Source organism: Patagioenas fasciata, chromosome 19 (genome assembly GCF_037038585.1).
Source record: "Patagioenas fasciata isolate bPatFas1 chromosome 19, bPatFas1.hap1, whole genome shotgun sequence".
NCBI classification, from domain to species: Eukaryota; Metazoa; Chordata; class Aves; order Columbiformes; family Columbidae; genus Patagioenas; species Patagioenas fasciata.
Window position 1 is genome coordinate 12,792,979 of NC_092538.1, and position 127,209 is coordinate 12,920,187.

The 127,209-nt window shown below is 51.2% G+C and overlaps 6 protein-coding genes across 18 annotated transcripts; 4 read left to right on the plus strand and 2 right to left on the minus strand.

Moving 5' to 3' along the window:
* Positions 1-9,110: 9,110 nt before the first annotated feature.
* On the minus strand, positions 9,111-37,201 carry LYRM9 (LYR motif containing 9). Of its 6 annotated transcripts, none has more exons than XM_071817187.1 (7): positions 36,700-37,006; positions 26,057-26,131; positions 21,707-21,872; positions 14,700-14,839; positions 13,934-14,026; positions 12,763-12,811; positions 9,111-10,751 (listed from the first exon to the last, which is right to left on the minus strand). In XM_071817187.1, exons 4-6 carry the CDS (start codon positions 14,823-14,825, stop codon positions 12,794-12,796), a joined length of 237 nt encoding a protein of 78 aa, XP_071673288.1. In that variant the 5' UTR covers positions 14,826-14,839; positions 21,707-21,872; positions 26,057-26,131; positions 36,700-37,006; the 3' UTR covers positions 9,111-10,751; positions 12,763-12,793. The 6 variants fall into 6 exon arrangements, with proteins under 6 accessions (XP_071673288.1, XP_065709162.1, XP_065709164.1 ...); XM_065853090.2 differs by lacking the exon at positions 9,111-10,751 and adding an exon at positions 27,892-27,933 and having other exon boundaries at positions 12,457-12,811; XM_065853092.2 differs by lacking the exons at positions 9,111-10,751; positions 36,700-37,006 and adding an exon at positions 37,183-37,201 and having other exon boundaries at positions 12,457-12,811.
* A 419-nt stretch (positions 37,202-37,620) lies between these two features.
* Positions 37,621-65,142, plus strand: NLK (nemo like kinase). 3 transcript variants are annotated; one of them, XM_065853086.2, is made up of 12 exons: positions 37,621-37,760; positions 38,269-39,270; positions 53,502-53,631; positions 55,095-55,150; positions 58,364-58,470; positions 58,708-58,793; positions 59,370-59,579; positions 60,507-60,608; positions 61,330-61,416; positions 62,326-62,524; positions 62,834-62,927; positions 63,457-65,142. In XM_065853086.2, exons 2-12 carry the CDS (start codon positions 38,813-38,815, stop codon positions 63,509-63,511), a joined length of 1,584 nt encoding a protein of 527 aa, XP_065709158.1. In that variant the 5' UTR covers positions 37,621-37,760; positions 38,269-38,812; the 3' UTR covers positions 63,512-65,142. The 3 variants fall into 3 exon arrangements, with proteins under 3 accessions (XP_065709158.1, XP_071672954.1, XP_065709159.1); XM_071816853.1 differs by lacking the exon at positions 37,621-37,760 and having other exon boundaries at positions 37,986-38,701; positions 38,835-39,270; XM_065853087.2 differs by lacking the exon at positions 37,621-37,760 and having other exon boundaries at positions 37,986-39,270.
* Positions 65,143-65,741: 599 nt separating this feature from the next.
* Positions 65,742-68,924, plus strand: TMEM97 (transmembrane protein 97). The gene is made up of 3 exons (XM_065853150.2): positions 65,742-65,899; positions 67,238-67,382; positions 67,888-68,924. The coding sequence occupies exons 1-3, from the start codon at positions 65,780-65,782 to the stop codon at positions 68,136-68,138; spliced, it is 516 nt and encodes a 171-aa protein (XP_065709222.1). The 5' UTR covers positions 65,742-65,779; the 3' UTR covers positions 68,139-68,924.
* Positions 68,925-69,952: 1,028 nt separating this feature from the next.
* Positions 69,953-71,947, minus strand: IFT20 (intraflagellar transport 20). The gene is made up of 4 exons (XM_065853038.2): positions 71,703-71,947; positions 71,365-71,450; positions 70,501-70,604; positions 69,953-70,386 (listed from the first exon to the last, which is right to left on the minus strand). The coding sequence occupies exons 1-4, from the start codon at positions 71,827-71,829 to the stop codon at positions 70,305-70,307; spliced, it is 399 nt and encodes a 132-aa protein (XP_065709110.1). The 5' UTR covers positions 71,830-71,947; the 3' UTR covers positions 69,953-70,304.
* Positions 71,948-71,968: 21 nt separating this feature from the next.
* TNFAIP1 (TNF alpha induced protein 1) lies at positions 71,969-83,995 on the plus strand. Its single transcript, XM_065853037.2, has 7 exons — positions 71,969-72,068; positions 73,298-73,634; positions 75,296-75,465; positions 76,806-76,895; positions 77,000-77,052; positions 79,163-79,358; positions 80,538-83,995. The coding sequence occupies exons 2-7, from the start codon at positions 73,418-73,420 to the stop codon at positions 80,754-80,756; spliced, it is 945 nt and encodes a 314-aa protein (XP_065709109.1). The 5' UTR covers positions 71,969-72,068; positions 73,298-73,417; the 3' UTR covers positions 80,757-83,995.
* Positions 83,996-84,347: 352 nt separating this feature from the next.
* On the plus strand, positions 84,348-120,628 carry SGSM2 (small G protein signaling modulator 2). Of its 6 annotated transcripts, none has more exons than XM_071817130.1 (24): positions 84,348-84,540; positions 89,964-90,039; positions 99,045-99,207; positions 100,495-100,656; positions 101,888-101,955; positions 102,434-102,579; positions 103,003-103,137; positions 103,544-103,668; positions 104,677-104,744; positions 105,750-105,913; positions 106,394-106,523; positions 108,114-108,248; positions 111,495-111,645; positions 112,141-112,205; positions 112,641-112,786; positions 113,224-113,352; positions 114,050-114,232; positions 114,573-114,974; positions 115,648-115,772; positions 116,209-116,291; positions 116,749-116,858; positions 117,086-117,182; positions 117,633-117,800; positions 118,436-120,628. In XM_071817130.1, the coding sequence occupies exons 1-24, from the start codon at positions 84,484-84,486 to the stop codon at positions 118,522-118,524; spliced, it is 3,177 nt and encodes a 1,058-aa protein (XP_071673231.1). In that variant the 5' UTR covers positions 84,348-84,483; the 3' UTR covers positions 118,525-120,628. The 6 variants fall into 6 exon arrangements, with proteins under 6 accessions (XP_071673231.1, XP_071673233.1, XP_071673232.1 ...); XM_071817132.1 differs by having other exon boundaries at positions 117,726-117,800; XM_071817131.1 differs by having other exon boundaries at positions 108,138-108,248.
* The last annotated feature ends 6,581 nt before the right edge of the window (positions 120,629-127,209 follow it).

The window sequence follows — 127,209 nt, forward strand, 5'->3', positions numbered from 1 at the left end:
TTTTTCAGCTCAGAGGTAAATAAATACATCAACAATGACAATGGTGAGGGTCTGTAATATACTACATCTGATTTAGAAAACAAAAACAATTCCAAGCATACTTAGACACCTCCTGGCATTCCGCACTGAAACGCACAGAGAGCTGGTCCGCGGAAACCGCATCTCTTAAAATCAATGCTGACTCAGTGAAACAATGGAGCTTCTCACTAACTCTGCCTGCCTGTATGCTCTGGAACCTCAACAGGTTCACCGTCCTTATGGAAGCTTCTGGTAGTTTCTGGCAAAGAAAGATGCAATTAATAACACTAGTAACTACCATTAAAAAGGTGTTTCCAAATATCTCCTGATATATATTAACCACTGTTAATCACCTTCTTTTACACTGCTGGGGTTTTCCTTTCCCAAAGAATATTTATTTGGTTTGAATATTCTCTCAAACTTTGCAGGATGGCAAAACTATTTCTTTGGTTTGGTGTTCCGATTGTTTACTGTGGCTTTAAGGATTTTAATGTATTTACCATTCACTGCAGCACTTTCTTCACTGGCTTCTTCGTTATTTTGGAACATTCTGCATAGTGGGGATAACGTTTAATTGAAAGCAAATTGAAAGACTCAGGTCTGGGCCCTTTAAAATGTGTAAATACAAATAGGATCCCAAATCTACTGTCTGGACTTCTTGTAAGTTTCTGTGGATCGAAGGCATTAAAAAGCAGCAGTTGAGGATGAAAAGTGTGATGTTTCATTTGCCATCTCCTGAGCTGGGCAGTGCAGGACTGAACGTCAAACGATGCCAGGGCAGGGTGGAAAATTTGGTGATGTGAACATCCGGGGATGAAACTGAAAGTTAAGGAGAGTGTTAAATTGACAGCGCTGTGCCGGTAAACCCGTCCCTTCCTGTCTGCTGGCTGTAAAAGCCAGGCCAGATTCCAAAATGCAGTCATAACAAACCCGCCTGGCAGCCACCATTTGTGCACATCACAGCCACCCACGGGGAACTGCAGCGGGGACAGGGCAGCCGGCCCAGCGCCCGCACGGCTGCGTGTGCCGCGGCGCACGTTGTCTGCAGCGGGGCCTGGGCGCGCTGACTCACGCGGGCGCTCGACCCCGGACCGCAGACAGCGCAGCGGTGAAACCCCCGCGGACACAGCGCACCGGTGAAACCCCCGCGGACACAGCGCAGCGGTGAAACCACCGCGGACACAGCGCACCGGTGAAACCCTCGCACACACAGTGCACCGGTGAAATCCTCGCACACACAGTGCACCGGTGAAACCCCCGCACACACAGCGCACCGGTGAAACCCCCGCGGACACAGCGCAGCGGTGAAACCCCCGCACACACAGTGCACCGGTGAAACCACCACGGACACAGTGCAACGGTGAAACCCCCGCACACACAGTGCACCAGTGAAACCACCACGGACACAGTGCACCGGTGAAACCCCCGCACACACAGCGCACCGGTGAAACCACCACGGACACAGTGCACCGGTGAAACCACCACGGACACAGTGCACCGGTGAAACCCCCGCACACATAGTGCACCGGTGAAACCCCCGCACACACAGTGCACCGGTGAAACCCCGCACACACAGCGCACTGGTGAAACCACCACGGACACAGTGCACCGGTGAAACCCCGCACACACAGCGCACTGGTGAAACCCCCGCGGACACAGCGCACCGGTGAAACCACCACAGACACAGCGCAACGGTGAAACCCCGCACACACAGTGCATTGGTGAAACCACCACGGACACAGTGCACCGGTGAAACCCCCGCACACACAGCCCACCGGTGAAACAGCGCTGGGCCCGGCCGCTGCGTGCCCTGCGCCGCCAGAATTCCACCACACAGAGCCCCGTGGAGCTGTCACTGCTGGAGCACAAGGAAGAATCGGCACGTGCATAGGAAAAATGTATAGAACGCTGTCTGTCAGTGCTGGTCCTGTAGCTCATGCTTGTTGCAGCTGAATGTGAAAAAGATGACACTGAGATTACCATGTGCAAAAAGGGTGGGTTTTTTTCTTGAGAAATAACAGTGAACTGCAGAATTTTGTTTCCCGCCTTTTACATCTTTCTCCTATACAACTGGTTTCACAAGTTCCCATTGGCCCTAGTGTAATAACAAAACAGTCCAGACTTCGCACAAGATACAAACAGAGACTCTTTCTTCAGAGTTCAATGAGCTCTGAAACAGGTTGTCATTACGTCTGTCGGGAAGTCCACCAAGCGTGCAGATGCTGCGGCCTGTTTCTGCTGGGGGCTGTTCTGGAAGCACATAGGCATAATATTAAAATAACGAAAATCACATTTTTGCTTAACACTAAAACGGGTAATACATACTCGGGACAACCCCAGATGCAGACAAAAGGAACAGTGTCCCATTCTGGATTAAGGAAGTAGGAAGTTAAATCACTAGAAAAAATATAAGTGATCTTAACTGCATCAGGAAATAATTGATTAATATGCTTTAAAGTCCTTTCTTGTTTTTCCCCTCACAGCAAAACATTTCCATTATCATTCCCTTGATTACTGCAGACTGAGCAAAGGCAACAACAATGCTGACAGTGATTTCTTCTCCCTCCTCGGGAGCCGGTGCTGGGCCTGTTTTCTCTGCCACAGCCCCCTCGTCCTCCTGCCACCTTCCCCACGGCACCTCGGGTGTGCGACTCGGGTTCTGTTTGTGCTCCTGCACTGGCCCCAGTGACTGCTGCTCGTTCTTCTCAGTTTCTCTCGCCCTACTCGACCGATCCCCGTGTGAGCGCGTTCCTGACCCGGCGACGCCGTGTGCTGCCGTGCTCGCTCTGAACAGACACCGGCCGCATCTCTTCGACCTGGCTCGACAGAAATTGGTCCTGGGCACAAGTTCAGCCACTGGTTGAGTCTCGTTCCCAGAGCCAGTGTTTGCATTCCCTGATTCCAGCCCGGAAACTCTGGCTCTGAGGAACAGGGACCGCTCGGGATGTCCAGAGAAGGACGGATCAGCACCCAGTTCTCTATTTCCTCACTGGGAGACAACCATGAAGCTGAATTTGAAGGGGACAAGACCAGGAGAAAATGGGAGCATACTCATATACCACGTTGCCTTCTGGAAGTGTACTGCTTCCTCTACTGCCATTAAGTCATGTGCTTTCTTTATGAAGCAATTGCAACTCATTTTCCTTCCATTAAAAGCCTGTGATGTTGGTTGGCTGCAGAATGCTAAAACGAATCCACATTACCCCGTTATGAAAACTGAGGGCACCCTCCCGCTGAACTCTTTACAGTGTTTGCAGCAGTTTATCTTCCTAACATTGAGAAAGAATCATTGGGCATCTTGGTCATTTGCTCCAAAAACCTTAAAATGAGTACACTAAACAGTCCGCATCAAATAAAAATGAAGTGTTTCGAGCCACCCGATCTGCGTATTTACCATGCCTGTCTTTCCATCTGGTCATTCTTCTACCCAGGTCTCTGGGATCTTTCCTCTCCCTAATTGATTTCTCCTAAACAACCAGCAGGAAGCTTTTCTCAAAAGCTGTTTTATAGCTCTGTGTCAATACTGTCCAGCCTGCTTATCTGTTTGACAAGAGAAGGGATTAAATGCATGAGCAGATCAAGAAGGAAACAGCCACACACAAACACTCAGTCTCGTTCTGCTGATCACGTTGCTGATCCACCTTTTGTAGCACCTGGCTGTGGCTTTGCGCTATCGCTAAGCCGACAGATAAGCCTGTGTTCTGGAAACAGACGCCCCAGACCCGCTCTGCACCGTCTCGGTTTTCAGCGGTCGACAATCCATCCTCACACAACTCCCGTGGCTGGAATAGTCAGTGAAGGAACTCCCACGGACAGGGCTGCGGGACAGGCAGGGTGGAAGGGAGCCCGGCAGCCATGGGGCCCAGGCCCCACTCAAAGCTGGGCAGCCCTGGGCTCAGACCGGGCTGCTCAGGGCTGGGTCCAGCTGCTCCAGAAAGCACCCAAGGAAGGGACTGACAGTGTGTGCGTGACCTGCTCTGGCATCACGGGGAGAGGCGTCTCCTGGTACCCAGCCTGGGCTGCCCAACCCGTGCCCACGGCTTCATCGCGCTGCTGCAGGGAGGGGGCCCTGGGGGCACAGCCGCCCCAGCGAAGGAGCCGATGCACACTGTGTACTTCGCTGCAGTGACAGGAATAGGAACATTTTTCTTCAAAAGCATGTTCTTGCCTCATCTTGTTTTTATAATGATTAATTTTGGCTTAGTCATCTGAGACCTGGCCAAAGGGAGCGTTAAGGGGAATTCTCTGTAACTCCAGAGCTCTGTCCGTAGGGTTGGAGCAGCTCACACAGCGCTCTGACCAGCACGAGCTCCAAACCACCACGTTATTTCCTTCTCTCACGTACCAGCTTCTAAGCTGTAATCACAACCTCAGAATTCTCCAGAAGAACACGTTGTTCATCTTCCTGGTAGGGCTTTTGGGGATCAATATTGCTGTTATTTCCACGAAATGTGAAATCCCTCATCCAACACATCATCTCTGATCCCGATTTCCTCCCATGTTTTTGCTTTTGAAATCCTTTTTTTGTTATTTTTTCCAATGGAGGAGCAAATCTGTGTGTACGGGAGACAGATGGTGGGCGTTGTGAAAGATAAGACACATATCCTCAGAGTTAACGATGTCCTGATTCGGTAAAACGCCCAAGTCAGGAAAGATGACTTCTCAAGCACATAAGGACACCCCGGCCTCTGCCACGCAGCGGCCCGGAGCTCTGCAGAAAGAACCACGAACCAATAGCTCGTGCTTGCTCTCGGCAGGTTTCTGTAATAAGTTGCTCTTCTCAGATCAGCTCCTACCCCGTTCAATGACCGTTTTGCAAAAAAGCACACCACCCCAAGTCCGATTAATTAGCAGAGGTGAACACAGCATGGAGAATGACTGCTCATTTTCATCAGGTATTCCAGGTCAGTGCTGACACACGAATGAACACAGTATAGACTAATGATCTGCAATCCATCGACTAATTTTTAAATAGACTGCAGGTTTTAATATTGATGAAGTTGAAAAGGAGAAAAAGGAAATGTAATTCTTCAGCACGGAAGACAGCAGCATGGCTTTGCATGGCTACTTTTCCAAAAGAGCATCTGAGCGTGGGAAATGAAAGCGACTAATTAGCGGTCCAAGAGACTTCGGAATCCTTTCTGCCTCGCCCTCCTTGAGCAGCCGTGCCCAGCGCGACGCCTGTGACCCGTGAATCCCAGACACCCTCCCCAGCACGGCCACCTCCTGCACCGGCCCATCCGCGCTGCAGGGCCTGGGCACCCTCCCCAGCACGGCCACCTCCTGCACCGGCCCATCTGGACAGCCCCTCCAGCACAGCCACCTCCTGCACTGAGCCCGCTGCTAGAACTGCACCATCGCAACCGCTGCCCTGGGAGTTCTGGCGAGCGGCACTAAGCACCGCACCTTCTCTAAGTATTCGAGGTGGTGAAAACGGCGTGAAATGGTCAGTGCTCACTGAACCACACAGGAGTCCTTCCCTTTGATTTCAGAGGCTTTGGCTCAGAACTCACGAAGACGAAGCATCCTGACAAGTAATTATCTAGAACTCCTTTGTTCCTACGGACCAAGAGAGAATGTGATGGTGCATAAAGGCAAGACTGATGTCTCCCAGCTTTTCACAGACAGTCCCTATGAATCCCAGACGTTCTCAGAGTGTTATAAAGTTCCACAGAGCAAAGTTACAGAATTATGATCTGTGATTTTTTCAGATACTTGTTAAATTGGAAACACTTTCTAACCAGTAAATCAAAAAAATCCCACAAACTTACAGTACAATAAAATCAGCTGATAACAGGTTTGGTTTGGTACCCAATCTGTTCCCTTCAAAGTGCCTTTGTCAGATGAAAGAGTTTATGGTTCTGTTTCTGTCTCAACCAAACATATATTTCATTCAAATTACTTTTTATGCTAAACGTGACTCATACTGTGTACAGTCTTTGTATTTTTACATTAGCTATAAAACCTGCACCTGTGTTTATCATTAAGTTTGAGGATAATGAACAAGTTATAGAGGGCCTGGCAGGGTCAGGAGCCCGGGCCCGCGGGTGCTGCGTGCTGCAGTTTAACGCACCACTCCGTGACCTCTGAGAAGGAGAGGGAAAACCAGAAAATAAAAGAGAAAGCAGCCCTGGTAGTTGCACAACTGTGGAAACCAAAATACTCTATTTTTAGGCACAAAAGATGAGTCCGCAGGCTGGTGAGTCCCAGGGAGGCGTCTCCAGCAGACGTGGCCCTTGCTGTGACCACCACCATGATTTAATGTTTCCAGACTAGTAACTTCTGTTTGTTTTGAAACAGCTTTCCTTGTTCCTTGTTCCACGCCACCTGAGATCCAGCTGACTCTGTGCACCACAGAACCACTGAGAAAATGAAAGTAAGCCTGAGGAAACCCAGATCCTGTGTGATGTTACCCAACACTATCCCAGTCAACCTAATTGCTTCAAGCACTTAGTGTCAGTTCTCCATCTTCTCAAATCCATTCTGTAGAATGGCAGGAAATATTAATCAAAACACCATTTTTAATCTTCTTTCAAGAAGGAGACAATAGACTAGGCAAAAAATAAGCTGTAATAATAAAAGGACACAAAGTGCCCTGGTTTCTAAACAGCCGGAGCTGAACCCCGCAGAAGGAAGCGCACGGGTACCGAGGCAGCTCGACCGAGTGCTGTGGGGTGGCAGCTGAAAGGAAACATTCTATGGGGTAGCGAAGCACCCAGACAAAGCTGCCTCAGAAGTTACTGACAAAACAAATACACAAAATCAAGCAAACCCTTTTCAAGGGGCACCCAGGCCGACAGTTCCAGCACAGGCAAAGTGACTTCTCAGGCCCCACAGTTCACGGGTAACCAGCAGTTCCAGAACCTCCTCTCGGTACCGCGCTGGCTCAGCCGGGCACACGGGACCCAGCCCGAGGTGTGCGCCGCCTGTCTGCCCCGAAACGTTTGAAACTCCACGATCCCGAGCGTCTCTTCCAACTGAAGCGATTCTATGATTCTGTTTTAAATATCAAACACAAGGATGAGGAAAACAGAAAATATTCTTCAAAGAACAGGGGTTTTTTTAAGTTAATGTGTCTGCCCTGATTAATCACAAGCTGAAAGGAGTACTTGATGACTAGCGTATACTTCAGTTAGCACTATTTCATAAAAACTGGCTTGACAGAAGTATAAGATAAATTAGTCAAATAATACAAAAGTTGAAAGATGCAGCAGCTGGCTCGTGCTCAGGAAGAACCAGAGCACCTGGGACAGCAGGAGCCGGCAGGACAGGAACGGGGCGAGCGGGCAGCAGGACGGCGCCAACCCATCGCCGTGTGTCATCATCATTGCCATCGCCATTGCCTGTGCCATCGTCCGTGCCATAACCATTGCCATCGCCATTGCCTGTGCCATCGTCCGTGCCATAACCATTGCTATCGCCATTGCCCGTGCCATCGTCCGTGCCATAACCATTGCCATCGCCATTGCCCGTGCCATAACCATTGCCATCGCCATTGCCCGTGCCATAACCATTGCCATCGCCATTGCCCGTGCCATCGTCCGTGCCATAACCATCGTCCGTGCCATAACCATTGCCCGTGCCATAACCATTGCCATCGCCATTGCCCGTGCCATAACCATTGCCATCGCCATTGCCTGTGCCATCGTCCGTGCCATAACCATTGCCATCGCCATTGCCCGTGCCATCGTCCGTGCCATAACCATTGCCATCGCCATTGCCCGTGCCATCGTCCATGCCATAACCATTGCCATCGCCATTGCCCGTGCCATCGTCCGTGCCATAACCATTGCCATTGCCCGTGCCATCGCTGTGTGCCATCGCCATTGCCCTTGCCTTCGCCATGTGCCACCGCCATTGCCTGTGCCTTCGCCATGTGCCACCGCCATTGCCTGTGCCTTCGCCATGTGCCACCATCTGCTTTAGGACACAGCTCTCGACAACGAGACCCTCAGACGGTTCAAACAAACTCACGCTGGCTTGGCTGACACCAAGGGACGCTACACTGCGGAACATAGAGCTCTGAGACCCGTTCTTACAGCTGAAGGTCAAGGACTCCCATAATGAATGGATGTTATATTGAAGGTCTAAGCCTCAGAGCCCCTGTGCTGCCCGTTTGGGTTGTTTTATCAGAGCTTTAGATGAAAGCACAAAGCTATCCACAAATAGGAAAATTTCCCTTAAGAAAAGATCACAGTGATCATTATTTGTTTCTCAGAAATAGTGTGCACAGTCTTTCTTTATAGTATCGCAGTAAAGATCACTTCCTTATGACATTTGAAAATGAGCCAAACACCAGAGAAGGGATGTTTTTGTTCAGCATCAAATTCTTAAGCTCACGTGTTCCTGAACAAAAAGCAACGCCTGTGACATAATGAAACGTGTGAAGAAAGTTTACAAAGTGCTGGTGCTAAAGAACGGTTTAAAGAATATCCAGTTATTGACTTGGGATTCTGTTCAGTACACACAGGGCTCAGATGACCTTCAGTGGCAATAGTGAATTGAAATCAGTAACGCCTCTGACACAAGAATGTGATCAGAGCTATATACATCTATTTAGCTATGTGAAGCACAGAGTGCTAGCCTTTATTTTAAATAAACCACAAACTTAACATTTGTTCCATACCAAAACCTGATACCAACAAATTTAAAAAAGAAAATTCAAATGATCTGTTTCTCTACACTGCAAGAATTAAAAGCGTGATCCCAATCTATTGAACAGAAGACTCCCAACTGACTTTTCCTTGTTCTAATGTTTGTCTTGTATAACAAGCCTCCTGTGAGATCCTCTCTAGTTTAACTGGTGGAGGTGTCTGTCCGCAACCTTTGAACAGTTTAGTCCATTCAACTCCTCTGATTGTCGAGGAGAACTTAGGAGAAGTTATTGACCCAAGGTCTTACAGTAACAAGACACAAAACTGTAGTTATATCACTTCTGTGAACACCCTGACAATGAGTGGCCAGGCGATGCCAGCCGTGGGGCGATGCCAGCCATGAGGCGACGCCAGCCGTGGGGCGACGCCAGCCGTGGGGCGACGCCAGCCGTGGGGCAACGCCAGCCGTGGGGCGACGCCAGCCGTGGGGCGACGCCAGCCGTGGGGCGACGCCAGCCGTGGGGCGACGCCAGCCGTGGGGAGAGCGTCACTGAATGCTCAGGACGGGAGTGCTTATCAGCGTGGCCAACCAAAACAGGGGCTTTGGAGCAGCCTCCCAATGAGCCCTTTATCTTCCCACTATTGCACATACCCAGCAAAAGGCCAGTACTTACCAGAACTGGTATGATATACGAGCACAGAAATGGGTTCCTCATTTCAAGAAAAAGAAACTAAAACCTGGGAGTAGCCTTGTTCCTTTTTACTGACATTATCCTTGTTTTGCATCAACAGCTCAACAAACATTGCAAGCTATTTTCTTCTACACTTTGCAACAGTAATGACAGCATACAACACAGCCTCTTTGACCCCCAATTTCTTAACTTGCACACAAGCTTTTGATTTGCAGAGATTCCAGAGGACTGACTGTGGAAACACAAACGGCCCAGTCTGTTTGGTGTTGATATCTTCTTTGCAACTGCCGCCCGAGAACCATGAGGGAGACCGGCCAAGGAGCGTCCCCCTGGGAGCAGCAGGAATAAAGCCAGGCCTGCGCCTAAGTGTTCCCTGCGGCAGGCCCGGTTTGAGCCACCGGCAGCTGATCACGGCACAGGGCACTGACACCGGACGGACACTTGGGGGGAGCGGAGAACGGCTCCTGGGGCTCGGCCAGGCCGAGCGCTGCTCAGAGGTGACCCTGGGCACCGATGAACTGAATTTACCGCATTAACTCGCGAGTCAAACAGGCTAGTGAGCAGTAAACTAGGGCAACTCCAGGATTAAATGACTTCTGAGTACAAGTTTTCTGAACAATAATTTGGGTTGAAAGTATTGAAGCTCTGCCTAAATCCCTTTCAGAGTGCAGGTTCTCATCTACATCTGGGCTAATATTAAACACCTTTGCCTCAACTTATGCTGCTGAAGAATAGAATATGTATAATATCTTGAAAAGATAAAGCCTCAGCTATGCAGCTGAATGACTCCGGGTCAGTTATCAGATAAATGAGTCTGTCTTAGACATCGAGGTTACTTTCACTATTACAAGGAAATAAACAGTTGTTTGCATTGTGTCTCCCACTACCAAGAAATGTAGCTGTTCCACAAGAGTAAATAAAGTTATATTCACATTATATTTCCATTCTGTTCAAAGGTTTGTTAATTTGAAAACCAGATTATGTTTGTATATAAAGAGGTTACTCTGACATCTCATCATGCCCTACAACTGACCGACTGCCGTCAAAACATTCAGTCACGGCATCTCCTGCCTCCGCGGCCACGTTCCCCACTGCGCCCCACCCAGAACTGCATGTGCTACCAGGCTGCAAACACTAACACACACAGACCCTGGTCCTACCGTATCGTTACTTCTACCGCATCGTTACATCTACCGTACCTTTGGTCCCACGTTCCCCACTGCGCCCCACCCAGAACTGCATGTGCTACCAGGCTGCAAACACTAAAACCCACAGACCCTGGTCCTACCGTATCGTTATTTCTACCGCATTGTTACATCTACCGCATCGTTACATCTACCGTACCTTTGGTCCCACGTTCCCATAGCTCAGCCGGCACCTCAGGCATTCGGAGCTGCAGACGTGCCACAGTTGTGCCTTCTGGCTCCTTGGGGCTGTCCCTCTTGAACTATCCATAAGTTAAATAACAGGCATATAAGAATGGTTTAGATACATGCGGTTATCCTATTAACTAACTGAACAAAATATGATATCTCACACGACATGAAGCGTGACAACAAAAGCCATGTCCTGGACCGGCTGCCCAGGGCAGCGCGGGGTCCCCAGCCCTGCGGGCTTGAATGGCCGCGCAGACGAGGCTCTCGGGGACATGGGGCTCTGGTTGGACTCAAGGGCCTTAAGGGTCTCTTCCAACCAAAATTCTATGCCTATTGCTATTATCTTCCAGACATATTTAGATTATAAGCCTTTGGTCTTTTGCAACATGTTTTACAGCACTTAGTGTAGTATGGCTCTGTTTAATGAACAGGACTACCACAAAACACCCTGAGGGAAAGTAAATGTAAGATAGATAAACATATTTAAAAAAGAAGACAGATGAGCATATTTTAAAAACCTATTTTAAAAAGGACAGTAAAGACAAGCAAGCATTTCTGATGTACGTGCAGGGGTTAAAACCCTTCCCAGCTGCAGAGCTCTCTGAAGCGGCAGTGGCGCTGGGGCTGGCACTGCCACCTGCAGGCGCCGCGGCAGCCGGGAGCACGGCTCGGCCGCACACGGAAACTGTTCACCACACAGTTAATTTTATCTAGGATACCTAGTATTTCTATGGAGTTTTCCCTGATAAAAATCTGTTAGAGCAGAGGAAAGATGGTTTTTTAAAAAGGACATGGACTTCCATTTTTAAAGGACATTTATTACACATTGCAAAAAGCTGCAAAGGCCTTTATATCTGTGCAATATTGCACGTTTCAGTGATTATACCGTTCAGTGCACAAATCCTCTCTAAATGGTGTCCATTTTCATGAGAGCCTAGAGATTAGGGTGATGGGCACCTATATTTAAATAAGACAAGCATCAGTTCAAGTGCAAACCGGGAGAGCAGAATGAAGATACTCCCGCAGCACAGACAGGCAAGTGGAAAACACTGGGGTTCAAGTTTCAGAAGCGTTTAAAGTTCCTGTGGGTACACCGTGCACTCAGTGCCCCTGCGTTCGTGCCTGCTGCTGGGTGAAAACCAGAGCCGAGCGCGGGTCGCTCCTCTGCAAACGCACCCCTGGTTCTGGCAGAGGCTGATCTGAGCCCCCTCGATGAGAACGGGACACACGGAGGCTGATCCGAGCCCCCTCGATGAGAACAGGGCACAAGGAGGCTGATCTGAGTCCCCTCGATGAGAACGGGACACACGGAGGCTGATCCGAGCCCCCTCGATGAGAACAGGGCACAAGGAGGCTGATCTGAGTCCCCTCGATGAGAACGGGGCACACGGAGGCTGATCCGAGCCCCCTCGATGAGAACGGGGCACAAGGAGGCTGATCCGAGCCCCCTCGATGAGAACGGGGCACAAGGAGGCTGATCTGAGTCCCCTCGATAAGAACGGGGCACAAGGAGGCTGATCTGAGTCCCCTCGATGAGAACGGGGCACAAGGAGCCTCGCTGCCGAACCGCTGGGCATTGCTGCGCCATGGGTCACTGTGCCACGGGCAACTCGGGCCCGACAGCGCATCCCAGGCCCCAGCAAATCAAAGAAACCTGCCCCGATCCTTGGAGCATTTCTCGGGTTTGCAGGCTCCCAGGACCTTCGTGCTCATCCCAGTTCAGCTCCTTCAGATGAGACGCTGTAATTCAGATATGCGCCACACACAGGGTATCGCTTATTTGTTAATGACTTGTACTCCATTCCACTTTTATTCTCAGTAAGTCTTCCTGAGAAGCTCTGTGTTACTAAAATCTTAAACAAGTTCGGGCTTTAACTTAAAAGCTGGTGATTATACAAGCTAATACTTTGCACCTAGACTGTGCCTTTTAATCTACAGACTCGTGTAGCTTCAGAAACACTAATTCAGCTTCATGACATCCCAATGAGATATAAATTATTGTATTTGCATTATCTAGGAGAAAACTCCAGGCAATAACTAAAATATAGTACTGAGTTTACTGCAAGGCCTCTGGATGTTTACCAAGGACATCCTTGTCTTCATCATTCCTCTTCTACTTCTGTTTTTTATACTAAAAAGAAAAAAGAAACAAACAATTACTTGTAGGAAATAGCACATAACAACGTAATCGTTCATACTGACAAGGATTTACAACCTTCTTCACGATCTACATAAAATTATCTCAGTTTCCTTTAAGTTAGATGGAAATTTGATAGGCTTTCCATCTGCAGTACAAACCAATGTGTCTTGGCGGGTCTCGCGCAGCTCCGTTGCCAGCAGCCTGCCAGCTCTGCAGCAGAACCAGAGCGAGGGAGAATGAAATCAGATTCAGGCATGGACAGTTACTTACCAGGCTGGAACTGCTGGGATTTGCCTACTGCTATAATTTTATAATCTATGATTAATCTATGCTTGCTCCTGTAATAATTCTCATGTGGATTTCATGGGCTGGCAGAGAGAAGGACTTAACAGTCATTTAGTAAATGACTGTTAGTTAGAGCAAGCTGAACTTCTGACTAGTTTCCTCCTACTCTGAGAAATCCACGTTAGCAGGTTAACGTGCTCCTGAGCAGACTGCAGGCCCAGGTGGCCCCAGCTGTCTGATGAGAAACCATCTTCATACTGTGCTTTAAGAGCCAGTTTGGGTGGTACCGGTCAGTGCTGTGACACAAGAGGCGTCTCCACTGGTGACACCTACAGCACAAGTAACCAGTGACCAGAGCTTTGCCAGCACGTCGTCCAACGCTGGTCTGCAGAGCCACAGGCAAGGTCTGAGGAAGAAACAAGTGTTCTGGGAGTTCACATAAACTGACTCGGAGAGGACAGAGACCTGGCAGGAGAGCAGCTGATGCACAGCAGCAAACTGCGGCTTGCAAAATAGCATCGTGTTTTCCTCCATAATAGAGTTATAACAGACACCACTGCTGAATTTTGATATAATTCTTCACGGAAACAAAGATTTATACTGAGACCAACTTAAAACATCATCAGTTCTGAAAACACACAAGTTTATATCAACAAAGAAGAATTTTTAAACAAGAATCATCACACTTGTAAACCCCAGTGGGTATTTCCCTTCACCCAGACACTTCAGCATCCAGAACAACATGTTTGCTGCTCCTAACTTGCTTTCCAGTGTGTTCCTTGATCTGAATTGGGACAGAGCAAAACGTGGACAATCTGATGTGCTTACTTTATTCATGACCCAGTCAGCATCTTCAATGGCCCTCTTGATGATCTGCTGGATTCGCTCGGGATCGTCTTCATCTGCATGGACTTTGAAACTCTGCAACATAAAGTGTCACACTGAGCGGGGAACTCAACGCAACAGCTGCCAAAACAAGGATCACCTCTACATCTCAAAGAAAGTATTTGATGCCAGCAAACCGCTGGTCTGAAAAGGTAGAAATATACGTTGTAACAAGTCTTGTCAAATATAATATTCTATGAAGTATTTTACTCCTTTCATCCATCATCAGCAAAAACCACCAGAGACCTTCAATTCAGGACAATGGAAATTGTCTGGTACGTTAAAACTAGAGAGACACGGGACAACAATATCATCAAACGCATGAAATTGTTTCCATGTGAACAATTAGATGAGATTTACCCAGCAGGGGGTTGGGCCAGGAGATCTATATGTAGATAAATGACTGAAAAGAAACCAGTAAGTCACCATAAAATACGTGTTCAGTTGAGTAAGAAAGTATTGTTCACTTTCCTGTCTAACACAAGAATCAGACATGAAAGCCAAGACAAATAGTTTTCAGATTCAAAGCAAACAAGAAGAAATGCTCCTTCACACACTCCAGGATAATCCTTCAAAGCCGTTAGTGTTTCAAACTTGCAGAAGAATAAATCTTTAGGTGTCAGGAGTTATAAAAAGTTGGTCCAAAGAGTAGGAGGAGAACAAAACCCCACAGCGCGGAAGTGCAGCAGGAGCAGCGGCGGTCCCTCACCTGGCGGACGGCGTGCCTGTAGTGCTGCCGCGCGCCCTCCTCGGGGAGCCGCCGGCAGCAGCGCAGCAGGTACCGGTACAGCTGCACCGCGGTGCGCACCCGCTCGGCACCCGGCAGCGGGGCCATCGCCGGCTCCGTGCCTGTGGGAAACAAAACGAGTCAAAGCACCTCATGAATTTTGGTAAAGCCACAGAAGTAAAAGTGTAGTTTTACAACAATGAAAACAGGTCCAGCGGCATAACCTGAAGGAACTTTGAAAGAAAACACAGTATGAAATGAATCGCATCTCAGTTTATGGACAGAGGGGGCTGAGTTGTCACTGATCAAGGTACTGAAATACCACAGTGAGCGGTTCATGCCAGATCACTTTCTGATGGCAGCATTACGATGTGTTGCAATATTCAGTATTCTCTAGTCTAAAAGAGCCCCCCAGTGTAAGCTGCTGTCCCTGCCCGGTGCAGCAGTTTTCTGCTCGAGCAGCCCTGGTTCAGATCCACTCCAGTTTCCAGTGCTCTCCCTGAGCACCCTCGGGGTCCATCCCGTGGTGACCCTGCAGAACGAGGATGCTCTGCTGGGATTCAACACTATTTCCTAGCACTGTCACTCTCTCAAGAATATTTTATGAACTGGACTATTAATGGGATAGCTGGCTTTCTGTGGTTTTTGGGGTTTTTTTTTTGGTAACAGGAAAAGAATGAACCTAACAAGTTTCACCTTCATCACTATAGTTGCATTTTGTAACAAAAAGTCCATCCAAGCTCTAAAAAGTGCTAATCAAATATTGTAAATGACTTGTCGTTCAACAGATGGTTACCATCTGGGGAGAACTAAATTAACATTTGAAAAAGCAGCACTTTTACATCACTACTTTCAAGAATAACGATAATAAATAAGTAACTGAATAATGAAGTAGGTGTATGGCATTATTTTAGCACCTGTTATGATACTTACTCATCATTTGGAATATTTTTTTCCTTTTCTTCAGTAATTAAAGTCCTTTGGCCCAATTTATTTCAGAATAGAACTGGATGACATCTCTATAACATTGATTTTCTGAATCTACGTATCTTTTGTCAAAAATAACATCTTGTAGAATGAGAGGGCAGAGCTGCTTGTGCACAGTGTGAGAAAGAGCCTGGCGATATCAGCGTTATTATCTGTCCTGGACCTGCGCCCATGCTCTTCAGCTAAGGATTCCGGCTCTATCGTGGCAGGTACTTTATATACATCCACACCTACCTAACGCCGACGCTTGTGCCACGAGGAGCGCCGAGGCCGCCCAGCGACAAGGCGTGAGGAGGCAGGACGGGCAGGGGAGCCAGCGGGCGGCAGGGACGGTGACCCAGGCTGTGCGCTGGGACCCACCCGCACACCCGGCACCCGCGGCAGGGGTCGGCAACACTGGGGCGTAAAGGACCTGCATGCAGCGCGAGTCACGCAGCGACGGTTACGGAACCCCTAGGAAAGGCTCTGCAACACAGACCTCAAAATACATTTGGGGACTGGAGCCAGTTTGTTGTTTCTAGGCCTTGATGTGTAAACTCATCATACGTCGTTGAGCTCTAATTAAACCTAAGTGGTGCAATAGATTTCCTGTCACACAAGCACATTTCCCTCGTGTGTTGGGAATGCACAGGACAGCTTGTTCCAGCATGAAGAAACTAAGCTACGGGAGAGAGCAAGAAACCAGAGCCACGGAAACATGGAAGGGTTAAACCGATCAATGGAATTGGAAATGTTGTTTCACTATAGATAATTAGGAATTTTCCACTGCAGTAACTTTTCACAGGAAAACAATGAGCTGTTGAATCCAAATCATGTGACAAATACATCCACACAGATGGATTTCAGAAACAAAATCCTCCACCTTCCCAGAAACACTGAACCAGAAGATGTGAAGACTGAGGTTTCCACCAGGCGTGTGAGGCTCCCGCACTGACGGAGAACAGGTACCCCGAGCTCTGCCATGGACTCATGGCTGCAGAGGTGCTGCAAACCGCGTGTCGTGGGTGAGCTGCGAGGGCGCTTTACACCACAGAGCCGCGTTCTCCTGAGCACGTCACTTCACAGCGCTCGCCATTCTGCTGGGCCAAGGAAGAACCCTCGACCTCCCAAAATCTGGCTATAATACTGACTAATAGTGTAAATATCTTTCTAATAACTTAAATATCATGCAGAGTACAACAAACAAGCTATCTAAACCAAGAACTGTTGAGTCAGAAATAAAATAATCCACTAATTGTGCTTTTCTGGAGCGGATGACTGTATAATGTCCCAATCAGAAGGCTGAAATCCCATTTGCATTTAGATAAAGCCCTGTTCAAGAAGAGACAAGTACAAAAGGAGACACTGAGACTATTGTAGCATTTCTCTGCATTGCATAACCATTTACATTCCTGATAATGACATTCAGATAGTGAAGCAAAGGCTGACCAAAGCCAATTAATCCTGCACTGCGCATTAGCGAGCCTGTCAATTGACCCAGTGCACAGCTGACCCCGGCGACACCGATCGCCGCTGCTCCCGCCTTCGGGTTGTTCTGCTGCTGCAGACCCCTGTGGTTCAACAGGCAGAACCTCGGTCCCTCCAGAGCAGCTGAACAGCCCCAAAGCTGGGCTGTAGAGACTGCAAGCGCTAATTAAAGGACGGCAGGAGTTACCTGAGCTGTTGCTGTGTACAGGTCAGCTCCCTCCTCCCCCAGTATACTGGTTGGAGATGTGTCTTCTCATCACCTTGTATTACATCTTCACAAGCCTAACTCGGGTATTTACAATTCCCTATCGTAGTCAAACCTCATGATATCTAATGTATTGATGTTATAGTATCCCAGTAAAGCAGCACAGCACTGTTATGTTCATTTTTATGTTCATTTTCAGCAAGGAGGGCCCAGGACAGGCCTGGACTCCACTCACAATTTGGCCACTTCAGTGACACGAAGCCAGGCTGGACCATCTGATCCTATCTCTCTGCTGTTGGCTCTGTCTCCCGGGGTGTCAGCAGCCTGTGTTCGGACTCACTCATAACAATCACTGAGAAGTAAAAAGTGCATTTTGCAGACCGGGATTGAGCCAGCAAACCCTGTAAACACAAACAAACAAACCACCCCCACCGCAAGTGTAGCGAGTCTTTAGAGTAGCGTTGGGTTCAATTAGGGAGATGCTTCAGAATACTCCCAGCTGTACAAGTGTTCATAAAACCGCAGAGAAATGGACTGGTTTTTGTTTTGTTTCAAACACAGGTGTGACTTTAGTTATCTTGGGAATGTGGTGTTGCACTTGGAACATCTTATATAGTTATCTTATTTAAGGTGCCAAAATTATTTGGCCTCCTTGGAAATGTAAATCTAAGCGTCCAGTAACAGACTCTGCAAGAAAAATAAATCACTAGTGAAATTACTATTAAAAATTCATAGTCAGGTTCTGTGACCTGGCTCATCATGCCTTCACTGGACCTGCTTTCATCGGTACGAACACAGCTTCCAAAAGTGGTATTTGTGCAAAATGAGACGGCAACGTTTTCTGCACAGGAAAGTAACAATCAAACTGCCAAAACAGGAATGTAATTGCCAGCCTCTCCAAACCTCTTTAACCACAAAACATGGTGGTTCGTGTCTAGCCATGGGCCCCGGAGGCCACCCCAGCGGATTGCTGCTGCGCAGGATGCCGACCGCTCTCAGTGCCTGGGACACCAGCCCTCCCTGCCTGGCCCAGCGGGCAGGTACGGGCAAGGCCAACGACTGGGCTCTGAAACGCACCCCCGCTCACCACAGCAGAGCGGCAGACCCTCCTGGCTCCTCCAGCACGTCCTGGCTTCATTCCCCGCAGGTCAGAGCACAGGGACTCGCCTCCCCGGTCCTGCTGCCCCCGCCAAACCAGCCCCGGTGCGGGCGCACGAGCGGCACTGGTGCAGGCCCCCCCGGACCCGCTGTCCCGCGGGTGAGCACGGACAAAGCTCCAGTCCCTTGCTAATGGATGCAGCTCTGCAGCACGCTGGGCTTTTCTGAAGATCTGCTGCTGTGATGTGATCACTTCTGACGAGCTGCGGTCTGCCATTGTTGTGGATTTTGTCCTTTCTAAACATGATCTGTGAAGTCCAATTGCGTGAACGGTGACAGTCAGTCTTGTTCTGTTCGCTTCTATTTCTGTTCTTCCCTGCCTGATGCTTTGCACGCAGGGCAAATGCTTTATCTTACCCTCTCATTTGGTATCACAAAGCAGAGACACGTCATACATCAAACGCGACAAATAAAACATTGAGACTTTTGCAATTTAATGCCAGCGAGGAACATGCTGCCCAGCCCACACTGAGCCCAGATTACCCTGTTCTGGATAATTAATAAGCATGCTCGGACTAATTCAAGTCATATTCTTCAGAGCACGCCCACTAAATGCCAAGTCCAGGCAGCAACGGGGGACAGGAATCTCCCCGGTTCAGGTGCAATTCACACTTCCCTATTCACTCCTCAGCTGGCAATGGCTGCTCTGCCTAGGGGAAATTCTGAAAGGCAGTCGCCAACACCTTTACCTCCCTGGCTGCAAACTGCTCCCTTCAACTTCTGTCAACAGGAAATTTGTTCTCTGTGGCCAAATCTGTAAGTATTTACCTTTGAGATCACACGTGAATATGAATTGAGTTATATCGTAGAGCCATCAGCTCTAAACCAGACCTGCCTGTTCACTCCTTCCTTTCTCATGAAAACTGTATTTTGATGTGTTCCAGTGCTTAGTTCCACCTGAGCAATCATGGGTCTCCCTACTATTTTATGATGGTTAATATAACAACCTTCTGGTTGGACTTAGCACCTTTTGTGCTTTTTGAATCTTCAAATTTTTGAAAAATCTTCCAATTGGGCACAATATAAGCTACCACCAATTTTATGATAGGATGGATACCTCTAAACATTCTTCTAGTGCAAACCTCATATCCAGCTTACAAGAGAGTAAACCAGTCTAACGGGGCTCTCCAGTATGACCTCCCATTGTACGGACCCACTGCCGCACACCATTTCACACTGGGGGACTGGACGGGATGATCTGCCGAGGTCCCTTCCAATCCCCAACGTTCTGTGATTCCGTGATTTCCAGTCCTAACGAGACACACATAATCCCCAGACTAATGACAACGGTACTTGTGCAGCGCCCTGGTATCTGCAGCGCGCCCTGTAATCGTCCTTCCCAATTTACATTATCCACTACCACAGCACCAAGAACAACTTGCTGTCTTTCGTTATTTCAAAACCACACCTATTGAAATTTAGCATCTTCCAATCCTTTGCCCCCAATCCAAGGAATAATCGGAGCCAGAAGGCTCCCTGGCACCAGCCGTTTCTGCGGTGCAGTTATGGATGAGTTCGTCCCACCACATCCCGAGCAAAGACGCCCGCTCGCGGGGGAAGCGTCGATGAGCAGCAGCATTACCGAACATTTACGTCCAGGAGCCTTTAGCCTCTTAAGGGGGATTTTAACTTGTCCAGTTCACTAATCAGGGATTGTTACCATACCAACAGCTAATCATGCGGGCAGATGCCCGCCACATCTTCGGGACATTTCTGAGGTCTTAAAGCCACATCTCGAGTTTTCCCAAGAACTCTCCTGTCGCTCCCCATGGCCTGGCCGGGCTCAAACAGAGCCTGTTTCAGAAGAAAACCAAAGGAGAAGTCTGACTAGCAACAAGCTTATTGCAAAGAAAGAGTCCCCAGTCCAGCAACGAGTTTGTGAGCACGGAGCCTTACCCCGGGCAGCCCCGCCGGCCGCAGGGGACGCCGCCAGAGAGAGCTCCTCACAAAGCCAGAGGAGACCGGCGCCTTCTGCACGCCTTGGGCGGCCAAAGAGCCAAGCCAGCCCCTCGATTCCTCAGGGACCACTCTCCTCTACGTATTAGAACATACTGTTCTTGCAGGAAGTTAAGATGAGAAGAAAAACGTTAAAGGATCTCCATCATCCAGGAAGTCAGTACCTGGCTCCAGAACGGGGCCACTTAACAATTGATTTCATTGCTTCATGATTTGACCCAATTAAAAGAGGGAAGCAATTAAAACTACAGCTGACATAGTGATGGCAGATGTTAGCTAGTGTAATGTATTTAAATTGCAGGCCTACACATTGCTTGAGCACAGGGCTAGAGACGCTATTGCCTACATTAGCTCAGTCCTTGTTTCTCTCCTATTCTGATTTAACAGAGGCTTCCAAAAGGAAAAAAGAAGCTGTGTGCTGGGAGAAGACAGTTTGGTAAATCTTAAATAGGCTTCAAAAGTACACTGATGGATCAGACTCCTACCAGTCTTACCAGGCGGCACAGTTCCGCTGCCTCCCCGAGCCTGCAGCGCCGCAGGGCAGGACTCGAGTTCCCGGGGCAGACCCCCCGGGGCGCTGCACACGCTGACTGACACCCCTCGCCACGGCGAAGTCACGCACGTGCTTTAGTTGAGCACAGAAAGCACGCTTTGAGAATGTTCACGTTAGTAACGCGACCTCCCTCCTCTCAGTTTTGGCCCTTGGTGCTGAAGACAAAAGCTGGCTTTGACCCTTGGCAGAGCCATGAGCATCGCAGCACAGAGATCGCTGCAACAGACACAGCAGCCGTCCAGACATCCCACCGCACTGTACCCGGACCATGGGTGATGCGCAAGCAGAGAGAGCCTGAGCCTCTTGGGTCTCTGACAGGGGAAACATCAAAGGAAAGAAACCGAGCTCCAGAAAAATCGAGCAGCTTGTACAAAGTGACAGAGCAGGGCAACAGCAGAGCTGGGAAGAGATTCTCAAACTACCACCTTCAACAAGGAATGGTGCTACCGAGAGTGTCTCACCCAGTGATCCACAACAGCATCCCTAATCCAAAAAGCTGCCTCTCAATCTTTGGAACCCATGTCTGTCTTCTTTTTGAAATACGGCATCTAAGCCAGGTTCAATATCCTCTACATACCTGAATTTTTATTAACGATTATTCTCCCTTTCTGCCTTTGACTGAATGGCTCTGGAGTGACTACAGGATTTCCTTTTCTCACGTACCTGGCTGCTGACACCGACGCCACAGTGTCCTTTGCCTTTCACACGTATCGACGCCCACCCGAGTGCAGGAGCGCGGCACAACAGCTCCGACCGGCAACGCACTCGATGGAAACGGAGCTGCCTCGGGTTCCGGCCGTGGTTCAGATTTGTTTACAGCTCGTGAAACCTCGGGAAAAGGGGGACAAAAGCTTTGGTTCAATTGAAGTCACGTTGTTAACCCCCAGTGCTAATAATTAAATCAATTATGCTGAATTAATTTGATGTAATTGTTGGTGATGGTGCAAAGACAGTGGCCCAAAGAAAGTTTGAGAGACAGGAGGAACAGAAGTCTTAACAATACAAAATACCCCCTAAATAGCATCTTTTTTTGCCAGAATGAGTCAAAGACACAAAATGAGTTCATTACAGTCATCTGGCTTCACTCAACCCTCCAAATTACCCCAATCCCAGACAAATAGCTGTGAAATCCAGCAAGCGAACTAGAATTAAAACCTGCCCTGACGGATTTGACACAGCACTCAGCACAAGTGTCTTTCCCCATCCTATTATCTAAACAATACGGATTTAATAACATATTTAAGAGAGCCACAATGCTTTCCCTTTAACTGAAGACATTAATTAAGAACGTTTTCTTGTTGCAGTGTTGTCAGTTGGGTGGTTTTTTGACGAACAATCTGGAGAACGCTTAAGGAATCTCTTCATTTGATCTGCAGTTTTTGTCTGGCATTTTCAGACTTATTCAGTTCAAAACAAACCAACCCCAACTGCAAAACAAACATCTATCCTTCTCCTTCCCCATTTAGCATTTCTGTGCCTTGCTTTGAAAAAGTATAACAAACGCATTCTTGGTTATGAAACCATGCGTATTTTACTGAGGCATTTTAAACATTTTCTCATGTACTAAGAAAGTGATTGGAAGAAAAACTCGGGTGTCGCTGTCCTGGGTCTCTGGAGGTGAGCAACACCCACCTGAGGAGTGGGGTGCCCGTGCCTCCCGCCCTCGCTCCGAAATACCGCTTGATGGCCATTTGTCCTGATGCTGTAAACACACAAGCTTCTCAGCTTCTACTGTATTTTCATTATTCTTGGTGACAAGAATAAAAGTATTACCTCTAATATCACCAGTTATTTCTGAGGAAAGAATGCAAGTGCTTTGCTGTAGGAAATGAATTGTATCTTTCTAATTTGATAAGCGGGTGCTGCTAACGCGCCCACAGATTGCATCTGCATCGGGAGCGCTGATGGTGCTCCAACAGCTGATATTTCAGAACTCCGTCTAATTGCCATCAGGCTCTGATCAGACTCATCATTTCAAAGCAAGATGAATTACATGCATAATTTATGCACTGGATTTCAATAGATCATTTTCTCCCCAGTTGTGAGGGGGCAAAGAGTGTTTTCCGTTGGGAAGCTGCAAGCACTTGCTGACGAACCAAAGTGACTTCCTCATGAACATTTAAAAAAAGTACGATTTGAGAAGAGACTCTACATTTTAAAGTGAATTTAGTGTGATGGATTGTTTGAAGTCTCCCACGTTTATCTGCACAGCTCCTGCAGACTTTCTCTGTGCCTGTTTAGTAGTCTATGTCGTTTTAGTTTAGAGAGCTCAGAGCTGCTGCTGGAAGTTGTTAAAAGAGATCAACTGAAACAGCGGATGGTGCCACAAATGAATTTGTGTCCAACATAAGAATCTGGCATTTTCAAGCAAAAGAAGCAATGGGGAAGCAGTCAACGGGTTCAGCTCGGAGGCCGGTGCAGGTCCGGCGGGGCCGGGGCGCTCAGCACCAGCAGCCGGCGCTGGGGACGCGGCTGGATGGTCAAAGCCGCTTCGCGCCACCTGACAGCACCGAGGGTTTGCCCGAAGGAGAAGCGACACCAGCCCCCAGCTCCCTCATCTCACACCCCCGCCTGCTTTTCAATTCTGTCGTCACACACTCGATTCTCCCTTTCATGGATTTTTGCTTGAAAAAGCACCGCTGCCTCAATTCTCTATTTTCAGCCTGTGCTTAAGAAAACCCTTCGGTTCCATTTGTAGCCACATCCTGCCTCAGCCTCCCCCTCTTTTTGTTCCTAAATATAAGGCTGATGCAATTTGATGTGACATGACAAAATAGCACATTTGCATCGGCAGAAACTTTCTCCCAACAGCAGTAATTAAAGGGAGTAAATGAGACATTGCTGAAATTGGTGTTTATTTAGCCTGGAAAGAAAAGGCTTAAAGAGGACTTGAGAGGGATGTTCAAGTGTGTCGTGAGCACGCGATTCATCAAGAGTGCCTTCTTTTACATGCTTCCTCACTGCAGAGCAAATGGTCCTTCAAGCAGTGCAATCAATTCAAAGAGATTTAAAAAACATCAGAGATTTCTCTAGACCATACTCCTAACCAGTGAAAATCATTTAATGTGTTCCAATGGCTTATAAATAGTACCAAGACACTTGTGGTTAAACTCAAGACAAGGTCATTGGATCTCTAAGTTCAGATCAGAGACTTTCTCAGGCCGAGTAGAAGAGAACTGAGATGTCATTGACTACAGTGAAAATGAAGTGCTTAAATGTGTCTGTTTCTGAGCCGAGGCGCATGAGCAGCAGAGGTGCTCACCTGCACCTGCACTGCATCCTTGTGAGTCACCAAGACGGGAATTCAGAATGGCAGCCCAGGGCTCCGAATGCTGCGATTTCAACAAGACTCACATGGCAGCTTAAAAAGCTGTATCCACGGAATTTAAAATCGTTTACTGCGATTGGTTTTGTGGAATGGATACACTGCAAATACTTGCCAGGATCAGATACCGCCGGCCTCGCGCACTGTGTCGCGGTGCGCTGACAGCGATGGAAGGCAGTGGTGGGATGGAACAGCAATGTCTGGAAGCTTAGGGGCTTTTTCTTGATTTTTAGGGAATAAGTTTAATCCACTTAATCTATGTGAAGTATTTCTGGAAAGGTCTGATGAATGTTCCATAGGATTTAACAGACAGCATACGCTTTCAAGTGAAACTTCCTGCTCTCAGGAGAATCTTCCTTCTCTTCTTGTTCACATGAGTCTGTTCTTTCAGATCCATCTGTGGCAGGCAGACCATGTTTCGAGCAGGCTCCTTTCCACCCCAACACAGATGGCACCAAGAATAGGGCCAGCCAGAAAAAAAATCAGTTTGCTTATTATGCTTCAGTTTTTATGGGTCAGATTACCATTCAAAGCCATCAAAATGGCAACCCATATGTGACGTGTCTGCCACTGGAACTACAGTGAGACACCATCATCATCCTGACAGGTCGGCTGGAAAAAGGTCCATTAACCATTAACCTACCTCTGATATTTAAAACTAAAAAGCTATTTTCCTTTCCAACATAATTTCAACTTTGACAAAGCAAGAAAATAGCGTTGGTGAGCTAAAAAGGAAAAGACGTTATCCCATCTTCAGCCCTGTACAACTGCTTCGGCAAGGCTCTCTTGGCAGAAGGCGGCTGAGCATCTCTGCCAAACATGAGCTCAGTAAGTGCGCCAGGTGCAGATGTTGGCTACGTAATTTGTTCTAAATTCTTTGTTCTACAAGCCAGAAAATTGTTCCCACAGTTTTGGTGAGAACTGGGGATATGAAGAGCTCTTTGCATGTTTCATTGGTGCAAGAGTATCAGCTGTTTTAAAGACACTCTTGTAGAAACAAGAAATGTGTCCTCAGCAATACGCACACGGATTAATGACAGGATGAGCAGAGAGCTGTGTCCCAAGGACACCGGCGGGATGCGGAACGCGGGCCGAAGCGGCGCGGCGCTCCCAGGGACACCGGGCAGAGCTGCTCACAGCAAGACAGGCGGAGCGTCCTGCGACACCAGCACCACCTGAAATTCAAACTGCTGCGCCACACAACAGCTAGGGACCCGCCCCGCGTCATTACCAAGGGGAAAGTTGTTCATCCACCATCCTTAGCACCCCTCCAACTCCTCTACACAATATTCTGGTTAAGATACTCTCCTGACACTTGAGATATTTATTCTCAACCAAATACAACACAAACAGCAACAGTCAATTCCCTCCAGAACGCTGAGATCGCTAATGGAGCTGTAGCCCTGACAGAAGTCTGAAAATATCGTTTCCTTTGGCACCTTTACTGGCAATTTGCAATTAGGGTTCTGCTACCGCATCTATCAGCATGGCTGGAATGGAGACAGGAGCGTTCCACAATACTAAATGCCATTTAGAAATATCTCTTGCAAATATGTATGGCCATGTAAGGAATCTGCACCAACTTCATTTCTACCGTTTGTTTGTGACTCGGCATTTTTCACCTTTTTTCCTTCGCGAGGCAAATAGGCTCCTACCAACTTCAATAGAACAACAAAAAAATCACTTACAGCATTCGGAGCCAAGGAACTTCAATTATCTTCCCAGAGCAGGTCTGTCGAAGTCCAACAGTAACCGAGAGAGACCTGCAGAGAAGAATCAATTTTCATTACCCGGTTCTCCTCAACCCACTGCTCAAAGAGGTGCAGAGAAGCCCATCTATACCACAATGCATCAGTACATAAGACTTCACTTTGTCTAACTGGGTACATTAAACACTAATTCACAGTCTTGATATGAGTAGGCTATTGCTTTCAGTAATCTACTCAAAAATCACTTTTTAATAAATATGCACTACAACAATAAGTAGAGAAAAATTCCAAAGCACTCGGTGGAACTGAGCCTGCAACACTTCCTGCAGGTAAGAAAGCATTTGACTCCTTTGGACAGTTTCTAGTGTTCAGAGCTCTCTACAGTGACATCATAATTTCATCATAGAGACTTACATATTTGTCAGAGACTCAACTGTTGCAAATGAACAGACGAAGTGATTACTGCAGCCAAAGGAACGTTCTGACGCACAGGTGACACCGGCGCCAAGCCAGGTCTCGCACAGCCAGAGGAGCAGATGGAAACCGGGCCTGGCGGGACACATTCAGCTTGAACTACAAGCCGGTCCTGAGTCCACTGAAGCGCTCCAGCTTTGGTATGAGAACTGAACACTGAAAGCTGCTTTAGGACATTATTTTCATCCATCAAAATTTTCTCTTCTGAATAGCAAGCAGGTCGTCTGATCTCTGCCTTAGACCAGTCCTGCAGAAAGCATCTATTATTCAGCATTGTTAATTAACATTTTGTAGCTATACCTGCAGTTAGTTATCCCAGCAGGATATTTACCATGCCCTTTCTGAAGTACCTTGTCCTTCGCTGTTAACACGGAGCCAGCCCAACAGCCAAAGAGCAGTGCAATTAACTTCTCCACGGGCTGAAATCTAACCCAGCAACTACCTCAGTAATTCACCGAGCAGACCATCAGGCACCTTTGCTCAGAAAGCTTTCCAAATCTATTCAAAAATACACCCAGTTGAGCTCTGAGAACACAATCAAACAGTATCAGTTGCCATATTCCATTGTTTAGTGATGAACATTGCTGAAGGTCTAACTGGAAATGGAGGAGTCTTTAAAAGCAAAGTTTGTTCAAGTTGAGCTTGAGGTCCCTTCACACTGCCAGAAGCATAGGAAGGAGCACAAACGCAAACGTGCACTACATCGCCAACACGTTTACTAGCTGGTGTAAATTAGTTAAAGCCAATAATCTCCACCTTGCTGTGCTATTTTTACCAACTAAAAACCCAGTGTCTTCTCTTGCGCTTAAAACACAAAGCTGATTTGCACTCAGTCACTTTCTGCATGGTACTGTTTACTTCAGGGCATACACTTTAAAATAAAACCAAACCAAACCCACCAGACACACCCCAGACAAGTTCTAGTGGGCCCCTAAAACCCCTCTGAGAAACCCCGGGCTCTCTCTCCGCTTGTGAGTGCGGACAGAGCGCCAAGCACAACCTGGAGCCCAGGTTCAGTCTGTCTGGACTGATCAATATTTATTATCATATCTCAGATACGCTTGCCATATCCGAAAAGGAGTGGAAAAATGCTAAAGTCTTTACACTTGAATAAACAGTGATTAAGGATATCTCCTTGGAAATGCCAACTTTGCAGTCCTAGAAGAACAAAACCAAAATCATTCTTTGTGTTCTGTTCTTCAGTTTGTGTTTGCCCTTATGTAAACTTGCTTCGGTGGGCAGACAAAGCCCGCGGCCGCACACCCATGCTGTGTACGCCCGTGTGTCCGTGTGTCCAGCGCTGTGTCTGCTGGGACGGGAGCAGGACGCCCCGCTCTCACCTCTGCACCAGGAGCCGCTGCCGCGGTCGCCGGCAAGGCCGCCTGCAACCAAAGAGTTAACATCTGTGACCCAAATATGGAGACCCATTTTAAACTTGCTGAAAATTGCTTTTTAATCCTAGCTCTCGAGGATTTCCTTTGAAACCATCTGCCACGCACACTGGGTACTCTTTGCCTGTATATATGCAGGATTACTATAATATGGATTCTTTTGTGTAACTTAATACATTTCAGCATATTAAAAAATTAGTTGAAATTCCCATCATTTTCTGATTTCAACTCTGCATCATAAAAATGGCTGTGAAAGTCAAGATCAGATATAGGTTCACAGCCAAACTGACACCCGTATTTATCTTCTTTACCCCGGTATTTACACCGCAGTCCTGACACGTTTAGTCAGTCTAACACTGGAGAGGATGTCAGCAAATAGTTACGAGTTACTTAACTAATATAACTTACGCACATGCTTAAAATTAAGCTCAAGCATTTTCTGGATAGAAACGGATTTAAGCATGTGCTTTCCCGACTGGAGGGCAGTTTGAAGACTGAAAGACACAATTAACATTATGATAATTAGAGATCAGAGAAGATTTCCAAATATTATTTCAAATCTTTTGTTCAGCTTTTTGTATTTTCTTGCTGTGAATCTTCACGCAGTTGTATTTTTATAGTACGAATACTGAGCAGAAGCAATAAAGTTACATTGATAATAAACTGAGTCTTAGAATCAGGGCATGCAATGATATAAATTCTAGCAATCACCCAAAACATAAAACAAAGAAAAGATACGGCTTCCTATCAGAATCATCACAGCAAGAGTGACTGAAATGGCAAACGCTCAGCAAGACAGATTGATTATCAATTTATTGGATCGATCTCTAAAGAAAAAAAAAATCAAAATTCCAACACTATTATTATTTTCAGTGCAGAATACTTTTAAAAAATCACGATGTGCCTGCACACATTCTGAGAACAGAAACCGCGGGCAATGCTGGGCAGTCTGAATCCCGGCCGGTGGCAGCACAGCAGCAGACAGCCCGCAGCGCCTTTGTCTCGCAGCACATCTGGCACGGGCTGCGCTGCCACAGCCCCAGGCCCCGCTCACCGCGCGGGGCTGGAGACCGCACCAGCACCCCCCCGCACCCCGCACCGAACCCCGGAAAGGAGCCGTGTTCACTGTGATTGACACACAGAACAGATCTACACTTGCGGATATCAGAAGAACGTGGAGAGAGGAAAAAAATCACGATAAATAATGATGATGCTCCTGCAGACATTTTACTGGTAAAACAAAACTGCCCATATAGTGAGTGAAGGGACAAGGACAGAATCAATGCCCAATTACCCAGTTATTTCAGTGTTTCCATTTTAATGAGCTTCTTATACGATTTAGTCCTTTTAGTTTTCCTTCTCTAATAATCATCTCAAATTAGTTTTGTCTTGAATGTCAGTGACAAGAAATTCAGCTGTCTTTAAAAAATTCCTAAAGCAGCTAGGAGCAGGTTTTTAAAAATGACACGTTGTACTGTCATTTACCTCTGGGTAAACCCAGAGCAATTCACAGGATCCTATGGCACTACTTGGGATGAGCCCTGACTGAAAACAGCTTCACCTCCCGATACATCTGCTCCTATGGGAAATGGACGAGAAAAGACCCTAACAGTGCTCTGGCATTTGCAGATGTATCAGTGCTGAAAAAACAACCAAATGCATAATAGATTAAAACCACCTTTCTCTGGCTGAGGGATTAACTGAGGCCTGGTCTGCATTCCAGCTGGGGAATAACCTGCTTTCCTGCTGGATTACGTTTGCCACTCACATTACCAATAGAGCACCAGCTTCCCTCCAGTTCCTTAACCTTGGGCAGTCAGTGGTGCTGAGGAGCTGGACAGACAGCAGGACTGCGAGCGGTGCTGCAGAGCTTGAACACACTGGCACGTGCTTCGCTCTCACCAAGTCTGCCCCTTCACATGCAGGGAAAACAAAAAAACCCAAAATCAAACAAACACAAAACACACAAAACCAAACAACAACAAACACACACACACAAAACCAGAAAACACCACCACAAGCCAAAAGCACAACAGCCCACAAGCGCACACCACCACCCGAAGGCCGGCAGTCAGCCGAGCCCGGGGCTGAGCGGCGGGACCCACTCAAGGCCCGCGGGGCAGCACGGGCACGGCACCAAGGCTCCGCCAGCGCTCGCTGATGGCATCCAAGGCCTCTGCTAAACCACAGGAACACAAGTAACAGTAACTACTTGGAGAAGCGATTCAGAAAAGCTTACGCAAGACAGAAGTGAAGACTGTGATGCTGTATAGATTCACCAGGCTGAGCAGCATGGCATCACACTGCAAAAACGAGGCTTAGTCCATGCTGGAACAAGAGCCCTGTCCTCCGCACCACACGCAGTGGTACATGGGGCTGCAACAGTGGCTGCTGAACTGCGACTGTCATCTCAGACACCACTTCTCTTCAGACTGCAGCCCCTTCTTTTTAATGCCAGACTGCTCCTATGTCACCCCAGAGTCTCATTTACAGAATATTTACATCCCACTTCCCTTTACAGTGAATTAAATGGAATATAATTAAGACCACAGGGCAAAAGAAAAGTGACCAGTAGCCTTTAGGCCACCTGGAATTCAGCCTGGTCCACTGAAGAGAGTAGGCAACTAGCACCCCAAAAACTGCCTAAAGCTACCCCATATTTCTTCATGCACATGTGTAAACCTGCAGGTTTTCAACAGCTGTCTAAATTACATATTTCAAATAGCCTTGTAGAAGACGAATTTCAAAACAAAAATCCTCACCAAAAAAGTAAAGACAACCCCCACCAGCCATAACTGTTCACAGAACAGCTTTCTTAGAACCCACTGGTCCACCAATACCAGAGAAACTGGTGATGTTTAACTAATTGATACAAATCTCTCCCAGGTAGTATTGCTGCTGGTTATCTTGATATGAGAAATGTAGTCCAGAAGGGTAAATCGGATGGACAGCTGAAAAGCTTTAGTTCTCCTAGTAGGAAAGGAATCGATCTGGTAAAGAAAGTCCTTAAAGGGATATGATCATGTCAAAAAGCAGGATTAGGAAAACACCTCAGAAACACTGTCGAAGCCGTGTTCTCAACACCGCCGCGCTGCAGCGGTGCTGCTGCACAGACCGCAATTGCAACATCACCCTTGAGGTGTTTCCACAATGTATTGTTCTCTTTTTGATACTGAATGCATATGGTCTATTACAACGCTCAAGGACCTCTGACATGGTGAAGGATTTATGAGCTATTATGCCATACGATCTTAGTCATTACACGCAAAAGCACTAAGAAGCTATCCAAACTGGAAATAAAGGTGTGGGGGTGTGTGGAGGAATCAGAATCAGGGTGGACTTTGTGCTACCATCATAAAGCTAGAGCAAACAAAACTCACTGGTATTTACAGATACACCATCACCTGCAAGAACTTCGCAACCTAAAGGTTTAACCTCCCAGCCAGAACTCCGCTGAATCACGCCCAGAGAATATGGGGTCAAAACACAGCTAACCTGACAAGGCAAATTGTTGCAAGGACGTTGTTTCAGTGTAACTGAATGCGGGACAAGAAACAAAAGTGACCATTAGCCATGATGTTGCAAACAAATCTCTTCACAGGGGCCTACAATCAATTCCAATAACTCAACTGCTTTGCTCAATTTGTTGTCACTGGACTCAATGACGGAGGAAAAGCGACCTGAGGAACAACCAGAGCAGGGAGTCGGGTTCAAAGACGGTGTTCCCAAAAGTACCACCAAGCAACAGCATTTTCTAGTCTGATTAAATCTACAATCCAGAAAATCCAAAGTACTGGTGTCTTAGCCTCCGTCCTCCCTCCCCATCACTGAATAAAAGATATAGCAGAAGCAAAGTGCTTGGATATTATTGTACCTATTTTAATGTGGAGGAAAAGTAAACAGCCTGCTTCTCTCTCCACTCTAAAAAACGTTATTTAGGGATTCTACTCACACAAAAACAAGTGGCTTGTGGTGGTTTTTTCAATTCTCCACCTCCTAGGGAAGATGCGATGCTGTGGAGCTATTTTAAGAACATCCCATTCACAAAGGTCTCCAATTCAGTCTTCAGAGACAGAGATGATTTTCTTGCTGCTTCACCATCTTTACTGGAATGACATTTGCTTCAGAGGGAGTTCATTTGCTGTTCCAACATCAAAACGGAGCAAGAGCAGCTGCCAGGAGAGGGATAAAAGGAAACACTGGAGACAAAGAGCAGCAGGGTCATTTCTGGTGTAAAGAACTGGAGAACAGAGAGAACTGCAGAACTGTCACTTTCTCCAAAAGGCCGCAGGGGACAAAGGCCTCCTCTCTGCCCCTGCAAATGGTGTTTAGCAGCAAGAAGGAAAATGAGACAGAAAGAAGAATACAATCAGGCCAAAGTCTTTAAAGGGCAAATTATTATAAACCAACTTCAAGCACCTGAGCACTCCCAGTTAAAGCCAAGCTCATTCTTAAGCTCTGCAGTGAGCAAAGAATTCAGGAACTACTTCAGAAAATTCAAAAGAAAACACTTCTGGTTAGAAAGCACCATAGGGTATGGTGTTCAGTGTTCGGAGGTGCCAGCCTGGGAGGAATTCATGCCCCAGTGCTAATCACGACCTCGATGTTTTCTGCACAGTGCACTGAACAAACTTGGGGTGAAGCTGCCAGCTGCAACACGACCCCCCAGACGGCACGGCCAGGGCCGCACGGGGCGGGCAGCCCAGGGAGCGGCAAAGCGCCCGCAGAGCCCATCTCCAGCAGCCCAGCCACGCGCTGGCTCAGGTGACACCATCTGCCACCGCACCCCTCGGCCCCCAGCCCGGAGCTCGGGTCAGCGCGTCCAGTGCACTGAGTACCAGCCCATCACCTGAATGCCTCGTCAAAGAAGTGGCCGAGTTCCCACACTGCTGCTTTAAAGACAAAGATGAGGCTCATCTAGATCAACTTTTCTGACAAACTAACGAGCTTAGGCTGGGTCATCCACTTGGTTTGACTACTTCATTTTTTTCCTTATCTTCTTATTAATACCTTGCCCAGAGCGGGACAGGATTGGTCCATCACGCAACAAGGTGAGCAGAACCCTGTCCTCCTTACATGAGGAAGTACTGCCATCCTTCCAGACTTTTACCAGACAAACCTTTATGCATAATCCAAGTTAAAACAAATATTATTTCCTCCTGCTCCATGCTGGAATTTAATAATAGATTAGCTTATTCTTTTCCACTTTTGTAGAAAAAAGGTTTTAAAGATGAAAACTCTGGAAAATTATTCTTTGCAAAGAAAAGGATTAATATACACCAATGGGAATTTTGATCCTATAGATATTTTGTGTATATTAACATTTATTCTGCTGTTTGTTAGGACCACAGTTTAATTTAGATCGTGACATTTATCTGACTAACCAAACCCCCTCAAATTCACAGGCACTGTGTTTATGACACCTTAAGGGCTTCAGCATTAGGATTTATGAATAAAATATTACCAGGGTGTTATAAAATCCTGAGGACTGTATCTGCAGATTTGTATATCAAGGTATGTGTGGGCTTGTCAAACACCCACAGGATAAACTATCACCAGTGCAGCTCAGAGTAGTCCTTTTGTGGATCACACAAATCGGTGCAAGCATTTTGTTATGCTTTGTTCTACTTAATGTTACTTTTTCCTGCATTAAAGGGTCACAAAAAAATCCATAAATGCATCAGGGCTGAAGGACCTTTATGCACAATACTCAGCCATGAAATCAAGAGAATTATTCTAATATTCAGAGTCCTGTTTTCTCACCTAGTTCTTGTGGTACAAGAGAAAACTCCACCAGGCCTATGTCTGGAACTGGACCAGAACACTTTATATTGTGCAATGCAACACCATCTTTTGTGGAGAATTTCAAGTTTAAAACACCTATGAGGAGAATAAAAGAAATAGAACCAGCTGATTACAAATTGGCTTCCACATCTTACCCTTATGCAAAGTGCTGTTGAAAATATTATATCCCTGCAAAGCAAGTGGCAAATCCAAGGGAAAAAAACCCAATCTTTTAAGAGTTAGAAGAGACTAAACTTGATATAGTAGGTTTTCAAATAGGGACAAGTCTGTACTCTGTGCTTCTAATGCACGATATTTACTTTTTTATGTAGTTTTGAAATGAGATTAGCTAAGAGTGCCTGACAAATCCAGATACACCAGCGTTCTGTGTTCAGTACTCGAAGGGCACACTTGCTCCTGCACTACAGCACTCTTACTGTGAATAAAATAGTAAGAGACAGATGCATGTCTCCATGAATAACTGTCTTCACCAGCAAGAGATTAGAATTGATCTGTCATGTTTCATCAGCAGTAGTCACCAATCACATCTCTCCATGCATCACTGGGGATGACAAATGAGCTGCAATCAACCCGGGCTTTGGCAGATCCCGAGCACTGGCTCTACCTGCCCGGTTCAAACTGCTGTGGTTAGATTTTGCCAACTCACTCATCAGGCAGCTCGAGCTCACTGAACTGCTCACAGAACACTCTCGCTCACAGTTACATGAGCCAGCTCTGTAACGAGCTCCCCCTCGGCAGACTTACGCTCCTTACACAGGGGCACGAAATAACAAGGAAGCACCGACTTACAATAAGACACGATTAATTCTGCAGCCCTGTTCCAAGTAGCAGTGATTCATATCACTAATAGGTAATGCCTTCAAGTAACAGATCTGTTCTGAGGAAACAAAGGCTCAATTAGAAGTTGAGCACTTTGTCTGCAAGTTTCATGTTTTCTTAATGTTATTTTAAGATTTTTCCTTAAACACACCTCTGTACGAATCAACTGGATCTTGTCCCCCTTAATTTCCATAGCACAAAGTGCATAAAAAGCTGCAGAACTGACAGTCTTAAACTTCACAGCATGACAGAAGGCAGGGACACCAATTAAAAGTGTTCACAAACCCAGTGTGGAAGGAAGATACACTTGTTAGGGTGGGTCATTCAACACTGGCATCTGACATTACTCCATATGGATGCAGAAGATAAGCGTATCCCTTCAGCTGCCATCTCTCTAGTCTCGCCTCACTGAAAAGAGCTGGTTCAACTTCAAAGGGCAAATAAAAGAGGAATAATATGGTTGCAGCATTTAGTCAAACTAAAATAAAAAAAATAATGTGGTTGCCAGATTTACACTTTACAGACGAGGAAATTGGAAAGCAGGGCTTGTGGTAGCCCAGTCAAGAAGAGCTGCCAGGAAAACTGGTGCAACGCCAGGACTGCAACCCAGTTCACTTCTTCTGCTCTCACTGCTGAAAATGCATCTACACAACAGAGTCTAATGGCACTTTTAGAGTATTTCTAAGACAAGATGCTTATGTACTCACATACAGCCAAAAATGAAGCCACCATGGACTTGATTTACTAAAGCTAATAGAAAAAGTCCCTATGTCAAATCAACAGGAAGCCAGTAAGTTTAGACAAAGGTGTGTGGGGAGAAACTCTGCTTTGTGTACAACCATAAACTCAGCTACAGGCCACACGCAAGAAGACAGAGCATGTCTTCCTTCCCTTCTCTTCCCAACATGCAGCTGAAGATGAATGACCTGCAGCAAACACACCAGTAAAAATTAAACTCTACTAAAAATCAATTGTTTAAAGACATGAGACCAAGTTAACTCAGTAATACATCTAACTGAAAAAAAAAAAGTTGAGATGAGACTCTATATGTGGACTTGAACAATACCACTGAGACGTTAAACTGCAAATGCGTTTAGAATCCAAGTTTCCATAAAAAGATGGTTAGGCAAATGCTTGATTTTACTACTTGGAAGCATCTCACAATAACAGAGAAATAAAAAGTCCATAAGGAAAATGTGTGGGAGCCTGAAGAGCCTTACGCTCCCCAGGGCACTGCCCAGGGCCAGGCCCACCCAGCGTGCTTTGTGTCCACTCCCACTGTCCCACACCAACCTCAGCGCACAGCTCTGGGCCTTCTCCCCATCCAGACACCAACCAGAGGCGGGGAAGGACAGGTGGCCAGCTCAACCATAGGAGGGGCATCTACAAATCCACCATCAGCCACTCGTTTCCTTTGGAACTGCTCACCCAATTTAATTATATGAAGAAACCTCTTTGCCACTCTCACAGTTAACTTAACTCTACTACCATCATGGGTAAGGCTCTGATAACTAGGAGATTTTGTGAAGTAAAACTATTCATCAGGCATGATTAACATTCACACAAGTAAATGGAAAGTGTTAGAACTGTCAATTTTTTATTCACCTCTATGTTTTAGGGAATACTTATGCTTTAAAGAACCACACTGCATTCCCAAGCATGCAGATTAATGCCAAGCCACAAAAGATATTTTGATCCTAGGTTGACACGTCACATTGGAAAGGACTTTGGAGTGTGTTACCGAGCATGCTGCAGCCTCAGAGAGAGACTTGGAGGAGAACCGGCTACAGTGCCCGCTGGTAACTACACGGTAACTACACGGTAACTACGGGCTGAGGAGACTTCGAACCTCTTTTCTTTTGTTTTCCTCCCCCCGCGGCCCTGGGTCCCCTCCGGAGCGCAGCCCGGGCTCAGCTCCCGCCGGCCCCGCCTCGCTTCCCTCAGGCCCTTCAGGTAAAGCCCTCAAGCTTCACCTTCTGGTCTTCAAACCAAAGAAAAAATCCACACCGAAAAATAACGAACAAAAAGATCCCCCACGCATCTCGAGGCCAGTCCCCGACCCCAAAGCACGTTTCGCTTTCCGTTAACCGAGTTAGGCGAGCTTCTTTAGTGAAATCCACACTTAACAGTCACCTTCGTCTGGAGAGCGGGGCTGAGGCAAAAACATCTACCTCAGGAAACCGAGCTCCTCTTCCCCCGCTCGGCCCCGGCGGGAGCAGCGCGGGCTCCTCAGAGCACCACAGCCCTGAGGGCCCCTCCGCCGCCCTGGGGAGCCGGGAGCGCCACGCCAGCGGGCACAGAGCGGGCACAGAGCGGGCACAGAGCGGGCACAGAGCGGGCACAGAGCGGGCACAGAGCGGGCACAGAGCCGCCGCGGGCCCGGTCGCGTCCCGCTCCGCCCGGCCCGGTTCCCGCGCCCCTCAGCGCCCACAGTGACCCCCGCGCCCCGCCGCGTCCTCAGCTCACCCCGCCCCGGGAGCACCATTGGCCCCTCCCGCCGCCCATCAGCCGGCTCCCCGCCTCCCATTGGCCAGCTGCCCACCCGCAGACGGGCGCACGAACAACTTCCTCACCCGGCGCCTCGCGCTGCGATTTGACGAATAACGGCTCCCTTACCGCCTCCCGCTGCTCGTCACTCGCGAGGAGAGCTGTCAATCACGGCGCCGCCTCGCCTCCGAGTACTATTGGCCCAGTAACCCCTTTTCGGGTTCTCGTTTCTCCTCATTGGCTAATTGGATCGGATAGGGCGCTGCGATTGGACAAAAGGCTGGCCTTGTGGGCGGGACTCGGCTGATAAGGAAAGTCAATTGGCCAGTAGGCTGGAGCGGCACCATGTGATTGGCAGGAAAGGTGAAGAAGGCGGGGCCACCCGAGGTGAGGGTTGTGTGAGGTGAGGGAATCTCGCGGGGTCTCGCTGGCTCTGGGCGCGGAGGCGCGCGGTGATTGGGCGGCGGGGGTCAAGGGGGCGGGACTGAGCCAGGGAGTCTCCGCAGCGGCCGAGTCCTATGGGCCGGCCGAGCTGGGTCCCGCTCGGTGATTGGGTGGGGCCGGCTCTCGCGGAGCCTGGTGGGCCGGGTCCGATTGGCTGCGGGCGGGTGTCGGGCGCGCGCCCCGCATGGGGCAGGGGGGGCGGCGGGGGGAGGGCAGGCCGGTGCGCGTGCCCGCTGTGCGCTCCGCGCGGGCTCCGTGAGGAGGTGAGTGGCGGCGGGTCGGGCGGCCGAGGCGGCGGCGGCCGGGGGGCGGAGCGGCGCTGCGCGGCGGGGCCCTGAGCCCGCCGGCCCCCACCTCTGCCTGCCGCACGCACGCAGCGAGACCCCCTCCCCCCGCGGCCCCGGGCCCTCCCCGCCCCGCCGGCGCGGGGGCTGCAGCCGCCGGCGCCCCCCGCGGAGCGCTGCCGCCGCCGGCCGGGCTGTCAGGGCGCCCCCGCCGCCCCGCCGCCCGCTCCCCCTCGCCCCTCTTTATCCCGGCCCCGCGCTCTTCCCTGTCATTCATTTGTCACTTTCCCCGCTCCCATTTTTTCCCCTCGCCCGCTCTCCCTCTCGTCCCTCCGTTCTTTCCTTCCCTTCCCCGGCCTTTTTTCTTCCGCCATCTATTTTTAGCTTCTTTTCACCCCCCCGCCCGCCCTCCCCCCCTTCTCCTTGCCCTCCTCCCCTCACTCCTTCCGTCCCCTTCACTTTCTCTGGGTGCTTGTGTGTGTTTCAGGCCTTCAAGGAAAAGTTGCAAAGTCCCGAGTTGTTTTTGCTGCGTTTGAGGGAGCAGGTGCCTGGCAGGAGGGAGCGATGTAGGAGGTGCCTGGGCGCTCAGGGAGGCTCCAGGAGATACATGGAGAGGATGTGGGAATGGCAGGGGTAGGCTGCTCCGTGCACTCAGGGTGTTCCGGGGGAGAGACTCCAAATCCTCCTTCTGGAGGGAAGGGGGATTGATCGCTCTAGTTCTTCTTTATATTAAAAAAAAAAAGTGAAGAAAAAAACCAAACCAAACCCAAGCCAGTTGCCCAAGGATGGAGTTTCAGTAGCCAACAACAGCTGGACTCGTGGGGGAAGAGGGTTCGCGCACTCACGCACACATGAAGAGAGTCTCCAAATTGTTTGACTTCGTGAAGAGATAAGGCCAGTTGAGCTCCATGTTTTTAAAGGTGGGCCGCGTGTGATGAAACCCAACTTCTTTTAAAGTGTAGCAGATTTCATTTTTATGGTCAAATGACAGCTTGACCCAGTTGTTATCCAATCGAAGGGCATTTTTTTGAATGTCTCTTTGTGGCACAACAGCCAACGCAAAAATGATGGCGGCTTACAATGGCGGTACGTCTGCGGCAGCAGCAGGTCACCACCACCACCATCACCACCACCTTCCTCACCTCCCTCCTCCTCACCTCCATCACCACCACCACCCTCAGCATCACCTGCATCCCGGCTCTGCGGCCGCGGTCCATCCCGTACAGCAGCACGCCTCTTCGGCAGCTGCGGCCGCGGCAGCGGCGGCCGCGGCGGCGGCGATGCTGAACCCAGGGCAGCAGCAGCCGTATTTCCCATCACCGGCACCGGGTCAGGCCCCTGGACCAGCTGCGGCGGCCCCAGCTCAGGTACAAGCCGCAGCAGCTGCTGCGGTCAAAGCGCACCATCATCAGCACTCACAACATCCACAGCAGCAGCTGGACATTGAGCCGGACAGACCTATTGGATACGGAGCCTTTGGTGTTGTCTGGTGAGTAAAGGACAAAAACTGAACCGATTTTTTCCATTTTTTACCAGATCATAATTCATTCTTGGTTTTGTCATTTGAATCAGAATACAAGAAAACTGCTTACTGCTTCTTTTTTTTTGCTGGTTCTTCTCTGTTCTTAGAAAGTTGGCTTCGCTGGGTGTTGTTGGCAGAATGAGTTTAGAGCGGTGACGAGCAAGCTCTGGCTACCAGGCCACACAGCAGTCTCTTAAGACAAACGCAGTGTGCTTGTGTACCTTCTGCGCATTTTATTAGAGTGCGCTAAGCTATGCTTCCTAAAGTTTCAGATTAACAAATGAGCATTAGAATATGTGTTTTGACCTGACTCGAGAGTTAAAAATTAAAAGCGTATGAAAATGTCTTCCGTCTTCAGTCACCTGTCAAGATCTTTGTCTGGGAGGCTGTTTGACCTGCGGTAGAATGCTGTGCGCTGCCTGAAACAGCATATCTGAACTTTGCTCTCCTCTCATAAATGTAAATGCGATTTTCTGTCTCGCTGTAGTGCTGCCTGCAGCCCTTTTATTCCCCCAGCCGCTATTTCAGAGGATTCTGTCAGTGGAGCATAATCTCTTCTAATACCTTTTGTGACCACCTAAACATAATGTACATAATTATTGCCCTTCAGGATCGCTGAAGCAAAGCTGGCATGAGTTTTGTGTTTTGTTTTTTTAATAAAGGGTTGTCAGTTTGCTGTGTCCTGAAATGTTCATTAGAAACGCGCGAGCTGCCCCGGCGGTGTTTTCGGGAGCGTGTTGCAGCACACTTCCTGCGTCGCAAACGCAAAGTTTGAAGTGTGCAACTGCGTTGTGTCCCTGCAGAACTTTCCACGGCGTTTAGCTGACAAGACCTGCTGTGGTGCTTAAGGAGTTTCGCTTTAAGTACTGTCCATACTTTAACTTTACTGAGCTAGGAGTCGGGGGGTTGCAGGCTGTGCAGGACAGGCCTCAGAACCAGGCACGGGATGGCTCCGTCCCAGCCCTGCAGCCGGTCACTCGGAACCAGAGCCGTCTCTGGAATAGAATCATGATTTCTAAGAAGGCTGAGCGAGCTGCCTGAGCCAGGCGTGGGTTAATGTTACGGTCGATCCGGTGTCCCTGAATTCAGAAGGCCTGGGGAGTTAATTTAAATGCTGAGTTTTCAAAGTCGGAGGGGTGCTGTTGTGCGGTTAGGCTGCTGTGTTCCTGCTGTGGTACAGGGCAAAAAGTGGGTGTGAAGGACTGAAAACCTACAAGAAATCTGCTGTAAAAAATTATCTAAACATTATTTCCATTTGTTGATATATTTTTTTGACAAAGTGTGGACATTTTTTTTTAACTTAATTGTTGCAAGCTTCCTTAAATTTGGATTGTTATGTAAGGTCAGACCTTGTTATCGTTTCTACAAGCATTTTGTTTACATGTGTTTATTTCCTGGGTCTTTATTTTCTTAGTTTTATTTGCAAAATAATAAGGTGCAGAGAGAGATCTGCTGTTGTAATATTCAGTAGAATAAAAGGTCAGGCTTGCATATTTAAATATAATATCATGAAAAATGCTGAGGGGAAGGAAAGAAGTGTAGAAAGAAAGGTCTGTTCTTGGCCAGCACTGGTAGAGCTGTGGAGCAGTGGCCACCCAGACCCCGACCACGCAGCTGCCCCGGTGGGACTGGGCTGGCGAAGTTGTCACTGCAGCATTGGCTTCAAGATAACAACAGCTTAAAGAAAGGCAGAGAGGGAGGGTGTTAAGTAGAAGCAGAAGCTCGGAGGTCAGGTCGCCTGGTGAAGCTGCGAGGCTGCGCGCAGTGCGGCCGCTTGAATTCAGTTCCTCTTGCTCACGTGGGTTTCAACTCGGTGGCCACTGTCGGGCTTTGGCATTTCATACGGAGCTCTGCGAGTGAAGAGTCTGTAAGCAACAACTAAACTGCACTTTGGATTTCAGTCAAAAGGTGAAAGAATGCCTGCGTAATTTAATTTTAGCCGTGTGAGATAATGCAGCTGAACAGAAATGTTGGTCTGGATATTTATAGTTTAAGTTGACTTAGGTGTGAAAAATGTATACTTTGGTACAAGTGCAACGGAGAGTTTCAGCATTGTAAGGCCTGAGCTAATTTTCAGTAAGGATTCTGTTGCTTATCTCTCCTCCTGAGCACGTATTGGCGCTGGCAGATAGCTGGAAAGTTCATCTGTGTGCTTCTGAGGGGAATGGATGTTGTTTTACAGACAGTTGGAGCGTTTGAAGAAGTCGTCTTTCATCTTGCGACTCAGATGTGTCATGGCATTGTCTACAAAGACACGACTTACCCTGCGGTGGGGTTGGGCTAATAAGCAATCAGTAATGTGTGGTATTGAGTTTCCCGTTAGCTCACGGAGAGATTTTGACTTGGCAGTGGAATTAGCATTTGTCATTAGCTCATTTGTCTGGTACTTTATGGTGTTTTGGGGTAGCTAATGTGCTGCTGGAGTGTTTCCCTCACCAAGAGCCGCAGCATCGTGCTCCAGCATTTCCAGGATGAGCTCCCGCGGGCTGGCGCTGCTGGGTTTGCGCACGCGGCCGCTGCCTTGCCCAGCCGCTCGCCGCTGGGCCTCGCATCAGCTGGCCTTGGCCCCTTAGCTCCTGTGGTGCACACGGGTTTTAAAGTGAACTTAGGCCAAACTGGCAAGGTAGAAGAGAATCTCTTGAACAATCAGCATTAAATTGCTGTATTAATCTGTTTTCATTGTGCTCTACGGTAAAGGTCTGTCTATTAATGCAGTGCCGGAGCTCGGTGTTTCTGAACTGGGACAAGGCGGGAGCTGCTGGAGCAGGAGAAGATGAGCAGGTACCTCCCCCAGCTCTGCAGATTTGCCTCAATGAGCTCTGGTGTGGCAGATCGCCACCAGGCAAGTTGTGTCCCTAATCCGCTGCAAACAAAGCCATTTGCTCCTAAGTATTCATGGTTAACACATTCTTAAAGGGCTGGGAAAAAAACTGCAGATGTTAGTTTCAGCAGCAAACTCTGTGCCCTGGGTTCGGAATCGTCAGTGTGATTTTTGGAAGTCTTGTGCACGTTCTAAGAATAAGGAGCTGTCCTTTGCAGAACTGCTCCCTGCTTTGCTGGGGAGACGTGCTACTGCCATCTGCTGGGATTCCTCAAAATAATAACAATAATAATAATAAAAAGCTGTCCGATGAGCCTGCCCAGGCCCCTGGCGTTGGTGTGAGGGGGCGCATGGACCCCTCTGCGAGAGCCGCTCGGGCCGTGCCCTGCAGGACTCGGGGCCCACGGAGCTGGAGCCGGAGGGATCGCTCCTGGGGCCGGTCTGAGCTGTTAATGCTGCAGCCGGGATTCTGTGGAAATGCCTCGTTGGTCGGGATATCTTATAATGGGTGACAAACTGAGGCTCTGAAAGGTGTGTGGGGATTGTATTTGTCTTATATGCGTCTCTGCTTTTGAAAAGTTATTGTTCTTCATCAAAGATTGTGAAATCAAGAAATCTGTTTTATTACTTTTATCATAGAAAAAAGTATATGATTACAAAAACCAGTCCTGATTTACGCAATTTTAAATTGCGGCATAGTTTTTAATGTATTTGCTCCTAATACTCTTCACTCAGGAAGTCAAACAGCAGTGTAAGGCTCCCAGCAGCCTGGCTGTCGATGTTGGGTAGGACGTCACGTACAGGCTCCCATAGCTTTGAAAGGGAGAAATAGTTTATCCTAAATCTCTTCCTCATTCCTCGCCTTCAAAGGCCTGAAATCACTAAAGTCATTCCTAAATAAAAATTGAGAGAATATTTGATGCCATTGATTGTTGCCTGAACCCTGAAACTATTTCAAGAGGGTTTTATCACTAACCTGATAGTAAGTGCTGCAGCAGGAGAGACGTTTCTAGGATAAACCGATAATCTTACTTTACAGGAAGGTGCCATGCTGAGCAAGTATGCAATACAGATAATTTGTTTTGGACAAAATTACTAGAGTGTATATTAGGAAAAGAAGATGTTACAACTTAAAAAAAGTGTGAATAACTGCAGGATAAGTTCCCCTTCTGATGTCTGAAATTGCTGTGAACCGCAATGATGTTTTGCATAGTTAATGCAAATAATAATGCAAAAGTCCGGTCTGGTAGTGATGAAAAGTTTAGAAAAGATGAATGATGAAAATTTGTTTTACGGAACTTTTGAAGCCCTTTGGCATGAGAGATTTTTTCCAAAGCTGAAGGTGTTTGTATCATAATCTTTTTCCGGTCCCTCAAACCTCACCTGTTAGTGGAAGACGGTACGTGGACACTGAGATGATGTCCTGTGTTAATGTTGGATGTGTTAATGTCAGATGGGTGACCGTTTGCAAACCCTTTCCGTCAGAAGCTGTGACAGAAACGCTGTTGGAGTTTCCTGGCTGCTCAGGGTGACGTTTTGTTCAACACCGTCCCGGTTCCAGGGGGTCTGGTCCCCTCCCGTGGGCCCGGTCGGGCCAGGGGCCGCAGCCACCCCGCATTCCTCCCTGTTCCGCCGTCCCTGTTGTTCCTCAGCGAGTTTTCCTGTTGTCTGGCGTGTCTGATGCAGACAGGCAGTAATTTCCTAAGCACCGGGCTAAGTCGTTTTTATCCGGTTATTTCTTGGAGGAAACCGTGAGCTGCCTGGGGCACCAGAGGCGGTTCTGGCAATGGGGACCCTACGGAGCAGAGGGCGTATTGTGTTTCACTCTTACATCACAGTTTAAGGATCTGCAGGTGATTATCTTTAACAGCTATGCCAGTAATTTTTAAAGGATTGCTTTATCTAAATTGGATTCTGTTTGTGAAGAAATACAGTAGAACAATGACATTATGCAGGTTTTTTCTATGGGAAATTTTGCAAAGCTTTTATGTTTAAGTTGTTTTTTTTTCCAAATTTCATGAAAAGAAAAATTCTGTTAACATTTAAATGACTGTTCCCCAAATGTGCTGAGTTAAATGAAATGGATATAGTAACTCCCTGCATTTACATTAGGGGTTGGGAATTAAGTGAAATTCTATCTAAGTAATGGACCGGATTGCTGGTTATTGTCTTGGAAGATGATGCAAGAGGGAAGGAATGTGTGTAACACACTTTTCTCCAGGTTGGGCGAGGACCGTTTTGGATACATCAGTTCACTGTGAATTGCGCCAGGGTCACGTTTCCCAGGTCCCTTCAGACACAGGTTGCTTGTGTCCAGGTACAAGTGCACGGGGACACCTGCGTTGTCTCTGTATGACAGCGAACAGCTGTGCCTGGCCGTGCCACCTAATGCTGAGCTTTTAGAAGACATATTTCAGATATTCTTTTCCCCTCTCCCCCCCCATACTCTTTCAGCTTCTCTTAAGAGAGTTTACATTGTAGATGTCACCAGTCCAGGCCCGGCAGTGCCTTTGGTGTGTGCCCGTGGGTGCAGGTGTGAGCACGCACACGCGCTGTGTGTGTTGGATGAGGCTGCTGCATTTCCCGGGGACCATGGGATTGGGGCTGGAAATAGCTTTGGGCAGGTGAAGTAGAAGGAGGCCTTTGGGATGCGTTTGAAGTGGGTTTTGATGGCTTGTAATGGTTGTATCTGGGTCTCATGTATCTTTAATCCTCTGGAAAGTTCTGCCTTCTAGTCTGGAATACGTAACGTTCAGCTTTTCCTATGAGAAAAACTCGCTCAAGGTTGTGTAGAGCTAAACTGAATTCGTGTTTATTTGATAATATAATTTGTAGTGGTTTTTAAAATGGCACATGAAAAAAATCCACAAAGAACTGTAAATTGTTAGAAAATAAGATAACTGCGAAGCTGGCTTAGGCTGCAAAACTGAGCAGAGATGAATGAGTTTTATGATGGAGGGAGATCTTTGGGGCAGTAATATTGTATTCTACGTGAAATTATTGCTGTAGGCTCCTGTATGTAAGTAGACCCATCTGTTGTGTATTCGAGGGTTGGTTTTTGAAGTCCTGTTTGTCTGAGTTGTTTGTAAGCACACAGGGAGCAGTGGCTCTACTACTGGGTGCTGTGCACCCGGGGGACGCAGCTCCCGGGGGTTCCGTGCGGCGGTGCTGGTGACTGGAGCACAGCGAGCCTGTGCTTTCTTCGGAAGAGGAGCTGCAACGGAGCAGTCGAGTCCTCGTTTTACACAGGATGTGAGAAGTGTTCCCCTCTCTGTTTTGGAAGATGGCAGTGGCACACAGGGAATGCCACGATCTGGGTGAATGTGGTCGGGTGGAGCGTGCGGCTGGGCTGCAGCTTTTCATGGGTTCACAGGTGGGTTGGGGGCACCCAGGGGCACCCAGGGACACCCAGGGACACTGCGGTGCCCACGGCTCCTGCCGACGCTTCCGTTCTCGCACAGCGCTCACCTAAGGTGTGCTGAACCAATGTTCCGCACTGCCTGGAACCAAGGAGGTGCTACAGGGCTGTTCTAACTGATCCAGATAGAACTCCTACTGAGACAGAGAGTGAACTGTGTTTTGGCGGGGCTTTTCCCACCTTTGTTGGTGATACCTTTGCTGTGTTTAGATGTCTGTTAGTAGAATTTCTGTGCATGTTCCCAGACTCTGGAGATTTCTTGAGAATAGAACTGGCTACTTTGAATTAGTTGAAAATGAAAGTCCTTGGAACAGAGAACAAGACGATACGGGGCAATTTAGATCTTTAAATCCTTCTGGAATATGAGAAGCAAGGTAAAAGGCAGGGTCTGTGCTCAGAGCGGCTTCTGGGGTTTACTGAAAACCCGTTTATTTCTGTTCAAAAGAATTCAATAGAAAGAAGCTTGGCTCAGTTACTGCAGTTTCCTCTCTAACCTTTCGAATCTAACAGTAAACACTTGATTAAAGATTAAGTTATAAATATTATTACGGGAGTAATCTATCTGAAAATGTTTGGGTTTTGTTTCTGCAATGCGAGTGTGTAGTATGCTCGGTATTTACTTAATAGCTGAAGTCCACTTTAACTTTCTGTAATAGATTATTTAATGACTGTGATCAATGACTCTGTTCTCTGTTGCTTAGTACCAGGTATTTACAATTATATAATCACTTTCCGTAAACAAGCTATAGTTCCAGTTTTCCAAGGCGCAGCTGGGACTGGTGCCAGCCCGGCTGCCTTCGGTTACCTGTGAGGGTGGAAATTCTCACAGCAGCAGGGAGCGTGTGGAGGTGACGTGGCTGTAGTGCCCATGGCCGCGGTGACCGGAGTCACTGGCGTCAGGGTGGGAGCAGTGCAGGGCTCCCTGGCGCCAGCTCCGAAATGCCCGGGGAGCAGGACGGGCGCTCTGACACGTCTAACGTTGGTCCTGTGTTGTAGAGGACACCAGTGGGCCCGTGTCAGCCTTGGCATTGACTCACGCGTGGCTGACTGTGGAACTCGGCCACACAGAGTGTTTAAAAGTGCTCAGTAAGAGTTCCGGCTTTAATCAGGAGGCTGTAGCAAGATTGGTGTGTCCTAGTAGTGCCACTCTTTAATTTCCTGATGTGGCGGTTTTCTGTAAGGGCTTGGAAACATACGTGTGTGAGTAGAACTTTTATGCTGTTTATGGTGTTGGATACAACACCAGAATGGTTACAGCAGGATAATTTTGTAGAATATGTACTTGGATAAACGATCTTCTGTTATTTCTTTTCTTAGCCCTCTCTGCTGGTCTCGCGTGGCCCAGAGAGCGTCCCAGGGCACGTCTGGGGACACGGTGGCAGCGCCGATCGGCCCTCGTGGCCGCAGGCGTCGTTGTCAAACAGAGAGCGGAGCGGCACAGGCCGTGCTGGCAGGCAAACAGATGTAGTCTTTAGAAAATTCTAGCATAGGTCACTTGGTTTAATTCAGGGGAGAAGGAGTAGTATGCAACACCTTAACCAACAGCACTTTTCAGTTATGAAGTGGGAAGTACCTTTGATTTGTTTTCTAAGTTATTACAGACAGCTCAAGGTATCAAGGTGCTTTTCTGAGCCTGTTTGAAAAGTCAGCATAAGGTCTCGCACTGATTCTGCCAGCAGGGCACTGATGCTGAGCGGGGCCGCCAGGCTGGCCCGCGCTGTCCCTGCGCCTGCTGGGGAGAACAGCGGCCGTGTGCTGGAGCTTGGCCTTGTGTGTTGTTTTCTGAAGCAGCTGAAGAGAAGTAGGAGAATGGTGACAGAATCGGGACCAGCCTTGACCTACTTGTGGCTTTTTCTCTGATCTCTGTCGTGGGCGCGTCACCCGATGGTGTTTTATGCTACTGCTCACTCATTTGGAGCTCATCTAAAAGACGGAGAACTTAAAAAAATCCACTTGCTTTTACCAGAAAAAACTAGATTTTGCGGATTTTCCAGTGTTTCAGTCACGTGGGGAGCAATGCGAGCGATGTCCCACAGAATGGCCGACAAGGTGAGAAGCTGCGCTGGCCGCACGTGCTGCCCGTGGCAGACAGGACGGCGTGTCGCGCGTCTCGTATCGCCCTCAGCAGCGCGTAATTCACAGGTGCTGCTTACCTGTCTGCTTTAGTCTGGCCCTCATACCTTAGTATCTGTGGAATTGCCCTTTGAATCCCATGATCACTTTTATGGAATTAAAAAATATATCCAGATAAACGTGTCGTGTAGTGTAATAACTTACTCTGGTTGTGGTTTTTATAGGCAGTCGAGAAGTAAATATAAAGGTCTCAAGCATAGCCAGAAAATTTTGTGTAAATGGGGAAATAAACTTGATTTGGAAAACAGTTTCAATTTTAAGCTTCCATGAAGGAAGACAAATTAAACATTTTAAAATATATTAACCGTAACAGTATCCATTTAATTTTCTATCATTTCTTTTAAGTAAGATACTCTGGATCAATTTTTGTTGAAGGAGACAGGTTTGCTGCAGTTTTGATTTAGCTCTGATTTTTAAAGAGGTGGCGATGGCGCACGTGCTGGGTGCGCTGGGAAGGCACCGGTGAAGGAGGCGCATGGTGCAGAGCGGCGCATGGTGCGGAGCGGGCTGCGCAGCGCTGAGCCAGCCCCATGCGGGCTGTGCAGCGCGGAGGAGCAGGTCGTTAACCCTTGCTCGTGAAGGGAAAACCCCCGTATTCCTCAGACCCGCCTGTGCGCTAAACCTGCCAGCCCGTGTCCAGCCGTTTCTTTCGGGGTGAATCCCGTCCCTCTGAGAGCGCCTGTCGCGGTCTGCGTTGAGAGACCCGGCTCTTTGGAGCGACTTCTGTGCGGGCGTTTGGAGTGCACGGTGCGCTGTGTCAGTTTTCCTCCTCCTAACTCACCTGGTGTGGCTTTTCCTTTAAAAGTTAGAGCTGAAATGATTGTGAGTATCTGCTTTGGGCAAGATTGTATCAGCTTTTGCATCTCCTGAACAATGCGTGTACAGCCAGAGGGTAAAACACATTATAATACCATGCTAATTGCAGGAGTGTGTGTGCTGGAACTCTCTTGTTGTGAAGAATCCAACAAACACAGAACCCAGCTCCCTTCAGTGACACCGCTCCATTAGCCACCGCTCCGTTTGTCCCGGCGAGGGGACAGGAATTAACACGGTCTGTAACGTACAGCTCCGGCTCTCAATTCAGACTTGGCACACGGGGAGAAAAAGTTCATGTAAAGTTAGAGAAATGAGGGTCCTCAAATGAGCAAGCTTTGGTTGGTTATCTGTGTGCCAGGCTCCGTTGGAGCGGGTCCTGTGCCGTTCGTGGTGGGCGAGAGCAGCCATTCCTGTGGTGTCTAAGAGCCCTTCGAGAGATTAACGCCACCTATCCTGTCCTGACAGACCGCACGGAGCCAGCGGGACTGACTCACATCCCATTTGGCACACGTGAAGCTGTCACTGTTAGTAAGAGCAGTCTGGCCTCCCCTTTGTCTCAGCCCCTTCGTCCCCGTTCCTGGGCGGCGGTGCCAGCACAGCGGTTTGCTCAGCGAGCGCTGCCCGCGCGGTGCCCGGGAGCACCTGAGCTGGCACTGGGACCCTTGAGCTGCCCTTCGCAATGGTCACAAAGCTCCCAGATGTGTTTCATGGGCGTTGGTGGCAGCACCGCTGGCGGGCAGGGCCCGCTGGGGAGGGTGAACTCTGCGCTCTGGGCCTGGGGAAACGGCCGTGTTTGTGAGGATCCTCATCTCGAGCCTGTCTCGCTTGGATTTGGGTGCCTATTGTAGTAGAATTGTTAAAGCAACTGCTTTGCTTGAAAATTCAGTACATGTGTATACATTTCCTTTTCATTCTTCAGTAAAAAATCTATTATTAAATGTTTTATTAATGGTTTCACAGTGTGCATGCTTTCCTCACCTCTCCTGTCTGTACCCAGTCGGCCGTTAAGTGCTGGTGATGGGTGTTTGTCGTGTTCTAGTGGGGCTCCTTGCCCGTCAGTGATTCTGCAGAGAGCAGGTGCCCTGGACACGGTCGCCTGCTCCTCTGTGTAAACTGTGTGAGACCAGGCCTTGTAACTGCACGGCCTCTCCCTGCCCGTTCCCTTCGGTCCTGGGAGTCTTTTGGGTCTGTGAACTTCTCTAGAGGATGTTTTATTTCATCCCATGCTCAGATGTATTTTGAGATATGCCAAGATATGATTGATTGTGATTATAAGAGTATGAAGTGTCTCTAACATTTGCCAGGCAAAAGCAGAACTCTTTTACCTATTAACCTCAGTAGTTTGATTTTAAACTGCGGTGTTATGGGTTTATTGCAGTACTGTGTCCTGAAGAAGCGGCATATTGGGTATCGCATGCCCCCAAATACAAGTTGCGCTATTTGTTTAGAAGCGTATATCAAATGCGCTGGGTGAGCAGCTGAAGCGCTGGTGGGACCAGGCTGCCCTGTGCCTTAGGGTGAGGCCTTCTGGAGACAGGCAGGCAACCGAGGAAGGAAGTTCGCTGACTAATGAGAAAAACCTGGAAAGTAATCCTATTAAATCCCCCCTTCTGATAAGTGCTGAGGTAAATTTGTATGTATTTTGTACAAACATAAGGGACAGTTCACATCTCTCTCAGAACAAACTCCATCAGCAGTTTCCCACAGCACCCCGAGAACATTCTTCCCTTATCTTGTGTCTGTGTAATGATTGCCATGGAGTGGTCACACACTTGCTTTTCTCCCAGTTGAAACTGCAGAACAGTGTGTGCCCCGGCCACGCTCAGGCAGAAGAGGTCACTGTGGGCTGCTCTGCACCTGCGAGTTTGCCGTCAGAGTCGGTGGAGACCTCCAATGCGGAGCTGGAAAGGCCGAATGCCTGCAAGGACTCTTTGAGATAAGGCTTGTCTTTGGAAACATTTTAACGAGGCGTCTGGATTGTGGCGTTAATCCTTTCTGTAGTTCTCTTGCTCTTTAAATTTATTATTTCTGGAGTGATTAGCCTGCAAGGTCAATAGAAGCTACAGTTTTTGTAAAGTAACTTTTTTTGGGACATGGTTTATGTCAGACTCTTTTAAAACTTTTTATGTAGTTCCGAAATATAACGAGGTATATATTTATCTGGCGATGGTGTAGGCGGGGTGTGAGTGCCAAGGGGGGCACTGGCCACCAGGGCCACCAGCCAGGAGCCAAAGCGCTGCTGCAGCCTGGGGCCTGGGACGAAGGACGTGGAGCTGCTGTGGAAGCGAAACGTGTGCCGTGGTCTAAGAGCACTAGAAGCAGCGTTTTGCCGTGGTTTATATGTTATCATAAAGAATCTTAAGTGATTGGGTGTCCTCATGGAAACATCTGGAATCACATAATTCTTAGAGGCACAACTGAAGCCAAACTAGATACTCCTTGATATTTTTTCCCCTCTCCAAGTTAAATTTATTAACTTTTTTTGGGTGGTTATTTTTGGTTCAAGTCCTGGTCTCTTGTCTCTTCACCGCAGCTGATGGCTGGGAGGTGAAGCACTGTGGACTCTGCAGCGGTGCCGTGCGCGCTGCTGTCACCGCGGCCTCTGGTGTGACCGCCGGCCCATGGCTCCCCCGGGCCGAGCGCAGCGGGAGCCGGCGGCTCTGGGGCAGCAGGAGGCAGAGCTGCCGTTCCACTTGTTCCCTCAATGAGCTCCTCAGAGATCTTGGTGCTTTCCTAGTTTCTCTCGGGGATATGTGACCTGATAGCGAATTGCTATAAATAACTCTTTTCCTGCTATCAAAGCAGGTGCTGTACACAAACACAAAGCAACGTTTTCAGCATCTTTATTGGATGCTGTAAATACCCGCTTTTCAGAGAGGCTTTTTTCTTTCTTTGTTTCCTTTTTCTGTTCTCTGGAATCCAGTCCTGACGTTTCTGATCTTTGTGAGTTGGTCGGTTTTGTGCTGCCCCTTGCACTGAGCTGCCAGTGGTGCTGGGAGGCTCTCAGGCTGAGGATGAGGAGCAGAGTGAAATTGTTCAGCTATGGGGAAAGAGTAGAGGGTACCCCTAATGCAGAACTGGGGGTCAGCCCAGCCAGGTTACATTAATAACAGCATTGCTGTGTACAGACGGGATACCCCTAATACAGAACCGGGGTTCAGCCCAGCCAGGTTCCAGCTCAGGGATGTGTTAATAACTGTTAATAACAGCATTGCTGTGTACGGACGGGATACCCCTAATGCAGAACCGGGGGTCAGCCCAGCCAGGTTACATTAATAACAGCATTACTGTGTACAGACGGGATACCCCTAATGCAGACCCGGGGGTCAGCCCAGCCAGGCTCCAGCAGCAGGGACACGTTAATAACAGCATTGCTGTGTACGGACCTCGGCACTTACCTCTGCTCGGCTGCTGTTTGCGCTGAACCAAAGCGGCTGCTGCCCCGGTTCGCAGAGAACAGACTCAACACAGCGTGAAATCGCTGCGCTGCTGTTCACCTTCGTTAGAGCGAGATTGGTACCGGCCCCGGCAGGACTGGGCTCTGCGTGAATAATGACAAGAAATGCTGCTTTGGGAGTTTCACCTTAAAACGTTAACACGACACAATGCAAACTTCGAAACCATGTGTTTTATGGTCCATCTGATAATAGGTATTATCACATTTTTCTTGTCAGTTGCTGGAATAATAGTTATACTTACAAGATTTGGAAAAAGGCAGATAGGAGGTTTCTAAAGGCAAATATGGTTAAAAGGTGACTATTGAAAATAACTCCAAAAAGTCTCGAGCGTAGGTTCCCGAAGCTGTGTTGCACTGTAAAACGTGCAGCCTCCGGGATGTTTGTTGTGGGAGGAGAACCCGTGCCCCAGTCCTCGAGCACCAGAGGTGATTCCCCCGCTGGGCGTTTGCTCCTCTCCCGCAGGGCGGCCCGGCCCGCTGCCGCAGGTTCTGCTTCGCAAACTGCTTTAAAACCAGTGCCATTTGTTGGTGCTGCTGCAACAGCGAGACCTGAACACAGCTGAAAATCTGCCGTGCGTGTGGTTCCTACAGACAAACGTAGTCATCAGGGTACCTGGCTGCATGGAGCTGCTGATGTGGTTACAGCATTGCACGAGAGGAAAGTTATCTTGGGCATCCCGATACAAATATGCAGGAAAAAATGGAGGTTTCCTAACAACTGAAGATCTAGAAACCCTGTTTTGTAGCGAGGTTTGAGAAGTCTCACCTTAGAAACAGTGATTGGGAATCGAGGCACCATGATCTCCTTGCTCTAGTTTCATGGTTCTCATTATAAAATTCTATTTTCAGAATCTAATTACTTTAAATTAAAATATGTGCAAAGCACCTTATCATTTCTGAAGTACTATCCCTGCATCCCATAAGCTCTGCGGGAGAAAGGCAGGTGTCATCCCTGCGCTACGTTGGTGGAAACTTGGATACCGTGTCCTGTTGCATCTCCAGGTGTGAAGTGATTTAGTGATGGATCAGTTAAGAGTCTTACACTGGCCAGCGTTCTCTCAGAATGGGATTATTACATTTTTGCCTCTTTAGGAGAGGCAGAAGAAAGCAGTACACCTGACAAAATCAAATCTGTGTAACCGAGAGAACGTTTTCCTCTTGCTCCGGTCTTTTTTGGGAGGTGACGGAGATGTTTGTGCTCAGGTCTGCTCCTCGGCTCGAGGTGTTGCTCTCACTGAGCTCCAGGCTGTGTGCTGGTGTCCCTGTGTGTGTCCCAGTGCGTGTCCCCGTGTGCACCGGTGTCCCCGTGTGCCGGCGCTGAGCACCCCGGGCTGGGCTGCGCGTGCCCTGCTCAGCAACCGTGGCCGTCACTGTGGACTCCAGTACAGGCCGTGATGCCCTTTGCTTCGTGCTTCTTTCCCTACAAGTGTCTTTGTGTTGTTTTGACTCACTGTCTGATTTGAGAACAATCAAAGAACTCTAAACTACTCTTTTCTGACTCGGAAGAGTTGTCTAACAATCGTATGTGATGTTCTGAATCTTTTATTCCGCAGGTCAGTAACAGATCCGCGAGATGGAAAGAGAGTTGCACTCAAAAAGATGCCCAACGTCTTCCAAAATCTGGTCTCTTGTAAAAGGGTCTTCCGGGAGTTGAAGATGTTGTGTTTTTTTAAGCATGACAATGTAAGTAAATTGAAAGTAATTTTCAAGTGTTTGATAAAAGCTGATTGTAAAATGGAGCTGTCTATAACAGGAGTTTTGGGGTTTTTTCTTTTAAGTTATAGATTATCTGAAATGCTTATAAAGCTCTCTGATTTTGTGGTTATCAGATTTCCTGGAAACTCAGACAGTAGTGTTGCAAACACTCTAAAAATGAAATTATCAAGAATCTAAGGATATTCATAAACCCCCTTCCAAAATGTTTGCAAATAGACAGGTAGTACATTTCTGCCTGTGCTTGTTTTCGGCTTCACATAACAGTCAGTGTGCACAGGGCTGTGCCAGCTGGAGACGCTTTTGCTCCCGAGCTGTTTCCTGCTCCATCTCCCCGTCCCCTCCGGAGTTCCCCGCTCCCTCAGTCCCCGGCAGAGCGGCTGTGCCAGCGCTCCCAGTGCTCTCGCTGCCGTCAGCTGGTCGGGTTAAAACACGGAGAAAACGGTCTGAACCGGCCCCCGCGGTTGTGTCTGCGTGGGCCCGACCGTCCGTGCAGAGCTCGGTCCTGTGTGCCCGGCCCTAAGCTGCTCCTCACCAGGCCCTTCGGTGCAGAGAAGAGTTTATGGAGAACTATAACATCGAATAAAAGCATCTCTGTAAGCGCTCGGAGGTTGAGCCAAGATGTATTTTTTCCTGTGGGAAGGAAGCGAATTGTGTGCTGCTGCTTTTCAACCTCTTGCTTTGTGCAGAGCTGAGCTTCCGATTGGGAACGTGAGCAGCGTAGGGGTTGGTGTTTCCCGGCAGGGTATCACAGACTCTGAAAGATGGAAGGCAGAGCGAAGTGGAAAATCTTTTGCTTTTGTGTTTCTTTACTAGAATTACTTCTTTCAAATATTTTATGGTAATATATATATTTGCAGTAAACCAATGTTAATTGGGTAGATAAATGTACGCTTTTAAGCTAGTACTTGAACAGATGGAAAAAGTTTCTCTAATTAAAAAAAGAGAGGCCCTGAGTATACAGAATATGTGACCTGGGGCTATGAAATTCACGGTCTCGGGAGGCCGTGTCCGTCTGTCTGTGCGGGACAGGGAGCAGCCAGCTGTGCGGGACAGGGAGCAGCCAGCTGTGCGGGACAGGGAGCAGCCAGCTGTGCGGGACAGGGAGCAGCCAGCTGTGCGGGACAGAGCGCAGCCAGCTGTGCGGGGACGTGCACCCAGCTGTGCGGGACATAGCACAGCCAGCTGTGCGGGACAGGGCGCAGCCAGCTGTGCAGGGACATGCAGCCAGCTGTGCGGGACAGGGTGCAGCCAGCTGTGCGGGACAGGGTGCAGCCAGCTGTGGGGGGACGTGCAGCCAGCTGTGCGGGACAGGGTGCAGCCAGCTGTGCGGGACAGAGCGCAGCCAGCTGTGCGGGGACGTGCAGCCCCGCTGTCTGAAGGGAGCTGGGTTTGTGTGACAGACAGGCCTTGATCCTCTGTGGTGTTTCTAGGTACTCTCTGCCCTCGACATACTCCAGCCTCCACACATCGACTATTTTGAAGAAATGTATCCTAAATATAAAATAGAGCATCTTAATTGAGGTAGGTGTGATTTTCATTAGCTTAGAACCTGCAGGTAGTTGGTGGAATCTATGGAACAGAACTACGGAAACCTTGAGCCCGTATGTGGGCAGTCAGAGAAGTGAATCCCCCACCAAGAGCTTTCAGTGGCGGTCACGGCTGGGGGAGCAGCGTGCGGGAGGGAGCGTGGCGCGGTGGACACGGCAGAGCCGGCAGGGGTCGCGGTGTTCGCCCCAGACACCGTTCCCCAGACGCCGGTTCCCCAAGCGTTGTTCTGAACACTAACCCAGCCACCGAGTTCCCGGTGCCCCGGCTCGCTGCCGTGCTTGGACTGCGGAACGTTGGGGTTTAATTACTGCTTTTCTCTATGACCCACTTCACAAAACAGCTAATGGGTGCAAAGTTGTTATTCTTTATTTTTAGGTAAACTGAACTTTGTGAAATATGGTTTGATCTATTTATATCTTGAAGGGATTTTAACCAAAGTACAGCGTGATTTACTGACTGACAAACAACTTCATTGGTTGAAAATCTCAGTACACTACACCAGGGCTTTTTCGTATCAATGTTAAGATAAAGCTCTTAAATTTTGCCTTGGTATTTATTTCATGTGAACAGCATATAAATAGTCTTCAGAAAGTGGATTTTGGTCATTTGTACCAGTTCAATGCCCTCATTTCAGAACAAGTCAGATCTAGGTTAAGGATCACTCCTTCCCTCTAATCGTGTGGTCAAGAGTAGTTAAATGGGATGAGCTTGTTTTGATGAGCTCAGCTACGGCCAAGTTTTGAATGTAAACCCAGAAATGTTAGATTTCTTCATGGTTGACTGGTTCTAAGTCATTCTCACTAGTGTTTTATAGGGCTGGGGGGTTTTATTGGGTTTTTTTGTTGTGGTTTTTTTTTTTTTAATTTCTTTTAATTTCTTGACTCCGGTATTGGCAATAGGAGACTCTTTGCTTTCGATCATCTTCTTTCTGATTTCTTTTGAATTAATTGCAGTCAAGTGCAATTAATTAGAAGAATGAATGAGTAGGTGTTTCAGTTTATATACACATTTTTAATTGCATGTGTTTCTGCGTACTGGGGAATAAGGAGAGCTTACTTCAGGTTAGGTCTTGAGAAAATCAGGTAACTATATTCTGTATTTGGGGGACGTTGTGAACTTCTTTAATTGACCCACTAGTACAGTTCCTAAAGATGATGGTCACACAGCGGTGGTCACATAGGGGTGGTCACACAGCAGTGGTCACATAGGGGTGGTCACACAGCGGTGGTCACATAGGGGTGGTCACACAGTGGAGGTCACATAGGGATGGTCACACAGCGGTGGTCACACAGCGGTGGTCACATAGGGGTGGTCACACAGTGGAGGTCACATAGGGATGGTCACACAGCGGTGGTCACATAGGGGTGGTCACACAGCGGTGGTCACATAGGGGTGGTCACACAGTGGAGGTCACATAGGGATGGTCACACAGCGGTGGTCACACAGCGGTGGTCACATAGGGGTGGTCACACAGTGGAGGTCACATAGGGATGGTCACACAGCGGTGGTCACATAGGGATGGTCACACAGCGGTGGTCACATAGGGATGGTCACACAGTGGAGGTCACATAGGGATGGTCACACAGCGGAGGTCACATAGGGATGGTCACACAGCGGTGGTCACATAGGGATGGTCACACAGCGGAGGTCACATAGGGATGGTCACACAGCGGTGGTCACACAGCGGTGGTCACATAGGGATGGTCACACAGAGGTGGTCACACAGCGGTGGTCACATAGGGATGGTCACACAGCGGAGGTCACATAGGGATGGTCACAGCGTGCTGGCCTCTTCCAGAGAAACGGGCTGTAGAATCGAGTTTTGAGGTGTGCAGAGACTCGGTAGAGGAGGACCCGAGTCACGATGGCACCACCACATCACAGAGTGCTTTATTCCTTTGCAAACCGCCCGTCATTTTGTGAAATTTACCCACTCAGCAGGTCTCCCAGTCAACAGAGTCAGTGAAGTTGTTCTGTGCCATGCATTTGCCTTGCTAATTATTCTGAAGCAAATTGGTACATTTGTAGTTCTAATTTTATACAGCTACTTAACTAATTACTGCTGTCAGTAGCAATTTTGATCTGCGTGTAACGTTCAGCTTAGCTGTGTATTACAGCTCCGGTGACCACTCATGGCCAGCGTGGTGGAAGGGAAGGGAAGGGAAGGGAAGGGAAGGGAAGGGAAGGGAAGGGAAGGGAAGGGAAGGGAAGGGAAGGGAAGGGAAGGGAAGGGAAGGGAAGGGAAGGGAAGGGAAGCTGCAGGTACCTGTTTGAAGAGTTGACTGAAATCCCATGGGATTTTTGTGGTTCGTTTTTGCTAAACGGTTACAGTCCTGGCCGAATGAAGTCACTGGCTGGTGAAGAAGCTGCCACGTTCGTAAAGGCAGGAGCGCCAAGCAAGTGCTGCTTTTGCTCTTGTTTTGAGATCCTCATTAAATTACCCAGAGACAATAATCAGATCGCCGCTGTTGGAGTTAATGGCACCTCTGAGCCCCGTCAAGAGAGCTTTATTTAATGCGCCGCAGACCTGGAGTGGTGCAGGTGCCATTTCAGGCCCTCATTTAATTTAAGCTGCTTTAGTTGGCATGGCAACTAGTGGAGACATCTGGGAGACATTCTGCTTGGGATTGAGATTTGGGAGGATTTGTGGCGTAGCAAAACAAAAATCTTATCAGAATAAAGTGCAGAGTAATGCTTCTGCTTTTTTTGATGTGTATTTTGCTCTAAAAATGGGATGTAAAGATTTGTTGCAGGCATAAGGTAAAACCCAAATTTTAATAGGCTGGTATAAATATTTAGGAGGGCATTTGCAAAAGGAAAAGCAAAATTAGAGGACTAGAAGTTATGGTGCTGCAAGGTTGTTTTTATTCTTTATTAATGCAATTTTAGTTTGGGGTGGTTTGGGTCGAAAAGCTGGCAGTGTTTAATTTATAAAGTTAATTTAGTGTGGTGTGCTGAGAGCAGATGGACGGGTTTGTTTTCATCTGTGAGACTCTGGAGACTCGGCCTCTGAAGGCGCTGTCTCAGGCTCCCTTGGGGCTCCCACTCACCGGGGCTCCCACTCACCGGAGCTCCCACTCACCAGAGCTGGGGGGAGTTTTGAGGGATTATGTGCTGGACGTTCTGCTTTTCCCTTAACTAAGATCTGAAGATACGTTGTCACCGAGTTGATGCAGAGTGACCTCCATAAGATCATCGTCTCTCCTCAGCCGCTCAGCTCGGATCATGTCAAAGTTTTTCTTTACCAGATTTTAAGAGGTAATTTTTCTTCTTTTAAATCTAATGAAAGTTGTGTAGCAGCACTGTTCTTTCTTTCTCTTTCTTGACGTTTATTCTCGAGACATCCTCATCTTGACCAAGTTTCCCTTGGAAACTCTTTGTGTTTCATGTTGTGCGTGAACAGCAAGCACCAATGGCTGTAGTTGTAAGAGTGGGGGCTTAAGCTTCTTCCAAAAGGTAAAAAGGTATTTATTTTAATTTCATTTAATATTTCAGGTCTGAAATATCTACATTCTGCTGGCATTTTACATCGAGACATTAAACCAGGGAACCTCCTTGTGAACAGCAACTGTGTTCTTAAGGTGCTACTTAATTTTATTGAAAATGTACATGTGTATGCACTGTTCATTATAAATCAGTCGTTATTGTTTGAAACAAGAACATTTCGTGTGAACACTTTGCCTCAGTCATCTTAAAAGAAAAGAAATCCTACAGATTCTTTAGCAGTTCTAAAGGAAACAGGCGGCTTCCCCTCCCGTGCTATCCCCACCTCTCCCCCCTCCTCAGCCTTTCTGTGATATTGAGGCGTATCGTGAACAACTGAAATCTGGCTTGAGATTAAATATTCTCTACGCAGAGGTTGGCAATACTTTCTTTAATGCAAAGCTTTTTAACATTTTAGATGATCAGTGTTGTAATGCAGTTGTAAAACCGTACTGTGATTTCAAGTGAAGCCGTAGGAAGTCTAGCGGGATGTGGGATGGAGTAGCTATTCCTCTTCCTGTGCCGCTTCCCGTGGCTCATGCGGTCACAGCAGATTATCCGACCGATTGAAATGCTCGTTTGGAATTCCCTGCTTCGCCACCAGAAGGTTGCCTATTTGAAACGCATTAAGTGTTTTGGTTATTTTAATTTTCTTATTTGCCTTCTCAATTTAGATTTGTGATTTTGGATTGGCCAGGGTGGAAGAATTAGACGAATCCCGCCACATGACTCAGGAAGTTGTCACTCAGTATTACCGGGCTCCCGAAATCCTGATGGGCAGCCGGCACTACAGCAACGCCATCGACATCTGGTCCGTAGGCTGCATCTTTGCAGAGCTACTTGGGCGAAGGATATTGTTTCAGGCGCAGAGCCCCATCCAGCAGGTATCACCGCGTCTCCCTTGGCCTTTTGTTCTGCTGCATCATTTCGTGCCGTCAGTCGCACTGATGCCTTGTGAACCTCAAACCTGCTTTTGTGTTGCTTGGTTTACACGCAGGCGAATAACCAGGCCCTTTGCAGCGCTGCGGGGAGAGCAGTGGTTATCAACATTAGCTTTAGCAATGTGCGTTTTGTGTGTGATCTGCTGCAGTGCCAACGCCTGCTGTAGCATTTTATTGCCATAGGGAAAGGTGATATAACCAGGATCAGGTGTTTTTAACAACTAATATGGGAAAGTAGTAAGTATTAACAGTACATGTTATGTCAAGACACTTGAACTCTTTGAACTGCCAATTAATAGCAGTGCTGAGACTGCTCCATTTTAGTAATGACCAAGTGTGTAAGAAAGTAGTGAGTATTTAGTTGTGTAACTGTGGCCAGGTATAAAAACATGAGATGCGCCAGAATACTTCATCACCATCCCAACAGCGAGCGAGCTGATAGAATAGCCGTACATCTCTGATCTTGGAGTGCTGTTTGTACAGTAGGTAAAAATAATGTCTGCAGCAGGATATTAGAGATGGATGCATTTATACTTCGAAGGGAAGGAACAAGATGTGGCGACATAAAAATGCTTCTCTGCAATGTCGCGGTATTTCTCAATGATGTGAAATGGACTTTTAAATTGCAGTAAAATATTTTACTAAACCTGTAAACAAACAAAGCTCCCAGACTTGAAAATCAGCTTCTGTTAGGGCTTTTCCAGTGAAATTACAAATGTTTGTGCTTGCTATGGACTAAATGTATACGTTAATATTTGTAATTTACTGTCTGTAAAGCAGTGGTTGTGATTCATGCCTGCACTAATTGACGTTAGCATAAGGATGTGCCGTGGTAACTGTGTCTGAGCTGCGCTGTGTGTTGTGCCGCAGCTGGACCTGATCACAGACCTGCTGGGCACGCCGTCGCTGGAGGCCATGCGCACGGCCTGCGAAGGCGCCAAGGCTCACATCCTCAGGGGTCCTCACAAACAGGTACGGGGCTCGCGGCCGCGCTTTGTGTGGGCAGGACACGAGCTCAGCCCCTAGGCCGGGCTCCGCTCTGTGCGGACCTTTCAGGGCGTCCTGGGATCCTCGCCGCCCGTGTGCTCACAGATTCTTTGGTTGGAGGTTTAACCTCGTGGCTGTCGCTGCCTGCAAACCGGGTTCCATTCATCAGAGGTGTTGTGGTGTCGCAGCCACGTGGGTTGGTGATGCAGTTGTTCAGACTGCTGTTCAGACGGTTGGGTGCTGACAACGTCACCATCCTGCCGCGGGAGCTGCGCTGTGCGCCGGGGCTGCGCCGGCCCTCGCCGGGGCTGCTCCCTTTGCAGCTCCAAGCACGCTTCGTGTTTGAATGTAAATTTGTGGGTTTTCATCCTTTAAAATGGAGATTTTGGTGTTTATAAATAGCTAAAAGTTACCAGTTTCTTAATTAGATTAATAGGGAGAGAAAACCAAGTTAGAAGCTGGTGATGACTTTGTCATGCAGGCTGTTTTCATCGATGTAGGTGAGCGCAGTAGGAGTGAAGGGGTAAACATTTCGCTGCTCTGTGTGAAAACCGTGGTCGTACTCGTGTTGGGAGGCGTTGGGTGGCGCGTCCCCTGTTCCACAGCGTCCGTCCGCAGTAACTCGGGTAAAGCTGGACCCGGGTTTTCTTGCCGATGGATCTGACAGGACAACTCTGTGCTTTGCTTTCTCCCGTGTCCCCTGCAGCCATCCCTCCCTGTCCTATACACTCTTTCCAGTCAAGCGACACATGAAGCAGTTCATCTCCTTTGCAGAATGTTGGTCTTTGACCCAGTAAGTATTATTTAAAAGTATTTCTAATCATTTTGTTTTAGCAGTTTGTGATCTCTACCACTTAAATTAATATTTTAAGAGAAGGACTGCTTTAGCTGGTTATCTTCTGCATTGCATGTCCGTACTTCGGGGTCTGTAAAAGACATGAAAGTGTCATCTTAGAACTGGTCAGTTAATTTCCCCCTGGAACGGGGGTTTCGCATTTAGGATCGAGTGGCCTTTTGAAGAAAGCCACAACGGGTGAGAAAGGCGAGGGTGTTGTGAATCACGCTCTGTTCCTGGCGAGGTGTAGGTAGCAGAACATCAGATACGTTGGTGCAGTTCTAATTAGAGACACGTGGGTGTTCGTGGTCTTGCAACACCCAAAAATTCCTTCTGCATCCGCAGTCCCGTGGCAGGGTCCTTTTCCAAGGAGAAATCGCTGCTGTGGATTTGGGATTTTGGAACACGTTATCAGCGATCCTTAAATTTGCGTTTTATTTTAAATATCTACTTAAGGACACACTGACATGTTTTGCAGAGTATGGACCCACAAAATGCCGTATTTCTTATTTGCTAATATTACATTATTCGGGCTTACTTTGATTTATTGTCGGAGTCATAGTTTTAAGGTTATCAGGGTAAAGTAATTATTGAAAAATACATTTCCAAGAGTCACATTGGTAGCGTTTCTGTCAGGAGCTGGAGCACAGGAAGGTCAGGGTCCTGAGCGATGGACTCGTTTTGAAGCCAAACCTTCCCCCTGGTGGCAGTTTGCAGATCAGAAGCACTTCCTGAGCTGAACTAATCCTTTAACATGGTTAGGCGTTTATAAAACAATTTAGAGTTAATTGGTAAGTGTTCTTTAAACTGTTTCTGAAAACACCCTGACTCTTTTTTCTGTTTATTTTCTTTAAATGCAATGTTCAGTCCAAAAGAATATCTGCTAAGGATGCCTTAGCTCACCCGTATCTTGACGAAGGGCGGTTGCGATACCACACCTGTATGTGTAAATGTTGTTTCTCCACATCGACTGGAAGAGTTTATACGAGTGATTTTGAACCCATCACCAATCCCAAATTTGATGACACTTTTGAGAAGAACCTCAGTTCTGTTCGGCAGGTTAAAGGTGAGCAGATGCACCTTTGTGTTTATCCCAGCGGGCGCGGGTGGGCTGTGCAATCTACACTTACACTGACCCAGCTCGTGGTTCCTGTTGTGTCATTTTCCATAGTGGATACTGAAACCCATTTATTTTCACTAGCAGAACAGAGTAGCCTGTAAATGGTGAGGCACCGTCAGTCTCGCGGTGCGGCTGCCGCACAGAGCCTCTCGGTTCCCGACCGGCGCGTTCTGCTCCCGCGGGACGGGGCGGGCAGGGGAGTCACCTGGGCGATGTCGGCAGTGTTAACGGAACCCTGTGCTCTGTCCCGTACAGAAATCATCCATCAGTTCATTCTGGAACAGCAGAAAGGAAACAGAGTGCCTCTCTGCATCAACCCTCAGTCTGCTGCTTTTAAGAGCTTTATTAGGTAACTGTATGTAATCACAGCTGATACTCGTTCCCGTTTCTTAGTAGTACAGAATTCGCACATCCAAAGTGTTTCTATGTTTGAAGTTTCTGAAACTAGGAAAGGCCCCTAGATAATTTCTGCACAACAATACCTTATGGACATGTCTGGTCAAATTCTAGAAATACTGTAGTGAGTTCTAGAATGAAGTAAAATGTGCAGAAATTTCAAGTAGTATTTTTGCGTAAAAGCACAAAAGTCAGACTAAGGACTAGAATGGAGAGATTGACAATTTGAATCCTGATCGTAGAGCCGCACTGTACAGACACCAAAATGAATGACTTACAGGTGAAGGTCCGTTAAGGCAATGAGCAGAAGGACGGCAAAGCCCTCGTTGTCGGTGCCGTTAGGCGTCGGTCGGGGCTGCTTTGCTTTGGGTCCGGGGGGTTTTTTGTTTTCCGTGCGATGTTTGCTCACCGGTCGAGCGTTAACTTTCTCGTCTGTTAGCGACTGCAAATGAACACTGGTTTTTGTGTCGCCCGCATTCTAGTTCCACGGTTGCTCAACCCTCTGAGATGCCGCCATCTCCGCTGGTTTGGGAATAACGTGGAAGATAATTTACTACTGAAGATGTAATGTAGCTTTCCACTGGAGTCTGGGATTTGCAATTCTGGAGGTTAATCATGCTTGTACTGTAATTTTACTAATGAAGTTTTAAATTAACAACCACTACTTGTACAATATGAATAATATTTAGAAATGTACTAGACTTTTAATCTTGTAAAGTGGTTGTGCTTTTAGAAGAAACTGTTTTCCCCAGAGCTGCAGGTGTTTTCTGAACTGTGGTGCCGCTGCGAGGGCTCAGCGCAGGACAAACGGAATCCAAGCAAATTCGGGGAGCTTTGTTCTCTTTACTTTTCTTTCTTTTTTTTATGGAAGTGGGGTTGTACAACAGCCAGACGTACGTTTTGATACCGAGCCATTCCTGAAGATTTGGGGTTTTCTAAAACTAAGGAACACAGGAAACTTGACCGCGACCAATGACAAAGTCCCGTCGGGTGACGGTGACCACGGGCAGCGCGCGTCACCCGGTGGTCAGGCCCTATAAATAGCTTCTCACTAGAGCTGTGGTGGTGATGTGTGCTGTTCTAAATCAGATGTTGTGAGTAGAGAGAATGAGTTTGTGACTAGGAGAGACTAAACTTCTGTTTCCTTACCCAGTATAAATATATATATATATTTAATCTATTTTTATTAGAAGTTTTTCTGCTCTTTCTTACATAAAACCCCCAGCATGCATCTTCTATGTGTGTAAATAATTCAGTTTATGGGCTAATTTCAGAGATCCCGACATCGTTGCTGTATAGAGAGGAACTAGCTTGCACATTCTAGGTCTGTGAGATTTGTGAGAACTTTTCCTGCACTGGACAGTTGAGAGAAAAAGAAAAAGGAAAAAAAAAGCACCTAGGGAATTGCGTTAATTGTGTTTGTGTCGTTAGGCAAAGCTGTGGAAGTCTTGAGATGTCACGGTAGGACAGAACTCTGATTACGTTTGGGCTGATTCCCTTTCTGTTGAACACTGAATTCTGTGCATATGTATATAGGAACACGAACCGAAGGCTCTACCTCCTGGAGTATCCAACTTGCTTTGTTTACCTCCACATGAGTTTTGTTTTTTAAGTTCAGTGTGGAGACTTGAAACTTGAATGTCCCTTCCGACTTTTGTATTTAAAACGACTAGAAAATCCAAGACTGTTTTTCACCTGTACAAAGGAATCCTGAAGGGTGGTCTGAAAATCTGAGCATTGGTCTGGAGAAAACCGTGGTGTTTGCTATGGACAATTAACTGTTAAAGTTATTGTAAGTTATCTGTATTTAGCAGAGTATTTTCAACAAGAGTGATCTGAGCTGAAATTGGAGACTATTAGTAAGTTATGTTTGGAAGTTTTAACTTCAATGAAGTAATTATTTGCTGTGAAAGAGACAAACATTGAATAACTGAACAAAGATGGTGCAATATCTTTGTTTTTTATGAGGCTCCTGAGAATAAACCAACTGAAGCATTTCAATTCACTTGATTGAGAATCGTGTTTAATTAAAGAGCCCCAGAAGACACTGGTATGCAAGGTAAAATCTCAGAGGTTGGTCAGTTATGTGGCACACTTGCTGGTCACTTTGTACAATGTAGATTTGAAGTACAGTGGTGAAAACATTAAATGTGACATTTGAAAAAGAAGCGGCGTTATCTTTATTTCCCGTCTGATCTCCCCCCGTTGTTTAAGAGCAAGCTGTTACCTCTTGATGAAGCGCTGTCTAAACGAATACAAGTAAAAAGACTTTATAACATCGTGGTTTGGGCACGGCTTTGGTTTTTACACACACACACGCATACATACATATATGCACATCTATATGACTTCCTAAACAAAATATTAATTTGCTCGTTAAGCTTGATCCTGGATGAAGGCAAAACTTGCTGATTAAATCAAAACAAGCAACTGCCTCGTGCTTTAATGGGACGCTGAGAGACACCTGGTCGAGCATGGAGTGTACTTCATTTGCCAAGTTTGTGTTATTTTTCCAGCACAGACGTTGTCGCTGTTCTCTGGTCCTAACGCAGGCAGTCCCACGCGCACAGGTGTTGCACGGGGACGGAGAACGGCCGTGGTTTGTGGGTGAGACCTTTCTAACGGTCAAACCTGTTGCCCTGTGCAGCTGGAGGCCCTCGGTCTCACCTGTGGGCGGAGCAGTCTCAGCCGGTGGGCGGGGTTCGGCGCGGTGGGCGGGGCTCGGCGGGGCGGGCCCTGGCGGTGGGCGGGGCTCGACGCGGTGGGCGGGGCGGGCCGTGGCGGTGGGCGGGGCTCGGCGCGGCCATGGCGGCGGCTCCGCGCTGGCGGGAGCGGCTGTTCGCGCTCTATTTCCTCTCGCACATCCCGGTGACGCTGCTGATCGACCTGCAGCCGCTGCTGCCCGCCGGGATCCACCCGCCCGCCGTGAGTACCCGGGGGCGCGGGGCCGGGCCCTGCGGGGCAGCGCAGCGGCCGCTGGGGTGACGGAGCCTGGGGCGGTTTTTACAGAATCGAGTGTATGGGGTCGTGAGGCGGGGACAAAACACCGCGGTGCAGTTCCTAAAATGAAGTGGTATTTTGAAGTGAATTCCGTGCTTGCCGCCGGCACGCCGTGCATCGCCGGTCAGGTCATTCATTGCGCGGGACGATCGATGCGTTTGGCGGCGCGTTCGGCAGCCGCGGCCGGTTCTGTGCTCAAGTGGGTGACTCGGGGCGCGCGGGGAAGAGCGGCCCGTGGGGTGACCTGCGCGGGGGCGAGCGGCCCGTGGGGCGAGCTGCGGGCGGGGCGGGCCCGGGGTGCTCCTGTGCTCTGCGGGCGGGGAGGGACCGGGCTCCGTACCGGGGTCCGCACCGGGGTCCATACCGGGCTCCGTACCGGGCTCCGGACCGTGGTCCGTACCGGGGTCCATACCGGGGTCCGGACCGGGCTCCGGACCGGCCGCGCTGCCACGTGCCCCGCGCGGCCTCGCCAGCACGTGCCCGGTGCGGGCGCCGCTGCCCGGTCTGTTGGTGAAAGTCTCTGGTTTGCTGGGTTTTGAATAAACTTGGAGGTGAAAAGCACAGTAAAGGCATTTAAAATAAGGGTTGGGTAGAAGGTAATTGGCTGAGCTCTCGTGGTCAGGATGAGACCAGCTGTAAATTCCTACACAAGCTTTACAATTAGTGAGTTTGAATTTTGCCGTCAGGATCGCCTATAGAATTACTGCATTATAGAAACCGTTCTTAATTAATGGTTAACTAGCAAATATCAATACCTATCTTTCTGTTCAAAGTCCACCTCAAAGCCATGCTGGAATTTACATTTCCGTCATGGAAACGAATTGCAACTCCCTAACCCAAATTCGTCCATCAGGCGGTTGTGGCAGCGGTGGGGACCGGGGACAGCCCTGGCAGGCGTGGGCTGAGCCCCCCGAGCCGCGGCAGCGGCGCCCGAACGGGAGGAACGCGAGCGCTTCCATGTCTACCAATGCCGGGGTGCGGGCCTTGGCTTGGGGATTTTTCTGGTAGGAAATGACACAACAAATGGTTCTTGGAAAGCAGCTGCACTTAGTGCTGTAGTAATCCTGGAACTGCCTGCAGTGCGAAGTTCACGTGTGCTTAGCGGAACGGTTCGTCACGCTGAGACTTGAGAGACGCCGTCCCCGTTCCAGTGCAGTCCGCAGAACGAAGCCTCGTGCAGCACGACGAGGCCGCTCGGGCTGGCGCTGCGGTGGCGGGTGTGTGTGACACAGCCCGCGTGACACAGCCGTTCTGTCCCCGCAGCTGGCGGAGCTGCTGCAGTGGTACACGGCCGCCTTCAGAGACCCCCTGATGCTGCAGCCCCCCGAGTGGTTCAAGGCGTTCATCTACTGCGAGGCTTTCCTGCAGCTGCCGTTCTTCCCCGTGGCGGGATACGCCTTCTTGAAAGGTTGGTGTGAAATGCGTGGGGACGTGTCCCGTGCAGCGTTTCTGTGTCTGTACAGCAGAGAACATTCATTTACTGGTCTAAAGCAAATCTGTCCCCGGTGCGGTGCAGTGCTGAGCTGCTTTCCTGGCAGGTTTTACCGGAGAAAGCAGCACAGAATAAGGCCTGTCAGAAGCAGAACTCTGAGTGGGGGCCCCTGTCCACTGCAGCCATTTATCTGTAAGCAGCATCGGCGTCGGACACCGGGCACGCGTCCAGGGGAGACGAAGTTCTGGGTCAGGCCTGTGTACTCATCCCGTTACTTTAAAACTTTCACGATCACACCATCGTTCCAAGTTTCCATGGAGGTAGATAATTGTCATGGGTTGCTATTGCCAGTACCTGTGTAATGTGACTTCTGGCTCACCCTGTCAGACAGAGCGTGGTTCGTGGTAGTTTAAAGGCCATTGAATTCTGCTTGTTCCAAACTAATACACTGAAATACTGTTTCCTTTTTGCTCCTATACAGGTGGCTGCAAATGGATAAGGACGCCTGCGATTATCTACTCCACCCACGTAGCCACGACTCTGCTTCCCATCCTGGCGCACATCCTGTTCCACGACTTCTCCAAGTCTGAGCACTCGGGACCTCAGACGCAGCGTGAGCGCCTGACGCTGCTGTCGATTTACCTGCCGTACCTGCTGGTCCCGCTCCTCATCCTCTACACCATGCTCCGCAACCCCCACTACAACCAGGCGGACAAGAGGAAGAGGAAGTAGCCCCTGCAGCGGCTGCGCCGCAGCCCCGTCCCGCTCTGCTGCAGCCCCTGTGCTGGCGTCCCCTGGACAAGCGGCTCTGGCGGTGCTGGCTGCGGCAGTGAGGACCTGAGGACCTGCACCGGGAACCGGACTTGGTTTGAGTCTACGGCTCCTTCCATCCGAGTTTAATGCTCTCTCATCCCCGTCCCAGCTGCGCTCTCTCATCTCCGTCCCGGTTCCGCTCTCATCCCCGTCCCGGTTGCGCTCCGTCCCCCGTCCCAGCTCGGTCCGGTCCGTGCAGCCGCCTGTGCCGCAGCCCCGCGGGTCCCTCCCTCGAGGGGTTCTGTGCGGTACCTCTGCGCAGGAACAGGAGCTGTTGACCATCTGTTGTGTAATTGTGTGGCGGGGGAGCCACAGCCGATCCTTTTCCTTCACGTTCCCTTTTCCAAGGGGACTCTTAGAAAGCCGCTTCAGTAAGAAACTGGTCTTCCAAGAGCAAAATCCAGCCTGGTTAATGCAAAGCTGTGCTCCTGAAGCATTGCAAATCATACAATCATTCTTTACTTCCTCGCTCCTTCCTTTAAAATTTCTCCTTCCTTTGCTCTGCTTCAGCCTTGGTACGTCGTCAATGTCTGATCAATGGGAAATGTGCCAAAATCTGAATTTCCGAATGCGTAACGTGAACTTTGTGACGTGAGGATACTGCTGGAGGTCTGAAGTACTTCAGGGTTGTACTCAAGGATTTCTAAATTGCTCTCTTCTATGAAATCACTTCTAGTATGGAAATAAATAACTAAATGCATTAAACTGCATTTTATCTTTTTAAGGGAATGACTAAAAGGAACTTAAAATGACCATGAGATCATAGCTCACAACGAAATATACACGTGAGCTACAGTAAGTAAACCAAACTACTGATGGAGATTCTGGGGTGGTTGGGGCTTCGTTTGATTGGTTGGTTGGTTGATTTTAAGTTCTTAATCTGATCTGCAAGAGTCAAATTTGGAGAGTGTGTAGAATTCCAGCTCACGGAGGAGGCGCTTCAGTCCCTGCTCTGCATTTCAGGACTTTGCAGGTGTAAAATGCTCCCAAGAGGCCAAATGTTCGTGTTTGGGAGCCTGGAGACTGCCGTGAAGTGCATCTGTTCACACTTCAACACAGGCTGCATTTCAGATCCCAGGGCTGAGCTGGTCAGTGGGGTTTAGATCCCAGGGCTGAGCTGGTCAGTGGGGTTTAGATCCCAGGGCTGAGCTGGTCAGTGGGGTTTAGATCCCAGGGCTGAGCTGGTCAGTGGGGTTTAGATCCCAGGGCTGAGCTGGTCAGTGGGGTTTAGACCCCAGGGCTGAGCTGGTCAATGGGGTTTAGATCCCAGGGCTGAGTTGGTCAGTGGGGTTTAGATCCCAGGGCTGAGTTGGTCAATGGGGTTTAGATCCCAGGGCTGAGTTGGTCAATGGGGTTTAGATCCCAGGGCTGAGCTGGTCAATGGGGTTTAGATCCCAGGGCTGAGTTGGTCACTGTCACACCTGCGGTTCTGCCACCACCGGGGGCTGTGAAGGACCCGACTCTGCCCTCCCGGGGTGGCCACACCTGGGGCAGAGTTTGACGTTCTTCATTCTGCTGTATTTTCTGTTTCAGGAGTCCGTAACTGGTCCGTTCTGCTAACCGTAACTCGTTGGGGTGTTTCCTAACTCTGTAGAAACAAAACCATCTGGTCAATATACATGAAAGTTACGGTGGCTGGGGTGTTGCGTCTCCTGCAGACGTGGGAAATTCTCCATAGGAAAACCGCTGTGACTGTCCCGGGAGCTCCAAAATAACATCGCAGAAACAACTCATTCTGGTACACCCAGAAAATCTGAAAACAATACTTTATTTCCTGATTTTTTTAAAGAGTTGTGCAATGCAAAAAGTGAGAGACGTGACAACAGCAGCACTAATTCAACTACAATGTGAATTAGAACTACTGACTGTACAAAACTTTTATAAAATCAAAGGACAGAACAGTCTTTACATCTGTTAGAAAGCCCTCCTTATTGCCACTTTTAGTGTAAATCACACTGAATTAAAGACATTGCCGTTCGTACAAACCAGCTATTCGCTCACACACACTGAAAAATTGCATATTTTTTAAGTTCTCAAGATTCCGGAATGGTCAAGTTTCCAAGTTCATTTTTATCTTGAAATCCTTTATTTCTGAAAAATGAACTGGTCGATGAATTCGTTCTGGTCTGCTTCGATTTTGCAGAGAGTCTCGTACTCTATCCGGTACCTGAAAGAGAAACCCCAGGGGTCAGCAGCGCGCGTCCCGTCCAGCGCAGCGGCTGCAGGGCGCGGGGGTCTGACCTTCCCCCGCTGCCCCCAGAGCGTTTAGCAGCAAACTCACCTTTCCAGCTGCATCTTCTTCTCCGCTATCAGAGCCTGGAGCTGCTGCTCCTGAGCTTCTCTTTGCTTCGCCATGGACTTCAGCAGATTCCGTGCGCCAATGGCCTGTCAGAACGGGAGGGGCAGGGATGTGCTTGTGCTGGGGTTTTCAGTGTTTTAACCCTTTTGGTACAGCAGGGCGGTTTTGAGGCGTTTCAGCCACACGAACGCTACGGGAGGGCGACATCGGAACAGCCCCTGTAGAGGCTGAGAATTCCTTCACACTCGAGGAACTGAAGCCCCCGACCCCTCTGGAAACACCAAGTGGTCAGTGGTGGCGGCCCCGACAGACACGCGAGCTCTGCCTGTGGTTTCTCCCCCCGAACAAGGAAGGAAAAAACCGATTACCTACAATCGTGCCAACCATTCATTTCTATTTCCACAATAACATGTAAAAAACCCACAGCACCGGGTGCCCCACAGAAATACAGAGAGAATATTTCAACGGTAGGTACAGGGCTCTTCACTGGTCCTTAGAAAGCCCTTCTCCTCATCCTCCTCATCCTCCCAGGGCCCCTGAGGACAAAGCTCTCCCGCAGGAGCGCTGACAAGGCCGATGTGCGGTCTGTGCGCAGGGGCAGAGCGGCAGCGCGGCCGGGCGCGGGAGCACAACCGCAGGCGGTGCGGTGGAGCTCTGCCGGCTGCCGGTGCCAACGCAGAAGCACCGTGTTGGTGCTGCGGACAGACAGACGCCAACCGCCGCGGCAGCGCCGGCGCCAGACCGGCAGCAACCGGCTGTGTACGTGGGAAAAGGGGGAAGGGAGAGATGTGGGTTCTGCACAGCACAGGGGACACGACGAGCAGCAGCGCAGCGCGCCGCACGTACCTTCATCTTCTCGCTTTCAGCAGCCTTTGCCAGCTGGTCGACGAGCTCAATTAAGCTCCCCACTATTCTCTGAAATTCGACTATTTCTGCAAAGAAAAACAGTTGTCAAGCGATGTTCAAAACACCCTAAAGACCAACGGCTCCACCACACGCGTGCAGCTCGCACTTTTAGAGTTTACTGCAAACGAGTACGTTTTATCTTTGCCATCAGATCCGCTAGAAACGGGGCAAAAAAGAGAGAAAAGCCCTTAAGTGTCCATGGGGGTCATCGCAGCCCCTTGTGCCCCCCGCCCGGAGCCCGCGCAGCGGTGCCGGCGCCGGTGCCGGGCGGGACTCACTGTCCAGGAAGGCCCGGCACTCCTCCCGCAGCTGCGCCGTCTGCTGCGCCGCCTCGGGCTCCAGCACCCGCAGCTTGTTCAGCTCGTCCACGTGCAGCCCCGCCGCGCCCAGCGCCGCCTGCGCCATCTCCGGCGACAGCGCAGCGCGGAGCCCGCGGGCGCGGAACCCACGGAGCCCACCGAGCCCCGGAGCCCCGGGCCGACCGCCGGACCGCGGCCGAACGGGGCCCGCGCACCGCCGCCACTTCCGGCTCCGCTGCCACGGCGACAGCGCGCGCCCGCGCGGGGCACGCCGGGAGCGGCAGGAAGCGGTTCCGGGTCGCCGGTGCCCAGCGGAGCCGGGGGAGATGCGCGCAGCCGGGGCCGGTGAGCGCCGGGGCTGGGGGCGGGCTGGGCTGGGCTGGGGCCGGGGCCGCGTCCCGGCGGGTCCCGAGCAGTGGCCGCGGGCGGGCCGGGCCCGGAGCCGCTGCTGGCTCGGCCTCCGTTCGCTTTCTCAGGTGCCGGAGCGGCCCCGGCGGGAAGGGAGCGGCGCCCGGCCGTGCTGCCGTGCGCCGGTGCGTGAGGCCTCGGCGCGGGCGGGTCCCGCAGGCCGGGCCGTTCGGGCACACGCGTGTCCGGCAGCGGGAGCCTCGCCCGGGGCGGGGCGGGTGGTCGGGTTGTTCCTTTTCGGGGGAGCTCTCGGCAGGGACCGTTTCCTGGTGCGGCGCCCGGGCGGTTCTGTCATTGTTCCCCGGTCCTGCCGCCCACACCAGGAAGGAAGGGACGAGCGAGTTTTCCCTTGTTAGCGCGGGTGATTAAAGGTTACAGCGCTGCTTGCAGCAGACCCCTCCTGGCTCGCCGCCGCCGCACACGCTGGAGCGATCGCGGTGACTCGTGCGTGGATCGGCTGCGCTCCGCTCCGCTCCGCTCCGGGCGGCGCGGGGGGCCGGGCTGAGGCGGAGCCGCCGGGGGCGCGAGTGCGAGCGGGCGTGGGGACGGGGCCGTGGGAGGGGGATCCGCCTGGGTCTGCCGTGGGCTGCCGGCCCCACAGGGTGCGCTGTTGTAAGGAAGGGGCTGCTGGGCGCAGGACAGCGCCCACAAACGTGGACCCGCAGGCGTTTTTCCCGTCTTACCAAAGGTCTTCCCAGCAACACAAGGTGTAGTTGCTTCTGGTGCTGATTTACTTATTTGTAATGGATTATGGTAAACACCTCTGAGCGGTGGTTGGGAGGAACTGTGTTACTTGTGGTGCTTGGACAATTTCTGATTGATTATAACCCTCGGTGGCTTCGTTGGAGCCACGTCCTTCTCTAACCCCGCCACTGTAACACGCAGCTCTTGCTGTTGCTGCTCGCTCACTGCACGGGAATGAGGTTCCTGGCCGGTTCCACGTGCCGCGTGCAGCTGCCGTGGGCTGGGGTTTGTTCCTGGGCTGCTGGACCCAAGCGTAATCACAACCAGCTGTGTCTGAACTGTGGTCTGAAAACCAGCTCAGCCTTGTTCCGTCGGAACGGGTGTGGATGTGTCCTTGGGAATCTCCTGAAAAGTGAGCTCTGTGGGTTTGGTGTAAATGGCAATTCCAGGCTCCATGTTGATTTCCATGTCTGTGTCTCCAGGCCCGCGGGGTATGAGCGCCGCTGCCTCGCCGTCCTCGTCTGGTGACTCGTGACTCCTCACCAACCACGGCGGAATCCGTCAAGCCCACGCTCTGCAGGGTCGTCATCTACCTACAGAAGATGTCGGGGGACACGTGTCTGACCACCGCGCTCTGTCCGGCCGCGGGGCCCAAGCCCAAATCTTGCAGCTTCAAGGGGGGCAGCCTGGGTAACAAATACGTGCGGCTGAACGTCGGGGGCTCGTTGTATTACACCACAGTACAAGTGCTGACCAGGCACGACACAATGCTGAAGGCCATGTTCAGCGGCAGGATGGAAGTGCTCACAGACAAGGAAGGTAAAGGAATGTCTTGTGTTGTTGAGAATTCAGGAAAACTGTCAGGTTTTGACGGTGTTTTTGTAAATATCTTAAGACTGCACTCAGTTAAGGACGTAGGGAAAGATGTGTTCCAAAAATAACTTGGAACATTAGTCAGCCAATACCCATTGGCACTAACAATCCTCTGGGCTTTATAAAAATGTGTTCTTTTATTACTAAAATTAACTAGCGGAAGGACCGGTTCTCTCTCCTACGATCACAGCTGATGTGCAGATTGTTGATGTTGTTGTGAGGACTGAACAGACAGTACGTGGGTTGTCATTTATGTGGTGTCATGTAGTGGCATCATTCGAAATGCGTATGTGGGGAGGGACGTTAGGTTTTCATCCTTAAAACTCAAAATGGCCTTGCTTGCCGTGTTGAAGGTTCCTGTTTTCCTGCTCCCGGCAGCACGTTGTGCTCTCGGCTTCCGGCGCTGGGCCATCATTCAGCCCTCAGTCCCGCAGTGTGTCGGTTCCTGCTGGACACTGAGGGTCGGCGCTGTAAAATTCCATAACGAGTTGCAGAGAGGACAAGTGAGAAGAATCCAGGAGTGGATGAGTTTGCTTTCCTGTGGTGTTTGCTGTGATGAGGTCCTACAAGAACACTTTAGTGCCTTTTTGCCCGCCCTCCACGCTATGGAGGAGGTTGGCGCCGCACGAGGCCCCTGCGCATCCTGCGTGGCCGTTGTTTGCCAGCGACTCACGCATCCTGTTTCCTCCTCAATGGGACTTCAGGGATGTTTTACAATTGCGAGAACTGTCTGTCTGCGGTTTCCTGTGCTGGATCCCCCTCTGCTCCCTCCCGATCTGCCTCTGTCCTTGCTTTGCTCCCCTCTGGAGACTGGAACAGCTTTTTTCCCACACTGGGTGTTCTGGGCTCGTCTACACTTCTGTCTTTAGCTCCGACAGCAGCAGAAGATGTGGTTGGAAAACTGCCACGTCCTCCGTGTTAGTCCACGGAGCTTAGCCCAGGTCTCCTTGTTGTGAACACTTGTGAATTCTTTCTGCCAGTCTTTCCTGGCCTGGTGATGAGTTTCTAATTACCCAGCACTGCGCTGCAGCAGCAGTTATTAAATCTCTTCCCATACCAGGACAGCACACCCCGTTTTGCTGGGAACACAACAAACCTCTAAATAAAAGAAGCAAACCACTTCACAATAAGCTCTTTTTTTTTAAGGTTGGATGACTCGGGCGGTCAGTTAAACAGATGTCAGTTAGACTTTCTGTAGCACTTAAAAGGTCTGTTCCTTTAAACAGAATCTAATAGAGAAAAGACGAAGCGCAGATACTAATTTTGGTCAGGCAGCCCACTGCCTGATCGATTGATACAGCGCGGTCAGGTCCGCGCAGCAGTTTTAGTGTCTTGTGCTAGGAAACCAAGTATTTGTAGCTTGAGGGTTTTCTTTTGGGGTGCGGGGAAGCAGGGAGACCTGCGGGAGGTGCCATAGGGGTTCGCTGTGGGGCTGCTCTGTAACCAGCCCTGTGCTCCATCCGGAAGGTTCCGGAGAACCTTCGCTGGGTGGGGAGGGAGCGGTGCCACCTGCGCCTTCGGAACGTTCCCTTTATTTCACCCTTTTGAGGAGTTTTCTTGCCTCGTGTTGTTGAGTTGATTGAAGTGATGCGATGGTTGTTTTTCAGGCTGGATCCTTATAGACCGTTGCGGGAAACACTTTGGAACAATTTTAAACTATCTCCGAGATGACACGATCACGCTTCCAAAGCACAGACAGGAGATCAAAGAGCTGATGGCGGAAGCCAAGTACTATCTCATTCAGGGCTTGGTGGACATGTGCCAGGCAGCTCTGCAGGTAAGGACTGCAAGCAGCTGTTAAAGATTTCTGTGGGTGTTTTGCTTATCAAATTTACTTAAGACAACTTGAGAGAGTATTTCGTGGCCTTAGAGATGGCGTTGAGCCCTGGATGTACACGGCAGCCGGGAAGGAAAATGAGACAGAGCCAGGTAAGTTGTACGTTTGTTCAAGTCCTAGTTACCCTTGCTCGGTACGCACACCTGAGATTCTCTGGTGCTTTGAATAAGAGATTCAATTTCATTGATGATCTCCCTGGAGATGTTTTCAGGCCCTTGTGCTGTCACAGCACAGCCTTCCAGGCCGCAGGCGCCTGCGTCTTGAAAAACATTATGGCATTTCTCTAAATTTCACCCGAGTTATGTCACTTCTAATTGTATAATGTAGAATGAGTTTGAATATTTGAAAACATGATAACTTTAGAGTTTGAATCTTAATGGAGAAAAATGATAAGCAATGAGTACTTTAAGGACTTCCCTTTGGATGAGTTTTGCAAACGCGTAAGTTCATAGTAGCTTTATTCACTATACAAGTCTCTCTACATTCAGCTGATTGAAATCAGCTTGTTCTGCCAACTTTTAATAAGGTTGGCCCAGATGTGGTATGTATAACTTATCATTAGTCTTAAGATTGTGAAATGAATGGCTCCTGCAGGACAAAACTTAGTAATTAATAAATGCCTGGCATGCCTGGTTCAGCTCTTGAATCCGCTGGAGGAAATGGAAAGCCACACTGATAATTTTCCTTCTGGTTTGGAATTTAAACCCTTTCTTCTAAAGACGAAATGTTCCAAGGCTTCCCCGTTAGCCCTTGAGCTTCCCTCAGTTTGCTGCCCGGGGACTGGAGTCGCAGGCCGTGCTGCGCGCTCTCGATCGTTGCTTTTGTGTCGCAAGGGCCCAGCTCTGCGGTGACACGCTGCTCTTGCCAAGTATTCGGTTCGTCGTGGCTGATGTTCCTACATCCTGCGGTGCTTCGAGTTGATTCAAATTGGCACAAACTCTTGCAATCCTTTTCTTCAAAAAAAGATAGAATAATAAGCCCACTTAAACCAAACAGGGCTTGAGCTCAGGGTCCTTGCGACAGCCAAGAACAACATCCACGTGCGTGCCGATATTTCCATTACTGCTGCCTCCTGAGGACAGGAGATCTCTTGCCGTGTTTCTGTGTGCAGCTCAAGGTAACGCTGGGCGGTTACTATGGCGACATGGAGCGTTTCCTTCGTTTCCTTCCATCGCAGCTCTGGGAACAGGGCCGGAGGGGTCGGGGAGGCAGCGGCAGTAGGTGTTGGCTTTAGCGTTTCCCTTGAGCTTATTTTGTCTCCTCTCCTTTCTTTAAAACAGGACAAGAAAGACTTGTATGAACCTGTCTGTAGCATCCCTATTATCACATCTCCGAAAGAAGAAGAGAGACTGATAGAGTCATCGATGAAAGTAACTGCTTTTCCACAACTAACTAGTGAGAAACTCAATTTTTGCTAAATGTGTTCAAACACAGAACTTAACTCCTCTGCTTGTTTTTCTCTCTCTCCCCATAGCCTGTTGTTAAGCTGCTTTATAACAGAAGCAACAATAAATACTCCTACACCAGGTACGTCAGCTTTTTCCATGCTGCGGTGGGAAGTTTTCCCTGTGACTGTGGGAGTGGAGGAAGATGTGGTGCAACCTGACTTTTTTTGTTGTGTTTTTGACTGATGTGAATCTAAATGGGGGGGAGAGCACAACACACGGTGTCTGTCAAAGTCCGGCGTTCGATCCAGTTGTGTGAGAAATCGTGAGCAGGGTTGCGAGTGCGCTGCGCCTCTGACAGCACTCGCTGACCTACAGAAATTCCTTGTGTTCCCATGCTTCTAAATGATTAATTATTTGGTTACGAAGAAAGGTTCTGCTCAGGAACAGCCCAGAGAGGGCCAGGCTTTCCTCCTGCATAAAATAACGTTATTTACTTAGTTTTATGCTGTAACTATCACGATCTCTTTGTTACGATGGTATCAGAATGGCTTTGGGTTTTCCCACACGGGCCATGGAAGCGATGTGAGTAACACTTCATGCTGTGCGGAATCCTCGTGTTTGGCCTTTTGAGCCTGAGATGCAGCCTTAGAAGCGTTTATTCTCCAGACAGACCGTCAGTCTGTCTGTCCGTCACAGACGGACTCTGAGGGTCACAGTATTTCGGGCGGTCAGGGGACGGTGCCTGTGGCAGCGCTGAGGAGCAGCCCGGTTTGCAGCCCCTGCGTCCTGTGCCGGCCGGTTGCGCTTGCCGCTGCCCGCGCGGCCCTGTCGCCCGTGGCGGTGATGCTGAAGCGAGCGTGGCAGAGCGGATTAGTCACCCTGGGCCTGGAAACGTAAACGTACCGGTAACGAGAGCAACAGGATCCTGGATACCAGGCGGTGCTGGTATCTCACTCGCTGCAGGGTTCTGATTATTCCTGGGGTGAATCTGCATGCCTTGCTGCCGTTTGAATGAGACGTCTTTATTCAGAATTCCACTCTGCCTGCTAGCAAGCAAACGTTTTTTTTCCTTCTGTTCTTCCTGACCAACAGTATCAAAGGAGCTTCCTCAGTGACGTTGTCAGTGTGGTTTAGGAACATAAATGGCTGACGACTTCCATGTTCTTCTCTGCCGCGTGATAGAAGCCCAGATTGCTTTAGCAAGTTGTTTTTGCAAGCTGAAGGTTTTGTCTGGTTGCACGTCATCCTTTTCTGGTTAACATCTGAACAGAAACACTCCTCACACTAAGTATTTTATGCCCAGCCCAGCCGTCCTTGGCAGTGTCCACGGTGTCCCATGGCCTCCCGGGGCCCCCCGCGGGAGCCGCGGTGCTGCCCGCGGCAGTGGGATGTCACGGCTCTGGGGACGCTCTTGGCAGCACCCTGGGGATCTGGAGCCTCTGGCTCCAAAGAGTGAGGAATTTTCCTGTTCAAGCTAGCGAGGTTGGCCTTGCTGTCTGGGCAATAATGTGCTCGCTGATTTCCGCAGATCCGCAGATAATTTCCCAGCCATCTATACAAAGAGACAAAGGGACGCAGAGTGCTTGTGTTCAGTACAGCTGCATCCAAGCTAATGTCGGAGGAGTAAGGCCTTTAGGTGTTGGGTTGGCTGTTGTTGGGTTTTTTTAATAACTTAATCAAATTGGACATTTATTTGCCATAATGTTATTATTTAAGTAAAATATTTTAGATTTTAAGAATAGTTTTCCAATAGCTTTACTTGTTTTTAAAGCTATAGTACATTGTATTGGTTTTTCTCTGGACCATCTAGTTATTGCTTTGAAAAGTAATTAATATCCTACACTGCACTGGCTGTCAATGAGACTTTCTGAGTATTGTGTTCGCCCTGGAAATCTGCGTGGCACCAGCAGTTCGGGTGCAGGACACCTCGCTCCGGCGCTGGCCTTCGGTCAAGAGTTCGTTGTAGGTAGTTGATGTAACGATTTGGGAAATCGTGCTGTCGTTATTAATTATATAGCTTGATCTCTAGAAGCTGGTGTGTTTGCTCATGGGGCTCAGAGCATCTTATTTGTATCTGAAACTGGCTACTACCCTCTTTTCTTGGCAACATATGGCAATGAGTCACTGCTTATTCGTGTTCTGCAGTTAGATCAGTGCTCGAAGCTGTGGAGGAATGGGCATATGGAATGTGTAGAGGTGGCCAGTTGGGAGACCACAAAGCCCACGTTCCTTCTCTGTGACTCTTTCAGTAACTCGGATGACAACTTGCTGAAGAACATCGAGCTGTTTGACAAGCTCTCTCTGCGGTTCAACGGCAGGGTTCTGTTCATCAAGGACGTTATCGGGGACGAGATCTGCTGCTGGTCCTTCTACGGGCAGGGCCGCAAGCTCGCGGAAGTGTGCTGCACCTCCATCGTGTATGCCACCGAGAAGAAGCAGACCAAGGTAACGCAGCGCTGCCTGCCCGGCTCTGCTGGGCTTAACCATCGGGGGCATGGAACATCGCAGAAAGAGAGAGATCTCATATAGCTGAGGCCTAATTGCTAGGGACAGGCAATGTCATTTCTTGGGAAAGCTTTGGTACCAGCTCTCCTGAATATTGATGAACTGCTGGTCCATGCCATGGTGGCTGCAGGACGAGCTGGTGTCTCGGTGGAAGGTGCTGCGTACCAGGTGGAGTTCAGGGAAGATGGAATATGGTGGCAGGTTTGAGGGCAAGGCTGAGAATGGCAATTCTGAAAGCATGTGCATTTTAGCACAAGTCCCTTAGAGCTGATGGACTTTGTGTGCCTAAAGCATGTAAAGCTGCTAATTCTTCTCTAAATCAAGATATAATTCTGCTCCTGATTATACCTACGGAAGTTTACTTCATCGCAGTTACTTCGTACTGTGTTTCACTTGCACTGATGCAGTTATTGTATGTAACTGGACTAAATGGTTGTATCTAGGATCCTGAATTTCTCCAGAATGTTGGAAAGTATGTGCCAAAAAGGAGAAGACTGGGATGAAATCAACGGAATGGAAACTTGAGCTCAAACACTGTTTAGAAACGTGATATGTTCAGCATCGCTCTTGTATGTGCAAAGCTGTAGAATATCTGTTAAAGGTCATCAGGAGCGCATATTCCCAATAACGAACATATCTCGATTTCCCCACATTTCCAGTGATTCTTCTCAAAGTTGTTCCACCTCTGATTTTGCAAGGGTTACCTAAGGACTTGCTTTGAAGCACAGTACATCCTGAAGACGAGAGTTACATGCATGAAAATACAATCGTGATTAGCATGACAAATCTGCAGAGTTTCTCTGATTTCAGGAGTTAACTTCTGCCCTGCGGTGGGGCAGGTGAGGTGACCAGGGTCCAACATTAGCAGTTAGGAATCAGATATACTGCATTCCATTCTGGAACAATCTAAAAGAAGAGGCGTGGTAGGCGAGCGGGCGGTGGCAGTGACCCTCTGCTAGGGATTTAATGGCTTTGCTGCATCTTTCTCGTTTACAATTGTTTTACTATCTTTATAGCGTATGTTGTTTTATGGTGCCAGTGTCTCTGGACCTGCGGGCGCGTGCTCCAGTCGTGTTATCCTGCGCAGATCAGGAAAAGGCCATGTGCTGTGTTTTGCAGGTTGAATTCCCCGAGGCACGAATATATGAGGAAACACTGAACGTCTTACTGTACGAAACCCCGCGGGTTCCTGATAACTCCCTGCTGGAAGCAACGAGCAGGAGCCGGAGCCAGGCGTCTCACAGCGAGGACGACGAGGGCTTTGAACTTCGAGACCGAGTGCGCCGCATCCACGTGAAGAGATACAGCACCTACGACGACCGGCAGCTGGGCCACTAGCGCCCGCTCCAGGGCAGAGGTGCGGTGTCGAGGGTCCCGCCGATGGCCTGGGGGAGAAGAGGAGGTAGGGAGGGGTCAGTTGGACTCTGGACTGATCTCATTTGGCTGCTCGGCTCCCTTGAGAACAAACGGGCGTTTGTGCGCACAAAGCAGCGCTCGAGGCCCAGGGCTTTGAGAACTAAGATGATAATTTTGCACCACGTGCTTTAAACGCGGACTGGCCCCCTTTTCGTGTCGTGTGAGCAGTGGAATTCGGAACAGCAGTTCTGACGGCTGGGGGTTGCTCTTTCAGCACAGCTTTTCCTGAAGGAGCTGGCGTGATGGGAAAATCTTACTCCAGATACCCACCCTCTTCAGGCTTTGTATAATGGAATTCCCAGTTTTTAAATGAAGATACTGAAGAGGGGTGGAGAGAACTCGAAGACAGATACTCTTAGCGAACAGCACGTGTGCGGCCCCAGCAGGGCGTTAGCTCTCAGCAGGCAGGCGCACTGCACGCGCGAGTTCCCCTCTTCCCCAGGGCCGGGGTTCCGAGGTGCCCGACTTAGAGCTCGTTCATTGTAAGGCCAGCTCTTCCCAAGAGGTGAGAGCCACACCATCAAAAACCCTCCCTTGTGAAAAATGAGAATTTTACAAATTCAAATACGTATGAAATGACTTGGGAGATGGAGAAGTGGGTGTGGGGAAGGAAGGAAGTTCTTTGGGTTAGAAGACTTCAGGAGCAGATTGTGGCAGGATTGCTGTTGTTCTGGCTGGTGAGCGTGTTCATACGAACAATGGCAATATGGGGGATTAGTTTTACATTGGTTTCCTCCTGTGGCCCAAAAGTGCTAATTTATGTTAAATGTCTCAAGCAGCGGGGAAAAGCCACAGTGACCAGGGAAGCACAGACTCAATATTTGGTAACACTGGAAGAGCAAATTCCAGTCTTGTGTTCTACATCCCATCTAGAGCACGGAATTGGAGAAAGAAGAATAGTCATAAATATCTTGTTCTAGCGTGAAACTGCAAGAAGCTTTGGACACAGGACAGAGGCAGCTTATACTGACTTCTAAACCGAAATAATCACTTTAATTCTGGGCGCTTGGCTGGGTGCTAATTGTAACCTTGCTCTGCAGATTGGGTCTCTGGAAACAGTTTCAGGCTTAGTATTAAAAGTTGTTACTGTATTTTTAAATGATTGAATCTGTGACCTACAGCTAAACACACAAGCAGATGTTACCGCTGCCCTAAGCAGTTACTGCGTGCTGTGGAGTGACAGCGGTGCAGCGCACGCCCCAGCGGCCCTGATCTTCCCGTATGGGACACGGACGCCTCCGGCTCCGCGACGGTCGGTCCTGAGCTTACTGACCGGTGCCAGAGCTACCTGTCACTTTTAAAGGAAATCACTGCAAAAGCCTGGCAAGAAAATAATCACAAATTAATCCAGCGAAGTCATAAGTAGAATCGAGACGGTAGATGGTTTTGTGGTAACTGAGGCGGGAGGGGGCACAAAGAAGTTATTTCCACTCAAACAGGCTTTCCGCAGTGAAATGCTGGGTTGGTGAGGAGTCGCCGGTTCCACTGCCCAGCCCGGCGCTCCTCACGGCCCCAGCAGCGTTGCTGCAGCCACACGGGAAGGGCCTCTCTAGAACTCCGGTCACCTCTTTTCTTTTCACGTGGGCTTCTCCAAGTTGTTTTCCAGCTGGTTTTCTGTTGTGCCGGTGAAAATACAGCTGCTGAGATCAGTTGGGACAAAGATTTTGTGGGAGTTTTTTCTTTAATTCTGCTGCAGTGTGACATGGAACTTTTTTAAGAAGTTTTTTTGCTCTCCACTGCTATAATTTAAATTACGCCGCGCTGGTTGCTCTGAGCTGCCAGCAGAGCCTGGAGTAACGGGGCCTTTGTGCTGTACTCAATGGCTTCAGCTGGTCCTCCTGTACTTTATCCGTCTGGTAACCTGTGCGGCTGCCGTGTGGAATCCACAGGCAGCACCTCTCTCTCTCTCAGAAAATGATTTATCATTTTTTCCGTATTACTGTTATAGTGAATGTTAACAGATTAAGTAAGTGATGCTGTGCCTTTGCGAGCGAGAGATGCCTTTTGCCCCATTCCTAATGGATTAATTCGAACTGCATCAGCTTGCACTTATTAGCTGCTGGAGCTCTTTTTGAGACTTTACTGTCCTCTTCACTCCTAAATTCAAGTGAACTTTTGCACATTTGAAGATAATTTTAGCAGACTGAATGAATGGAAAGGATGACCTGACATCTCTAAAAAGCACCGTAGTAAAGGGTGGCGCGTTTCTGCAGTGGGGTGCTCAGTACTGCAGAACGGCCTCGCGCTCTCTGCAGAGGACACGCGGTGCCTTCAGCAAATGTCTCGCGTTAAACAGCTTTTCAGTACCAGTGTTAATCAGGCAGTAGTGTCAGAAGAGAGCTCTGCAGGGTAGCAGCCTCCAGCTGCTCAATAAATGCGGAGACAAAACTGAGCGTCTGACCTTCACCTTGGTATTCAGCTTTTGGAACAGGAGGTGTTTATCCTGTCGTGAGGCTCCATCCCGCCAGCCTCTTATCTGTTGCACTTCTTGGTTAAAATATAAAACAGCTGTCGGGGAGGGGGGCACTGGAGGGGCCGCTGCTGGGGTGTTCCTGGAAAGCTGCGTTGTGCTTGCAGCCAGCAGTGCCTGTTGTGGGTTTGATGAGATGGTTTTGCTCACTTTTGAAAATCTTCAGGCACAGCTCACTCTCGGAAATAGGGATGAGGTACCCGAGCTCAGTGTGTCTGGCCCAGCAGCCCGTCTTACACAATTCGATTATATCCGCTGACAATCCTCGGCATTCGGTCTTTGCAGCCAACCCCCCCAGCAGCCGCTGTTAGACTGGGTTTGCTGGGAGCCGAGTGGGCACGGGTTCTGCCTCCAGCTTCACCACTGGCTCGGTGACACACGGCTGCTCGGTTCTTCTGTGTGCGGATGTGTCCTCGCCTGCAACAGAACGGTGGGAGGACCCTCCCCTGCCTCAGAGGGATGGTCAAGCTTAATTTGTTTAATAATAGTAAAGGACTTTAAATTTCTATAATATTTTGTATCCAAGCGATAGTAAATGAGCTAGCTGATCTTGTTTCAACTGACATTTCTGTGATTAGTTAATGCAGTAACCGTGTTAGCTGTTGATTTAAATGTTTTCTATTTTATCAGTGCATTAAATTGAAATGGAACACTAATTTTTAATAAAGTGTTATATTTTTGTCTTCTGTGATTTTTCTCCAGCATCATCACTTCCTATTCGCCGTGTTGGTCCCTGCACTGCTGTTCTGCACTGTAGGGGTGATCCTCACCGAGCGTTTAGGATTCCTAAACCGCAGAAAAACTCCATCAGCAAACGGCTTTTGTGTTGATGGAGCCGCTGCTCCTTCTCACCCGTGCCCGGCGAGGGCCGAGGGCGCCGGGGGCCGGGACCCTCCGGGAGCCTGACCCTCAGCGCCCGGCCCCGCCCCTCTGCCCGGGAGGCCCCGCCCCCGTTGCCATGGAGCCCCTGTTGCCATGGAGCCCCCGCAGCCGGGCGGTGGCGGCAGGTGCGGCCCCGCCCCCGGTGACGTCAACGCGGCGGAAGATGGCGGCGGAGCGGCCCCGGTGCCCGCAGCCTCCCCGCTCTCGGCCGCGCTGCGCGGACCCCTCGCCCCGCGGGTCCCGGCGGCTCTGAGCGCGGGCACGGCGGCGGCCCCGCTCCCTGCTCCCCGCGCCGCCATGAGCTGCTCGGCGGACGCCGTGAAGGAGAAGCTGCTGTGGAACGTGAAGAAGGAGGTGAGCGAGCAGCGGGGCGGGCAGAGCCCCGCTTGCCGCCGCTCCGGGAGGTGGGGGTCCCGTCCCGGGAGGGCTGCGGGGCCTGGGGCCGCCGGCCCGGCCTCCTGCGGCGCGTGCGGGCCGGTAGCGCGGGGTCGAAACTTCGCGTGATGGATTCGGTTAACCTCTGGCGGGGGGGCTGGCAGTTCGGAGTGTGCGTAGAGTAAATAAGATAAAGCTTTGGCCAGGTGGGGTTAAGCCCCGGTTTCCCTCCAGGAGGCGGTGAACGGGCGGTGGAGGGTGGTCCGGCTGCAGCCGTTTAACCGTCTGTGTGCTGCCCGGGGCCGCCTGGCCCTGCCGGGGCTGCACGATGAGCCAGCGGCGGGCCGGGCCGGGCCGGGGGGATCGCGCTGTAGCGCGGCTCGGGAAACGCGTCCGTGGCTTTGCGGGTGTTTCCAGGCGACCCCGGGGACGGGAGGTGCTGCTCTGCACGTCCGTCTGCACAGGCAGGAGCTCCCTCAGTCCTAGTTCTGTACGAACTTTTCTTTGGCTACGAGTTCTCCAGGAGAAAGGGGGGAAATCAGTGACAAGGAAGCGAGTCCCAGGGTACCCTCGGGTGCCTGGACTTGGCTCCTGAATGGCAGAGCTCTGGCTGGAGCGCCTGCTCGCAGCGGCTGTACCTGCGCCTCGGAGAGCGTGAGGCCGGCTGGGTTACCCGAGTTCTTACAAAGGGCTGTGTGACAGCCCCGCGCCGGGGTGACCTGAGATCCGCGGGCGGACAAACCCCCGAGCACCCGCTGCCCGAGCGGGGACAGCGGTGTCTGGTCACGCGAGCTGGGGCTGTGGTGCCGCAGCCTCGCCAAGAGCTGTTCCCCGTGGATGTGCTCGCGGGACGGGGCTCCCGTTCCCCGTGGATGTGCTCGCGGGACGGGGCTCCCGTTCCCCGTGGATGTGCTCGCGGGACGGGGCTCCCGTTCCCCGTGGATGTGCTCGCGGGACGGGGCTCCCGTTCCCCGTGGATGTGCTCGCGGGACGGGGCTCCCGTTCCCCGTGGATGTGCTCGCGGGACGGGGCTCCCGTTCCCCGTGGATGTGCTCGCGGGACGGGGCTCCCGTTCCCCGTGGATGTGCTCGCGGGACGGGGCTCCCGTTCCCCGTGGATGTGCTCGCGGGACGGGGCTCCCGTTCCCCGTGGATGTGCTCGCGGGACGGGGCTCCCGTTCCCCGTGGATGTGCTCGCGGGACGGGGCTCCCGTTCCCCGTGGATGTGCTCGCGGGACGGGGCTCCCGTTCCCCGTGGATGTGCTCGTGGGACGGGGCTCCCGTTCCCCGTGGATGTGCTCGTGGGATGGGGCTCCTGCTGGGTGTTGCTCTGGGATGGACCGGCTGTGCACCCAGAGCGGGGTTTGTGCTGAGCCCCTCTCGGGGTCCCTGCGGGGTGCTCTGGGAGGGGGTGCCCGGTGCCGTGAGCACCTTCCTGAAGGTGCTCCAGGTGGAAGCGGCAGTGTTGCATATTGTGCACGCTGTACTTTGCATTTTTGTGCCACTGTGTAACAGCTGTGCGTAGCTGCCTGTTCTCACACAGGAGCCAAGGGAAGATGTGCAGCTTACCCATCACAGCAATGAGAAGTCTTTTGGAAAAGGCAGCTGTCCCTCTGCTCCTTGCCCTGCTCCGTTCACAGCTGGGGAAATCGGGAGCAGCCGGAGAACGGGATTCAGTGAAGCTCAAAGGAAAAGTTGTTGCTACAGGCAAGGTACCTGGGCCTGTATCTGGACCCTGTGTGCAGGACCGCGGGACCCTGTGTGCAGGACCACAGGACTCTGTCCGGGAAGTGACCCGGGCAGCGCCGGCCGCAGGGCACTGAGCAGCTGGTCCCTGCTGCTGCTGGATGCTGCGGATTAATGCAGCCGTGAACCTGCTGCTTCATTTAGAAATGTAGCTTAAACTAGGACCTTTGAGCCAAGATAGTGTAAGGTTTCATTTGGAAGTGTGTGCACTTACTCTCCTGGGTTAATGTTTAAATATATAAATAAATGTGAGAAATGTTTTCCAACTCTGAACACGGCAATCTTGTGCTAATGTACGAGATGGGAGTGAAATGGATTTTCACGATCCAAGCCAGCTCAGGCTGAGGAGAACAAGTGGTATATAATTAAAAAATCTGAGGCTAATTTGTTTTTAAAGTCTCTAAAATGTTTTTAATCGGTCACTAGCTTTTAAATTACTTGAATAATGCTTCCAAGTGTTGTTTGTACCTTCTGTGTCATCTGCTTTTTGTTTGTCTTTGATTTTTTTCCTTCTCCAAATCCTCACAAACGCTCTTTGGGGGTTTGTGTTGGTTTGGCTCTCGGGGGCTGCCCAGAGCTTCCCATCCTGCGCTGGCCACGGGGGACCCCGGGGACCCCGTCCTGCTGCCGGGGGACATCACGGGGTCACAGACACCGGCGACAGCCGCGTTGAGGGTTTGTCTCAAACCATCAGCCACAGGAGCCAGGGATTGAACGCAGCCCCTGCCATACAAACCAGCAGATCACCCTGCCCTTAATGATGGTAAACAGCTTGTTCTGATAGAATTTGCAGCCTCATTTCTTTATTTTGCGTGACTTTTCACGCGGCCGCTTACACCCGCGTGCGTGGTGTGTGCTGGGGGTCTTGGTTTGAAAACCGGAGCAGTTTTGCGAGCGTCACGTGCCCTCGCCTGTTCTCGGAGCAGTCGTTCCTGTCCCTGTCCTTACTCCGGCTTTTCCCCGCTGGGTTGTTCTCGCATCACCCCGGGATGCGGTGGAGTTCGGAGGCAGCGTGTTCTTTCTTTATGTTGTTTACACCAACCCGTTAAAATCCGGTTGTCTTTGCAAATTCTAAAATGGTTGTCTCCAGATCACTTGGTACAAACTGGTCTTTGCTTTTTGTCTCTCCCTCTCAGCAAGAACTTTTTCCTCTGGGAAAATTCAGTGTCATTTGCTTTTCCTGAGACGGACTTTCAGTGCCCACGGGTGACGCCTGTGTCTCGTGGGCGCTCGTCGAACGGAGGCTGTGTGGTGTGTTTGGGAATTTAACTCCACGGGGATTCGCGCTGAGGCTGCACATGAGTTCACATTCCAACGTTCATCTCTCTGCAGGAAAGTCTGCTCGGACAAGGAGACCCATAAAGCAGACTTTGCCGTGGCCGTTTCCTTCTGCCTGCTGAAACTGAGGGGCTTTGCCATTTCTGGGTTTAAACAGCACTTTTTCTAGCCGTGAATCACACAGGTTAATAGCCTTAGCAGTTTCACCCCGAAAAATTTCAGAGCCCTTCAGAAGCACAGTGGCTCATCTTACAACTAAAATGCAACCGCTTTGGAGCAGAAATACAGCACTAGTTTAACAGCTTGTGTTCACAGCACCCAGCGCTTCAGGAGTAACAGCAAGTCAGCTGGGCTGAGATGACGGTACCTGCGCCAGCTGCCGAAGGCGCCGTGCTCGGCGGGCTTTGCTCTGTCGAGAGGGAAATGCTGCAGGTGTTAGCGTGGTGCTGGTGATTCCGGCGCCGGTGTCCCCGTGGTGCCGGTGTCCCCGCGGTGCTGGCCCCGTGGCGCTGGTGTCCCCGTGGTGCTGTCCCGCTGGATGGGAACGCGCTGCACCCGGGTTCCGGAGAGCGCTGGTTTGAAAGGCCGTTCCGGACCCTGAAGGCTGAGGATCTGCAGGTCACCCCTGCTCAGAGATCCGTGCTTGCGGTGGCTCAGAACTGCGGTAGGGCCGGTCCTGTCTGTCCCTTTGGAAGGGGACAGCGTGGGTCTCCTTCCAGTCAGCGCAGGGGGTGTCTCAGTCTTCATTTTCTTGGCCTCTTCTACATGGAGGTTGCTGCAAAATTGGACTTTGTTTCCATTTTTAAAGCTTCCTTATAATAAAAATAATCTTTTTTTTTTAAAAGGCCACAACATAAAAGGCATTTCTCTTGTCTTTTTCTTTGGTGAAACTTTGTAAATAATCCATATATAATGACCTAAATTTGGTGTTTGACTGCTCCTGAAAGGCCGGGCCATTGCTGCACACGGGAGGCCAGGGCAGTGATTCTTATCATGTCGCACCGAGCGTGGGGAGCTGGCGCTGCCTGGCGCGGGCGGCGCTGCTGCCGGGCGTTCCCTCCTCGCTCTCCCCGCGCTCCTGGCCCGGCCGCGCGGCCCCTGCGCCGTGCGGGGCTGTGGGGCTGGGTGCTCCGCGCCTCTTTGAAAGGCGTTCATTTGCAGTTTGGTCAGGTCCGCTGCGATCTGCGCGTGGGTGTCTGTGTGGGCTGGTGCTCAGAAAGCTTCATTGACAAGCACCTCCTCAGAACAGAGCGCCACAGCAGCGCGGTTCTGCAAAGAGAGCTGCGCCGCACTGCGAGGGGAACACGCAAACAGCTTAAAGAAAGGTTTGTGTTCCGTTGGATCAGAAACGTTTGATTGAGGTCCTTGTCGGGAGCAGCATTCCCGAGTCACGTGGCGGTGAGGATCAGGGTGGGACTGAAGAACGCTGTGGATGTCCCCTCTGCCACCTGCATTCCGGTGACGCTTCCCGGTGTGCAGCGCTCCGGCGTTGGGATGTCCCCTCTGCCACCTGCATTCCGGTGACGCTCCCCAGTGTGCAGCGCTCCGGCGCTGGGATGTCCCCTCTGCCACCTGCATTCTGGTGACGCTCCCCAGTGTGCAGCGCTCCAGCGCTGGGATGTCCCCTCTGCCACCCACATTCCGGTGACGCTCCCCGGTGTGCAGCGCTCCAGCGCTGGGATGTCCCCTTTGCCACCCGTGTTCCAGTGACGCTCCCTGGTGTGCAGCGCTCTGGCACCTCCCGCTGCTTCACTGTAAGGTCGGAGGTTCTTACAGCAAATACTGAAGGCACTGTCTCCTCTATAGGTACTGTGTTATTTTTGGGTTGCTGTAAATGAGCTCTCCTGGGATGTTCGCCTGTGTAGCTCAGGGCTCTTTGTGCTTGAAAAAGGGCAGAATGCCACGAGTGGAAGGCGCACACAGCAATACATGATCTTGTTCCATGGGCAGAAGTGACTATACATGGGAAGGCCAAGGATGAATCGTATAGAAAGTTTTGCATGGCCCTTCGGAACCTCTGCTGAAGTTCTCCAAAGGGCGCTCTGAAGTAACCCAGCCGTTTGTAGGGGCGCACCCCGAACAGACCTGTCCTTGCTGCACCAGAGGGTCCCTCGTCCTTGCTGCACCAGAGGGTCCCTCGTCCTTGCTGCACCAGAGGGTCCCTCGTCCTTGCTCCACCAGAGGGTCCCTCGTCCCGTGAAAAGCTGCTCAGGCTTGTCCTTCCTTCCCTTAAATGCTTTTATCGCTCCTTCCCTGCAAAGAGTAACTTGTGTGAGTTGTTGGTCTTTGGTGATAGGGGCAGGCGAAGGCTGAAACAAACTCCCAAGTGCTGGTTTGTGCTGGGATCTTACAAATCTTCTTTTTGTTTCTTTATTTTAGGTAAAGCAGATCATGGAAGAAGCTGTCACCCGGAAATTTGTACATGAAGACAGCAGTCACATCATCGCCTTATGTGGTAAATGACACACAAAAGCGCTAACACCGCGGAATCTCACATTTCCTGCAGAAATGGGTTTTCTCTGCTGGTACACGCAGGGCGTTAAGTGTTGGAAATCGTTGCTCCCCACTGTGCAGCGAGTGCTGTGTTGCATCGGTGGGGCGCTTGGCAGACTGAGCTCTAGGCTTTGCCATTGTGGACATTCTTGTGTGTTTTTTAATACGATCAGTGAGCCTTTGTGTTGGCAACTTTTCCTCACCACTGTCTTTTGGAAGTTGCATTAGCAAGAATTAGCAAGAAAATAAAATGTAATTGGAGGTAGCACATATACTGAAGGCAGCTGGCGTTGCAGAGCTCTGTCAGTCAGTCGCAGTCGGAGTAAGTTCTGCAGATTCCCGGTGGTTGCGTGGCCCCGCAGACCCAGGCTGTGGGCGCTGGGGGACACGGAGCCCCTGGGGTGGGGCGGCGGGCGGCCCGGCGCTGGGCGCTCGGCTCCCGGGGTCGCACCGAGCGCTGCTCCGGAGGCTGCGCTGAGGGGGAGCCAAACGTTCTGTAACCTGGCCCATCGCTACCAGGGCCGGTGAAAACCAACGCTGTTCATCAGACTTTGGTGTGCGGAGAAACATCACAGCAAGAAAGTGCTGAGAATTAGAGCCGTGTGCAATTGTAAATGTGTATGTTGGCCTGTGGGTTCTTGGCTACTTCATCTTCCTGCTTCGGATTGAAGACTTAACCAGGAGCGATGCTGCGAGTGGTTGGAGAGCGGCCATCGCCTGAACGCTTCTGGGTGTCGCAGAATGGAGCGTTTGCAGCCAAACACACCCAGTTATGCGTTGGTGACGGTGGAGGGGTTCGGAAGAGCGGGAGTTCGGTTTGGAGAGAAGTGAACTGCTCGGATATGTTACTGAAAGCCAAAGCCTGAGAACAGGAACCTTTTCCTACCATGACATGGCAATTCCAGCGTGCTGTGCCGTGTGTGGTCACTGTGTGTGCACAGAGAGCGTGCATGGGCTGCTCGCTCATCCCAGCTCTTCTTTACTTACAGCTTAGGAAAACTCATTCACTCTACGTGTTTGGTGTGGGAGTGCAAGATTAGGCCATGTTCTCTGGCTTATGTTTTGTTGCTATTATTATAGACTGTAGCTGTTTCCTCCACAGAGGTTGTGGTTATCTTGAATATCCTGCTTTTATCTGCTCTATATTTGTACTCTACAGAGGAGAAAAGGTGACTGAGGTAGTCGCGGGCTGGGAGCCGGTGAGGGAGCCCCGTGCCTGCTGCGGGCCGCCTCTCAGGTCCGGAGAGCCCCTGCTGCTCTGGGTCTGTGCGACCTTTGGAATGGTGTCCTGGGTTAGAAACTGTGCTCTGTGAGACGTGCTGCAGCGTTGATGTGAGGGGTGGCGAGGTGGCAGCTGTTTCTGTTAGGATCTGCTCGGCCGGGATTAGCAATACTGTAAAATCTTCTTAGTATTTCTCCCTTCCTCCTGCGGTGTTCCGGGTGGGTTTGTTTTCTGAATTCTGTAGGCTCTGAAGGACCAACGGCTCGCCCTGAACTGCCCTGCTGCTGCCCAGCAGTCATACCTGTCCTAAGGAAGCGTTCCAGCCCGCACCTGCGCTCAGTGAGGGCCTTAATTAACCCCGAACCCGGCGCAGGGGAGCTGGGCGTTCCGCTGTCGCTCGGCTGGCAGCCCGGAGCAAGCGCGGTGGACGTGGCGAGCCGGGCGGGCTCTGCTGCGAGCGGTTCCCTCCCCAGCGCCGCTCCCTGCGCCTCTCCAGGAGGTTTTTCCCTTCTGTTTAAAATTAGATTGGCTCGGTACATGAGTCACTTTCAGTGAATCTTCGTTATAAATATAGAATTCCTGTGAATCATTTTACTCTCCTGCAAGGCTGAGTTTAGCAAGAGTCTCAAACGCACGGTCGCTGATTTTCAGGGCCTGTCTGCATCAGTAACTGGAAATGTCCAGGCTCCTAGATGATGGAGGTGCCAATTAAACTGTGTGTACTGCAGTTTCCGCACCCTCCTGGGTGCCTCTGTGTGACGGTGCGGGGAGGGATAAAACCTCAGCGCCGGTTGTTGTACTCGTCCTGCGGGAGAGGTTCGTTGTAACCACAGTAACTCTGCTTACGATCCACAGTCTCCCCCTGTGTGATCTCAGGACAGCGCTGCCATTTTCATCTCTGGGGAAGCACCGAATGCAGATGTTTTGCATTTGTCTCCAACCCAGTTACATGCGGGTTGCTCCTCCATCCTGTCTGGTTTACAACAGATCAGCTCTGTCGTTCAGAGCCGTCGCGGTTCGTGCCGTGTGCCACGTGCTGCCGTGTGCCGTGCTGCCGTGTGCCGTGCTGCCGTGTGCCGCGTGCTGCCGTGTGCCGCGTGCTGCCGTGTGCCACGTGCTGCCGCGTGCTGCCGTGTGCCACGTGCTGCCGCGTGCTGCCGTGTGCCGCGTGCTGCCGTGTGCCGCGTGCTGCCGTGTGCCGCGTGCTGCCGTGTGCCGCGTGCTGCCGTGTGCCGTGCTGCCGTGTGCCGTGCTGCCGTGTGCCGCGTGCTGCCGTGTGCCGTGCTGCCGTGTGCCGCGTGCTGCCGTGTGCCGCGCTGCGGCAAGACTTCCCCGTTCCTTTGGGCTCCAGGGCGCTGCTGAGTGAGTTCCACCAGTCCCTGTTGTCAGTCAGTACAGTGACCCGGGGCCGCGGCTGCCGACAGCGCATCCTGTGAGCGGCAGCGCGTTCTGTGCGGGCCGCGCTGCGCGGTGCCGTGTCCATGGCGACGGGGCTGACGCAGGCCCGGGGTGGCAGTGCCCGTCACCAGCGCTGCCACGCTGTCCCGGCCGCTTCTACACCGCGGAGGGAAGGGGGAAGGAGGAGGAAGGGCTCCTTGTCTCTGCCGTTCCCTCGCGTGCATTTCGCAGCAGTCAGCAGGCAGAGTCCTCCAGCCCGGTGTGTTAGCTCGCTGCGTTTCTCTGAAAACCACCTGCGGTTTGCTCGGCCTCCTGCGCGGCTGCTGGTCTGCAGGTCTGACCGCCACGTGCTGCTGTAAGGCACATCCCTTCTGTCGCGGTGGCTCCCAGGCCTGCAGGCGCGATGTGCCGGCTGGTCGGTGAATATTGCCGCGCTGCTTGCTCTCTGTGGGGTTTCTCCACGTGCTCCTCGAAGGTGGGAGCAGCTCCTCCAGCGTCGGCGCTGGGATTCTGCAGGCGGCGTGTGGGGACAGCTGGCGCCTGAGCTGCAGCGGCGCTGCTGCCACACGCGGGCCTCAACCGCAAAACATGCTTATTTGTGGGAGTTTTCTTCATTGGTCTTATGATAAGTTGTTATCCCATTTTGCACAAGGTTAATTGTGTTTGAAAGAGCAGATCTAATTAGGAGCCAATGACTGCATGATGCTGGAGCTTGTGTTCTGTTTTCTCTCGTTCAGGACCTGAAATCCAAGCGATTATCAGAGTCACCAACCGTCATGATTGCCAGCCCCAAGCCATGAAAAGTCATGAGTCAGAGATCTTTTCCTTCATGGCCCTAAATTACAAGACGGGATTAAAGTTCATGACAGGAAAATAAAATCAACTGAGGAGTAGAAGTGTATTTCTTAAATACATTCCTTATCCAGTGGCATGCCTCAGGATGGGGACGCTTGCAGAAGAATATCAGATATCCACAGGCTTGCAGTAGAATCGTTGAAGGCAGCAGTGTGGGAAGCTCTTCTTTGTTTTTAAGATGAGAAGTAAGTTCCTGATAGAAGCCCTTTCTTCGCCTCCTGTTTAAAGTATGGCAAGGGTTCCCAGGTGTCCATGAAAGGAGCAGGAGATGGATCTGGAGTTACCTGGAGCTCTTGTTTGAGGTGTCTCCGCACACCACTCGTTCCCAGTGCATCGGCTGGTGCCGCAGCCCCTGAACCAGCCCGGGCAGGAGGAGCTGCCCCAGGCTCTGGGTTCTGGTGGTGCCGCAGCCCTTGAACCAGCCCGGGCAGGAGGAGCTGCCCCAGGCTCTGGGTTCTGGTGGTGCCGCAGCCCCTGAACCAGCCCGGGCAGGAGGAGCTGCCCCGGGCTCTGGGTTCTGGTGGTGCCGCAGCCCCTGAACCAGCCCGGGCAGGAGGAGCTGCCCCGGGCTCTGCGGTAATCGTGACGTGCTGCAGAGGAGAGGAAAAGAGAAGAGTGAATATTAGCTGTGATGTGAAATCAAACAGTTTTTGAACTGCACGTGTTTCTTAGTCTGAGAAGTGAAATATCTCTCGTGCTTTTTAGAGAACTGCTAAACACTTTACTGCAGTCCTGGGCCATCAAATCAGATCGCATCCAATTATTCAGAGAACCTTCAGTGATTTCGATTTCACCTTAATAGTGTTTAATGGAAACACTTCCATTTTCTGAAGGGTGTTGGGATCTTTGAAGTTTAGTGGTCAGGACTGTAAAGAGGAGCGGGCACCAGCTTCCAGCGCCGGTGTTCCCAGCCGGGTGTGTTCAGAGCCGAGGGCTGCCCGCTGAAATAGCCTCCTTTTGTTCCCCAGGGACGGACTGAAAAGCCAATGTCCTGCCTGTGTGGCCGGGCAAACTGAGCAGCTCAAGTCCAGGTGAGCTCATCCATTAAACCACAGCCTTGGGCTGCTCCGTGCTAAGCCTGGCGATAGAGCTGGTTTCAAACAGGGCAGGTCTGTTACTGCAGAGGTAAAGCAACAGCAGCTGGAGGCTGAGCAGCTGATTGCTTCTTTCGCATGTTCCTCTTTTCATTTGTTCTTATTGTCTTCAGCCTCATGAATTCTATTCCCTGTGCACAGTTTCCATGAAAACAAGGCATTTAGCTGTGGTGTTTCATCCTGTCTAAGGAAAACTTCATGTGCTAAATAAGCCCCACAGCTAACCCTTGCGCAGGCCTTGTTTTCCTGTGCTTACACCCCTGCAGCACCCCCGGAGCTCTTATTTCACACCCCATTAATCACGTCACAATTTCATGAAGCAAAAAGAAAACTGTGAGTTGTTCACCTGGCCCTGCCAGATGCAGCCTGGTCCGAGTCAGAAAAATGGGACATTTTTCAAAGCTTGTTGGGGACCTGGTTATTTGGACTGTGGATCAATAACGTATCTGCACTTAATTAAACTCCGAGGTGGATACTGCAGGGGATGCTCCTCCAAACCGGCTGGAGTTAATGAGTCTGCAGATGCTGCTGTCAGCTGCACCATCCAGGGGCCTTACCTGGGCTGTGCCGATGGATCATTCCTGCGTTTCCCGGGGTCAGGTTTGTACGTACTTGTTGTTGTGAGCATGGTGGCAGCAGGCAAGCTCAGGATCTCAGCTTGCGGCAGTTGTTCATCTGTGTGCATGCACACTATAGGTTAAAGCACATGCATTTGTGTACAAACTCCCTGTTGATGTCTTTCTGATGCCATCAGTTCCCCCAGGAACAGCTAAATCTCCATCTCTTTGTGTCTTTCGAGAGTGTTAGATTCCAAAAGGGAAAAATGATTCCTTTTCTTTCAAATAGGCAAATAACTTCGTTTTCCTGTCCCAAAGGTTCTTCTAACTACAACCCCTCCAATGTTTTGTGTGCTGTCTTTTCAGGCAGCGGTCTGAGCTTTGTGCTGGGGCAGGACCTGGTTTTGGTTTCTAAAAGATAAAGTGGGTTTGCAGAAGCCCCGTTTACCCAACCCTCCAGCTCTTCCCCTAGAGCTGTACTTGGCAGCATCATTTGCCCTGCTCCCCTGTTCTCCCGAGCGTTGTTGGTGCCGCGGTTGGTGCCGCTGGGGTTTGCGCGGCGCTGGCTGCGATGTGTGCTGAGCCCTGCGGCCGTGGGCGCTGCTGCTGCGCTCCCTGCCCTTCTGGTGTTCAGCTGAAATCTCTTGCCGTTTCTGACGCCAACCAGCAGAACAGAAGGGGGTTATATTCGGGGTAGATGAGTTCAGTTTGTTTCACCTGTTCCACAAGGTGAACGCTGGGCGCCTGCGCAGGGAATGGACCTGAGCCAGGAGCTGGCTGGAGCGCCGCGGGTCCTCCTGCGCCGCGGGAGCGCTGGGCCTGCAGATCCCTGCCCTGGACGCCCGGAGCTCTGCAGGAACAAGCGTCTGTAAATGCTGCTTTATTTCTCTGTAGAAAGGGGGCTTTTACTCAACATCCATTTTGAGGCAACCCAGCAGCTGATTGCAGTGCCTGTCCCTGCAGATGCCCGGGGTGGGCATTGCCGGCAGCTGGGGACTGGTGTTACGCCAGGTCCTTGTGATGAGAAATGTCACAATGGAATAATTAAATATTGGGGCTTTAGGGACAGTCGCTGTGGAAATTGCCCTCCATGGCAGCTGCAGCATTTATTAATAATTAAAGCTGTGCCTGCTGTGCTTTTCACGAAATTTGTTTCATTAATATTTTATTGTTTTAAAGAAAGAAAAAGCCAGCAGCAAAGGTGGGAAGAGAGCCTGTTTCCTAAGCAACAGCAATGCACTTCTGTGCAGTTATTTTTAAATGCAGGTTGCTTCGTTTAAGATTGGGAACCAATTATTGCTGCATTGCTTCAGGCATCCAGAAAGCTGCTTTTCTTTTCTCATTTTCTTTATTTCTAATTGAAAGAGCAAAACAGTAGCCGGGTTAAGAGTTGTTGTGATGGTTGCCAGACAGGGTGTGTGACTGAGGCGCGGAGCGTCCTCGCGCTGTCCTCGCGCTGTCCTCGCGCTGTCCTCGCGCTGTCCTCGCGCTGTCCTCGCGCTGTCCTCGCGCTGTCCTCGCGCTGTCCTCGCGCTGTCCTCGCGCTTTGTTGGCCCCGTGCCGCTGTACCTGGCCCTGCAGGGCCCGGCGGGCGGGGGCCAGCGCTCGCCCCCGCTGCTGCCGCCCGGTGCGCGGGTGCTCGTCTCCCGGTCCTCGCAGGGATGCCGCCAGCACCGGCTCCCGCTCGCTGCAGCCCGGGCTCCGCCGTGCCCAGCCCACGTGTGCGCTGGTGGCAGCGGCAGTTCCCTGGTGTCGGCCCGTTGCGGAGCGGGGTCAGGCAGGGCTGTGCCCCCGTGCCCCGCTCCCTTTGGGGAGCAGCGCTGCCTTGAGGCTTTTGTGCACAAGAGGGGTGAAGAGGCGGGGGTGTCTCCCGAGGCGGCGGCGCTGGGTGGGGCGTGCGCCAGCAGGGGAGGCAGTGCCGGACCTGCCCTCCGGAGTCCTCCGTTGTCAGTAAGTACGCGCGTCCTGTGTGTGTGTGTGTGTGTGTTTTCCTGTGTGTGTTGGAGCTGCCCCTGCTGCCCCAGCGCTGGGAGGAGCCCGTCACAGCTCTTCGCCACCCTGGGCCTTTGCCGCGCTTGCCAAGGACGTTTACATGACGTGGTTCGGATCAGGCAGCTTGAGCAGAGACTACTGAGATCACAGAAGTCTCTTGTTTCATTTCAAGATTAAATTGGAGCTTCAGTCGTGGTGGTTCTCATATAGGGTTGTGCCACAAGGGAACATATAACATTTATTCTGAAGAATTTGCAGTCTAAGTGAACTCAGGACCAGGAAGGAGGAGAGCGAATGCTGGCCTCTCTGTTCTACAGAGAACAGATTCAGGGTATACGATGGGAAGACTCGGCTTTGCTAACTCAGGTTAGTTGTATCTCGCTAAAAGTCATTAAACACGAGCAATCCCAGCTCTCCAAGCCATCAGGACTGAATTTCACTGGCTGTCTCATAGGGAAATTAGGGCTTTCAATGGAAATTTTATATTCTGACAGTTCCATGCAGTGTTACTTGGCTCGAGAGCGGATCCGCGGGCCCCGCTGAGAGCACACAGCACAACGGTGCCGCGGCTCTCCCACCGCGCATTTCCCATTTGTTTCTCTAGTGCTGTTTTCCACACTCTAATAGCAAATGGTTGTGCTTTCTGAGCACGCATTAGGTTAATTTGTGTGGTGAGGATGTGATAGCAGGAAGCCAAGTAGATTTTTATTTTTTCCTGAGTGATACGACACAAAATGTGAAGTTATTGACCCCTCATAATACGACACAAAATGTGAAGTTATTGACCCCTCATAATACGACACAAAATGTGAAGTTATTGACACCTCATAAACGCTTCCCTTAACTTTTTTGTTCATTCAGCAGGTCGTTCTTCAGTCTCACAAAGCAATAGGGTCGTGGTGCTGGAGATGAAGGGGCCGTTCCACTGACCCTGCAGACCCGTCCCTGGTCCCCGCGGCCCCAGGCGGAGCGCGGGGTCCCTGGCGCCACCAGCCTTGCGGGGACCCGGTCGTGTGCGGGGACTGGACAGTGGGGAAGGGTCCTTTCAGACACAGGATCTCAGGTACTACAGGGTTTGGAGGCTGTTCAGTACAGTAAGGAGGGGGAGCCTTCAGGAAACGCTCAGCACCTGGCAGGATCAGGCCTCAAGTGCACCAAAATACCAGATTCCAAATACCAGATTCCAAATGAGCTGCCGAGTCTTGGGCGGGATGCAGCGCGCATCAGGGCAGGTGGAATGGCCTTGGTTACTCGTGACAAAGCTCCCCGTGGCGATGGCGCGTGCACTTGGGTGCAGGAGCGAGCGCTCTTGGACACCCCAGAGCATCGCTCGGGTGCCGAAGGAACCGCGGCACGGCTGAGCAGACCCACAGGACCCCGCGCACACCCTGCTCACAGCGCTGGGCCCCCCTTCCTGCTTTGTATGGACCTCTGCTCAAAACAGCAGGAATAAAAGCAGACTTTGAGCTCGTTATATCTTGAGTTGGGGCACCTGGTTCTGCTGCGAGGAGCTGAGAAGAGGTTTTGCTTTTGGCTTCATTTTCAGTAGAATCAGGAATTATTTCACAGTGATATGTGCAAAATGGGGTGAAAATACTGAGACATATTGCAGTCCTTTGGTTCGCTTGTGTACCAACATTATCAGTATCTTAGAAGATGCTCATTGTTGCAGATGAGACACATGCTTGCATCATGGGATTTTGAGATCTGGTCTGTCTGTCTGTCCGTCTCTCCCCCCACTCTCTGGACGCCCCCGCGTACCGGCGGGTGTGAGCGGACGGTGCTCACCCGAGAGCGGGCTGAAGGCCAGCGGTGCCCGTAACTGTGTCCCTCCCTCCCTCTCCCGCAGGGGTTGTGGAAGCGTGTCTCCTGCACATGCTGAAGCGCAGGGCTGCCGGCTTCCTGCGGACGGACAAGGTGGCCGCGCTCTTCACCAAGGTGGGCAAGACTTTTGTGGTGGCTGGAGACGTGTGCAAGAAGGTGCAGGAGCTGCAGCAGCAGGTGGAAGGCAGGTGAGGCTGAGGTCTGCTCATCAGCAAAATCCATACGATGTGTGTGCGGCGCGGAGACGACACAGACACTGCTTGGGAAAGGGAAGGAGCCTTTCCTGGCCACACTTGTTCAGGCTTTGTCCCTTCAGTGTCTGTAACTTGAAGGCAAACGTGTGCCACTGTCCATCCCTGCACTGGGCTCTGGTAGATTTTCTGGGCAGCAGAAAGCTCTGCAGAAAGGAGGGACGGCTCCCACGGGCTTCAGAGCCCACCAGAGCAGCCCCTGCGTCCCGGCGGGCACGGTGCTGGGGAAGTGATGGTGCTCAGTGCGGCTGGGCCTGGTGCTGCAAGAAGCAGCAGAGGCCTTGGCTCTCAGCACGCTCCCAGCTGGCTTCAGATGCTCATTTGCTGTAGGTCTGGTTTCTCAGTTTGATGTTGCTTCTCTCTCAGTTGTCTTGTTGTTCTGTAGGTGGCAGGAGACAGGATCTCGCTGCCAAGACACCGGCACAGGCTGTGCTGTAGCTGTGCTGGTGCTCTATGGAGAGAACGGGAAGCGGGGCCGGTGCCGCGGGCTGGGCCGGTGCCACGGGCTGGCGCGGCAGGGCAGGAGGTCCTGGGCAGGCTCTGCCTGCGGAGGCTCAGGCTCAGTGCTGCTCTGTGCCTGGGCCGAGCAGCCGCGCGTTGCCCTGGGGCTGGGACTGCTGCTCCCCGAGAGAACTGGGAGACGGAGTCGTCTTCTCACCCTGCTCGCGGTGGCTTTCCCAGCTGTGGAGCTCTGCCTGGTGTGAAGCAAACTGCTGTTCATCAGATGCACCTTGTTTTCTGCCACACTTTGTGGTTTTTTTTCTTTTTCATTCTTTCGGGGTGTATGTTCTGCAGTGGATTTACAGCCTGTTCCTTTCTGCCTCGTGTGGAGGAACTTTGGAGCAGCTCAAATGTTGGGCTTTTCCTAAAGCTCCAGAAACCAAGAAAGTATTTTTGGTGGGTGACTGTCTAGCCCAAGATACCTAATACAGACCTGTTTGGGGGCCTTTTTAGAGCTTGTTTAGCATCTGTCTATGAATTAGATAATCTTTACAGGCTTGTCTCTGTGACTCAGAGCCAAAACATCCTAAATTATTAGTTAGAGCCATGATTTTCAAACTCCCTGCTGATGGCCTGACTACAGCTCCCGGCTCAGTGGCAGCGCTGGTCAGTGGCACGGACACACGCAGATACGCCGTGCGTGCTCCGACACCTCCTCGAGCAGCTTTCACCGCAGAGCTTCCTGGGAGAGGAGTCTGAGTTCCGACTGCTTTGGCTTTGCAGGAAACATCAGCCAAGCGGGCAGGAGCCCCTCAAGAGACAGGGATCAGCCACAAGCAAAGCACCCGTCCTGACGCCTCAGGCCATCAAACACATCTGGGTTCGGACAGCGTTGATTGAGAAAGTGCTCGACAAGATTGTGCAGTATATTGTTGATAACTGCAGGTAAGGAAAGAATCGGGAGCGCAGGGACTGGTTGGACTGGTGTGTTTGGATATCTGCAACACGGCATTTAATCAAAAGTCTCCTTCAAACTTCTGCAATGCAAACTTCTGGTAGGAAGAAAACCAGATACATGGATATTTAGAAGAGACTGAACGAGGAGGAGAGCCAGAGCAGAACGTGTTCTCACAGTATTTCCAAGTTTGCATTAGCGTTTTCCTTGTTATCAGCTTTATTTCCATGATCTGTCTTGCCACTGAACAGGAGAATGGGAGGAAGGTGCTTGTGCTGTTCCAGCGGCATTGCCAGCTTGGTGTGGGAGCTGCGTGCAGCAGACCCAGCGAGGGGGCGGCCGTGTCCCGAGACACCCCCGGTGGCACCGGTTTGGTGTGTCTGCCGAGACATGGATACGAGCTTTTGAAGTACTTTGTCCGCATAATTCACCTAGAGACATGACTAGAGAGTTAGATCTCAATTGTTTTATTGTAGATATTCATCTTACTACCTTCTCCATGCAGATGAGTTGGGGTCAAGTCCTTGATTGTATGTGTGTGATTTTGAGACCCTGACTTAGTGAATAAAACGGGCCTCTCCCTCAGGCTCGTTCTCATGCACTTTGGTGACATTTCTGCTCAAATGCTCTGTGTTCAAGTCCTTCAGCTCCTCTGTTCTTGAGGAAGAGAAGATGGTGTAGGGTTTGAGCCCCATCTAGTGGAAGAGCCAGCAGAGGAAAATGACAGCTCAATAAATGTGTGTGTTCTGATTTTTTGGCTATGTGGTTCTGTAGGTCAGCTTTGCCTGCTGTGATGGGAAGACTTCGGGGTCATTGCAAGAGCTGCTATTTGTAGTAGTTCGTGGTTCTTGCCAGTGTTTCAAGATTATTCCTCACAGATGGAAGAGGTGTTTAAGGATGCATGGACCTCGTGGTCTCTGAGGAAAACTGACAGAATTGCTTGCAGAGAGTTACTCTTTGTCTCCGTGGTGCATTAGTGCCCAAAGCCCCAAATCAAATGTAGTGGGTAAACACGTTTAGCAAGAGGCCAACTCCGGCGTCTGCAGAGCGAGCGCTGCGGGAGCCACCGGGTCAGCGCCCCCTGCCCTTCTGTGTGCGCTGCCTTGGGCTGGCTGGGCAGCCCCCGCAGCGGGGCCAGGTCAGCGGGCTCGTTCCCGGAGCGACAAGAGCTATAGAACAGCAGCCAGGGGTTTTAACTGCGCTCTGCTCTTTTATTCCTAGTAAATACTATGAAAAAGAAGCTTTGCTGGCAGATCCTGTTTGTGGCCCGATACTGGCTTCTCTCCTAGGTGAGTTCTGGCAAAGTTACTTCTTATGCTAAAGAAAATAAATTGTTTCGTAAAACATTTTGTATTCTGATAGTGTTACAAAAGGTGAATTTTCTGTCTAGCGTTTATAACAGAGCAACACCAAAGATGTTTTGTTGCCCATCAGACCCGTCACCTGTTTTTATTATTAGTTATTGGTTGGATGAGAGAACAGAACAGGAATGGCTTTTTACTGAACGCTTGCAGCAAGCTGTGACTACTAATGCTGCCGTGGGGGGCCGCTGTGTCCTGCAGGAGTGCTTTCACACAGCCCTAGACAACAGGACCTGGTGTGCCATTATATTTAGTGTCTGTATTATGGGCTGACCCCATAGGATCATTAGGTGATCATTAATATTCACTTGGCTTGAAAAGGAAAAGTCGCTTGCAGTGCTCAGCCAGCAGGGTAAGACTGGGGGTAACGGTCTCGGGTGCTTTCTCTCCCGGGCTCTTTCCTTAGTTGGCCCGTGTGCTCTGGAGTACACCAAGCTGAAAACAGCCGACCACTACTGGACCGACCCTTCGGCGGACGAGCTGGTCCAGCGGCACCGGATCCACGGCGTCCACGGCCGGCAGGACTCTCCTTCCAAGCGCCCAGCCCTGGGAGTAGGTATTGACCGGGTAGCTGCCTCTGCCTTAGGGCCCGTTGACAGTGAAAACAGCCCCAGGAGGGACAGATCGGGATTTAGAACGACCTTTCTTTTCTCGTCTGTAATGGAGCCTTTATCACAGATTAGAAGGCCATTCATGCCCAAATGGCGTCTTTGTATGGCAAAACGTTTTAGATCCAAGACTAAATTATGTGGCTTTCGACACTTGTGATCAGACCACATAGTTCACAAGAAATTCCAAGTGGCCTGGGTCAGGGATGAGTAGGAGCCCAGGTCGTTCCTCTGGGAGGTCTCCTGGCTCCAGAACGAGCTCCGCTCTGCAGAGAGGGGTGTAAATGGAATTATCGCGTTACCGGCCGGCGGCACAGCCCCTGCCATCCCGCTGACCGCCTCGGCCGTGTCTGTGTGTGTGCGCTAGATCCGCAAGCGGCACTCGAGCGGGAGCACGTCCGAAGATCGCTTTGCTGCTTCGGCACGGGAGTACGTGGAGTCCTTGCACCAGAACTCCCGAATACACCTCTTGTACGGGAAGAACAACGTCCTGGTCCAGCCGGTGAGTGCGCCGAGTTTTGGGTTGGTACACACAGCCTGGCTGTGACTTGAGAAGTCAGTACTAGAGGCAAGAATATAACCTGAACTTGACAAGTCCTGGCTTAACGTCTTGTCCTCAGGACCATGCTGCCTCTGTTATGCTTTCACTGCCTGAGCAGTGTGACCTGTCAAGTGGGCGTATAGGTAGGAACAGACGCGCTGGGCTGTATTTCATAAACCTGGTGTCCGTGCAGTGCTTTCTTCCCCTCTTTCTAACAGCAGTGTTAAATACCCGTACTTTTGGTGTTGAGGTTCCCTCAGCAGTTCCTGGATAACGCACTGCTCTGGAGCTTCTGGGGCACAGGAAGGCTGGATCGTGACTGTTACAGTTGTGCAGTTGAGTCATTGTCTGGTTTTTCTGTGAACAGAAAGACGACCTGGAGGCAATTCCTGGGTATCTCTCCCTTCATCAGTCAGCTGATAGTCTGACTTTAAAATGGACTCCAAATCAGCTGATGAATGGAACCCTTGGAGATTCAGAGCTGGAGAAAAGGTATTCATTGCATTCGGGAAAAGATGGGAAGCATTCATGGTGTTTATTTCTTATATACTTGGCAATATGACATAAGTGTAACAAGGCTGATTTCATGGAAGGGCTTCTGAATATAGTGCCTGAGTTGAGGTGTCCGGCAGCTCGGGGTTCTGTTCCTGTTTTGCCACAGATGAAGCAGCTTCCCAAAGGCCCTGTAATGCACTCAGATATACGGCCTTTTCGAAAGGGAAACAAAAGCCCACTTTTCCAGGTGTTTGGGAGAAAAGGCTCAGCACTGTCTTCCATCGTTACAGTTCTAGTCCCTCCCTTCAGAGGGTCACAAGTGGCCTGGCAAGCATGGCTAATTGCAGCCTCAAAGCAGAGACCTGCAGTGTCACTGTCTGTCCTTAGATAGCTACTCAGCTCATTTGGCATTCTGCTTGGAGCAGCAGGTGTCTCTGCAGGGAACGCGCCCTCAGCCCTCTGAACATGGTGTTTGAACAGGGCTCTCGAATGCTTCATACACTCCATTCTTTCTCTAGAACTTCATCTGAGCTTTTTAACAGAACATTAATGAAGCGCTCTGCCCTTGCTTTTATTGCGAACCTCTGTTGAGGGCGTTCTCAAAAGGGTTCGGGGCTGTTTCCCGTGTTTAATCTGGAAGCCTGAGCTCCGATGGATTTACACGCTGCTGCCCATAAAACGCGTGTGTGAGACAGAGCCGACCTGGCTGTCCTGAGCCCAGCTGCACGGGCTCCGGGAACCCGTGTCCCGCACTTCGGTCCCGGCCAGAGCGTCCCTGTCACCTGGGCTGGGGGGGACAGGGAGGCTGTGCACGGCTGGTGCCGGATGTGGCCGCTGCGGAGAACTGGTTGTTTGCCTTTTACTTGACTATTAATTCACTTTAATTGACCCAATTTAATAAGCAGTTATTAAGTTAGCAGAGTCTTTTTATCGGGTGCTTGGAACCGTAAGCACTCCTGAATATGGAAAAACCCATGTTTCCTGCCCTTTTTCCTTCCCTGTTAGCGTTTACTGGGACTACGCGTTAATAGTGCCGCTCAGCCAGATCGTCTGCATTCACTGCCACCAGCAACGTAAGCATAAACCTTCTTCTCACGGGGTGCTCCCAAACCCCTTTCTGCCAGCTGAATGTTAATGCTGCTGCCATTTAAACGGTGCCTGTTGGGGCTATTGCAGAGGGAACGGACCATTATTCTTCTGCAGATGTGCTCCCCGAGGGGCCCGGGAAGAGCTGCTCTGCCCCACACGGCTCCGTTGTCAGTTGCTCTCTGCGTTCTGCCTTTTTCCTGTGTGCTTTGTGTTTCCTGAGTCGCCTGTGCAGAGCAGCGCTTACGGGAACCTGTCAGCTGTATTTAACGTAGAAGCTTTGGCTTGACGGTTCATATATATTGCTTTAAAACACATAAGCAGGAGAGCCACTAGGATGATCACGTTTCCTCCGTGTCCGTAACGCCTCTACCTGGTTATGTAACACGGGGATGAGTGTTAAAATCCGGAGTCCTGCCCGGTGGAGGATGACAACCGCGTTAGTCCAGGTCCATTTGCCTCGCTGCGATGGGCTCCTCCAGGTCCGCGGGCTGGTCGCAGGTGTCGCTGCTCTGCTCCGTGGCGGTTCCGTAGGACGTGGGGAGTTTGACGGCAGCCGTGAAACGTGGCGGCCGTTGCTGTTCTCGCGGAGAAGCCGGTTCAGCAGCCGGTGCGCGCTGTGCACACAACGCGTGCGCGGGGTGCACGGGGCGGCAGACGCGTGGCGCTGCTGCCATGGCTCCACGGCCCGTCCTCAGAGCCCCTCACCCACGGGCTCCAGGTGCCAGAGACTTAGTGTAGTTATTCCTTTATTTATTATATCAGTGTTCAGAATCACTTTAAATGTTTCTGCATGAGGCCTGTCATAGTTTGCTTGTATCTTGAGCTCCTGTAGGACTAAAGGACTGAGATCATCCCTAGGTCGCACTTTGACTTACAGAGGTTTATTTGTCTACCGTGAGATGATCACAGATAGAACTCACTCAGGAGATCAGAGCAAACCCCAGAGGTTGTGGTGTGACAGTGTGGACTCCCCTTGTCCTCCTTTGCAGCAGAAAGCAGATGGACGCTGGTGCTGGTGAGTCAGGACGGGACTCAGAGGCCTCCGCTGCACTTTCCCCAGGGCGGTCACCTCCTCGCCTTCCTGTCGTGCCTGGAGAACGGCCTCCTGCCCCGCGGGCAGCTGGAGCCCCCGCTCTGGTCGCAGCAGGGCAAGGTACGGGGCCGGGCGGCAGGGCCGGGCGCCGCGGCGGCTCCTCGGGCGCCGCTGCAGAGCAAAGCGGGGGCGAAGCAACTCCAGTCAGTCCAGTTTGATTCTTCTACTGATAATCTATAGAGATTGTTCACCCCTTCGTTGCCCCATTGAGCAAAGAACTGGAATCGGCTATTGTGAACCCAAATGATAGAGGCCGAGACTCAAATGGACTGGACATGCCTGCTGTCAGAGGGTTGAATCGTTGAAGCAGCTGGTGCCCAACTTGCATGGATTGCAAAAAGAAGCTGTGTTTTAAGTACCCAGAAAAGTTGTGTCCAGTACCCCTAGACCACCTGCTCTTCCTTATTCTGCTGTTGTTTCCTCCCTCACCTCCTCCCAGCATTGAATGGTCAGTTCTAAGATGCCAAAGTCTAAGTACTTGGTCTGCTGTGCTCGGTCAGTCACTTGCAGCTGAATGTATGGAATCATTATTTCCTCTAGGGTAAGGTATTTCCAAAGCTTCGGAAGCGGAACAGCAACAAATCAGTGGACCTGGAGGAAATGCCAGCCGAGGACGCTTCTACAGACTACGTGTTCCGAATCATCTATCCAGGACACAAGCATGATAACAGTAAGTGCCTTTGTTCTGCTCTCTTTAAAAAACCAACCACAAAACACTAGGAAAACCTCGAAGTGATATCCTGGGAAGTGACCAAAGGTGACAGACGAGTCAGGTGGTTTGTGCATGATAATTGTGACCAACAGGTACAGATGACTGTGGGTTTCCTCAGTGCAGTGGAACTTGGTGTCTCGGTGTAACCGGAGCTGAGGTGGGGATCTCATTTATGGTTACTCTGTGTTTTGCAGAGGAAGTTTTCAAAATACTCCCCTGGGCTTGCAAACTAAGACTAAAACCAAAACGATTGCTTGAGTGGCCAGGAGCAGTTTTGCTCCTCAAGTGAGGATGTTTTTCTTGGCCACACTTCTTGCTCGTAATGTTGTTATTAGGAAAAAAATTAAAATAATTTTAAAAATAGGGCAGCAACATGAACTCAACTCTTAACATACCCCAAGAACTCCTGGGCTAAGTTTTCCTGGCTTGGAAGCAAGAACTTGACAATGGATAAATAAAGGCCCTTCCAAGGAAACTGAATGAATTCCCAAGAACCAAACCAGCTCATGTCATCAGTGAACACAAATTCTGTACATGCAAGAAGGCACTAGAGCTAGTTCTCAAACACCGTGTTCAGTTTTACCCCCTTGGCAAAGCAGCAAGAATTTCCCAGGAGGATCAGATGCTGAAGTTCACAGGGAATTTGGATTTGCTGCTCATGTTGGGATTCCCTGCAGCCGCAGAGGCAGAAATCTCGCTGCACCTCCTCACCCAGGGCGCCGCACCACAGCGCGGCCGCGCTTCCTTGGGCCTTCGGGGCTCGCGCGGGTGAGTTGTGCACACAGCAGCACAAGCGCGTTCTGCCCCTGCAGCCCCCGTGGGCACAGTGAGCGCAGCCCTGCCCGCTGGGCGCCCGAGGAGCGCAGAGCCGGCTCCAGCGCCGCAGCCTCGGGACAGCCCCTGCGCCTGCAGCCCCCGTGGGCGCAGTGCACACAGCCCTGCCCGCTGGGCGCCCGAGGAGCACAGAGCCGGCTCCAGTGCCGCAGCCTCGGGACAGCCCCTGCGCCTGCAGCCCCCGTGGGCGCAGTGCACACAGCCCTGCCCGCTGGGCGCCCGAGGAGCGCAGAGCCGGCTCCAGCGCCGCAGCCTCGGGACAGCCCCTGCGCCTGCAGCGCCAGGCGGGCTGGGAGCAGCCTGTGTGCTGTCCCGGTGCTTCTGGCGCGGGCTGCGGGGTGGAAAGAGGCCGCAGCATTGGCAAGGGCTGGTGAAGGAGAGAAGCTGTTAGCAGTTGGAGCTGAGGATTCCCGTGGAGTTTGCTAAAAAGCACCCTGAGCGCTGCAGGCTGCCCTGGGCCTTGCTCCATCGCCGCGGTGTGACGTGAGCTCTGGGGGTGCAGCCTGGGCACAGTCAGGAGCTGGGCTGTGTTTGGGGAAACGTGCCTTTTTTCTGTAAGAAACTCCTTCTTCATACCCATTTACAGGAGTGTGTGCCCTCAAGAAGAGGGCAGGACTCAAGTCCTTTGTGTTTGCTGAACGTGTCCTTTTGAGCTTTCCCACAGAATCGAGTTCTCTCTCCTTATGCTCCTCTTTCACTATTTTCTTTGAGCAGTAACTATTAACTACCACCACTTAGCTGCCAGCCGCTCTGCCTCTGTTGACGATGACGAGGAGGAGGAAGATAAGCTACATGCAATGCTATCAATGATCTGCTCTCGGAACCTCACAGCTCCTAATAGGATGAAAGGTTTTTATCCTCCTCCCCCTGTGTCCCAGAGCTCTATTGCAGCTCGTTCCACTGCTGCACACAACAGTGTTGGCATTATTACAGGGAAAACCATTTCACTCGCGCCATGAGATCTGGAGGTGAAGGCGACGGTGCAGGGAGGCTGGGAATGTGCTCACGGCCTGTGGGAAGCGGAAGCAGCGTCTCCCCTCTCCGTTGAGCGTGTGCCGCTGAACAGACAGACCTCTCCTTCCGGAGGCTTCCTGCCCCCCTACACTGGATGCTAGAGCACGTTCTCACAAGAGGAGGGAGCGTAAGGAGTCTTTACGTTCTCCCGCTGTGAGTGGTCGTGTACAGTGTAAGGGACGGGGAGGGCAGCCTGCCTGGGAAGGACCAGAGCTGAACCGCTGCAGCGCAGGTGGGGGCAGATCCAGGAGCAGAGGGTGCGTGTGTGGACAGAACAGGGCAGAAGTGCAGCGAGTCGGTCTGAGCCCAGGGAGGGTGCAAGTACGCGTGCTCCCACGCTTCGGATACCGCTGTAGGGTGGCAGAAGTGTGCAGAGGAGCCTGTGTGGAGACGCAACACCTTTCCAGGACCAGGTGCTTTCGTTCAGCTTCTTGCATTCGTGGGTGAGGTGGGTTTCAGATCATCAGCTGCAAAATTTGTCATCTCATTCTTTTCCTAAAGCAATTTGTAACATCCATATTAAGTTGGTATTCTCAAGTAAGCATATGTATTACAAGCACTCAGGTTCTAGTGTAGTTCTGGAGACCAAGTGCTTGTTCCTCAAAGGAGGAGGCTGAGCGGTGTATGAAATAATCCGTCCGCAGGCCAGCGCGTCCTGCCCAGCGCGGGTGCCGAGGCCTGCAGCCCTGCAGGAGGAGGGCGGGCGCTGCCCAGGCCTCTCTGCCAGTTCATGTGAAGTCTCCCTCCTGGGCTCACCGGTTACTGCTCAGCTTCCACTCCCCCAGACTTTTGCCCTTGGTAGCTCTTGGGTGCGTGTGCCAAATCCGGTGTGCTCCCGTTAGAACCGAAACAACCGCCTCCGCCTCTCCGGAGCAACCGCGGTGCGTCAGCGAGAGCAGGATCTCCGCTGTGATCAGGCTGTAACGTAGCTGTCGAAGGTTTGACACCTGCAGAGGAGGTGGGAAGGAGAGCAAGTGCTTGCAAGTTTGGCTCCTGTCTGTATTTTCATTTGTTGTGTTAGCATGAGCATTCTGTTTCTGGTATTTCTATTTCCTAAGAAAAGCACTCTGTATCTTGACTGCAGAGAAGACGTTTGTACCTTTGAATAGTGGAGCAATGAGTGTGGTTCCGAATAGGTGTCAGGCCTGGGCTGGTGGGGCTGACGGCAGGAGGCGACCATCGTCCCGTGCCGGTGCAGCCGGAGCGCGGTTCACACAGCCTGCTCGGCCAGAGCCTCCTTGGTTCCCCAGGCGGGTTCAGGGCAGCAGCCCCTAGGAGCTGATAAAGCCCAGCCCGAGTTAATAAAGAGCTCCTGGAAGGTGTGGATGGAAGGAAACTGCAAACCACAGCACTCGCCGTGATGCACGGTCCTGTTGCAGGAAGGGTCTGTGCGTCTCTGCTGAGCGGGCGTGGGTGATAACACGGGGCAGCAGGTCTGACAGCGACGCTGCGTTAAGAGAATGTCGCTGTGATCTGACGCGGACGAAGCACAGTTCAGTCTCCAGTCGGGTGGCGGGGATGTGGTTATCCCGCTAGAGCAGCTGTCAGATCTCTGCTTCAGCTATTTGGTGGTGAAGGGGCGGTAGAGGCAGGGCCGTGGCTGCGGTCGGGGCGGTGACCGTGCTGGGCCGGGCGGGGTTGGCAGCGTCCCTCCTCGGTAATGACAACACTGTTGTGGCAGGTTTGCCAGCCATTCGCTTCTACATTTCGCAACATGCTCGACTTTTGCATGTGGCTGAAGTTACAGAAAACACCACTACAATCAAATAAAAGATGCTGTTCACTCTAATTCTTCACTAATTCAGGGACCTTTCATCTGAATCTTTAGGTTCTGTGGGGTTCTTTCCTTGTTTCTCTAAAAAATAAAAGAAAAACGTTAAAACTGAAAAACCCACTTTCCTTGTCTGTAGAGGGGAGGCAAAAAATAACGATCTAAAAATGCTTGACCGATGTTTTTTATTTGAACCCAATAAGAAGCTGCAATAAATACTGCGTCATTCAGCTCCTTCTTGAAGAATTAAGGTGAAGAGCATTTTTGCATCACACTTGTTTTGTGAAATGAAGTACGTGACTGCTTCCGCATGAGCCTGTGCTTCTCTGTGAACACGTGTCCTCACTCCACTCCTCCTCGCCTGCGCCCCCTTTCCAACAGGCACCACTCCAACGCTTTTGCTACCTTGATTTAAAATGCATGAGATGGTTTGGAATTCCCCCACCACCACCCAACAAACGTCTGTTTGAAAAGCACGGCCCAGGGGACTGGATTTTGCTTACAAATGTTAATTTAGTGACATACGGTATTGCGACATTTGCCTTAATTTGAATCATGGGTGAGCTGAAAGGCCAGTTATTTATTATGAAACAAAAAATCCCATGAGCCCAAGTGCCAGGTGGGAAAGTCGAGGAGCTGAAGCAAACTTTCGGAAGGCAACGGGTGATTTTTTGGGCTTGCCTTCCCGAAGCCGGCTAAGGAGGCAGGCGCAGGGGTGACTGCGGGCGCTGCACTGTTCCGTTGGATCACACTTCCCTGCAGGGCATCCTGCTCCTGTAAATACAGCGCTCACGTTAGTAGGACTTGAACTGCTGCGCTCAGTATTCTAGGGTCTGTTTCTGAGGGAAAAAGAAGTATCTTTGAAAATAACTGAATCACTTTGTCTTATTTTATGCTTAAACTTTCACTCTGTCTGAGCTGGCACTTACATGGCTGATTCCAGAACTGCAAAACAAAGTTCTGAGACCTGAGTCAAATAGAAGGTCAGGTTAGGTGATCTCTTCTGGCCGTGGGTAACGTTAGCGTAGCATTACACAAGAACCGCTCTCGGTTGTCGCTGCAGCGCCCTTCTCTCTGTTCTCTTGAATCACGATGGGATGTGCATGGGCAAGAAGGAGGACGCGGTGCCGGGACGGGAGCTGCGGGAGGCGCCGTGCGCAGCATGCGGCTGCTTGACGCGTGCCCAGCGTCGCTAGGACAGAGTCACGGTCCGGAGCCTGCCGAGCAGTAAAGCATGAGGCCGTCAGCGCGCACAGGCGGGAGGAGGGGCAGAAAGGCTGACGGGCGCTGTTTGTGTGGGTTTTTCCTAGACGCCGGCGACATGCTGGAGATGCAAGGCTTCGGGGCGAGCGCGCTGTGCTGGCAGCTGGAGCCCTGCAGCCGAGGCTCGTCCTGCGTGTCCTGCTCCTCGGGCAGCTCCCCCCGCGACGCGCCCGCCTGCTGCCCCTGCCTGCGCGACAGGTGAGCGGGGCCGGCAGCGCCAGGCGCGGGAGCCGCTCCAAGCAGTTTCTAACACAGACTGATGGAGTTACGCAGCAAGAGATTTAGTTCATTAAAGCTAAATTATTAAACTAATCTCAAGTCATGTTTTGATAGAAAAACTGCAACTAGTTCTTTTGTCTAGTGTAATATGATTCGGCTCTGGAAGCATTTTCTTTAATCAGTTGTTAACAAGAGTAATGAAGGGCAACAGTTGACCTAATGTGACAAGGACCTCTACAGTGCACCTGCAGTGGTGGTAGATAAGTGCGCCACATGAATCTGATTTGGGCCAAAATGCTGGGGGGAAATACTTTCAAAGTGCGATTTCTCATTATTGTTGTCCTTCAGCTAAATAAATCTTGGTGCGGAGAAGGAATCGCTCTCTGAATCACTGTCTGTGGGTCAGACGATCAGCATAACATTCCTGCTGCCCTCCGTCCTGTGACCATCCTGTTCCCGTTAATCTCTCCACAGAACTCCATTAAAGATGCTGTGTGAAAGCATGAAGAAGCAAATAGTTTCCAGAGCCTTTTATGGATGTAAGTGAAGCTGCTTATATTCAGCTCTTGTGGTATCCATGTGCTTATCTAAAGACACGTGATGTCTGTTTTAGAAAGCAGTCGAGACCCAGATTTTTGGTTGTGAGTCAGATCACCTCGAGGCATTAGGGTGGATGTGACTCGAGCTTCATAATTCCATTATTTGTGGGTTTGCATATAGCGATGGGAGAACTGGTGCTTAGTGAAGACAGAAGGCGGTTTTGCAGTGCAATGTAATACCTGGGTTTTACCAAGTCTATGTAAGATTGATTTAATCTTTGGCCCTGTTGCAATTCCTCGTTGTTATCCAGCACAATGCAGGTTTAGTTCACACAGAACGATCAGTGCAGGTTCAACGTGTCGCAGCTCCGCCCGCGGAAGGGCTGCGGTGCAGGGTAGGTGCTCATTGACGGGAGCTCCCTCCTGCCCACCCAGGGCTCGCCTACTGCCGCCACCTGTCCACGGTGCGGACGCACCTGTCTGCCCTCGTGAACCACACCATCGTCCCCCCGGACAAGCCCTCCAGTGCTGCAGGGGGCCTGACCAAAGAGGTCTGGAGCAAGTATCAGAAAGACAAGAAGGTAAGGAACACAATGCCTTGGGGATCGTTAATTAAACCAGCGCCCATACGCTGCTGTGTGGAGCATGGTGTCCCCTATAACTGGCCTCAGGATGTATTCACGGTGTTTTCTAGTCGCTAATTGTCTTTCTAGTGAGAGCAAGTTGATCCTTAAGATCTTTTTTATCCTTTGCATCTGTGATGATGGCAAAGATATCAATGAACATCAGAGGCACCGAGCCCATGACTCCTCTGTTCTCTTAAGTTAGGTTGCGTCCATGGGAGGCACAACTGGAATTACGCTGGATTTGGCCCTAAAGGCGTGCATCAAGTTGTGAAATTGATTTTATGCTGTGTGTGCATTTCACTGTCTTTGTACTTGGTATTAAGTGTGTATGTGCGCGTTTGAGGAAAACAAAGATGTATTACCTCAATACCTCTTTTTCCTGACTGCTGTAGAATTACAAGGAGCTGGAATTATTAAGAAGAGTTTACTACGGCGGGGTACAGCATGAGATTCGGAAGGAAGTGTGGCCCTTCCTGCTGGGTCACTACAAATTCGGCATGGCCAAGAAGGAGATGGACCAGGTGAGACATCATCTCTCTTAGCATCTCCACGCTGCTGCTAGCGCTGATCAGTGAATAATTGCCTAGGTTATGTCACAGCCTTATTTCACAATTATCTGAAACCTGACATTAAGTATATCGTTTCCATTAATGAAACTGCAATTTGCCCGTCTCTTGGTTCCGTTATCTCCCTTTGCTAAGCTGTTTATAGCAATACCAACGTTTTACTTTGCTGAGTGCTTTAGTTTGTTGTAATTACTGGGCAAGTGCCTTGATAATAAGCAGGGTGGCAGCAAACGGGGCCGGGCGAAGCGGCAGGCGGCCGTGCCTTCCCTCAGCTGCGCGTGCGAGCCGGAGCCGGACGTGGTCCCAGGCCGGAGGGCTGAGAAGGATGCAGCAATGCTGCAGTTCCGCTGCTCCACGCCTTATCTGGATCAGAGCACCGGGAGTAAATAACAGTAGCAACCTCAAAGCAATGTGCTGCTGGGGTCTAAAGCACTGCCTGTAGGAGTCTATTCAGTGAATGACAGGAAAACAGTCGTGACATTTGCACCTAGAGGAAACTTATCACGTCCCCCACTGAAGTCATGGAGGGTGATCCTGCAGGCTTTTGGTTTGAGACGTTACCCTTGCTTTAGACCTCCCTCCCCTGCCTTCCGCTGATTTTTACTGCTGGCTTCCAAGGAGAAGGACCATCTCAGGACCTGTCTGTCTGCAGGTGGATGAGGACGTTGCTCTCCGGTATCAGAAGGTCATGGCCGAGTGGAAGGCCTGCGAGGTCGTTGTAAAGCAGCGAGAGAAGGAATCGCATTCTGCCACGCTGGCCAAGTTCTCGTCGGGCAGCAGCATCGACAGCCACGTGCAGCGGCTGATTCACCGCGACTCCACCATCAGCAACGACGTAGGTGCCCCCTTCCTGCCCGGTGCGGGCGGCACGCGAGCTTTGGCGTTTGCAGGGACTTTGGGTCGCACAGCTCTGTCGGGCTGGAGCTGCTTGAGTCTGTGCAGAACTGGAATATGAGATCATAAACCAGCGTTTGGTTCAGACTTACGGTCTCAGTGTAAAGACTGAGGGAGGAGCTCTCAGCTCTCAGCGTGCAGGGAAGCTGCACACAGTGCTCTTGTTCACTGCGGTGTGCAGTCATTGCTCTCGTGGCTGGAGGTTTGTTTGCTACGTTAATGTTTCTTTCTTCTCTATTCTCTCCTGCTTCATCCGGATCTTCTCTCCCTGCCCCCCCCAGGTTTTCATATCTGTAGACGAAGCGGACCCAGCGGAGCGGGACTGCAGAGGCCGGGATGAGCCCGGTGTCACCGCGGTGTCCGCTGACACGCCGGCGGCAGCCGCCCTAGAGCGACAGTCCGTGGAGTTCGACTCGCCCGACTCGGGGCTGCCGTCCTCGAGGAACTACTCGGTGGCCTCGGGCATCCTGTCCAGCATCGACGACGGGCAGAGCGTCTCCTTTGAAGACGGGGCCGAAGAAGAAGCCGGCGCTGACTTGGACAGGACGGGTCCGGACACGGCGCGTGCGCAGAGAGCCAGGGCGGCGGTGCTGCAGTCTCAGGATTCTGCCTCGGAGGAGCAGCTGTGTTCCCAGGTGGACTATTTAATGGACGTCGCTTCTGTCTGCGCTGCATCCTACACGGTACGTCACGTCAGTACCGCCATCTCCGCACGGCATTGCTTTTCAGGCAAAGGCTTGTGCTTTTGCTGATAGGACTCAATGAGAGACGATACCAAACGAGAGCTACAGGTGGTGGGATGATAGCTGATGACTTGTGCATCTAATCCTATCCTCTGCACGGTGAGCTAGATGGGAAATATGACAGCAAGAAAAATGTGGATCTTCTTTGAGTGGGAGGGCAAGGGGAATGTGGTACGGTTCCAGCAGCTAAAGGTTTCTGGGGCCGGGGGAGGCGTGGGGATGTGGACAACACAGCTCTTGTAAGACTCGAGTGTTGTTTAATTCAGACTAAAACCTGCATTTAATCAAACTGAACTACAACTTCAATCTAGGTTCAAGGCTCCACCGTCTTTATTAGTGTTGCTATCAACACGTTAGTAGTTGAGGTTTTGCCTTTCTCTCTCTGCTGAAGTTGTTCAGCTAAAAATAACCTTCTGGAAACAGGACAGGCTGGGGACTTTTACCTGTGAGCGTGTGATTGTACTGCAATTGCTGACTGTAATCAAGTACTTTGATGCTCTCATCTGTCCAAAGTATAATATACATCTGGTTTGTTGATTCTCAGAGTGAATCTGCTCCGAGTCTTGGGAATGCTCTAAACTAGGCAGATCTAACTGAACCTTTTCTCTTCTAGATAGAGTTACTGGACACTGTTGCCTTAAATTTGCACAGAATTGATAAAGATGTCCAGAGATGTGATCGGAATTACTGGTATTTTACTGCCGATAACCTGGAGAAACTCCGAAATGTCATGTGCAGGTAATACAGCTTGTGAACTGAACTCTTCACGTTTCTGTCACAGTCCATGACTATAATAATGGGAAAAGAACGGTCTGTGTGAAACTCTCACGAATGAAGTTAGAAAGGCCCTCGGGAGGGACGGGCAGGCCGGCGGGTGGGGGGCGTGCGCGGCAGGCGGCCCCCGTTCGGAATGCAGGTTTGAGGAGGCCCCGTCTCTGCGTCGAGAAGCAGGCTGTCGGTCACTGGAGCTGTGCTGCCAAGGCACCGTTAGCTTGGTGTTCCTGCTGCTCTGTCATCTTCTACCAGTGTGTTGGAGGGTTTGAATTGTAGTTCTCTGGACCTTTTACAGCACTCTAGAACAAGACACAAGCGTCCAAAAGGCGTTGTATTGTTGGGGTGAGACAAAGTTTTGAGGGTTTTTAATGCGGCTCTCTCTCGTGTGTTCTCTCTGCAGTTATGTTTGGGAGCACCTAGAAGTCGGTTATGTTCAGGGCATGTGTGACCTCCTGGCTCCTCTGATGGTTATACTGGACAATGGTAGGTGTCCATCTGGAGTTGGCGTGCTTGGGGAGGTGGTTATTCAGGAATGCTGTTTCCGAAGCTGTGTGCGTTACCCAGGGCTGATCGCCAGGAGACCCAAACCTGCAGCTCTTGTGTATTTTCGGAGTGTGGCTGTTGTTGAAATGGCTGCCGTTGGTATCTTGGGGATTCCTTGTTCGCTCGCTGACTTTGAGATTGAATTTTAGCACATTTTCAGAGCAGTGGTGTGCCTGCAGTGGCTGAAGCTGAAAACTCACTGCAAGCTGGACTCTTTCAAAACATAACTAGTGAAAATGGTCCAGAGCCAGGTACTGCCCCTGCTTCACTGAAACACCGGTGATGGGGTCAGGGAGCAGCAGAGGGGGACGCCGTTTTCCCTGGTCCTGCAGTACGTTGTTTTGGCTCATGAAGGCACCGAATCAGTGACACTGAGGGTTCTGCGTTCCACCCACAGATCAGCTGGCGTACAGCTGCTTCAGCTCCCTGATGAAGAGGATGAGCCAGAACTTCCCCAACGGCGGTGCTATGGACGCGCACTTCGCCAACATGCGCTCCCTCATCCAAGTGAGTCTGTTCAGCCTTATTTGCCAGACGGTGCGGCAGAGGCTCAGGAGGAGCCGGGACTCCGGTGGCTGGGCCCTCAGTCATCTGGTGCTTTGGAGCTGGGGAGGACAAGAACTGTTTGATGCAGCCCCAAACCGATTTTCCACGGGGGAGTCTGGACCAGACTCCGGCACCTTTGTCTTGGCTGTTTCAGACACGACGCTGACAGCTGATGTTTTGCGTTCTAGATTCTGGACTCGGAGCTTTTTGAATTGATGCACCAGAATGGAGATTACACTCACTTTTACTTCTGCTATCGCTGGTTCCTGCTGGACTTTAAAAGAGGTAATAATGCCTGTGCTTATAGTTTAGAGTTGTGCAAAACCGAACAGCTCTGTGTTTTGTTGCCGATTAAAACTAGCGGAGTTGTAGCACTGACATGTCCGCTGCAAGGCCAAGAAGGGGCCCTGGACCCACATTTGCAGTTGTAGCCCGGCACGTAGCCCCACCTGGAACAGATGGGCTGTGACCCACCTCTGCATGTTACTGTGGTTTAGGCGTCGTCCTGGGCTCCGGTCTGCACCACTGCACCGACATTTGTTCTTAGTTGGTCTTTAAACCCAGTTCTGTGCCGCACTCGGCCGAGCGCGAGCTGTTGGCTCGGGGAGGGGCGGAGGAGAAGGGGGATGGTCAAGGCCTGTTTGTGTCTGCATGACGCCTGTGAGATGTGGGTTAGGCGGGGGAAATGGCCAATTTGAATAATCAGATGCTCTTGTAATGTTTATTCCCATTCAGAATTGTTGTACGAGGATGTATTTACAGTGTGGGAAGTTATTTGGGCAGCAAAGCACATCTCTTCAGAACATTTTGTCCTTTTCATTGCCTTAGCACTTGTGGAAGTTTATCGAGAGATTATCCGTGATAACAACATGGACTTCACTGATATCATCAAGTTTTTTAATGGTAAGAGCAGCAAACAGCAGCTTTAGGAGCTACACGGACCTCGGGAGGCGGTGGCTTTTCTGGTGCCGGTGGTAACTTCTACCACAAAGCAAGATGCAGGATTTCTGTTCAGAAGATTTGCCACAGGGACTCTTTGCTCTCCGTTTAATGCAATCTTTTGCAAAAGTCTCTTGCAGGTTCTAAGACCACCGGCCCTTTCTGCTTACGGGGCTGGCCCTGCCGAGGCCCGAATGTATCGGCAAGTGTTGATGCTCTTTGGTGGTTAATGGTGGCAGACGGGAGCCCGCGTGTGCGGCCCCAGCGCGGCGGCATCGCAGGCGAGGAGCCCTGCTCCTGCAGATCCAGCTTTGGGAGCGATTTGTGCGATCACAGGCATTTACTAAATCATCAGTGCTGTGGCTTCCGGCTCTCAGCTGCAGGAGCCACAAACTGGGGGCTCTTTCTGCCTCAGCCCTCTAAAACCGCATGAACGCTCCCCTCGAAACTCACCGAAACCAAACAGAACGCCCGCCAAAAAACCAACCAACCAACACCAAAACCACCAACAAATCATTACTGCTAGTGCTGCATTAATATCAATGCTCGGGCAGAGACGTTCCTGCTGCTGACAGTTAGGGTGTTTGTCTGTCTTTCAGAAATGGCGGAGCACCATGATGCCGAGGAGATCCTGCGGATCGCGAGAGACCTCGTCCACAAAGTGCAGACGCTGATCGAAAACAAGTGATGAGGACAGAGCGAGGCGGCGGCCGCGCCGAGCTGGGCGCCGGAGCACTTCTTGCACTCTAACTTCAAAATGGTGTTTTAATTGCATCTTCCATGTAATGTAGGAAATATTTAAGAGATTTGTAACAGACTTTTAAAACCAGAACTTTTCCTTCCCCAGATAAGGTTTGTGTTTGATAGGCCTTGTTACACTCACTTTGTATTTCTAGACAAAACCTTTTTGCATTCTTTTACCTCCCTCTCTAGCAGACGGTCTATCTACACATTTGAGATATGAAAAGGGGGGATTTGACATACTAGAACATTTCTATTTTTAATTACCGCACCTTCAAGCTGGCCGCACGTCGTGTGCGCTGCCAGGACCTCGGGGCGGCTGCGGGAGCTGCAGCGCCCAGCCGGGTCCTTGCAGGATCACCCGGCCGCACGTCGTGTGCGCTGCCAGGACCTCGGGGCGGCTGCGGGAGCTGCAGCGCCCAGCCGGGTCCTCGCAGGGGCACCGGGCTCGGTGTCTGCGCCTCGAGCGTGGAAAACGGGTCGAGCTCCAGTTGCTGAAACATTTGGATTTGCATTCAGCAGAGCATTTAGCAGCAAGTGAAGTAAATAAGGTTACCGGGTTACCGGCTGGGAGAGTGGCCTCGAACTAAATGGCGTGGTTCACGTGAACAGTGAAGCTGCCCGTGGAAACGTGACCGCCAGCGAGGGGGAGCGGGTTTTGCAGACAGGGTTACCACAGGTTTAGTGGATCCTCGTGCTTCTGGGGAACCTGGGGACCTGGTTCAAGCGCTTCAAGTATTGCAGTGTTCCAGCCTTTGCCATCACAACCTCAGCCATCTGGGGAAAAACAAAACAAAACAAAACCAAACCCAGGATGAGTCTGAATCTGAATTTCTGTGTTTCTGCTATTTGTTTGGTTTTTCCAGCCTCCAGCCAGGGTTACACAGCTTTGTTCCCATTGAACCTTGTAGAGAAAGCAGCTTTTCACAGATGGTCTGGGTTGAAGGGACCTGCCCAGCCCAGTCCCGCCGTGGGCAGGGACATTGGGACGTTGGGACGTTGGGACATTGGGACGTTGGGACATTGGGACGTTGGGACGTTGGGACGTTGGGACGTTGGGACGTTGGGACATTGCACCAGAGCAGCGCGCCCGGAGAGTTTACATGAACCACATCAGCTCACGTGAGCTTCTGAAATCAGAGTTCTAGCGAAAAGGGGTGTAGGGAATGGAACCATCCTGTGCCGAAAGGAGGGATCTGCTGCGCTCACTCCGGCGCTGTAACCCGGGCAATGGGTGTTTGCTCCGCGCTCGGGCCGGCAATGGGTGTTTGTTTGCTCTGCGCTCGGGCCGGCGCTGCCTCGGGGGCTCGTGAGCAAAAGCATTGGAGAAAATACCAGATTTGGCTCAAGAAAGACCATCTGTGCGGAGATCTTCTGACTGCAGGCAGCTAAAAATGGTACCTAATAGTCTTTCTCAAAAAGGGAAAAAGTGCACACAAAGTGCTTCTCAGCCCAGTGGCCAAACCCTCCCTCCGGCAACCCAGAAACCTGAAGGGACGGGAGAGCAAACCAGAACAACCAGACCCGGTACCTTGGAGGGATGAGCCGGTTGTTCTCTGCTCACGGAACACGGGTGGGAGCAGCCGAGCGCCCGGGGCGGGGCCGGCGCTGTGGGGCAGCTGGAGGGACCCCGTCGTGGCGCTGGAGCCACAGCCGGAGCAGAGCAGCCGCGATCGGGCAGGACGAGCGGGACGTGCACCCCGCTCAGCGGCGGCTCCAACGCGCTTGGGCTCCAGCGCCCGTCTGTGCACCTGGAAAGCAAAATTGTACTTTTTAAACAACTGTGGAGCGAGAAAACCCTTCAGCTCAGAGCCCGAGAGAGCGGTGTAAAAATAAACCTGCACTATTTTTCTCTGGTATGTTGGGAATGTACGATACAAAAAAAGGGAACCTCTGCGAATTTTGTTGTATTTGGTATAATCTTCTGTCTAACTGTATTTTATGAATGTTGTGTATGGACTTATTTATTTTTGCTGGGAGCAGACTATTCTCTGTTGCTCAATTATTTATGTTTAACTGTACCATGTGAATAAACACCTATCGGCAAGGCAGCCGTGGAGCTCTGTGGAAGCGTTTCTGCCCCCCCAGGTCGCTTCAGAGCTGCAACTGGGAGTCCTGGGGCCCGGGCTGGCTGGGCAGGGGCTGTGCTATGTAAGTAGCGTTTCTATGACCAGCGGTCCCGGGCCGTGGCACCGCGCAGTGTTTAAACAAGCGGGGCATCCATCACCAGCGGGCTGTCCATGCCCCCGGGTGGCTGTGCCGGGCGGGTTTGTTCCGTCCTCCCCCAGCCCCGCTGTCTGTGCCGCCCCGGGAGCCGGAGCTGACACGGGCCCACGGCAAGCGTTTAAAGAGAAGAGTTTCATCCTGCGGTTTGAAGGCTGCTCGTGCTGCACTTAGCGTTAATGTAGCCGAGCAGCTGGGCTGCCAGGGGACACCCTCTGCCATCGCCCCCCGTCCCCTTCAGCCGCTGACAAACCCGCCGCACCAGAGCTGCTGCCCCAGCCCCGGCCCCGGTCCCGGCCGCGCTGCCGCTGGCGGGTTTGCAGCCGTGGATCCCCGGGTTGTCAGAGAGGCCGGAACGCTCGGCCCGGGGTGGGGGGTCTGTGGGGGGCTCCTCCTGTTCTGCCGCCTGTGGAAACCTCCTGGCAAACGCCGCCCTGCCCTCAGCCAGCGCTCCTGCCCTCGCAGCTGGTAACCTGTGTTTAGCCCTACAGAAGAGGATAAGCCCTTAGTGCACCAGTGACGCGCTGGCTTAAATAACCCACCAGTGCCACCGTGTCCCCTGCCCGCGTCCGCTCTGCGTGGTGGCACCAGCCCTGCTGCAGCCGTGGCAGCTCTGAAGCACCGACCGAGCCCGGCGGCTGATGAGCCCCTGAGCTCCTCCAGAGACCCCTTGGGCCCCCCAGCCCCTGCCCAGTGTCACCCCCACGCTCACCGGTGGTGCTGGAGAAGCTCCACAGCCTCGGCTGCTGCAGCTCCCAGCGGTGCCCTCCAGCTCCTGTGGTTCCTCCGGTGCCCTCCAGCTCCTCTGGTTCCTCTGGTGCCCTCCAGCTCCTGTGGCTCCTCCACCTCCTCCCACCTGTGATGTGAAGCACCTGGGGACACCCCAGCCCAGTCACAGCTGAGGACAATTCACCCCCGCCCTGCCCGTCCCGCTGCCCCCACAGCTGCCAGGAAGGTTGGACTCACCCGCTCTGCCCCAACAGGCTCCACGTCCACGTACCGGGGGCCAGGAAACCCCAAGACTCCATCATTGTCTGCAGAAAGCGCTGGAGTCTGTGTTAGAAGGTTCACCTGGGCTGCGTTTCCAGTTCCTCACCGCGGGTGTGGGCCCCGCAGCCCCTCCCGACCCCCCCGCCGGCTCGGCCGGGTCAGACGCACACGGGAGAAGCTCCAGCTCGTCCCGCTCAGACCGGCGCCGGTCGCTCGTGTCCGGAGGGGCCGCCGCGGCCACGGGTGCGGGCGAGCGCCGCGCTGCTCTTCGGAGAGCGCGAACAGGTGAGCGGCCCGCAGGCAACGCACGAGCAGCAAAACGCAGAATCCTGTTTCAGATTCCAGTGCATGTTTATTTCAGTCTGATATTTATTTCAGGCAAGTGCTTATTACATGGATATTATTCATGTCGGATACCTAAAATCTGGAACGTGAAGAGCCGGTATAGTACAGCTGAATAGTAAAAATACAATATGTACAAAATTAGTTGTTTTTTCACACAGCAGATGTATCCAAACACAGAAAAATCTTTACCGTCCAGGTTTGTCAATATTTCCTATTTCAACAAACGGGTAACGCAGTGACCCGGCCTCGCTGTGAACACAGGCGGCGCGTCCCCACCGGGCCGAGCCGGGGACACACAACCCGCGGCCAGGAACCACGGCCAGGAACCGCGTCCCAGGAACCACGGCCAGGAACCGCGTCCCAGGAACCGCGTCCCAGGAACCACGGCCAGGAACCGCGTCCCAGGAACCGCGTCCCAGGACGGGCAGCGGTGAGGGACACGGCACCGTCAGCAGGGACGGGACGGCCCCCACCCAGCGGGGCCTGGGCTGGTGCTCGACCAGATGCAAACAGATTGTTGGGTGAATTCAATTAATGTTTCCCACTCTGCGGAGGAGCACCCTTTTGGATCAGATTAAGGCAAATCCGTAAGGCGTGCGGAGCGGGCCTGCTGGGCGGGAGCAGGAGCGGCAGGGTGAGCACGCAGGGCGGACACGCAGGGTGGGCACGCAGGGCGGACACACGGGGTGAACACACGGGGTGAACACGCAGGGCGGACACACGGGGTGGACACACGGGGTGAACACGCAGGGCGGGCACACGGGGTGAGCGTCCATCCCACCCCGGGCCAAGGGCTCCGTGTCCTGGAGCCGGGTCCTGCGCACTCCAGCTCACTGGAAACAGAACACAACGTGCACAAAGCTGCACGCACCCAATGCTCTGCTTGCGCCAGTATTCTGATAATTCAAGTTTGAGGTTATTATTTTTAAGCTCAATATCCCAGGAAGGGAAAGATGCCGTGACTGCCCCGTCCACAGCCCATTCAGCTCTAAACAGCTGTTCCTAACTGACATTTGATTAAGGGAGAAAAAGATCTAAAAATAGAGTTATAATCAATCTTAATCTGTTCAAAATGATAGCGAGGGATGGAAAACAGGCCAGAAGTAGGAGTTTTCCCTTCCTCATTCCAATGTCTTCTAGAATTAAAATAAGACTGCAATGACTAACCGTTCACTCAAGAAAAGCCAGACGCAAAGTCTCGGATCATGAACCCCCCGCAAGCGCCTGAAGGTCACCAGACAGAGCCCACGCGGAGCCGGGGGAGCCAGCTCGGCCGATTCAGCCGCCCCACGCCCGCACCCGCTGGGGACGCCCCAGACGGCGCCGGAGCAAAGCGCCGAACCAGCCCCAGCTGCCGCATCGCCGGCCAAACCCCCCGGCACGGGACGTCTCCAAACACCCCGTCCCCACACAACCCGCAGCAATGGTCACGCTTCATTCTAACGCAAAAAGTCCATTTGGGATGCAAATCAGCCCAAAAGAGACGCAGGTACATACAAAAACCGGAGACACGACCAAATCTTGCATCGAATGTCTATACGGCTATGAACGAGCGTGCAGACGGACGACCACACCAACACGAGCAGCAACCATCTCACCGCCACCTAAACCACCCAGAGGCATTGCACGTTATCTTGTTTCTTTTGTTACAGAAGGCCACTTTAATCAAAGCAAAGGAAAAGAGACAACCAGCGCACCGGCAGCAGGCAGCGGCGTGGCCATTGCCCCGCGCGGTAACGCGCCGAGTGCCGACCACCTGGGGTGTGCTTCCTACCCAGACCGTGTATTTGGAAAGAGCAGAAGCCCCTGCGGAGGGGCCACACGAGTCAGCCCTCGCACCCGCCCAAACCGTTCAGCCCGGGCTGGTGAACCAGCTGCCGGTGCCTCGGCCGCCGCTCCGGGTCCATCCCGCGAGCAGACAGCGGCCTTGCTGGGCGGGAGGGCTGAGGGCAGCAGGCTGGCTCAGGCTCGAACCACGGTGAGCTGTTTTACAGAAGGATGCAGTTGGCACAGCTCTTAGTGAGAGCCGGCTGGGAGCGGTCTGCAAGACCCCAGGGCAGCACCAGCATCCCCACATGGCAGCACCAGCATCCCCAGCATCCCCACATGGCAGCACCAGCATCCCCAGCATCCCCACATGGCAGCACCAGCATCCCCAGCATCCCCACATGGCAGCACCAGCATCCCCAGCATCCCCACATGGCAGCACCAGCATCCCCAGCATCCCCACATGGCAGCACCAGCATCCCCACATGGCAGCACCAGCATCCCCACATGGCAGCACCAGCATCCCCAGCATCCCCACATGGCAGCACCAGCATCACCAGCATTCCCGCATGGCAGCACCAGCATCACCAGCATCCCCACATGGCAGCACCAGCATCCCCAGCATCCCCGCATGGCAGCACCAGCAGCACCAGCACCCCTGCATGGCAGCACCAGCATCCCCAGCATCCCCACGTGGCAGCACCAACATCACCAGCATCCCCAGCATCCCCGCATGGCAGCACCAACATAACCAGCAGCACCAGCATCCCCACATGGCAGCACCAGCATCCCCAGCATCCCCACATGGCAGCACCAGCATCCCCAGCATCCCTGCATGGCAGCACCAGCGTCCCCACCTCTCTGCGCAGCCTGAGACCAGCGCAGGTGTTGCCTGAGCCGTGCAGATCAGAACCCGCAGACGTGGCCCTTGGCCGCTGCCACCACGGCGCCCCGGCCGAGTCACCGTGTCCCCAGCCCCGGTGGCACAACTGAGGCCGTTTTACTCTGAATGCCACCAAGGTTTCTCCAGCACAACCCCTCACCCTGCACTGGGACGGGAGCGTCACCCTCAGCGGGGCCTTAAAACCGGGCTCATAAGCTGAGAATTCACAAACTCCTACTGCTTGTCCACCCGGTACCATGCAAAACATGGTTACAATGACTTCTGGTCATTTCCACCTCCCTCGGCCTCCGCCTGACCGGGTTCAGCGATCCTGCGCGACGGGAGGACGGGCGGAGGGCGCCACGAGGGGGCCCGGCCTCACCCACACCCACGTTACCAATCGCTAGCGTCATCCAACAGCGGAGGAGAGTTCTTGTAAACTTCGTATTTATTGATTTTTTGGGGGGACAAATCAGGTCTTCTGAATCCCAAAGTGTACATATATATATATTTATATATAGCTTTCTCCATAGGGAAAACACACATATCAACGGAGGAGAGACATTTCTGAAGTGCCCGCAGTACTGAGCACGGTTTCTGTGAGCGTGAACCCCACGCTCCTGCGCGGGAGCAGCGGCTGCGGGAGCGAGGGCTCAAGGTTCGCTCCTTTCCCCACGGAACAGAGAGAACTTTGCCGACTGAAGAAACAAACAGAACAGCCCAGAGAGCCATCTCTGGCGGCTGTGGAGGAGAACGAGCCCCGGGCCGGCCCACGGGACACAGCGGCCAAGAGGAGCTGAGCTCCAGTGACGAACCGGGACATGGCGGCACCGCGTGGTGCAGAGGATGGGGGCTGTGGGACACCAGCACCCTTGAGCCACCAGGAGAAAGGGACGAGGAGCTCAGGAGCAGCACCGGCCCGTAACAGCCGCTAAATAACCCACGGGAAAGCTTACTCACCCGTGTTGGATAGAACGGGAGCCCCTCTCCACCCCCTGCACCCTGGACCGCAGGAACCGCAGAGCAGCGTGCGCCCGGTCCCGCGGCGGCTCGGGATGAGCAGCAGACGGCGCTGAGGGGGAAGTGGGGTCACCAGTGCAGAGAATGAGCCACACAAAACTGCACAGGAAAGGAGCAGAACAGCCGGCACCGGCTGACCCGCGGCTCCTGCCAGCGCCGGCACACGGAGCGGCACTGGCACCGGGATCCTGCCAGCACCAGCACACGGAGCAGCACCGGGATCCCGCCAGCACCGGCACAGGGAGCGGCACTGGGACAAGGATCCCGCCAGCGCCGGTGCCGGCCCCGCTTCCCACGCCGGGTTTCTGCAGCCAGCTCAGCCACTCTGCACTAGAAACGAGGCTTCCTGCCCCAAATCTGGTATTTCATGTGTTGGAACAGTAAAGAAAGGCAGAAAGACGCTTCCTCCCCCTCCTCACGCAGCTGCAGAAGGCAAAGCCCCGCGCTTTCCCGTTGCAAACACTCAGTTTTCAAGAGTTTCTCATGAGGAACAACTGTCCTTACACCCAACGCTGATCTCTGAAATACTGACACAACACGTCCTTGAGAAGGCTCCAGCACGTACAAGACGCTAAAGCCCTGTTGATTCTGCTTCCCCCACAGCACTAACAACGCACTACAAGTGCCACGTTTAAATGTGGTTTAAGAATAAGGAATTCTTAAAAGATCTGTCTGTTCTGCAGAACTGTGCCGGCAAATGGGCAAGAGCTTCCTGGGCTCCGGGACACAAGAAAAAGAAGTGTTAATGGGAGAGCAACCCACGGCTCTATCAAGAGATCCAGCGCAATTCTCAGACGCCCTGCTCAGCCGGCACCACCACGCTCGCCTCTGCAGCACCGCTTCTGCCCCCAGCGCCGCTCCTGCCCCCAGCGCCGCTCCCACCATCGCAGGATGGTCACAACGGGCAGGTTTCCCCAGAAAACCTTCAGCACAGCTCCCACAGGCGAGTCCTGCTGCAGCCAACGGGCACTCGGGGCAGATCTGGATGTGGAAGATCTCGACCCACAAGCAGCCTGAGGCAGGCAGACCGTGAGGGTGCTCAGCCCCACCTCACCTCCTCCTCCTCCTCATCCGCCCAACCGCGGCACCTCCACGGTCGCCGGGCAGGTCCTGCAGGGACCGTCCTCCCGTCCTGCCCCAGAACGGCCGCTGGCTACAGCAGGAACTGTGCCCGCGCCACGGACCGCGGAGGATTTGTTTGTAAAGAGAGGAAGATGGAAAAGAGACGGTTGACAGCAGCACTACACACGGCGCGGTGCGAGGGCCCCACGCGCGGTCCCGAGCAGCGGCTGCGCCGGCAGAGCAGCACCGACCCAACTGGCTGGAGGGAGCCGGGGCGGCTCCTCGGGGCTCTCACCGCACCCTCTCACCCGTCTCCTGCCGCAAACCGTGCTCCCGGACCAG

What these genes read in the sequence shown, in the direction of transcription:
- TNFAIP1 (XM_065853037.2), top strand. Translation starts at nt 73,418, where the DNA reads ATGTCGGGGGACACGTGTCTGACCACCGCGCTCTGTCCGGCCGCGGGG. An exon ending in AGTGCTCACAGACAAGGAAG is followed by an intron (nt 73,635 to 75,295) that starts GTAAAGGAATGT and finishes GTTGTTTTTCAG; the next exon opens with GCTGGATCCTTATAGACCGT. An exon ending in AATAAATACTCCTACACCAG is followed by an intron (nt 77,053 to 79,162) that starts GTACGTCAGCTT and finishes TGACTCTTTCAG; the next exon opens with TAACTCGGATGACAACTTGC.
- TMEM97 (XM_065853150.2), top strand. Translation starts at nt 65,780, where the DNA reads ATGGCGGCGGCTCCGCGCTGGCGGGAGCGGCTGTTCGCGCTCTATTTC. An exon ending in CCGGGATCCACCCGCCCGCC is followed by an intron (nt 65,900 to 67,237) that starts GTGAGTACCCGG and finishes CTGTCCCCGCAG; the next exon opens with CTGGCGGAGCTGCTGCAGTG. An exon ending in GGGATACGCCTTCTTGAAAG is followed by an intron (nt 67,383 to 67,887) that starts GTTGGTGTGAAA and finishes GCTCCTATACAG; the next exon opens with GTGGCTGCAAATGGATAAGG.
- SGSM2 (XM_071817130.1), top strand. Translation starts at nt 84,484, where the DNA reads ATGAGCTGCTCGGCGGACGCCGTGAAGGAGAAGCTGCTGTGGAACGTG. An exon ending in GATTCAGAGCTGGAGAAAAG is followed by an intron (nt 103,669 to 104,676) that starts GTATTCATTGCA and finishes CTTCCCTGTTAG; the next exon opens with CGTTTACTGGGACTACGCGT. An exon ending in TCTGGTCGCAGCAGGGCAAG is followed by an intron (nt 105,914 to 106,393) that starts GTACGGGGCCGG and finishes TATTTCCTCTAG; the next exon opens with GGTAAGGTATTTCCAAAGCT.
- NLK (XM_065853086.2), top strand. Translation starts at nt 38,813, where the DNA reads ATGTCTCTTTGTGGCACAACAGCCAACGCAAAAATGATGGCGGCTTAC. An exon ending in GGAGCCTTTGGTGTTGTCTG is followed by an intron (nt 39,271 to 53,501) that starts GTGAGTAAAGGA and finishes TTTATTCCGCAG; the next exon opens with GTCAGTAACAGATCCGCGAG. An exon ending in ATCGACTATTTTGAAGAAAT is followed by an intron (nt 55,151 to 58,363) that starts GTATCCTAAATA and finishes TAAGATCTGAAG; the next exon opens with ATACGTTGTCACCGAGTTGA.
- LYRM9 (XM_071817187.1), bottom strand. Translation starts at nt 14,825, where the DNA reads ATGGCCCCGCTGCCGGGTGCCGAGCGGGTGCGCACCGCGGTGCAGCTG. An exon ending in ACAGGCACGCCGTCCGCCAG is followed by an intron (nt 14,027 to 14,699) that starts GTGAGGGACCGC and finishes TTTATGTTGCAG; the next exon opens with AGTTTCAAAGTCCATGCAGA.
- IFT20 (XM_065853038.2), bottom strand. Translation starts at nt 71,829, where the DNA reads ATGGCGCAGGCGGCGCTGGGCGCGGCGGGGCTGCACGTGGACGAGCTG. An exon ending in GTGCCGGGCCTTCCTGGACA is followed by an intron (nt 71,451 to 71,702) that starts GTGAGTCCCGCC and finishes TTTTCTTTGCAG; the next exon opens with AAATAGTCGAATTTCAGAGA. An exon ending in CTGAAAGCGAGAAGATGAAG is followed by an intron (nt 70,605 to 71,364) that starts GTACGTGCGGCG and finishes CCGTTCTGACAG; the next exon opens with GCCATTGGCGCACGGAATCT.